General features: G+C 42.9%; 13 protein-coding genes across 13 annotated transcripts; 9 read left to right on the top strand and 4 right to left on the bottom strand.

The window, feature by feature from the left end:
- Window positions 1-756: 756 nt before the first annotated feature.
- Window positions 757-1698, top strand: LOC118081918 (olfactory receptor 4S2-like). The gene has a single exon (XM_035108548.2). The coding sequence runs from the start codon at window positions 757-759 to the stop codon at window positions 1696-1698; it is 942 nt and encodes a 313-aa protein (XP_034964439.2).
- Window positions 1699-8173: 6475 nt separating this feature from the next.
- Window positions 8174-9112, top strand: LOC118081850 (olfactory receptor 4S2-like). Its single transcript, XM_035108418.2, has one exon. The coding sequence runs from the start codon at window positions 8174-8176 to the stop codon at window positions 9110-9112; it is 939 nt and encodes a 312-aa protein (XP_034964309.2).
- Window positions 9113-13843: 4731 nt separating this feature from the next.
- On the top strand, window positions 13844-14767 carry LOC118090131 (olfactory receptor 4S2-like). Its single transcript, XM_035125496.2, has one exon. It carries the CDS (start codon window positions 13844-13846, stop codon window positions 14765-14767), a length of 924 nt encoding a protein of 307 aa, XP_034981387.2.
- A 6145-nt stretch (window positions 14768-20912) lies between these two features.
- LOC118081796 (olfactory receptor 5AR1-like) lies at window positions 20913-26019 on the bottom strand. Its single transcript, XM_060277620.1, has 2 exons — window positions 25102-26019; window positions 20913-20942 (listed from the first exon to the last, which is right to left on the bottom strand). The coding sequence occupies exons 1-2, from the start codon at window positions 26014-26016 to the stop codon at window positions 20913-20915; spliced, it is 945 nt and encodes a 314-aa protein (XP_060133603.1). The 5' UTR covers window positions 26017-26019.
- A 9046-nt stretch (window positions 26020-35065) lies between these two features.
- On the bottom strand, window positions 35066-36016 carry LOC118081729 (olfactory receptor 5I1-like). Its single transcript, XM_035108150.1, has one exon. It carries the CDS (start codon window positions 36014-36016, stop codon window positions 35066-35068), a length of 951 nt encoding a protein of 316 aa, XP_034964041.1.
- A 5585-nt stretch (window positions 36017-41601) lies between these two features.
- On the bottom strand, window positions 41602-43141 carry LOC118081588 (olfactory receptor 5AR1-like). Its single transcript, XM_060271911.1, has 2 exons — window positions 42238-43141; window positions 41602-41642 (listed from the first exon to the last, which is right to left on the bottom strand). The coding sequence occupies exons 1-2, from the start codon at window positions 43139-43141 to the stop codon at window positions 41602-41604; spliced, it is 945 nt and encodes a 314-aa protein (XP_060127894.1).
- A 7802-nt stretch (window positions 43142-50943) lies between these two features.
- Window positions 50944-51888, top strand: LOC132591749 (olfactory receptor 8U3-like). The gene has a single exon (XM_060271866.1). It carries the CDS (start codon window positions 50950-50952, stop codon window positions 51886-51888), a length of 939 nt encoding a protein of 312 aa, XP_060127849.1. The 5' UTR covers window positions 50944-50949.
- A 9546-nt stretch (window positions 51889-61434) lies between these two features.
- LOC118081490 (olfactory receptor 8U3-like) lies at window positions 61435-62379 on the bottom strand. The gene has a single exon (XM_035108013.2). The coding sequence runs from the start codon at window positions 62371-62373 to the stop codon at window positions 61435-61437; it is 939 nt and encodes a 312-aa protein (XP_034963904.1). The 5' UTR covers window positions 62374-62379.
- A 7019-nt stretch (window positions 62380-69398) lies between these two features.
- On the top strand, window positions 69399-70334 carry LOC118090933 (olfactory receptor 5V1-like). Its single transcript, XM_035127366.2, has one exon. It carries the CDS (start codon window positions 69399-69401, stop codon window positions 70332-70334), a length of 936 nt encoding a protein of 311 aa, XP_034983257.2.
- A 7388-nt stretch (window positions 70335-77722) lies between these two features.
- Window positions 77723-78649, top strand: LOC132592806 (olfactory receptor 5V1-like). Its single transcript, XM_060280266.1, has one exon. The coding sequence runs from the start codon at window positions 77723-77725 to the stop codon at window positions 78647-78649; it is 927 nt and encodes a 308-aa protein (XP_060136249.1).
- Window positions 78650-83181: 4532 nt separating this feature from the next.
- Window positions 83182-84117, top strand: LOC118090871 (olfactory receptor 5V1-like). The gene has a single exon (XM_035127230.2). It carries the CDS (start codon window positions 83182-83184, stop codon window positions 84115-84117), a length of 936 nt encoding a protein of 311 aa, XP_034983121.2.
- A 4211-nt stretch (window positions 84118-88328) lies between these two features.
- On the top strand, window positions 88329-89264 carry LOC118081391 (olfactory receptor 5V1-like). The gene has a single exon (XM_060280210.1). It carries the CDS (start codon window positions 88329-88331, stop codon window positions 89262-89264), a length of 936 nt encoding a protein of 311 aa, XP_060136193.1.
- A 5912-nt stretch (window positions 89265-95176) lies between these two features.
- Window positions 95177-96112, top strand: LOC118090820 (olfactory receptor 5V1-like). Its single transcript, XM_035127104.2, has one exon. It carries the CDS (start codon window positions 95177-95179, stop codon window positions 96110-96112), a length of 936 nt encoding a protein of 311 aa, XP_034982995.2.
- Window positions 96113-104722: the final 8610 nt, after the last annotated feature.

The following is a 104722-nucleotide window of genomic DNA, read 5'->3' as shown; positions in this document are numbered from 1 at the left end:
GGAATATGAATAAAATGACCCAAAATTGTACTTTGCCTGCATGTCTATGTTGGATTCTAGTTTTCATTCTGTTCTGTTGCTTTTCTTTGCTTATTTCTTCTTATATGTTGTTGAAGTGTATGCTCTTGTTCGAGTAAATAACTTTTTTAAAAGAGAGAACCATCATCACTGTAGGGGCTACCCTTAGTACACCACTGGCAATAGTTGCATTAAGGGAGGTCACACAGCAACAAGGAAACACTAGTGACATTCAAAAATACATGCATTACTAGATTGTTTATGGCAGTCTCAGTGGCTGATTTCAGAGTGACAGTATTCTATGCTGATGTTGACAGGGCTGCTTGGAATAAGAAAAGCAAGTGAATGAATAAAGATCAGCCCACAAGATTTCTGTACAGATGCTGAAAACAAATGTGTTTTGTGCTGACTGTAAAACTTTATTAAATCTAGAAAACTTGCATCCCAAGTTATGGACTATTTCCCCAATGAACCATTCTTCTGCTGACTTACCACACCTCCTAGATTTCCTTTCTTGAATTGCTGAGTGCCAATTACAGAGTGAAGTATCTTATTTTATATTTTTTAGAATGTGAGTCCTCAGGAAACTTAAGATGTTAACATCTAGTTTGTGGGTGTTTTTTTTTTTCCCATTGCGGTATTTGAAAATAACCCTTATTGTTGACACTGTTCCTTATTTTTGTACAATGACAGGTTGTTTTTAATTCTGCATTGTAATCGACTGTCTCCTCTGACTGCATGGCGAACAATGTGTCTGAATTCATCTTCTTGGGACTCACCGCAAATCAGGACTTGCAAAAAGCCTGTTTTGCGCTCTTTCTGGTCCTCTACGCAGCAATATTAGTGGGGAATGTACTTATTATTGCCACCGTCAAGAGCAGCTCCCGTCTGAACTCTCCCATGTATTTCTTCCTGAGTTACCTATCCTTTGTAGATATTGGCTACTCATCTGCTACTGCTCCCAAACTGATTGCAGACTTCCTTGTTGAGAAGAAAACCATCTCCTTTGCCGGCTGCATAACACAGCTCTTTGTGTTCCACTTCTTTGGTGTCACTGAAATCTTCCTCCTTACAGTGATGGCATACGACAGGTACATTGCAATTTGCAAACCCCTCCATTACACAACTATTATGAGCAAGAGCGTATGCAATTGGACGATGAGGGCATTATGGCTGGGAGCATTTGCACATTCGATGGTACAGACTCTCCTGACCTTACACCTCCCCTTCTGTGGGCCCAACGAAATTGACCATTATTTTTGCGACGTCCACCCTCTATTGAAATTGGCCTGTACCGATACTTATATTGTTGCGTACGTTGTCATTGTCAATAGTGGCATGGTTTCCCTAGTCAGTTTTCTTCTCCTGACTGTTTCATATATCGTTATCCTAGTCACTCTGAGAACTCGCTCTTCTGAAGGGCGCCTCAAAGCCCTCTCCACCTGCGCCTCTCACATCACGGTAGTGATTCTATTTTTTGTGCCCTGCATCTTCACCTACCTGAGGCCTTCCACCACATTCTCAGAGGACAAGGGCGTGGCTGTGTTCTACACCATTATCACCCCTATGCTCAATCCCTTAATTTATACACTGAGAAACGAAGAGGTGAAAAATGCCATGAGAAAATTATGGAGCAAGAAAAATGTACTTTGGGGTGATCACTTTAAAAGTGCGAAGTAAGATGATGCCTTTTACAGGGCTCAGCCATTAGATTTGAGGTTCCCTCCTGATATGGTTTCATTTTTTTTTTATATTTTAGTAAAGGAAGGACTCATACATTTGTGTTCTTGCTTAGTCTTCTTTTCTATGCAAATAAATATGATTATACTCAGTGCTGATGCCAGAGCAGGCTGTAAGATAAAGTATATTATGAACCGCTTTGAGTCTTTTAAAACAATCAATCAGTATATAAATTTTATGAAACAAAATAAACAAATAAATATTACATCCGTTAGTACCTAAAAATAGGGCTGCCATATTTCAAAAAGTAAAAACCAGGACACCCCAAAAGTTGTTTTTTTTTAAAGGTAACCACCAAAATTGTTGAGCTTTATAAAGGAAAACATGAAAGTTGTTGAACTTTTTTTTTTTTTAAAAGGAAAACACCAAGAAAACTGAAGATCCAGGACAGACCACCACCTTCTGGGAATTCCCCCCAGACATCACTTCCACCTTTGAAATCCCGGTAATGTCTGGGACATATGGCAGCCCTACCTAAATGATTTCATGGAAAGAGGTGTGGCATTCAAATGACAAGAGGCTTTATTGCCTCCAAAGCATCATCTGCAGAGGGAAAGTGACTTTTATGTTAGCAGACTACAGTCTTCTGCAGAGAGTTAATTTTTTTAAATTAACCCCCCCCAAAAAAAAACATAAAAGGAACTTTTCCTTGGAAAGGCTTGCTCAGGAGCTGCTTGGGTTGGTGGTGGGGAGGGGAAGGTGTAAAGGAGGGTAGGACTCTGCAACAAGGGCACTGTTTTGTTCTAAATTGCCCTTTTCTCCAGGAACCAGGGAAGAGTATGCAGGGTGAACTTGGGGATGTCAACTAGGAACAAAATGTAAGAAGAAGCCTGCTGAAGAGGCCCATGTAGTCCGGCATCCTGATTTCTCAGGGGCCAACCAGAGGCCCATGACCAACCAGAAGCCTGTAAGATGAACCTGAGTGCCGCAGTACTCTCTCAGAGCATAGCTGCCAAGTTTTCCCTTTTCTCGCAAGGAAGCCTATTCAGCATAATGGAATTTCCCTTAAAAAAAGGGAGAACTTGGCAGCTATGTCTCAGAGGCATTTTACCTCCAACAAACAAAGGAGCTAGAATAGGCATCCCCAAACTTCGGCCCTCCAGATGTTTTGGACTATAATTCCCATCATCCCTGACCACTGGTCCTGCTAGCTAGGGATCATGGGAGTTGTAGGCCAAAACATCTGGAGGGCCGCAGTTTGGGGATGCCTGAGCTAGAACATAACCACCATGGCTACTAGCCATCAATAGCCTTATCACCCATGAATCTGTCTTAGCCTCTTTTAATGACATCCAAGTTGGTGACCATCATTACTTCTTGTGAGAGATTTCCAGAATTTAACTATGGGCTGTATGAAGAAGTAGTTCCTTTTGTCTGTCCAGTATTATGAAAGGAGAAAAGCTTCCTTAACAACTTTCTCCACACCGTGAATATGGTTATACGCCTCTGCTATATCTCCCATTACTCACAATTCCTGTAAATTACTATAAAAAGGTGGGACCCAAGGAAGATGCCTTCTCAAAGCCTGGTAAGCCCTTGCCCGGCCTTGGGAAGGAAGTACCAGGCTCTAGGACACTGCGGGAACCTCCTAAAACTCAGCTTTACCCTGTGCCATGAGGGTGCAAATGGCTTTGCACAAGGCAGCATACCACGAAATCTGCCCTGGAGAGCAGCTGCCAGTCAGTGTAGGTGATATTTATTCGTTCTTTATTTTATGAGCTTTTTAACCTGTCCTTTAACACTTTAACATAAAGTCCCAGGGCAACTTGCAACAATAAAACATGCAATTACAAAATAAATAAAACAGCTTAGTCTTGGAAAACCTCTGTTTAGAAGCAGAGGCAGATGTATTTGGTTCTGGCAGGTAGGTTAGGTAAAGCAAAGTCAGCATTGTTCTTGGTCGTGGTTTTGCGATAAATGGTGAGAGAGGATTTAGCTTAGGTATATTTAGAAGGATCAGGGCCGCCTTTAGCATATGTGCTGCCGGGGTGCAAAGATCCGCCCAGCGCCCCCAAATTTAGTTTAGCTGCCCCCAAATTAACTTTTATTGAGCTTTTTGGGGGGAGGGGGGGAAGCCAAAGTTGTTGACCTTTTTTTTAGGGGAAATGAACTCAAAGTTGTTGAGCTTCTCTTAGGGGCGGGGGCAGGAATTGCTGCTCACCTGCATGCACCAATGATGCAGCGGAAAAAACTGCTTTTGTTTCCTGACTCATTGGGAATATTTGACGCTAACAAGAGTGATGGAGAAGGGAGCCGGGGACTTTCGCTCCATTCCTTTTCACTGCCACCGATCGGGAGGGACTGGTATACAGTAGGTATATATTTGGCGCCCCCCAGAATTTAGCGCCCCCGGGTAAAGATGGCCCTGAGAAGAATAGAATTTGTAGGGGAGTTTTTATGAACTAAAGCAACATCTAAGAAAGTATATAGCAAAAACCATATGCTTCTGTGCACTGAATTATCTCAACACCTCTTATTAGTTATACAGTGGTACCTCGGGTTACGAACAGTCCTGCTTATGAACGCTTTGGTTTACGAACTCCACAAACCTGGAAGTAGGTGTGCCGGGTTGCAAACTTTGCCCTGGGATACGAACGCAATCCACTTCTGGGGCCACGGGAGGCCTGTGTAGGGAATGCATGCCTCAGGTTAAGAACACTTCGGGTTAAGAACGGACTTCCGTAACGAATTAAGTTCGCAACCTGAGGTACCACTGTATATTATTTATTTTGTTAGATTTCTTATCTGGCATTTACCATGGTCCCAGAGCAGGTTTACAACAATAAAATATGCATTTACAAAAATGAGCAAAACATTTGCAACTATAAAACAAGAAAAGTGTAGAATAATGGGCTACATCTGGCATCCCCAAACTGTGGCTCTCCAGATGTTTTGGCCTACAACTCCCATGATCCCTAGCTAACAGGAACAGTGGTCGGGGAAGATGGGAATTGTAGTCCAAAACATCAGGAAGGCCGAAGTTTGGGGATGCCTGAGCCTACATGAACCAATAGATGAACTGGCTATAAAGCAGCTCTGCTACTGTGTTGGTCCAACTGGCTTCCCACAATGCACCTGGGATGCCTGAAGAGGAATGCTCCTTGCTGTTAATGAGCACATATACAGTACAAGTAACCTAAACTTGTATTTAGTAAAGTGATTCCAGTTTACCCCAGCAGAAGATCAGGAAGCTGAGGGAGACATTCTATAAATATACAATCCATAGTCACTCCAATCTAGCCAGGGGCCAAATGCAAAGAGAAGCAGATGCCCCCGTATGTATCCAAAGCAGAATGCATTTTTTCAGCACTCTCCCCCACCCCCCGGAAGTGCTGTGCATGCAGATGCTGGATTGGGCCAATCATATGTTTAGAAAGTCATCTCTTGGGTTAAAATATTCCCCACTCTTCTGTCCTCTTTGAACAGATGTTTGGCAGAATCATTGCTTTTTGAAGAAGGCTCTGAATAGATGCAGCCCTGGCCACTATGTGGCTACAAAATTGGAGTGGGGCCAGCCATTGTTCTTAACCTCATTTATGAATCATAGACGATCCTGGAACAATTCAGAAAAAGTTGTGGATGCATCCCTCTTGGGCACAATTAAAAGCTGCAGATAAAGTAGTAGTTAAATTGTGATATGACATCAACTTTGGCAAGAAGTCCACAAAGCTAATAGTTATGTATCCTTTGGAGGAAATAAGGTGGCCTCTCAGGACAAGACTGCTGGTGGGGCTTAATTGTTGCTGAAAGGAGTGGTTGGTCTCCAGGTGTTTGGAACCAAGTATGTATCCTTGAGATGATTGTAAGATGCAGTAATATAATTCCTTCTTACAACTTCCTGTTTGGTGCAAGAAGAAGCTGAATATCATACATGGCCAGGTGGCACAGCTTTTCTTTCTCGGGTTGAAAACACAAATGTTTAAACTCAAGAATCCTGTGGTATTGAAGTGTGGTAATGAAGCTCTAATATTGTAGATGATGTAAATGCCACAAACTTCACCATTGCTCTAGTGCAGGCTCGCAGCAATAAAACGAATTCATCTTGAAATCAACAGGGTAAGCATACTTAATTGTTTCTCACATCTGATTTCCTAGTCGTGCACTCATTACAGTTCAAATGAAACTAAAGGCTGTTTCTGCAGCCTTGACTCAAAACCGAACATATTTGTTTGCTGGTTTATCAATCTGAGAACTAATGAGTAACTGTTGTGTTGAATTTGCACATCTTTGCCTTTAAATTTTTCAGGGAGGTAACACAGAAAAAATATTGGGGAGAGTTTCTGGTTAGGAATTTCTGGGTTTGAATGCAGGAAAGTGGGGAAGTCTGTGAGGTTTCACATGTCTTAGGGTACCTCTATATGACTGGTTAAATTGGGTTGCCATGTGTCCTCTTTTTCCAGGACATGTCCTCTTTTTCAGGAGTAAAATTTCTGTCCAGGTGGATTTTTTTAAAAAAATTTTTTTGCCAAAATGTCTCTGGCTATACTTTCTGGATGAGACATAGACATAACTGGTGGCTGAAGACTTGTTTTCCTGTTCTTTTCTCCTGCCCCCTTCAGCAATATATTACAGCTTCTGTAGCCTCCATACAGTAGCGGTATTAAAAATGAGAGTCGTCGACCTCTTTTTTGCTCTTCAAAATATGGCAACCCTAAATATACTGATTTATTTGTAGGGAGCATTCATCCTGATTTGCTTTTGGAGTGTTTATATGCCTTTCCATTAAGTCATTCATTCTACTCCTTTCATGCATTTCTACATCAGCTTGCAGGAAGCATCCCACAACAAGATAGGAAATTTAGGTTTGCGCAATTAAAGTGGGTTAAACCTTCTGTTGCCCTAGTGCAATGAACCTGCTTTTAAAAAAGCAACAGGCTTTCTGTGGTATGGAAAGTGATGGGTAAACGCATTGAGAAAAGTGTGGAATGAACAAATGACGAAAGGGACGATGTGTCAAAACAAATCATGATGGATGCACAGTAAAGACCTGCCATAATCTAAGGGCTTGCCCACACTTCTGCTTGCCCCATGCCTAGAAAGCAAGGGGCTGAGTGGTTTTCTGCTTGTCCCATGCTTTCCAGTTACAGGACTGAGTGGTTTTGCCTTTGCCTTGTCACTTTCCCCTGGAAATGATCAAGTGAGTAAGCACCCCACCCAGCAAGCCGGAGTGCTTACTCAAGAGTAGGTTCCATGGTTTTCATAAAATCTCTTAAGGGTGCCTCCAGACTGTCAGTATTTTACAGGAAAGATTCAAATGCATACCCAGAAATTCAGGTTTCATAATTAAAGTGGATTAAAGTGCTCTGTCCCCATAGTGCAACAAATCCAATTTAAACATAGACCTGGATTTTTGAGCACTCATCCTGATTTGCTTGTACAAAACATCATCCACACTTCTGCTTGCTCTGCTGTTTGCCCCCAGGAAAATCTGCTGTTTACTGCTGAATCAGAGAAAACGTAAAATGAGTTTTCTCCAAATTGACATTTGCTCTGATTTAGTGCTAAAGAATGATTTTTTCCAGGAAAGGTTTCTTAGCTTACTCAAAGAAAAGCTTTGTTAGAAGACACTCCATTAAGCAGAATTGTATATAAATTTGAGAGCTTTTCAAGCATTTCCTCTATTCCAAGACAAAGAGAACCATAATTTATAGAAGGCTTTGCCATGGAATTCTACTCAATACTGATCCAGAGTAGATTCCAATGTATAGTTAGCAGAGTAACAACTTAAACACGTTGCAGGATTCCCAAAAAATAGACCAGAGGCAATTGTATTTCATCTAGCTTTACTGCTATTGAAGGCAACATAATGGTCACAAATCCAATACATTCAGGATTGGCACTGTCCATAAGAATTCCAGTTGCAGCAGACTTAACTTAAACTTACAATAACTTATAATAAATCTGAACCTTAAGACTAAGCGCATACTATGAACACCACACCAGATGGAAAAGAGATAGAAAAAGAGAGTGAAACCCAGACTCCTTCTGGCCTCTTATAGTCAGCATGACCTCCAAGAATAGGTAACAGAACCAGTTTAAGCCAGCTGTACTCAGCTTCTCTGAAGGAACGATCCAAACACCATGAATCTTCTGCTTGTTTCTTTCACACAGAGAAGCTTCCAGAACCCTCTTGAATTAATTAGAATAGGAAAGATCTCTACACAACAGATCCATACTTTCTGCACTAAGAAATGCAAACTGACAGGTTTTTCTGAATATCACCTACAGAATGCCACTGATTATCTCAGCAGAAAAAATGGGTTAGTAATAGCTGTTTTGGGTGTAAGTGGGGATACTCTCTCTCTCTCTCTCACTATAGTTGACGTCAGGCTTGCCATGCAATATATTTCTGGATTTCAACTACTCATTAACACCAGACTTTACAGAGCAATCTCATCTCTTCTCATTGCAGGTGATGCAGAACATAAACAATGTGACAGAGTTCATCTTCTTTGGCCTCACTCAAAATGAACAGCTGGAGAAAATATGTTTTGTGCTCTTTCTCTTCTTATATTTGGTCATTGTATTGGGAAATCTTCTCATCATTGTCACTATCTTCCTCAGCTCCCGCTTGAATTCTCCCATGTATTTTTTCCTCAGCTACTTATCTTTCGTAGACATATGTTACTCTTCCGTTACGGCCCCCAAAATGATTGTGGGCTTCCTTGACGAAAAGAAAACCATTTCCTTCACTGGCTGCATGACACAGCTCTTTGGGGTCCATTTCTTTGGCTGCACGGAGAGCTTCATCCTCACAGTGATGGCGTACGACCGGTACATTGCAATTTGCAAACCTCTCCACTATACCACCATTATGACCAGGCAGATTTGTGGGCAGCTGGTGGCAGCCTCGTGGGTTGGAGGACTCATGCATTCATTGCTGGAGACAATCGCCACCAACCAACTTCCATTTTGTGGACCCAATGAGATCGATCATTATTTTTGTGATGTCCACCCTTTATTAAAATTGGCTTGCACAGATACCTACATTATTGGTGTCATCGTGGTAACTAATAGCGGAGTCATTGCTCTGAGCTCCTTTATCACCTTGGTTTCATCATACATTGCCATCTTGGTCTCCTTGAGGTCTCGCTCTTCTGAAGGGCGTCTCAAGGCTCTATCTACCTGTGCTTCCCACGTCACGGTAGTCATTTTATTTTTTGGGCCTTGCACCTTTATGTACATACGCCCTTCTAGTAACTTCTCAGAGGACAAGAGTGTGGCTGTGCTTTATACTGTGGTCACACCAATGCTCAACCCATTGATCTACACACTAAGAAATGAGGAGATGAAGAAGGCCATGAAGAAATTGTGGAGCCAAAAGGGGATTTCAAGACGGAGAAGAAGAATGTGACATTTATATATATTTTTTTCATTTAAGCCATGCAAGTTGCAATGATTAAAATAAGCAGTGGATATTGTGCTTTAGGGAAGGGCCAAGTAGAAGGTAGATTGGAATCGAGTCATAGATTTGCAGTTGACCAGCAATAATTTCTGATCCCCAAATTTGTAATAATAGCAACAGCAAAAAGGCTCCCTCTTATTCCCAAATCATGATATTAAAGATGCTGATAACTCAGATGTCAATTTGTACTTAGATATGCAGATCGTCCCAATTAGCTCTGCCTGCCGAGCTACTGCTTTGAATCTAGCAGCCATTTGTGGATATTGGGCTCCATTGTAGTGCAGTGCCTAGAGTGTTGGACTAGGACCTGGGAGACAAGGGTTCAAATCCCCACTGAATCAAGGAGGTCACTGTCTGCCAGCCTATTGTGGGTGGTTGTGAGAATAGAATCAGGAGGAGGGAAGAATCACACATAGCACTTTGAGCTCTTTGGAAAGGTGGGATAGAAATGTAATCAATTTTTAAAAAGGAAAAACAAAGGAAATCTCCCCACCCTTAAGTTTGTCCACCCTGCTTTGGAGAATGACTTCTACAGGGTTGTATTGATCTGAATATGTTTTGAAAGTTAAAATCTTTTCACTACAGTTTACTGAAGTTTTGTTCCATAAAAATGGCATCAATAACAACAATAAAGGATGATGAAGCACGTTTTTGCTTATGTTGTAAATCAGCGGCAGTTTCTATGATTATCACAAGTCTTTCCAATACCTGTATATTCTAAGTCTTTTAATCAAAATTAAGAGTTTATAATTTTCATTATTCTAACAAGAGACTTCAGAGCGTTCTATGGGTGGCAGGAGTTTGGGATTTATTGGGATTATCTTTTGTCCATAGAACAAATTCCTGCCATTGACCTTAAAAGTCATCTATAGTGTTTTCTTGTCTAGTCGCTTTATGTTGTTTAGTTTAACAAATCAATATGCCGAATTGTATCTGTCTATTTCTGTACTGATCCTCACTCATCTGATTTCCAGTTAGTGTTACCACTAGCCTGGCTGCTGCCAGAATAAATGACATCGTGACTTTGTGAGGGAGATCCATGTCTTAACCATCTTTGATGGTTCCAGGGAAAGTTCTGTCTCAATATGGTGGCCTGCCATTTTGCTACATTCTAGAAAAAAATGTTTCCTAATGTTTGTGTATCGCCTCTCAACTTCACCATGTATGCAGGGAAGAGCCTATGCCTTTACATTCTTTTCAAGTAAGGGATCACAGCAGCATATATGCAGCTTATTTTGGGGTGTGTATTGTACCTCAATATAAGTCTTTAAGTAGACTTTCCCTAATTCTTGCTGAAACTGATATTATAGTTTTCTTCTTCTTCCATTTTTGTACAAAGTTTTCATACTTGGAGTATGACCTGGATTCCTCTCCCCATATTATCTTTAGTGTACAGTGGTACCTCTACTTACGAATAACTCTACTTACGAATGTTTCTATTTACGAATGGAGCTCCATCTGCCATCTTGGATGCGGTTTAGATAGGATTTTTTTCTACTTACGAATTTTTAGATAGGGTTGCTTCGACCTACGAATTTTTCCTCCCAATGCATTCCTATGGGATTCGACTTACAATTTTTTTCGACTTACAAATGTGCGTTCGGAACGCATTAAATTCGTAAGTAGAGGTACCACTGTACTGAGATTATATTGCTTTGCATTTTGCATTAACCAATGCATTTCTGATACTAAACCCTTAACTTGGTTCCTAAATTCAGGAATCATAATTTCTCCTTTTGTTAACAGTCTTATTGCCTGCGCATCCACAATAGGCATAGCACTAAAATATAATATTTGATTAATGTTGTGCCAAGAATGTTTAATTTTTAGAAGCTGTATTTTATTTGTTGTCTTGTTTTCAATCTGGTTCCTCAATATAAATATTGAATGCTGTAGAAATATTCCCCCCATTCATTAAATTAAATTTATTTATTTTTGCAATAAAAAAGTGTGTGACAGGTCTTCAAGGTTAATGGTGAAACACCTGAAGTCCACTTTTTGGCATATTTAATCCACTACACAGAAGCATTACCTGGTGCCACCCAATAGTGGGAAAATCTTTCAGGACAGTGTCTACTAGCAATTAACTTAGTTGGTCTTTAAGGTGCTACTGAAGGAATTTTTTTATTTAACTTGAATGCAGTACACCTACATCCTGCCTTGGTAAATCAAGAGGAGTGTTGATCAATGACTTCCCCCCAAAATTGCTATTCCCCCGCATTTTATTCAAAGACATTGGAAATACCGTATACAGACATTTATACTTCCAACTTTTTATTTTATTTTACAGATCTCCTTCATTTGCTCAGTATGTTCAATACTAACTGTTGACAGGTAACTTCACCCCCCTTCCTCACTCTCATCTTATGGTTCTTTATGGTTCAAAGAAGGTAAAGACCCAGTCATCCCTTGAAAGACAAGATGCCTTCAAATGGAGGGCTGTTCTCTGCAATGAAGGACACATGGCCATTGTGGCTAATAGAACTCGAAATGCCTCCTTGAAATTTGTATCCTATGGTATACAAATTGACTCCTGAGAGTCCCATGGACTGCGAGAAGATCAAACCTATCCATTCTTAAGGAAATCAGCCCTGAGTGCTCACTGGAAGGACAGATCCTGAAGCTAAGGCTCCAATACTTTGGCCACCTCATGAGAAGAGAAGACTCCCTGGAAAAGACCCTGATGTTGGGAAAGATGGAGGACACAAGGAGAAGGGGACGACAGAGGACGAGATGGTTGGACAGTGTTCTCGAAGCTATGAACATGAGTTTGACCAAACTGCGGGAGGCAGTGGAAGACAGGAGTGCCTGGCGTGCTCTGGTCCATGGGGTCACGAAGAGTCGGACACGACTAAACGACTAAACAACAACAATGGTACCCCATGCTAGTGCAGCTCAGAGTAGACCTATTGAAGTTAATGGGCCTAACTAACTTGGGGCCATTAATTTCAATGACTCTACTCTGAGTACAACTTGGTTGAATAAAAACCTATGCATTAAAAAAAGTTGAGTTGTTTCTCTAATGACTCATTTTCCACTGGAAGGCATCTCAATGCTCCTGGGGGCTTATTAAACATCTTAGTGATTTGCTAAGAGGGCTTGATCAAAGCCACACGCTTCTAGGTTCTTAGAGCACAACAGTGTGAATGTGTGCATGTGTGAGAGACAGAGAGACAAAGACAGACAGAGAACGATAGGGCCCTGTACAAACTTCAGCTGGTTTCCTGCTGCATTGCATCCAAGAAAGGCTGTCCAGGTAATGAAGGGCTGCAATAATTGATTTAAGTGTGTAGATTGCTGATTAAAGCAAAAAATAAAATAAAATGTTTTGTTCCCCCTATTATTCTAATTTTATACATAAGGGCAAGGGAGGGTGACAGCATTTCCGCATCTCATGTATTCTCACAAAATCCCTGTAAGATAAATACTGTATTCATTAACTGGTTTGAAGAAAGCAAGTTAAAAAGCAGTATATAAATTTTGGGTGGCATCCGACCCCGGCGAAATTGGTGAAAATATACAAAGGGAGTGACAATTCATGTTGGAGGTGCCATGAGGAGGTAGTATGTCCCCGAATTCCTATATACTACAAGACCCTGATACAAAGAAGAACTTTTAATTTGATCTTGTAATGCAGGTTTCATAACTTGAGAAGCGGAGTGTCATTTCTGATGGCGTAAGTTTGTCAGACACTAGTCACGAAAGATCTTTTAATTAAAGGCACAAAGCTTCTATCTATAAGAATACGATTCCAATGCCAGTTACTTCTAGGCAAAGTCCTCGGAATGTATTCAAAGAGCTGACCTGAGATAGATTGTTTGTTGCCCTGGTCACATTCTCCCCATAAATAGTCAGCCCTTCCACTGTACACTGTACAGTGCACATTGTACACTGGATATTTTAGGGACCAACTGCATGTGAGATGAAAAACACCACTCAGAAGCACATCAGACATTTAAATTTTTAAAAGCACATCAGACATTTAAATTTTCACTGGGACCACAATGCATAGGGAGCTGAAATTTAACCCTTCTCTACCCAGCTGTGATCCATCCTGGTACAGTTGTACCTCTACTTACGTATCCCTCCGGATATGTAAACTTTGGGTTGCGAACGTGGCAAACCCGGAAGTGTATACGCACTGTGCAAGTGTATGCGCAGAAGCGTTCTATCACTCCACATGTGTGTGCAGAAGCGGCACCTCCGGATACGGACTTTTCAGGTTGCAGACGGACCCCCGGAATGAATTAAGTTTGTATCCAGAGGGTCCACCGTACCAGTATTAGGAAAAAAGCTCTGATAGGCGCCAATGGGAACTTTCTCACGAAGACTAATAGCACTGCATGGAGTGGGATTTTGTGATCCCAGTGAAAACTGCCCCACCGCCCCTGCTCTTACATTTTAAAAAACCTTGGTGTCCTTCAAAGTGGTGTGTGCAGTGTCATGTACAGTGTGGCTCTTTGCAGTATGCGGCAAAGCTGCAGTCAACAATGGATTCTCAGAGTTGTTCAGAATTAATGGAAGAAGGTTCATCCCACAAGATTTCTGAACTGTCATGAAAACAACTATAGTTTCCTCAGGTTTACATAAAAATACCACTTTTAGTTAACGCTATTCTTCATTTTGTATGATGGCAGGTTATTTTAGTTCTGGATTGTAATCATCTTCTCTGCCGACTGCATGGAGAACAGAAACAATGTGTCTGAATTCATCCTCTTGGGACTGACCCCGGATCCAAACATACAGAAAGCCTGTTTTGGGCTCTTCCTGGTCTTCTACACAGCAATAGTGTTGGGGAATCTACTTATCATTGTCACCATCAAAAGCAGCTCCCGTCTGAACTCTCCTATGTATTTCTTCCTTAGCTACCTCTCCTTTGTGGACATCTCCTACTCCTCTGTTACTGCTCCCAAACTGATTGCAGATTTCCTTGTTGAGAAGAAGACAATCTCCTTTGTTGGTTGCATAATACAACTATTCTTCATTCATTTCTTTGGTGGCACTGAGATCTTCCTTCTCACATCAATGGCATATGACCGGTACATAGCCATCTGCAAACCCCTCCACTACACAACTATTATGAGCAAGAATGTATGTGGTTTAATGGTGGCAGGCTCATTCCTGGGAGGGTTTCTTCATTCAATAGTCCAGACTCTCCTTACCATACAGCTGCCCTTCTGTGGGCCCAATGAAATTGACCACTATTTCTGTGATGTTCATCCTTTACTGAAATTGGCCTGTACCAATACTTACATTGTCGGACTCATGGTCATTGCCAATAGTGGCATGATATCTCTGACCAGCTTTCTTGTCTTGGCAGTTTCATACGTCAGCATTCTAGTTATGCTGAGAAATCATTCTTCCGAAGGGCGCCTCAAAGCCCTTTCCACCTGTGCTTCCCACATCGCTGTTGTGATCTTATATTTTGGACCCTGCATCTTCATCTACCTGAGGCCTCCCACCACATTTCCGCAGGACAAGAGTGTGGCCTTATTCTACACCATTATCACCCCTATGCTCAATCCCTTAATTTATACACTGAGAAACGAAGAGGTGAAAAATGCTATGAGAAAATTATGGAGCAAAAAAGTATTTATGGAGTGAGAAATAACAAGAGATGCAAGTTTATGACTCTTACATATGAACATTGGGGGCAGGGATATTCCGCTTGCATTTACAGAAGTGGCTAATGGTTACATTGAAATCTGGACACTGCTACCACTGTGTTGGTTCTATTTTAGTAATTTTTACTTGTGCGTTTGCTCATTAAACAATCGGTACAGAGAAACCTCTCAAGGCAAAGCTGAACCACTAATTGGGCTGCAATCATATACATGCTTATATGATGGTAAGTGGAATTGAACGCAGTGGCCGTTTCATCTGAAAAGACATGCAAAGCTGGTGTCAGAATCCAATAAACCTCAACAGGGTCATCCACCAAGGATGCCCTCTGTCGCTGCTGCTCTTTGCACTGGCGATAGAGATCGTAGCTATATAATTGCGTGCAGACGCCTCTGTTGAGGGAGTGAAAATAAGGAACGCCGATCATAAAGTTAGCTTGTTTGCCGATGATATGTTGATAATGGTGCAAAACCCAATTGCTGCTCTTCAATCCCTGAAGGAACACTTGGGAACTTTTCATCAAATTGCAGGATTATGAATCAACTATGCAAAATCAAAAATACTACCAATTGGACAGTGACAGAGCAAAAACAATGGACAAGTAGCAGACTTGCCTGCTTATCGGAGCCAGGTTAATGTCTCCTATTGGAGGTAGAACAGTGGGAGATGGATTCTCCCAGCTTTCACTTGACATTCAGGGGCCTGCACATAAGGTTTGTTAACTTGAAACTTAAAGAGAGGTCCCCCCACCCCATTGCAGAATTATTATGACTTTAAGAATTTGTTGGCCAGCTGTCCCATACACTGTCTCAAGTCATTCCTGATTTGTGTGTCTGCAGTGGTTTATTCAGGTTAAGGTTGTGTTCCTCTAACTTTCTGTGGGCTGGACTCATACCCTCCAACATTTATCCAATGAAAATAGAGATATCCAGTGCTATTTTTCCTGAAAAAGAGGGTCCTGAATTCACCATGAATGTCTCCCTTCTTCTCTTATAATGGCGATGGCACCCATCTGAGCGGTGCTGGAACTGAGTTCCACTGAGTTCTGGCTGCAAAAAGAAATTCATGGGGATGTCCTATTCCATAACCTTCAACATTTCTCTGGTGAAAATGGAGATATCCTAAGGAAAAACAGGACATTCTGGGATCAAATTAGAAACTGGGATGGTTTTTGTAAATCCAGGACTGTCCCTGGAAAATAGGCACACTTGGAGCGTCTGCTGGACTCACTTAAATCTGCTTTTAATTGAGAGCACTTATTACACATAGTTCCCAATTGCAGGGAATATTCTACCTGCACTCAGGGAAGGTTGGGGGTAACATTGGGGGCAGAGTTATCATATCTGCTCCTGTGCCTCCTCTGCACTTGAATACCAGACACATCCTGTTCAGTCAGGTCCCCAGTTATCCAACTGCTGAGTTTATTATTATTATTTATTAAATTTGTATACCACCTTATACCTGTAGATCTCAGGGTGGTTCACAACATTAAATTACAATATTAGAAACACAGAATATATAATAAAAACAAAGACTATTACTCTTCAAAGAGTAGTAGTTGTGACAACCAGCTAATTGGGAGAATGCCTGGTGGGGAGAAAAAGGCTGGACTTCCCTTCCCCTTAAATGGCTGATCAATGCTATTTCTGCTTTTTTGGAAGATGGCTTTCCATGTGCAGCCATGTTCAGGTTTCTTAACTTTTTACCTGTATGAAACAAAAATATATAACCTAAGAGTGCTCAGGATGCAAACCCTTTGGGTGTAATTAAAAGCCGGTTATCATATAGAGAACAATATGATTTTGCATCATTTTCGGCTAGAGGTTCACAAAATCATCACATATCCTTTGGAGGAACTGTGGGACATTGCTTCCCTGGATGATATTGTTTCTGAATCGAGTGTTTGGTCCCCGGGGTGCTGGAACCATCTATGCATCATTCATTTTAAATATTTCTGCCACAACTTGGTGCAAGGAGACGAATGGCCACCAAAATAAGGGAACAGACAGCAGAAAGAGAAGGATGAGAGATGTAGACTTGGCAAGGAGATGAAGTTCTCACATAGGCAGTGTGGCTCGTCTTCCTTGGTTTGAAAGCATCACTGTTTAAGGCAGGCATCCCCAAACTGCGGCCCTCCAGATGTTTTGGCCTACAACCTCCATGATCCCTAGCTAACAGGACCAGTGGTTGGGGAAGATGGGAATTGTAGTCCAAAACATCTGGAGGGCTGAAGTTTGGGGATGCTTGGTTTAAGGTGTCCCACAACAACCAAGCTTCTTACAGGCATTTCGGGCAGTTTAAATAAATACCATAAGCTTCATTTTGAAGTGTGCAGGGCTGTAACAGCAAAATAATTAAGTAGATGTGAAAGCAGCAAAAGTATTTCCTGGGTAAGTGAATCTGTAATTTTCTGATGCACCCATAAACCATAGTAGCTACCGACCAAAGTGAATGGGTAGGGAAGCTCTTCTCTACCATAGCTGTAGTCTTGGCTTAAAATAATAGTGTTTGAGTCGCCATGTTTTGTTGTTTGTGCTTGAATTCTGATGTGCTGCTCTGAACTTGATCTATCCAGGTCCCATGGTGCTTGTGTATAGGCTCCCGTGCTCTATCTGAAGTCCGCATAGCAGATAGAGGGAGTCATTGAATAAATCCCTTAGTCTCTTGAATTGTTTCTCTGCTTCATCCACACTTGACTTTAATATTTATTTGAAGCTGTTTCCATTCCCATTTATGTAGTGTTGTGTGCATGTCATCCTGCTCAAAACAGTTTCTTTCCCCTTGGTATCCCCTTGTAAATTTCTCTAATCCAGAGATTGTGTTAGAGAAAAGCAAGTACATTTCCTTCTCTTGAGTTCATCTTTAGTGCATGTGTTACTTTAAACCACCAGAGGGCATGGCTTGTGCAGCAATCTAGCCAACACTTGTTTGTAGCTCTCTGTCAAAGTTAAATCCACCCCTAAAAGCTGAGCTGTTTTGTTTATTATTCTCTCTCAACTTGTTTGCTTTTTTCTCCCTCTCATTTCCACTCATCCTGTAAATAGTTCCTGCATGAATAAAGCCTTTAAATTCCAGAAAGTGTAAGTGATGATTCCAATTCAGTCCACTAAGCCGCAAGGTCTGCTAAGAGTTTGAGACAACAGGGCAGAGGACCATAGGGCAAATGCAATAATGATAATAGTACCACACCAGTTTCAAAGGGGAACTGTTTTTCACAGAAAATATTTTAAAGATCAAGAATAATTGAGAGGGAAGAAAAGCATGCAAGTGGGATTGTTTCCCATTAGATTTCTTTGCCATCTTATGCCTGAGGTCCTGGTATAGGTTATATATTCACAGCTCTTCATAGTTTCATAACTACATTGATGAACTATCATGAGCTGTGAATATATTATAACTAAGACCTGTTGTTGTTGTTTAGTCGTTTAGTCGTGTCCGACTCTTTGTGACCCCATGGACCATAGCACGCCAGGCACTCCTGTCTTCCACTGCCTCCCGCAGTTTGGTCAAACTCATGTTCGTAGCTTCGAGAACACTGTCCAACCATCTCATCCTCTGTCGTCCGCTTCTCCTAGTGCCCTCAATCTTTCCCTACATCAGGGTCTTAGGGTTAACAAAAAAGAAAAAGAAAAAGAGAAAGAAATGGAAAAGAAATAAAAAGAAAAGAAAGTGCCCAAGGAAGCTCAGTGGGATTCATCATCACTGTAAAGTATTTCAAATGGACACAATGACAAACTACATCATACAAAAGTTAGCTAGCCTCTCTCAGATATCAAATAGTGAAGAACAAGTGTGAGCTGCAACAAAGTGTTGCAGTCTGGAGTGAATAGTATGGAGTGCTCAGTATTCCAGTCAACCAGCCCGCCAGCCAGCCAACCAGTGGCGGAGCTTCATGATCCGTCACCAGGGGGCGGAGAGCAGGTGGGGGCAGGGCTGGCGCGCGTCCTGGAGGTGGTGCGCTCCCACTGCACTCCTTTTCCTCCGCCAGTGCAGCCAGCCATTCCTTTTCCCAGGATACTCCATTCCATTTCCCCCAAGATTTCATTTTCCCTGCACAACAATCAGTCAGCATTCCATGACTACTGACCATGCCCAGTCTTCATTGTGCTGTTCCCTCCTCTTTTTGGCATCTGAAAATCTTGGGTTTCCTCTAAGCCCGCTGGTACCTCCATCTTGATGGTAGGTGGTGGCTTCATAAGGACCCACACTTGAAGAATGAGTTTGCTATTGGAATATAGGATAAAGTTACACAAACCCACCATAAATACAAACTCAGTAAAGTGGCATCTTTTATTTTGTCAGTTCATTCGCATAGATTAGTTTTAGGTACACAGAAACATGGTGGTGTGAGAAAGCAAATACCGGTATGTACAGGGTTCTTCTTGCAACCCTTGGAATATAATGAGTCACATGGTCAGCCGAAGTCATTTGGCTCCTGAAGTATAAAATCCACCCCAAGTTTGAGATGGCTGATTAGGGGCACCATTAAAGAGCAAAGGAGCAGCAGTGATCTATATTTTGTAAAATGCTTTGAACTTCTATTACAATCAAATGGCATGTACGGTAAATATTGTGCAAAAAAATCAAATATACCAAACTGCAAAAGCATGTTAAAAATAATAATAGAGACTTCCGGTCTGTCGCGGCGGAGAGACGGACGCAGGGACCTTGCGCACCGATGTCCCTGGCTTCGCAGAGGGGGGGGGGGGAAGTCCGCAGAGCGAGCGGATTCCCCGTAAAAACACCGGGTAGAGAGTCCCGGTGACTCACGCGCCCAGCGGTTGCTCCGTTTTTTTTGCGGATCCCCCGCTGCCCGAGAGCTCAATAGAGCGATCGAGAGCCGGCGGGGTGGAACCGCGGGAGCCATTTTGGGCTATATCTTACCTCCGAGAAGTGAAGCTCCGAGTCCTGACCCGGCAAGCGGCAGATTGTTCCGACAAATTTAAACTTCCAAAAAGTAAGTGGAATCGTGATCACGGACTTTAAATTCGTTAATTGGAAAAATAGGAGAGGCTTCAAAGAAACGGAAGTCGGTCTCTTCCTAATGGAAAACTGGGAGGCGCTTTAAATAATCTTAAGCTGAATGACAAAAGGCATCTGGGACTGTGGACCCGAGAGAAAGAAAGACTTTTTTGAACCCTCTCAACTCCCGAGTCCGGCACCCCTTGAGGTACAGCATTATTAAGGGGGAGAGTGCTTTGACAGCTGTCAAAAGCTGTCAAGCTGTCAAAAGACCGGGTGGACTTATTGTACTGTTGCAATTAGTAAAAATTGTCTGAAAATGTGGTAGAATTATTTAAAATTGGAACTAAGAATGGAGTTGTGATTGAGTTAAAAGACAAAGGAAAAGAACTGCCAAAATGGAGTCGACCGTCTGAGGAAGGAATTTTCCAGTACCTCTTTGTTCTCCACTTCCTGCTTGTTTGCGGTCAGGAGAAGTATGAAAACAAAGTACTCTCGAGCCTTCCAGGAGGCTGTGCTAAACTACCTACAATTATGGGAGGATATCTACAAGGAACGGCAACATCCCAATTTACCAGCAGTCGAGGATGAAGTCCAAGTCCAGGATTTAGAAGAAAATTTGATTTTGGACACTGTGGAGATGGAATCTGGATGTCAGGAGAAACAACTAGTTGAAAACCCTAAAGAGGACTTGGACTATAAAAAATATGTTGGGGATGAAGCAAAGTATGGACTTCAAAAGGAAGAAAATCAAGTAGAACAAGAAAATGAGAAGCAAAGAAATTTGAGGATTAATGGACTTGAAGATCCTGGAGGGGTTGAAATGTGGGGTGATGTTAGGGAGGAATGGGAAAGACAGGGGCAGGGGGGGGGACAAGGGTCTGGAGACGGATATGGGAAAGAATGGGTGTGGGGTGCATATTTTAGTTAAAAGATTTTATTTTAGTTTCTGAAAGACGGTTTTTGAAATTTTGGCCTGTTAACGGAAATGCTGATCCAATTGGGGGAAAAAGACTTAGGGAGAGGAGATGGAGTGTAAAAAGGAATGGAAAAAGTTGTGCTTTCTGGAGGGAATTTTAAGAATGGCTTAGGAAAGAATTTAAGTTAATGTAAATTTTTGTAAGTTAAGTTAGGTCTAGGCAGAAAGCTGCCTACTCTTCTTTCCTTACTCTGAGATACTCAGTGGCAGGGAGTGCTCAGAGGGGTGAGGAGGGGACATAATGGAACCTTGGAAATGCTGTGCCCCACAGGTTCCTCTTGTGGCAGGAGGGGGCCTGTGGGAGGGCAGCATGGAAAAGGAGGAGGGTTGAGTTAATATTATAAGAAAAGGATTCTAAACTAAAATAGAAACCCGCCATAAACTTTAGATTTTGTTTAAGGAAAACCAGGAGGAAGACCACCGAGGAAGTCACAAGTATAAGGTCAAGGCAATAAGAATTGGGGACATGGGCGTAGGCAGGGGGGGCAGGAGGGGGCAATTGCCCCCCCTAGAAGCAGGGCCACTGGCCAGCCTGCCCCACTGCCCGCCCGGTGCCGTCTCCCTTCTCCCTGGCTGGCTGTGGGGCGGGCGGCGGGAAAGCACCAGAGCCGCGCGAAGCGTTTGGCTGGCTTTCCCTCCCTCCGCCCCACAGCCAGCAAGGGAGAAGGGAGACGTCCCTTCTAGCCGGCTGGCTGTGGGGCGGGCGGAGGGAAAGCCAGGCAACCGCTTTGCGCGGCTCTGGGGCTTTCCCTCCACCTGCCCCAGCGATTGCAGAGGGGGAGGAGGGGATCGGAGCAGCCCGATTTCGGGCTGATCCTGGCTCCCCCTCGTCCCTTCCGATCGTGGAGGGGGAGGAGGGAGTCGGAGCAGCCCGATTTCGGGCTGATCCTGGCTCCCCCTCGTCCCTTCCTATCGCGGAGGGGGAGGAGGGAGTCGGAGCAGCCCGATTTCGGGCTGATCCTGGCTCCCCCTCGTCCCTTCCGATCGTGGAGGGGGAGGAGGGAGTCGGAGCAGCCCGATTTCGGGCTGATCCTGGCTCCCCCTCGTCCCTTCCTATCGCGGAGGGGGAGGAGGGAGTCGGAGCAGCCCGATTTCGGGCTGATCCTGGCTCCCCCTCGTCCCTTCCTATCACGGAGGGGGAGGAGGGAGTCGGAGCAGCCCGATTTCGGGCTGATCCTGGCTCCCCCTCGTCCCTTCCGATCGTGGAGGGGGAGGAGGGAGTCGGAGCAGCCCGATTTCGGGCTGATCCTGGCTCCCCCTCGTCCCTTCCTATCGCGGAGGGGGAGGAGGGAGTCGGAGCAGCCCGATTTCGGGCTGATCCTGGCTCCCCCTCGTCCCTTCCGATCGTGGAGGGGGAGGAGGGAGTCGGAGCAGCCCGATTTCGGGCTGATCCTGGCTCCCCCTCGTCCCTTCCTATCGCGGAGGGGGAGGAGGGAGTCGGAGCAGCCCGATTTCGGGCTGCTCCGATGTGGCCCCGCCCCCGCCCCTTGGCCCCGCCCTTGGCCCCGCCCCTTGCTCCCCGCCCCTTGCCCCCCCTGATTTTCATCCTGGCTACGCCCCTGATTGGGGAGTTAAAATTCTCCCCTACTGTTGTTATGTTTGTATTTGTTTAAGTATACTTATGAATGAGTTGGGGGAAACCAATCCTCAGAGCTCCTCCATTCCTGTCCTCTCAGTGGCAGGGGGGGGAAGAGGGGGGAGGAGGGAGGGGGGAGGCCAAACCCAACTTACAATGGACCCCTTTGATTCTCAAAGCACACTGGTTTCACTGGTGGCAGAGGTGAACCAGTGGGTGGAGGGAAGACGAAGGGACAGGGTTATATTGTATGTTATATTGTATGTTTGTGTAGTTTGTTTAGTTTTGTTTGTAAAATTAATAAAAAATATTTAAAAATAATAATAATAATAATAGAGTGCAATTCAGCCAAAGTTAAGAACCTTTTAAGTCTCGGTGATTCATTTCAACAGGGCACAGTTTAGCATTTGCCTGACTATCCCATTGAAATGAAGTGATTCAAATCCACTCAACTGTAGGGACAGACAGGATCTGGGGAAATAGCTGGATTACACCATGCCACCAAGAAAGTTTGAAAAAGATAGAACCAGCACACATATTTTGCTGATGTATGAGCCATCACATATAGGCATTTTTTTTAAATAATAAAAAACCGTATGGTTTGTACAGCCAGTGGTTTTTTCTTTCTGCCTTCTGGGAGACGTCTCCACATTATCTGCCAAGGAACCACTGCTTGCTGTAGAAAATTCTGAGGAGTGTTTTAGCAAACATACCATTTACTGTGAGTGGTGGCCAAGCTTACTTGGCCTCAAAGTTGTTCTGGTTGAACTGAGTGTGCTAGGGACTTGCCCACTGCCCTCTTGCAGCCACATATAGCACAGAAAGATTGGCAGTGGTCGGCACATTCATTTCGAAAAAAACGGGCCCGCCACTGCTGTGATGAAGCATTATTCTTAAATTGAACGGAAGATTACTCATTTTTTTAAAGTAGCAGGAAACTTGTCTTTTCAGGAAGCACAGGTCCGATCTCCTCATGAGGTGAGGTGAAGCTGTTGTCTCAGGCAGCGGATCTGGGCCCGAGGAGCACACTATTTACCTCCTCCTTTGCGCCTGGGCCTCTGTGGTTGTGCCCCTGCTGCTTTACCCTCCTTGTTGTGCCCGAGGTGCACTATGGCAGTGTGCTGGCAAGGGTGCAGTGGTGGCAGCACAATATGAGGGGGCAGCGGCAGTGGCGGTGCGCAGGTTCACATATGTGGGGAGGGGCCAGTGGCATTGGGTGGCCATGCATTTTGCTTGAAATACTAAAGCAGGGGTGTCAAACTCAAATTCATTGGGGGCCGCATCAGCAGTTTGGTCACCCTCAAAGGGCCGGTTGTATCTGTAGGACTATGTGTCCACTCTTTATTATCATAAATTATTGTCACTGCATTCAATTATTACTGTTTTTTGTAATAATGTAAGTAATAACTAACATAGTCAGAATAATGGCAAGTAGATATTCAAATGTACAATTATTGTACAATTTATTGAAAAATGATTTTTGGTAACTGCACTGGGTGGTGGAGGCTTGCTAGGGTTTCATGCAGGAGCTTTGCAGAGCTACTGGTACCTGGAGATGCTGGGGTCCTTCTGCATGCAGGACAGATGTTCTGCCAGTGAGCCACCACCCTTCACCAAAGGGACTGGCTGAGGTTGACTCACTGGAGCTGTTCTCCTGGTTCCAGGGTTTAAGGGCCAGAAGTATAAAGCAGCATCCTATGTTTCTGAGGAGAGGGAGAGGGAGGGGAGGGGAGGGAGGAAGGAAGGAAGAAAAGAGGGAGTGGGAGGGAGAGAGGAAGGAAGGAAGGAAAGAGGGGAGAGAAAGAAGAGTAGGAAATAAGGAAGGGAATAAAGAAGGAAAGAAAAAGAAAGAGGGAGAGAAGACAGAGATAAAGAAGGAAGGAAGGAGAGGGAAAGAAAGAATAAGAACGAGAGAGAGGAAGAAAGAAAGGGAAGGGGTGGTCGCCACCTTGATTCAGCGCCAGAAAAGAGTGCGAAGGGACCCAGGGGCAAAAAGCATTTCCCGTGCAGCGTGAGGCAGCGGGTGCCCGTTTTAGGAGACGTGTGTAAAGCCTCAGAGTTGCACGTTCGTGAGGCTGAGCCGCTGCTGAGCTCACGTTCATGAGGCTGAGCCGCGGCAGGAGGAGGAGGAGGTGAGGCAAGAGGAGGAGAAGGCGGCGGCTTGCCAGGTCGGTGCCCGGCAGCGCCGTACGGAGAGTCCCGAGCCTCTGGGACGCAGCAGTGCTCTGTAGCACTTTGAATCCTCCTCCTCCTCCACGCGGCGCTGCTGGGTGCTTTGTCTGTGCTGCAGCAGCAGCAGCAGCAGCAGCAGCAGCCGTTTCCAGGCACCGAGCCGTGGCAGGAGGAGGAGGATTCAAAGTGCTACAGAGCACTGCTGCGTCGCAGAGGCTCGGGACTCGCCGTGCGGCGCTGCTGGGCGCTGACCTGGCAAGCTGCCTCCTCCTTCTCCTCCTGTGGCTCGGGGTGCTCCACGCAGCGCTGCTCCAGCCGCCTTTCTACCCCCCCAGGCCCCAGCTGTTTTTCGGCGCGGCGCTTCAGCAGCAAGGTCCCGCTGCTGGGTCCCGCTGGCTGGGGCGCTCGGCGGACCACATGACGAGGTCTGGCGGGCCGGATTTGGCCCCCGGGCCTTGTGTTTGACACCCGTGTACTAAAGCATCCACGGCCAGATCTGAGGAAGTATCTCTCCCAGTGCTGATATCCTCTCTGATAAAGCCCTGATAAGATACTTATCAATACTAGGGATCATCAGAACACAGCTTTGCTAGCCTTTAGACTCCCTTTCAAAAGCCTTAAGCTAGCAAGTGCCTTTGTCAGGGCATCCTTCACATCCTTGTTCCTCAGACTGTAGATCAGAGGATTGAGCATGGGGATCACTACCGTATAGAACACCGAGGCCCATTTGTCTTGGTCCAAGGAATAGCTGGAACTGGGCCGAAAATACACGAAGAGCATCGTCCCATGGAATATCCCAACGGCCGTAAGGTGGGAGGCGCAGGTAGAAAAGGCTTTGCGTCTGCCTTCAGCAGAGCGCATTCTCACGATCGTGCCCAAGATGTAGATGTAGGAAACAAGAACCATGCCAAGGCTGCTGGCTAAAATGCAGCCAAAGAAGATAAATACCATAAGCTCATTTTTGTATGTGTCAGAGCAAGAGAGCAACAGAAGAGGAGGCTCGTCACAGAAGAAGTGATTGATGATATTAGACTTGCAGAATGGTAGTTGGAATGTACAGCAAGTGTGTATCATTGCATCCACAATGCCTATGAAGTAAGCCATAGCCATCAGCCGCCCGCAGACTCTTTTGGACATAAGGACTGAGTAGTGAAGGGGGTTGCAGATGGCCATGTACCTGTCATAGGCCATCAAAGCCAGCAAAAGGCAATCAACATCTACAAAAAAGGAAAGTATATATAGCTGTATAGCACAGGCATTGAATGAAATCCTTTTGGTCTCAACTAAGAGGTCAGCCAGCATTTTGGGAGCAATGGCTGAGGAGTAGCAGAGGTCAGCAAAAGAGAGGTTGGCCAGGAAAAAGTACATGGGGTTGTGAAGCTGAGGTTCAACGCAAATTAAGACAATCATCCCCACGTTCCAGATTACAGTGATGACATAAATCAGTAGGAAGACCATAAATAGAGGGAGCTGCATTTTTGGATCACGTGTGAATCCCAGAAGGATGAATTCTGTTATGACAGAATTATTTCCTTGATCCATCGTTTTCCTCAATCAGTGCTGGGTTCAGGATGATTCTGTTTCCCCCCTGATTTTTCCTTGAGAAGGGAAGAAAGGAGATTTGTGTTTTTGACAGCTACCTCCAACTTCCTTTTTGTTTAGAAACAACAGCAGTCCTGGATTCAAGATAATGGACATCACAAGCTCAACGGCACTCATTTACCACAGCACTAGCTCTGCTCCACATCCCTGGCACATCCCTGTTTCAGCCTTCCTTTGGGAGGCTGATAATGTTTATACACACCCAAAGCCTGAGCAAAGCCTACCTTAGGTTTGCCATATTTGAAGAGGTAAAAATCCAGACACAAAAAGTTCTTGAGCTTTTTTCAGGGCAATTGCCCTAGAATCCCTCAGCCACCGCCGAGCCCAAGCTGCCCACCCCAGAGTCCCAGCCATATGACAACCCTACCTATAGCTGTAATTTACAAAGTTGTGGCCAATTTTCAATCCCAACAGTTGTCTTCTTGAGCTTGTCCCACCTACCTTTGCTATCATATTCGTCCATGGGAGTGTGGAGCGCTTCAAGTGTGTCCGCAAGAGAGTTTTTTTTCTTTTGACAAACAGTGTCAATAGAGGACAGATTCAGGTCTTTAGCCCCATGTACCAGAGGTCTGGTGATGTTATTGCAGACCCATACGCTAAATATTCCTTTCTGAATTAGTGAACTTACCTAAGGTGTGGTCTGGAAGGTTTCCCTGCTTTCAGAAACTGAGTAGGGGGAGAGACCTTAAATGCTAGCTGCTAGCACCTGGGACATCATCCCTGCTGCTGCTGAATACCCCAGGTATCCATGGTTGTTTTGATTAATTATTACATTTTAATTGGCTGCTTGCATGTAAGAGACCTCTGAGATTTCCCTTCTGATTTTTGTATAGTCAATTTCAAGTATCTAGGTCTAGTATATAACTTCTACACCCTGGTCTGGATTCTTCCTGTCATTGATAGTGAGACCTCGCCACCAATCAGTGGCAAGGCTTGTGGTTCTGCCAAAATTCTAAGGCATGCACTCTCTTTCAGTCCATGATGGTATGGTACAAATTGTACTTTGTTTGCTTCTTCCTCAAATCCCTCAAATCCAGTTCAGACTATGTAGAAGGCGGCGGCGGCGGCAGCAGCAGCAGCAAACTTGTTCCGTTTGTCCTCTTTGGCCTTCACAGCCTTCTGATGATCATTTCCTTTGCGGAGACATGACATCATGAGCCTAAGTACTGATAATTGGGCAAACACACACACACACACACACACACAAAACAACAACACAAAAACAAACAAACAAACAAACACACACTGTGGTGTTTTAAGATGGTAGCTGAGATGATGCATCTTGCATTGGCAGCAAGATTTGCATGTTATATTCATGAATATATATATATATTTATGCACACTTTATCTCAGTGTCTCTGTTTTTGGAGACGTTTTTGTCAGGAGAACCACATTGTCGGATTTGTGAATTTCAAATATCCATTGCACCAAAGGTGTTTTTTTGAAGGCCTGCAAATGCCATCTAATAGTCAGTATAACCTCAGGACTAGTTGGGAGTTGCTGCAAAGATGAGCTTACATATATTTATATATTCACTTGCTTTGATATACAGTGGTGCCTCGCTTAACGAATGCCCTGCTTAACAAAATTTCCGCTTAACGAAAGGTTTTTTCTAGTGGAGGTTTTTTTTTTAAAATATATTTTTTATTAATTTTATCAACAAACATACAAACATACAAAATACAAAATACAAAATACAAAAATACACACATCAAACAATATATAACGAAAAAATATATCATTTCTCAACCATTTTGATATTCATTGTCTTCCGGCTTCCCCAATTCCCTACTATCTGATTTTCATTTTTATAAACTTCTATAGCAGTTTCTAAATCATCTTCCTTATCCATCATGTAATCCCTTTAACACTTCAAAGTTAATTCATCTTCATATCATCTACCCTAATTTCTAGCTTTCAATCTTCTATTATCTCCCTAATGCCTTAACCTCTTTATTTTCCTGGATATTCAAACTCTAATTGTCAAATACATTCCCTATATACTTTTTAAATTTCTTCCAATCTTTTAAAACTTTGTCATTTGTCTGGTCCCGGAGTCTTCCTGTCAATTCTGCCAATTCCATATAGTCCATCATTTTCATTTGCCATTCCTGTATCGAAGGCAATTCCTCTTTTTTCCAATATTTTGCTATTAGAATCCTAGCAGCTGTGGTGGCATACATAAACAAATTAACATCATCCTTGGGAATTTCTTCCCCAATTATTCCAAGCAAAAAGGCTTCCGGTTTTTTCAAAAATGTGTTTTTAAACATCTTTTTCAATTCATTATAAATCATTTCCCAGAAGCCTTTTATCTTTGGGCATGTCCACCACATATGGTAGAATGAGCCAACATCCTGCTTACATTTCCAACATTTATTGTCACTTTTGTGGTACATTTTAGCTAACTTGACCGGCGTCAGATACCATCTATACATCATTTTCATCAAGTTTTCCTTCAACACCGTACAAGCCGTAAATTTCATACCCTTCTTCCACAATTTTTCCCACTCCGACATCATCACATTATGACCCAGATCCTTGGCCCATTCAATCATAACTGATTTTGTTTGCTCATCTTTCAAATGCCATTCTAACAACAAGTTGTACATTCTGGCCAAATTCTTGTGGTCTGTCTCTAATAATTCCGTTTCTAATTTCGATTTTTCTGGTTGAAATCCTATTTTTTTATCTAACTTGAATGCTTCATTTATCTGCACATACTGAAACCAATCGCTCAACCTATCTTTCAGTTGTTCATATGGTCTTAACTTGAAGTGGTTTCCCACCTCCATCAAAATATCTTTGTATTTCAGCCTATTCTCATCCATATTTGTCCTTTTAGGTTTCTTTGCCTCAAGTGGTGAAATCCACCTAGGAGTTTTTCTTTCCAACAAATCTTTATATCTCATCCAAACATTGAACAATGATTTCCTAATTATATGACTTTTAAAACCTTTATGCAATTTCACTTTGTCATACCATAAATATGCATGCCAACCAAATGCATTGTCATGGCCCTCTAAATCCAGCAAATCATCATTATCCAACAAGAACCATTCCTTCAACCAACAAAAAGCTGCGGCTTCAAAATAAATCTTTAAGTCTGGCAAGGAGAATCCTCCTCTTTCTTTTACATCAGTCAAAAGTTTATATTTAATTCTTGGCTTCTTCCCCTGCCAGACAAATTTAGACAATGTCTTCTGCCACTCTTGAAAGCATTTCATTTTGTCAACTATCGGTAGGGCCTGAAATAAGAACAACATTCTCGGCAATACATTCATTTTAACAGTTGCTATTCTACCCATTAAAGATAAGTTCAACCTTGTCCATACTTCCAAGTCTCTTTGGATTTCTTTCCATAATTTCTCATAATTGTCTTTATACAAATTTAAATTTTTTGACGTCATATTAACTCCCAGATATTTCACCTTTTTTGCACACTTCAGTCCTGTGCAATCCTCTATATTCTGTCTCTCTTGCAATGTCAAGTTCTTATCTAATACTTTAGTTTTCCCTTTGTTTAACTTAAAGCCTGCCACCCTGCCAAATTCTTGAATTATCTGCAGTGCTCTCACCGCACTCTGTTCAGGGTTCTGCAAAGTCAATACTAAATCGTCTGCAAAGGCTTTTAACTTATATTGTTTTGTACCCACTGTAATTCCTTTGACACCTTCATCGCTCCTTATCATATTCAGCAAAACCTCCAGAACTGAAATAAATAACAGGGGGGAGAGTGGGCACCCTTGTCTTGTTCCTTTCTCAATTCTTATCTCTTCTGAGACCACATTATTCACAATGATCTTAGCTCTTTGCTCAGAGTAAATACCATTAATCCCATTAACAAAATTTTGGCCAACCTCCATTTTTTCAAAATTTCTTTTCATAAAAGTCCAAGAAATATTATCGAAAGCTTTTTCGGCATCCACAAAAATTAACATTGCTTTGGTGTTTATTTTCACTTCCAATCTCTCCAAAATATCTATTATAATTCTTATATTGTCTTTCATATGTCTACCAGGCAGAAATCCTGCCTGATCTTTATGAATTAAGTCTTTCAACACCCTTTTCAGTCTTGACGCCAAAATACTAGCAAATATCTTATAGTCCACATTTAATAAGGAGATTGGTCTATAATTCTTAACCTGAGTATTATCCACATCCGGTTTTGGTATCAGAGAGATAAAAGCTTCTTTCCAAGTCTCTGGTGCTTTGCCCCCCCCTAAAATCTCATTTGCTACCTCCATTAATGGTTGTATCAACCAGTTTTTTAATGTTTTATAATACTTGGAGGTAAGTCCATCAGGTCCTGGGGCTTTGTCATTTTTCAGTTCTTGAATTGCCATTTCAACCTCTTGTCTTGTAATCAATCGATTCAGTAGGTTCTTTTGTTGTACTGGAATTTTCTGCAGTCCATTTTCTTTTATAAACTTCTCTATTCCATCTAAATCTTCTTTTTCCCTTTTATATAACTGTTTGTAATATTTTGTAAAACATTTCCTTATCTCTGCAGGGTTCTCAATAGATTTTCCTTCATCCATGATCTTTATAATTGTATTCTCTTTTTGTCTTTTCTTCAATTGCCAGGCCAACAATTTCCCACATTTATTAGCCGATTCGAACGATCTTTGCTTCATTCTTCTAATTTTCCATTCAATTTCTTCATTTATTATTTGGGAGTACTGCACCTGCAAAGCTTTTATCTCTTTTTGAACTTCCTGACTTTTCGGATTATCTCTCAATTTTTTTTCCTTTTCTTTCAATTTGTCCAAAATATTTTCCTTCTTTTCATTTCTCCTCTTCTTCCAAATTGTATTCTGCTGAATCAAAAATCCTCTCATTACTGCTTTGCTGGCATCCCAAACCACTGTAATTTTTCTAGTGGAGGTTGTCTCGCTAGACGAATTCGTTTTACGAAAAATTCATCTAGTGAATCGCGGTTTCCCATTGAAATTCAATTAATGCGTTCCTATGGGCAAAAAAAATTAAAAAAAAATTCAATGCATTCCTATGGGATTCGCTAGACGAATTTTTCGTTATAAGAAAAGACCTGTGGAACGAATTAAATTCGTCTAGCGAGGCACCACTGTATGTTAATTGGCTTGTTTTGATGCTATGCTATCTGTGGACCCTGGGATGCTGGTCTCTTGGATTGATGGGAGATTCTGGGCAAACTGACACATGCTGTCTTATATCTTTCTCGTATCTTTACTTCAATCCTTTGTTGGGTCTCCTCTCCTTTAACTGTCATTGGTAGCAGGCTACCTCAGCAGGAGAGATGAGAAACAGGGCTCATTCCATCAGTTCTGTTGAAAGATCAGCCCCACTAGGTGCCTCCTACTTCTACTGTTTCTATTCCAGATGATCGTTATAGGAACTACTGTCGTACCTTAAGAATTGCCACTTACTGCCTGATGCTGGGGAGAGGTAGTTGCATGTCAAGACCCCGCAACCACCCCCTCAAGGAGGAATAAAAACACTAGGACACAGGATATAAGGTTAATGTTATTGGGCAAATTGAGGCCACAACTTTATTGGTTACAGAATGTGAGTGGTATTGGCTTAGGCATTGAGTAGACCGGGCTACATCTGACTCCTGCCCGCTGTGCAGATAGTCTGGTAGGGTAAACCACCGGTAGGGGGAGCCCCATCGATGCAAACCAACTCGAGCTCACCCCTGGGTTCCCGGAAGGGTCGTGGCATGGCCCTAGCCCCGCCCCAGGCTTCAGACAAGATCCACCCCCCCGGATTCCTTTAACGGAATACACCTACGCATGGAGGGGCAGGCGATGGCCGGGCGGTGGAGTGGATTTTCCAGCCAGGTGCAATTGTGGCCCAAGCTGGGTGCCATAGTCCAGTCCTGCATAGCTGTTGGAGGACATCAGCGTCTTCTCCCATGGCTGCACAGGATTGCTTTCATTTGAATCGACCAATCACGCAGGCAAGCAGACATGGCCCCAGTGGCAGACCTGACTGAAGACTTCAAGCCCAGGTCTCACTCAGTTCTGCCTATTTTTTATTTAAACGGGCTGCATCAAAGCCAGCCAGCCAGCTCAGATGGAATAGGATCCCCCACCCTCCACCCTGTGCAATAGATGTTGGTTGTGCCCAAAAGTGAAGAAACTGAAATTGACCAATTCTATGAAGACTTACAACACCTTCTAGAAATGACACCAAAGAAGGATGTTCTTCTCATTGCAGGGGATTGGAATGCTAAAGTAGGGAAGCAAGAGATAAAAGGAACAACTGGCAAGTTTGGCCTTGGAGTTCAAAACGAAGCAGGGCAAAGGCTAATAGAGTTCTGTCAAGAGAACAAGCTGGTCATCACAAACACTCTCTTCCAACAACACAAGAGACAACTCTACACATGGACATCACCAGATGGGCAGCATAGTAATCAGATTGATTATATTCTCTGCAGCCAAATATGGAGAAACTCTATACAGTCAGCAAAAACAAGACCTGGAGCTGACTGTGACTCAGATCATCAGCTTCTTATAGCAAAATTCCAGCTTAAACTGAAGAAGTAGGAAAAACCACTGGGCCAGTAAGATACAATCTAAATCAAATCCCGTATGAATACACAGTGAAAGTGAGGAACAGGTTTAAGGATTTAGATTTGGTGGACAGAGTGCCTGAAGAACTATGGATGGAGGCTTGTAACATTATACAGGAGTCAGCAACGAAAACCATCCCAAGGAAAAGGAAAGGCAAGAAAGCAAAATGGCTGACCAACGACGCCAGGGGACAACAGAGGACGAGATGGTTGGACAGTGTTCTTGAAGCTACAAACATGAGTTTGACCAAACTGCGGGAGGCAGTGGGAGACAGGAGTGCCTGGCGTGCTATGGTCCAGGGGTCACGAAGAGTCAGACACGACTAAACGACTAAACAACAACAATGTGCCCTAAAGTAAGCAGTCAGATTATCCATGGGATCTTGCTATGGTTGTACTTGGTTGCTGTATCTGAGACCAGGGAGGAAAATTTCCATGTAGACAAATTGGGCCTATCTGGGGTTTTTGCCGTCTTCAAACCAATTGTCACAACTTGTTGGCAGATAAGGCATTGGGTTGGCTTCTTAGCCTAGGTGGCAGGATGGAGGTTTGCCCCCCCCCCAAATAGTTACCTCTCAGGAGTGAGCCAGCAGTAAATCACACAGAGTAAGTGAAGTTAACTCTTTATTAGAACAAAAACAAGATCTGCATAAGAATGCCAGGCCTACAGCAACTCTTCTTCAGTAGGTCTTGCCCCTGTGAGGCAGTTGTGGAGACTGAAACTACCTGTCTTCCCACAGCTGCCTAAGTCCCCTCCCAGGTGTCAGGGATGTGGCTGAATCGAACGCCTGGGAAGGGTCAGACTTTGGAGATGAAGGAATGCCTGTACAAAGGGAGACAGAGTCTGACTCTGGAGATGAGGAATTGCAGCCACAGCCAGAGCAGGAGTGTGCTAGTTCACCCCCCCCTTTCACCAAGGGTTCCCAGGCTCGGAAAGCTCCCAGGCAGAGGGAGGGGAGGAGATAGATGGCATTGAGGGGGTTGCTATGCATCTGGGAGGCAGGCAGCGTTTAGAGGGATCTTCATTTGATAGCGGGGAGGGGGTGACCAACACGTAGCTAATAGCAGCAGGCCCGGAGATGCTCTCTGGATGTGAATTGTAAATAAATGTACATAAAACTACCAGAGACTCATTAATTCTGACTGGAGCTTGCTTGCCTGCCTGAGATCATTACCCTAGGGTTTCCCCCAAGCAACCTGAGATGGTGCCTGCATGTCTGTCTTGCCTCTCTTGGTCCTGGGAGACAAGGGGGAGGGGAGCCTGTCACAGCAGGAGGGGGAGACACCCGTGTTTCTTCACCAGCCTGACTCATCTCTGCCTCGTGGCCTCCCTCACCCCACTCTCCTGCTTCTGCTTCCGGACTCCTCTCTGTCACAGACTCTCCCAGCTCACTAACGCCTGTTACATCTTCAGCTTCTGACACCTCCTCTTTCCAGTCTTCTTCCTCTGACCACTCATTGTTGTGCTGCCACCACCACATCCTGGGTATACCCTCCAACATTTCTCAGATGAAAATAGGGATGTCCCATTCCACAATGATCATTTTACTATTTATACCCCACACAAATTACTGGGTCGCCCCAGCCACTTTGGGCAGCTTCCAACATATATAAAAACATTAAAAAACATTAAACATTAAAAATTATACAGGATTGCTTTCAAACGGCTCGGGGGTAGGATAACTCCATACCCTCCAACATTTCTCCAATGAAAATAGGGACACCCTAAGGAAAAGTGGGACATTCTGGGATTAAATCAGAAACTGGGACGTCTTTTCTAAGTCAGGGATGTCACTGGAAAATAGAGACACTTGGAGGGTCTGAGCCTTCTTCCCTTGGGGTTCCCCAGCTGGTTCCTCCCACTATTCCTCTGCATCCAACCAGCCCCTGACAGTGCCCCACTAAAAGGATCCAGGAAGGAGTGCTTTGTCCAGGAGCCCAGATGAGGGACAATGGGCTATAGCACCCATCCAAAATGGCAGTCCTGGAGGGATTGATCTGATGTCTGCCATAGGGTGACTCTTAACCCAGAGTTAACCCAGCTGAAAATACTAAACCAGAGGGCTGGGTGGTTGATTCAGGATACATATCTGATGCCTTCTCCAAAACCTCCTTAATCAAGTTTGGATTTGCAATCAATAAAGTTGGGGCCATTTTGAACCCAATGCCAGTTGTCTCATCCCTTATTATTTCCCTCCCTTTAGGCTCCATTGGCCACATGGTCCCTGCACCTGGGCCCACAATTGGTGCCTGAATTTGTCCCTCCACCTCACTGCCCTTTTCCCTTTTTGTGTCCTGTCTTTTAGATTTTATGGACTGTATTGTTAGAACTGACTGGGAATAAGCCATTCCAAGAACAAGGAATAATTGCTCCACATAAATAAATAAATAAATAAATAAATAAATTTCTATTCTTCTTCTTTCGACAGTCTCTCAGTTATGAGACTTTCGAACAAAGACTTTAGTGACTATTGTTCTCCGGAGGGCATTCTTCACATCTTTGTTCCTCAGACTGTAGATTAAGGGGTTCAGTACAGGGATAACAATGGTGTAGAAGACAGAGATGTATTTGTCAGAGGTGGGTGAGTACCAGGAGCTGGGGCGGGAATAGATGAAGAGGAGTGTCCCTTCATAGATGATGACGGAGGTCAAGTGAGAGGCGCAGGTGGAGAACGTCTTGCTTCTTGCCGTAGCGGAGTGCATCTTCAGGACCGAGATGACAATGAGGATGTAGGAGATGATGATGATGATGGAGGACATGATTTCTACTGAGCTCCCATACGTGTAGAGCAGGAGCTCATTGAGGGAGGTGTCTGAGCACGAGAGCTTCAGAAGCAATGGGAGGTCACAGAAGAAGTGGTTGATGACATTTGGGCCACAGAAGGAGAGCCTGAAGGCAAAGCAGGTGTGGACCAGGGCACTCAATGTACCACCAAGGTAAGAGAGGGCAACCAGCAGGAAGCAGAGCCTTGGTGACATGATGATGGTATAAAGAAGTGGGTTACAGATGGCTACGTACCGATCATATGCCATAGTAGCGAGGATGAAAGACTCAGTGTCCGCAAAAGTGCAGAAGAAGTAAAACTGCAGTCCGCAGCCGGCATACGAAATACCCTTTTTTGTTACCAAGAAATTGACAAGCATCTTTGGGACGATCACAGAGCAATAGCAGAGGTCAACCAATGACAAATTGCTAAGGAAGAAGTACATAGGGGACTGGAGCTGGGGGCTGGTTCTGATCAGAACCATCAGCCCAATGTTCCCCAGCAGAACCAAGCTGTAGAGCATCAGGAATACCATGAAGAGGACGACTTGAACAGCTGGGCTGCTGGCAAAGCCCAAGAGGACAAAGTGGGTCACTGTGGTTTCATTACCATCTGACATCTCTTTGCAGTATGTTAGGTACTGGAAGGAGGCAGAAGCTGGACTGCAGAACTCAGTGTGCTTAGGGAAAGAAAGGCAACAGGCTTTTCAATAAAGCAGGCATCATAAAAGCATAGCTGCCAAGTTTTCCCTTTTCTCGTGAGGAAGCCTATTCAGCATAAGGGAAAATCCCTTTAAAAAAGGGATAACTTGGCAGCTATGCATAAAAGTAGGTCAGCAGCCATGACAATAAAGAAGGGAAGGTGTAAATTTCAAATGGGCAGCATCGTATAATTAGAAAGAAGCACTGTTAGGTGGTCATGGGAACAAATGTTCAGAGGATGAAAATCAGGCATAGTCACCGACCTGTATCAGGAAACGATATGGGCCATTGTTTCTCTCCTTTCCTTTCATCTGTTGTTGTCTTCTGCTAACTAACACACAGCTGGGGAAGGAACTCCAGGTGAAACTCGGAAAATTAGAATATTGTCGAAAAGTGCATTTATTTCAGTAATGCAACTTATTATTTTAAATTTTTCTTTTAATTTTTACAAATGCTTTCTTTTGGAAATTCCACAGTGATAAAACAAATAGTTACAATAATACAAAAATAATTAATTACATTCATTAATTACAATAATACAAAAATAATTAATTACATTAATTACATTCCATTTATAATTGGCCCGCCTAACGACAAATAATTACAGTTACAACAAATAAAGGCTTGACATATCTTGCTTTGCATGTCATGCATCCATCTCATATATTGGTTTTACCTTTTAGGTTGCATTACTGAAATAAATGCACTTTTCGACGATATTCCAAGTTTCACCTGTCCATCTCCCTCCTTATTTGATGCTGAATGTCTCGGTTTTTGTCAGGATTCTAAGCAAGCAAGCAAATTTGTATACCACCCTGTATGTGCAGGTCTCAGGGTGGTTACAACATAAAATCACAATATCAAAATACATAAGAAAAACAAAAAACAACCCAGTAATCCCTTCCTCCTGAACACATTTTAAAATGGCATTGGATGTTTATCAGCCAAAGGCCTGGTTAAAGAGTAATGTTTTTGCCTGGATGGAGCCATCCAGGATGTGGATGGATGGTTGGGAAAGGAATCTCTCCTAGCTTCAACAAAAAGAACTCACTCAGTACTTCCAAGGAATCTGCACACATCCACTCCACCTTAAGGACAGGACTTTGTGTATGCACAGAGGCTATGTTTCTTGAATCTAAAAATACACACAAATATGCTGGTCATAACAGAGAAATGGAAGCATGAGAATGATTGTGGAACATGGATATAAAATTTACAGCATGTTATGGTTTAAAGAGAAAATTATATGAAAATGCTATATAGATGGTACCTAACACCTAGTAGATGGGCAAAAATGTAATTTTACAGATTGCTTTGGGAAATTCAGTTAGCCATCAGATGGTGCATAGGTTCTGTTGCTATTGCCAAAAAGGGCCTCAAAATTAGTTAATTAATGCTGAAAAATAAAATTGTGATAGTCTTCTGAACAAAAATGCAGACCCATTCAACATACCTTTGGCTACCTTTCCTTTTCTGAATTCACAATTTGCTCCTAAGCTGGAAAAATGCTATATATGAACCTTTTTTGTGCCCTTGGGGCATAACCTCTGAAGGATATGGCACCATAAGATCTCAGGAGTATTGTCTGCAGAGCATGGCAATTAAACCCTGACAGTTTTGTGCATTTTAAAGATAATGAAGTGCTTCCTATGAATCATACTATGAAATCTGTTTTAAGCTCCAATTATTACAGTTGAGATCCCACACTTAACTGTGACAATCAATCAATAGTCTCTGGACTTGCTGATACAAAGCAAGCATTCCTTGCCACACATATGCTCAGCTGCCCCTTACAGTCATGAATAGCCATGAGGCTATTCAGAAGGTTCTGAAGGTTCTGAAGTGGGACTATTGAACAACTGTCCCCTTCTCCCATTCAGACTGCTGCTTCTTTTCCATCCAGCTACAGCAGGGGGAGAGATGGAATTGCAGAAGCTCTCTATAAGCTCAGCAGAGGGATCAGTGACTTTCAGCTTCCATCTCCCTGAGCTCATTCCCTTCCAGCAGGTTGTTCCAAGAACGCTGCAATTAAAAACTAGTGCTGAGTTTGTCTGCCTCCCCTACATTATTCTCATACCCTCTTCCTTCATGTTATCCCTTTTTAGATTGTATTATTGATATTTATGAGCTGCTATGGGAACCTTTGATTTGGGACGAAGAGTAGAGTAAATATTATCCAGTGTGGTGTAGTGGTTAAGAGTGGTAATCTGGTGAATCGGGTTCGCGTCTCCACTCCTCCACATGCAGCTGCTGGGTGACCTTGGGCTAGTCACACTTCTCTGAAGTCTCTCAGCCCCACTCACCTCACAGAGTATTTGCTGTGGGGGAGGAAGGGAAAGGAGATTGTTGGCCGCTATGAGACTCCTTCGGGTAGTGATAAAGCGGGATATCAAATCCAAACTCTTCTTCTTCATCATCCATAGGCTCTGCTTCGAGGCATTATGGACCAATGACCATGCCTGTAGCAGAGAATCTGCCTTATAGGTGTAAGCTCATCCTGTGATGTGGATTTCTGTTTGCACCGGGTTCCACATCACAGTCTATGCATGGAAATGGCGCTGCCCTCTACAGATAGTCCTCTGTAGAGGGACAAGGGATGCAGCTGAAGGGGATGCAATGGCAGAGGTGGGATCAACAGGTGGGACCCTTCTTTTCTCCACTTTGGGGATGCTAATCTAATGAGGGGAATGCTTGAGCAGGACTAGAGAAACGTGTTTCTCCCTATCACCCTCTCTTAGGTCCTGGGTGCAGGTACGAGGGGTCAACGGAATGCAACAGCCGAACTTCTAGTAGCAATTAAGAGCATCAGAAGAGTCTTGCTAGATCAGGTCAATGGTCCATCTAGCCCAGCCTCCTGTTCTTACAGTGGTCAACCAGATGCCTCTTGGGAGGCTCCCAAGCTGGACTTGAGTGCCCTAACACTCTCCCCACCTGTGTTCCCCAGCAACTGGTACTCAGGGGCACACTGCCTTTGACAGGGAAGGTTGACATCAGGGTTAGAAGGGATCTTATGAATTTGTCTAACCCTCTTTCAAAGCCATCCCAGTTTGCGTCCATCACTGCCTCTGACAGGAGTGAATTCCATAGTTTAACTATGTGCTGTTGGAAATGATTTTGTTGCTACTGAATTTTCTAGCAGGATATCTTCCTTCTAGTGTTATGAGAGAGGGAGAAAAACTTCTCTCAGTCCACTTTCTCCAAATGGTGCATACACCTATATCATGTCCCCAGTGGAGTAGTAATGGGTGGGGGGCTGGGTGGGGGGCAGCAGGCTGGACGGGGCTGACCACCTCTGATGGTCGCCGCCGCCACCGCTGCCGCATAATGTGGCCACCATTGAGGAGAAGCCCCAATGCAAGCGAGACTGCCTCACTCCATGGCCTCACTCCGATGCAAGCGAGACTGCCTCACTCCTCACTCTCACTGCTCGTGGGGTTTGCCATGGCGCCGCGTCGCATGCCTCCTGTGTGTGCATGCATCGTGTGTCATGATGCATGCGTCGTGACGCATGCGCGCAACGGACACCCCGCTCCTCGGTGGGGTGCCTTCGGGTTTGCCGCCCCGGGCAGCCAGGCGGCTAGTTATGCCGCTGCATGTCCCCTGTTCCTTATTTTTGTTCCAAACCAAAAGCATTGTAACCATTCCATGATTAATTTGGGTTGCCCCTTTTTGAAACTTCTCCAGCTCTACAATATTCTTTTTGAGGCAAGGCAACCAGAATTATACACAGTATTCCAGATGTGGTTGCATCATAGATTTATATCCTAGTGTTATAATGCTGGCAGTTTTATGTTCCTGTCTGCTTCTGCTGACTCCTTCCTTCACTGGTCTTAGGACTCCAGCATTGCTGATTGTATCTATGTAGTGAGAACGCTCCTCAGCTCTCCCTGCACTTTTTCTACCTCTCCTTTCCTTGGCCCTTTTGCCTTCCTTATCTCCTCTGTCTGAGCAGTTCAGCATCTCACTGTGACCTTATGGTAGTTCAACCAATCACCAACAGAGACTTTGCCACTACCACAAAATGCCTTACAGCTTTACCATGTAGAAAAGACATTTGTCTATTTGTGGTAGTTGTTTATTTTTCAAAGTAATTTCATATCAGGTCATGTATTCCAACGGAACAAAAAATAGTACAATAAAGCCAATTTTGACCTGAGGGCATGATTTGGATAAATGCAGTGTTCCTTTCTGCCAGTTCCAGATCAAAGGATGGCAACCAACAAAATAGTTCTGTTAGTGCAAAGACTTGCGGCTGTGCAAAGGAACTCAACTTCTCTCTCCACTTCCCATGTCCACCCCCTAACTAAGCTCTGGGGGTTCTCCAGCCCTCTGGAGCAGATTTGGGGGAAGTTTAAGGGTATGCAGGGAGAGAAGAGGGAGAAAAAGTTCTATAGTGCAAATGGAAATCCTTGAGCCAATGGAACTTCTTCACTGGACACACCCCAAGGGTGTGACGACAGTGCCTATGCAGGAGGATAGTATGTTCCACCCTTCTGCTGGGTGGGTCAGGTGAGATCTGTGCTTGTTTTTGGAGACGACTTTTATGCAGTGGAGTTCACCTCAGCCTCAGTATTCAAGTTAAATTGCTCCAGTTGAGCACCCCTCATTTTTTCTTATTGTGGTGGACTAGAGATTTGTCCCACCCTGTATACTGCAGTGTGTAGAGCAAATAGCCAAAGCCCAATGCTGTGCTCCCCAAACCCTTGCCTGTGGGACTGGCATTGCATCCAGCAGCCATTTTCTCTACTAGCATTCAAGATGGATCTCAGATGGTCCCCCACTTAAAGGGGGCCTGGTGACAGGAAGTACAGTGGACCATTCTTTGAATCCTTCAGCCAATCAGAAAGAGATCAGACAAGTCAGATTTTCTGACTAGCCAACCTCTAACCAAGTATTGCTGCTGCTATTTCTTTGTTTTATTTCTGTTTTCTTCTTTGCTTTCCCCCTAAATGTTCTTTGTGTGTATGTGTATGATTTTAAACCAATAAAGATTAATATTAAAAAAACCCAAAACACACACACCAAGTATTGCTTTAAGGATAAGGCTGACTTTCAAAGTGCAATCACCAGATGATGATGATGATGAAGAGTTTGAATTTGATATCCCACTTTATCACTACCCTAAGGAGTCTCAAAGCGGCTAACAACCCCCTTTTCCCTCCTCCCCCACAACAAACACTCTGTGAGGTGAGTGGGGCTGAGAGACTTCAGAGAAGTGTGACTAGCCCAAGGTCACCCAGCAGCTGCATGTGGAGGAGCGGAGATGCGAACCCGGTTCCCCAGACTACGAGTTTACTATTCTTAACCACTACACCACACTGGCTATGATGATGATGATGATGATGATAATAATAATAATAATAATAATAATATATTATTATTATTATTATTTATACCCCGTCCATCTGGTTGGGTTTCCCCAGCCACTCTGGGTGGCTCCCAACAGAATATTAAATACATGATAAAATTTCAAACATTAAAAACTTTAAAAACATTAAAAACACTAAATAATGACGTGTAAGATTGGGATCTTTTCTCGTTCCCCCCCCCAAATGTTCGAGTTTTGGTAACATTTTAAAATATATTTTCCTAAAAGAAATTATGAAAGGCAAACCTAGATTTAGTCATGTTATATTTCAATTGAGAAAGAACCAATTTTTTAAAAAAAAGCATTTTATTGGATTTTATAATTTTATGATACTAAAAATGAAAACCATTAAGTAAGACACAGATTTTCAGCTAGTCAAGACAGTGTTATTCATGTGTGTTAGGTCTCTGTCTGGGAATATGACTTCAACAAGCGTTCCTTCATGAATCCCAGATGCTCAAGCAATCAAGGGTGACCAGGTCTTCATGTCATGCATATCTTTACAAAAGTTGCAGAATTGTAACTTACTCTACAGTGTGCTACATAGTAATTTTTGTCTAGGTTAATTTATTCAAAGGAATGTTTTGGGTACAATCCTGCAATTAAGCCACTGCAGTTAGCACCACTTATTTCTATCCCCCCCCCAATTTCTTAAACACTTTTAACAGTGTATTAGATCACACGCTTCAATAAAACGGCCCAGTTTGTCAGAGTTTAGCATTTATAAGCTTCTCATGCTCCACCTGAAAGATAATTTCAGTGTTAGAAATCTTCTCAAGGCATTTTTCACTTCCTTATTCCTCAGGCTGTAGATCAAGGGGTTGAGCATGGGAATCACCACAGTGTAGAAGACAGAAACCCATTTGTCCTGGTCCATGGCATAGTTAGAACTTGGCCGCAGGTACATGAAGACCGTCGTTCCATAGAAGACAGTGACAGCTACCAGGTGTGAGGCACACGTCGAAAAAGCCTTTCGCTTCCCCTCTGTTGAGTGGATTCGCAAGATTGCAGATAGGATGAAGGCGTATGACACCACAATCTCCACTGAAGTGAAAATGCCCAGGACTGTGGCGAATACAAAGAGAACCATTTCATGGATGCTTGTGTCAGTGCAGGAAAGTGCCAATAGCGGGGGAACATCACAGAAGAAATGGTTGATGACAGAGCCGCAAAAAGATAGCATGAAAGTGGAAATCGTTTGGGTCATTGCATTCATGAAGCCAACCAGGTAGGATCCAGCCACCATCAGAGCACACAGATTGGGAGACATAGTAGCCATATACAGCAGAGGATTGCAGATAGCCACATACCGGTCATATGCCATTGCTGCCAGGAGGATGCACTCGGTGCTTGCGCAGAAGACAAAAAAATACATCTGCACAGCGCAGCCTTTGTAGGAAATGGTTTTCTTCCCTGCTAAAAAATTCTCTAGCATTTTAGGGGCAATGGCTGAGGAATATCCAAAATCTAGGAAGGACAAATGGCTGAGGAAGAAATACATTGGTTTCTGGAGTTGAGGGTCGATCCTGATTAGGAAGATCATCCCAACATTCCCGACCAGGGTGACTAAATACATGATTAATATCACAACAAAGCAGAGTGGTTTCAGTTCACGACTGTTCACTAATCCCAAGAGGACAAACTCATTTACCTTTGTATGGTTTTTGCTATCCATTTCTCTGCTATGGCTATCATCTGTTGATAGTATCCAGTTTGCTGATGAAATCTGATCTGCAATTCAGAAAAAGGGTAAGTTGGTAAGGAACCACGCTTGCAGCCTGGAGCTCTGAGAGCAGAATTCTTTGGCTGCTACCAGTAGTGGCAAAGAAAAGCACAATGCCAGTGCAGGCATACATGAGGTTGACTGGATGAGACAGAAGTGGATAGAATTTGCAGGCACTTTGGCCTCCCTTCATGGTGGATGAAGCCTGTCTGATTACAGGCAAATAGGTCCATGGACGGTTGTAGTGGACAACTTTAAAATTTGATGGAAGGAAAGAATGAATGAATGAAAGAAAGAAAGGAACGAATGAAGGAAAAGTCTATAACGTTTTTTTAAAAATTGGGGGCAGAACTGAATTAAGTTTGAAGGGAAGTGTTCTGCGGGCATAAATCCTGTCAAATTTCAAAAGAATAGCTACAGTGCTAGGTACCCTTAAATTTGAGTTTGGGGTGGAAAGTACTAAAAGGGGTTGATTTTTTTCCTGGTAAAATCATCCCCTCTCATTACAAGCTTGACCTGTCAGTCATAGTGGAGCTTCCTCTCTGCTCTCTTCCCACAGTGGCGTATGATCTCACTTCTTCCACAACCCCACTCTCATGTTATCACATTATGGTAACTTAATGACATCACTATTGCTTTCAGAAGACACTTGTCTGCATTTTTTAAATGCCTCAAGCACCACAGCTTGCTTCAGGGGCCTCCAATTCAGCCTATACCACCGTATACACATTCTGCTTTACACCCCTTTGCCTCAAGATTCAGGATCCACTCTTCTATTAAATGCACCCCTGATCTGATTTGGTCTAAGGCATCTATGCTCCTATGCAATTGGAAACCTGCAAGGAGAATCTATATCTCACTAAAGGGATCTTGCATTGCAGAGAGTTGGACTAGATGACCTTTGTGGTTCCCTCCAATTCTATAATTCTGTTTCTGTGACAAGCTATGTGCACTGCGGATAACTGAGGTTTGTGCCATGCTGCAAAATGTGTCTAATTTCCAGGTTTAATCAAAATTGTCTGACATAAAGAAGTCTGCTAAAATCTTCCCCTCTGCTCAATATTTTCCCCTCTGCTCAATATACTGTAGTCCAGTTTTTCATAATTTGCAAATCTGTGTTAGATGTGCTACTCTAGGGCACATTTTCTGCAATAGATTAAAGTAAGGGAGATAATTTATCACTTCCTCTCATGTGTAGTGCCCAGTTTGCATATTGCAAAAAGCATTCATTGTCTCTCGTAAGTAAATATAATATTGACTCACCTTTGTTCTGTGGCTTTCATGAATTATTTTAAACAACATGGATAATGATGGTGGTATAATCTTTTCATTTGCTAGGGATCTCTGGAAATCATTTTGTGTCGGAAGTGATCTTGAAATTTCCGATATTAAAGCAGTATTCATAGTGATAGAATGGCTCTTAGAGACCTCTCTCATGTGCAATATCCCTTGTGATCAAATCTCCTGATTCCTTCTAATGTTCACTTAACAAAGTGATAAAATTGATTCTCAAGGGCTATTGCACTGATGCTCTATGAAATCTTCATGGATTCAGAGAAATGTTGGTCACCGAATATTACCAAGATGGTAATTTTCTTTGTAAAATGTGGAATATAGAAAGCTGTCATTTGCTGAATCAGGCCATGGATTAATTTATCTCAGTACTTTTTTTCTAGAAGAAAAGGTGCTGGTAGTCACCACACAAGGGAGGGCTCATAGACCCTGCCAGAGAATGCTCTGGACAGATGATTCCTGGGCTTTGGGAAGGAGGTGTGAGGCTCTGATTTGGGAAAAAACACACAGTGCTGATAATGTGTACTGGTGTGTACCGCTAGAAAAAAGCACGAAGTATTAGATACACCAGATACAGGGAACATAACTGACATGCTGTTTTATTCTGTTTTTAATGTTCTGTTGAAAGCCTCTCAGAGTGGCTGGGGAAACCCAGCCAGATGGGTAGGGTAGAAATAAATCACCACTACCATCATCATATGTTTTTTTTAACAATATCCATTCCTTTAACCAACAAATGCAGGATGCTTCATATTATAGTTTCAAGTCTGGCAAGGCGAAGCCCTCTCTTTCTTTAATATCTGTCAATAATTTAAATTGAATTCTTGGTTTCTTCCCCTGCCAAATAATTCTTTTTTTTGCCATTCCTTAAATATCACTGCCCCTTTGATTGTTGGAATTGATTGAAATAAAAATAACATTTCTGGTAGCACATTCATTTGAATAGCTGATATCCTACCCCATAGGGATAGTTTCATCCTTCCCCATACTTCCAGATCTCTCTTTGTTCCATTCCACACCGGTGTATTAATTGTTCTGAAATAAATCTATTTTCTTTGATGTTAACCAAATTCCTAAATACTTTACTTTTTTGACTATTTCTATACCAGTCTGTTGTTGCAACCTATCCACCAAATATTGTTTCACATTTTTAGCCAGCATTTTTTTTTGTTTAATTTAAAACCTACAACTTGTCCAAATTGTTCAATTTCTTCTAATACCTCTTTACTACAGTACTGCATAATGGGTCTTCCACTGTCAATACCATGTCATCTGCAAAGGCTTTAACTTTATACTCTTTTCTGCCGACTGAAATTCCTTTTATTTTCTCATTTTCCCTTATATTCTTTAGGAAGACTTCCAGAACCGAGATGAATAATAATGGCGACAATGGTCATCCCTGTCTTGTGCCTTTTGTAATCTCAATATTTTCTGTTATTACATTATTTACTATTAATTTTGCTTTTTGATTAGAACAGGGGTTCCCAACAAAATTTTCTCGAGGACCCCTCATCGAGCCACTATTGTGACAAGGACCCCCATTAATTCCTAATCCTAAAATTAAAAAGTGAGAGCCAAATTAAGGGGAATGGAGAAGAGAGGGTACCTGCGCAGTAGCGCACAAATGAAGCCGACGCGCGCAAAGCATCTTGGGGAGGTGAGCGTTAGTAGAATGCGCGCGCTGCCTCTTTGCAAAACAGTAGTGTTTGTAAAGCGCCACCTAATGGCATACAGCAGAACTACTGCCTCTATCTAATTCTAGTTTTGTGCTAGACTCTGCTCATGCAGGAAGCGGCCAAAACAAAAAATCTGTTATCATACGAAATATATTTAATATATTTTTTATTCTAATAGCATCTTGCGGACCCCTCTGGCATAGCTCGTGGACCCCTGGGGGTCCGCGGACCACCTGTTGGGAACCACTGGATTAGAATATATCGCTTTAATTCCTCCTATAAACAATTGTCCAATATCCATTAATTCCAAATTCTTTACCATAAATTCCCAGGATATATTATCAAAGGCGGCCTCTGCATCCACAAAGAATCATGTCACTTGCTTTTCATTCCTGACCATCAAATATTCAATGATATTCACCACATTCCTTATATTATCTTTCATCTGTCGGCCAGGAAGAAAGCCTGCTTATGTGTTATTTCATTCAATACTTTTTTCCATCTATTTGCCAAAATACTTGCAAACAATTTATAATCATGATTTAATAATGAAATTGGCCTATAGTTTTTAACTTGCAATAAATCAGAGTCTGGTTTTGGTATTAATGTGATATATACTTCTTTCCATGTGTCTGGTATTTCTCCATTCTTTAATATATTATTCATAACTTCTTTTAACGGTACAAGCAGGGTATGTTTCAGTTCTTTATAATATTTTACAGTGAATCCATCCAGTCCTGGCACCTTTCCACTTTTTAATTCTTTTATTGAATTTTTAATTTCTTCAATTTCTATTAACTCATTCAGTCTGGACCCATGCTTTCTAGGGATGGGGCAAGTGGAAATGTGGACAAACCCTGAGTCTACTTTACGTAAAACTTAATTGAACACGCATACACACATTCCTCCTATTCCCCATACCTTCTGGTACCCCTCAAAATTGGCTCCAGAGAGCTGGGTAGTCTCCCAGAAGACGAAAGGGGCTGCAAAGGGGAGAACAAATTGGCAAAATTCCCTTCCCTTCCTGTTAACAGAGGTATCTTCAAAAGCAATGGTCCTTCATTGAATGCAAGAGCACCAACTGGCTCATCACGTTGTTTGTGTTCCTCCTCCACAAGATGTCTGGAGGGTGGTAACATGAGAATAGGCCTTTTCTGCAGTTGCTCCCTGTTTGTGGAATGCTCTCTCCAGGGAGACTCCCCTGGCACCTTCATTATACACCTTTAGGCACCAGGCAAAAACCTTCCTTTTCTCCAAGGACTTTACTTTGAAATTTTACACTGTGTGTCAGGGACTGGGCAGAGGAGGAATGGTGGAGACTGCCTCCCCAGCCTGACCCTTCCAGAGAAGAAGACAGTTCAGAATTACAACAGGGGTTTGAGGTTTGAGGGAGATGACAGCTCAGAGGCAGATGAGGGGAAAAGCTGGGAAATACACAAAAGGATATGGCGCCTGTTCCTTTGACATCCAACAGATGGTGCTATTTTTACACAAAATCATGTTTTTAACCTGTGACAGGTGTGACATCTATATAATCTAAGTTCATACAAACACTCCGGTATTGGAATGCAACGTTGTGTCAAAATTTCAACGCAATCGGTCAAGCAGTTTCAGAGATTACTGGTCGTACACAAACATGGACATTTTACATTTTTATTTATATAGATATAGAAATGATTTTAATTAAATTAATATTAATTAAATGTTTGGGCTATAACAAAAGAAACTCTTTCTGTATTCCCCTTTTCTTTTACGCTGGCTGCTCTTCCCCAGCTGAGTTCCCCAACTGTCCTGGATTTTTCTTGTCCAACACATGGACTGACTCTCTGATGGAATCATAGAATTGTAGAGTTGAAAGGAACCACAAGAGTCATCTAATCCACCCTGCTGCAATGCAGGAATCCTTTGTCCAACATTGGGCTCGAACCCATGACCTTGAGATTAAGAGCCTCCTGCTCTACCAACTGAGCTAGGTGCATTGCATAGGACTATGAAAAAGGCATTCATCAATTTATTATGTTTGGCACAGAAGCAGAACCAAAAGTCAAAGTGAAATATGCTGTGCTGTGCAAAGGGAAAATACTGTAATTGGACTTGTGGGAACCAATCTCAGAGGCCCTACAGATTTCATATGGGGTGAAAAACTGAGAACACTTTCTGGAAATTCTAGAGGCCAGAAAGCCAGAAGTGCAGGTATGAAGAGCTCACTCCCAGATGCTTTTTGCATCTCTGGCCAGAAACAGAGAAGCTTGCAGAATGTACATCAAAGAGTAGGCCCATTGGAATGAATGCATATGGCTAGCTTAGGGATGCGGGTGGCGCTGTCGTCTAAACCACGGAGCCTCTTGGGCTTGCTGATCGAAAGGTCGACATTTTTAATCCAAGTGACGGTGGTGAGCTCCTGTTGCTCTGTCTGTGTTTTATTATATTACAATTTTAATTCCAAAGAATGCCAATAGTTGCCTTGGGATGTTGTAGTTTTTTTCTTTTCTGAGAGGTTTTTCTTCTTTTTGAATGAATGAATGAAGACGAGGTGAGCATTTCATCAAGTCTGGCTTAAGTCCCAAGAATTCTGTTGATTTTAGAGACAATGTGATCCTTTATGATTCTGCATTACTTAAAGGGAAGAAAATTGAGAAATTGCTATTCCATAGGTATCGTATGTATATCAAATACAGGATAGCTATATCTATATAAAAATCTTATTTGGAGAAATTAATTACGGTAGGTAAAGTGTTGTTATTTCCCTCCCTACTTTTTCTCCTGCAAAGCTCTGCTTTTGTTTGCACCATGCTGAGTCCCTATTCGCAAATAATGCATGTGTCATTATGACATACTGGGCGATCATTTGTAGGGGGCAGCAATTCCTATCATGCTTTGCTTGGGAAGTTGGCCATTGCTGGTCACAGAAAGCTAGAAGAGATAGACTTCTATCCTTTTCCAGCCATGTAATGGTTATAGCAATTATTAAGAAAGGAAAACTAAATCATCGCCATCTTTTTTTGTTGTTGCTATGACATAGATGATATGTGAATCTGGATACAATATGAGAAGTGGAAATCCTGGAACGTGGATTTTGGGCTTGACTCAGAAAGTCCTCTTTGCTCTTTTTCTGGGGATGTATCTTGTGACCTTGGCAGGGAATATTCTCATCATACTGGCGATAAGAGGGGACCCACACTTGCACACACCTATGTATTATTTTCTGAGCCACCTCTACTTCCTGGACATGTGCTACACCACCACAATCATTCCTCAAATGCTGTCCAACTTCCTGGCAGAGCGCAAAGCCATCTCCTTTGTGGGCTGCATGGCACAGATGTACATCTCCCTGTCTCTGGGAGGAATCGAATTCATCCTGCTGGCTGTCATGGCATACGACCGGTACATGGCAATCTGCCATCCCTTGTATTATAATGTTCTTATGAACCAACAGCTCTGTTTGCAGATGGCAGTCGGGTGTTGGCTCTGTGGCTTTGCGAAATAATATTTCATATATTTTGAAAGGACGATGTTCAGAGGAAATATGTGAGGATCGAAGCAAATAAAAAAGTAGATCAGGGTTATGAATATCACACCTAAGAATCTAGGTGCACAAGCAGACAAGATTTACAAATAAATAATGATTAACAAAGGTGCATGTGAAAGGGGAAGTATTTTGTAAGCTGTTTTGTGGGCCAGTGTCATCTGTGGACCTAATTGCATACCTGAGCTAGACAACAAAAAGGTAATCTGCTCTAGTCAGGCTTCATTTTTCAGATGGAGCAAAGAGTCTGAACCAGTTAAGGTCTTATAAATGCTGCTATCTATCTATCTATCTATCATCTATCTATCTATCTATCTATCTATCTATCTATCTAATCATGCAATATCTTATTCCATGGACTAAATTAGCAAGCTTATAAAAAGTCACTACTTAGTCTGTCTTTTTCACTCACCAACACCCCCAAGCAATGCCAATTATATGCCTTGAACTGTAAACATTCCTTATAACTACATTAAAAGTAAAGTGTGGGTAATTAATTCAATATTTGCTTTTTAAAATTGTATTTATTGATAGCTGTCACATTCGAAGATGATAGGATTACCGGTACTTTGCTGAAGAACCTTTTGTGATGTTTGTGTCTTGTTATTGCACATGTCTTTGTGTACCACTTTGAGGGTTTTTTTTAAAATAAATAAATACTGTCTACTCAGAAGTAAGTAGGGTTTACACCCAAATCAGTATAATTCTGTGCACACTTACTTGGGAGTAAGTCCCTTTGAACTCTGAATAGACATGTTACAGTTCTAAACTGAGATAATGACTGTTATACAATAGGAATCTTTGATATACAGTACTGATTTATGTGGGTTCAATTATATTTATATATTTTCAGTGAAAGAGTCTGGAACAGTTAGTGCTAGAGAAATGGATATGTCAACTGAGATTTGAAAGAGGTCACAGCAATCAAGGACAGTTTAATTCTTAGCACTTTCTTTCTCAAAAGAATGTTGGAGGGAACACATACTGACAAAGAAAAACACATACATATTTGTTATACATTATCTTCATCCAGTTTTCAACTTGCATTTACATATTATTTATTGTTAGTTAGAATTATTAACATTGCTCAGGATTATCATTGATTAGGTTCCATGTTGTTATTTTTCTCAGATGGAGACATTGATACCATGATCCACTGATATGAAGACACGTTCCATTGCAGAAATACCAAAAGGTTCTTAGTGTGGTCCTATTTTCCCTCCACTTTTCTGAGGAATAGAGACTGCACATCATCAAATAACAAAATGGCAGGAGAAAATCATACTGTGGTGGCAGAATTTTTCCTCTCAGGCCTCACAGAAAATCGTAAGGTGGCCCTTATTTGTTTTCTCTTCTTTCTAGCAATGTACCTGGTCACTTGTGTGGGGAATCTCGGGATGATTGCCTTGATTAGAATCGATTCCCGACTCCATACCCCTATGTACTATTTCCTCAGCAACTTAGCTTTTGTGGATTTCTGCTATTCCTCAACTATAACTCCCAAGACACTGGTGAATTTCTTAGCTGTCAGGAAAGCCATTTCATTTGGTGGCTGCATTGCACAATTGTTCAGCTTTGTCCTGACCGCAAGCGTTGAGTGCCTTCTGCTGGCTGTCATGGCCTATGACCGATACGTGGCCATTTGTAACCCACTCCTCTATACAGTCATAATGACAAAGAAGGTCTGCGCTCAGCTGGTAGGCATTACCTATCTTATCGCCTTGATCCATGCTCTTGCACAAACTATCTCCACATTCAGGCTCTCCTTCTGTGCCTCCAATGTCATCAATCATTATTTCTGTGACATTCCTCCTCTCATAAAGCTCTCCTGCAGCGATACCTACAGTAATGAGATTGTGCTTTACACCTTTGGCACTTTCCATGGCATCTTCACCTCAGCAGAGATTGTTGTCTCCTATGTGTACATCATCTCCACGATCTTGCATATTCGCTCTTCAGAAGGCAGACGCAAAGCCTTCTCTACCTGTGCCTCTCACCTCACAGCTGTCTTGATATTTTATGGAACCACAGTGTTCATGTATGTCCGGCCAATTTCAAGCTACTCTCTGGGCCGAGACAAAGTGATCTCTGTGTTCTACACAGTGGTGATCCCCCTGCTGAATCCCCTGATCTACAGCCTGAGGAATAAGGAGGTGAAGGATGCGCTGATGAGATTCTCAGGAAGGCTGAAGTTTTCTCAATAAGCAAATGTAGTACATGGACAGAAACCCTGGTTAGAATAGATTGTTTCGTGCATCACTGGTACTCCTAACTGTGCAAAATTGAAATAAAACAAAAAATGTGTTTGTTTTTAATGTTGGTATACTGTCCAATAACTCTGGGTGGCAAATATTACAGTTTATAAGCCTTGAAAAAAATGTAACATGTGAATCAAGGGGGAAAAGCAACGAATCCATATTTATTTTTTAAAAATAGAAGAGATAAAATAACCAGCTGAAAACTATATAAAACAGCATTTAAAAGCACTAAAAGATTGTAAGAATTCAAAATACCTGGGAAAATAACAAGGTATCAGCTGGTGCTGAAAGAGCAGGTGAGCCTCTCTGGAGAGGGGTACATTGCCCAAAAGACCCTCTATTCAGTAACCATGTACTGCAGCTCATTTAGTGGGGACCAACCAGAAAAGGGTCTCTGAAGATGACTTTAGGTCCAGATAGGCATATATGGATGGTGGTAATAATCATGTAAGCCGGCCCCAAACCATTTAGGGCTTTAAAGGTTAAAATCAGTAGACCTATTGAAATGAATGGGCATGACTAAGTTAGGATAATTGCAGTGGGGCGGCTATGAGTAAAAAAATAGTTGAATGTCACTCATTCAGATTTTATCAAATGTTGCATTGTGTAAGAAAACACTACTAATGGTGACCCACTTCATTGTGGGCCCTTGTGCAAAATATAGTTTGGGCACCCAGTTTAGTTGGATTATACAGAGCAAAGGAAGCAGCGACCTAGGCAAATAGTTCATTTATGAAGCAGAAAACCCATTAAAAAATAAAAATAAAACTCACAAAACAGCTGTCAAGAAGACCAGGTCTCTAAAACCTAGGATTCAGCCCCTTGGCAGTTTAGCAGGTGCCAATTGGACAGAGATGAAAAAAGGCAACTCTTGCAAAGTGGTACACTTCCACCACTCCTGTAGTTCAACCAGCCTAAGCCAAGAGACCCCCAGACTTTACCAAACAACCTCAAGACTCCCAAAAAGCAAGAGCTAAGAACCATGCTCTCTGCCTTGAGGGCCTTGAGTCCACAAGGTTACCCAGTAGCAGTTTAACCAACAGGCCAATTAACTGGATCCACCACCATGGCTTTCCCCAAGAAACCACACCAAGGATTGAAGATGTAGATTTATTGTAATAATTAAAACTGACAGCAAAAAAGACAGAACCTGCGTGCCAGTGAGAAATATATTGCTTAAAAAAAAACTGTTTAGAGACAAGGTTCCCAACGTGGGGCACACACCCCACAGGGGGGCAATTTGTTTTTTAGGGTGGGGGCAATTTGGAAGCTTGTTTAGACCAAATTAATGACCTTTTAGGCTTCCTCCATGTGAATAGGAGTTCACTTTTTGAATAATAAGAATTATATGTCACGGGGGGAGGGCGGGCATCAGAATTTTACAGATGCTTAGGTGGGGCATGGCCAAAAAAGGTTGGGAACTACTGGTTTAGAGCATAAAGTACAATTGGGAATTATAATACAGTACAGAAATAAAACAATAAAGCTAACTTAATCTAGCTCTAATACAGTCATCCCCAAACTTCGGCCCTCCAGATGTTTTGGACTACAATTCCCATCTTCCCCAACCACTGGTTCTGTTAGCTAGGGATCATGGGAGTTGTAGGCCAAAACATCTGGAGGGCCGCAGTTTGGGGATGCCTGCTCTAATACATACCAACAGAGCCCTCCCTCAGGAAGAAAACACAAAGGTGTCAGTTAAGGTATGAGGCACAAGACAAAGAAATAGAGTGGTACCTTGGGTTACAAACGCTTCAGGTTACAGACTCTGCTAACGCAGAAATAGTACCCCGGGTTAAGAACTTTGCTTCAGGATGAGAACAGAAATCGTGCTCTGGCGGCGCAGCAGCAGCAGCAGCAGCAGGAGCCCCCATTAGCTAAAGTGGTGTCTCAGGTAAAGAACAGTTTCAGGTTAAGAACGGACATCCGTAACGAATTAAGTTCTTAACCAGAGGTACCACTGTATGGGTAACTTTATATTACATAGCCTAGCAATGCAAGAAGGGTTTGTCCATACTTCTGCCTGTCACATGCCTAGAAAGCATGGGACTAAGTGATTTGCTGCTAGTTCATTGGTCTAAGCAGCTTTGCTTTTGCCCCATTGCTTTCCCCTCTCTTGTGTGACGGGATTATCAATTTGAGGGGTTGTTCTTATGGAAAGATACTTAACAAAACTTCTGAAGGCAAGAGGGAAGCCTAACTCAGTGTTTCTCAACCAGTGTGCCTCCAGATGTTTTGGGACTACAACTCCCATCATTCCTGACCACTGGTCTTGCTAGCTAGGGATGATGGGAGTTGTAGTCCCAAAACATCTGGAGGCACACTGGTTGAGAAACACTGGCCTAACTCATGACTAGGGTATGGTTGAGTGGCAAGCCAGCAGCATGTCGATTGTCAGCACTCCTCAACAATAATGTGGGGTATTGCATCCTTTATTAGTAATGGACAGAGAAGCAGAATACTGCTGAGTATAACCTCCACATAGTTTCTTCACCTGGTATTTGATCCTTTAAAATCTAAACGGGCCTAGAATTGAAAAAAACTTCCCATTCCTTTGGTTTGAGAAGACTGAATGAATACATTTTTTTAAACCAGCCACTAGATGTCACCAAAGATCCATCTATAGGCCGTCCGTGCAATGTTATTCACAATATAGGAGATTCAAGCTATTGTTTCTGAACTCTAAGCTAGTGATATACAATAGTTGTTTCCTCCAAGCTTCTTTTTCAAAGCCTTTTTGTTCTGTGATGCCCTTTCGGTTTCACTCTTTACTTGAGCTAAGCCTAAATAAGTGCAGCTGCATTTACACGTATTTGTCTCCTATTTTTTTTGGCCCTCTTTCCGCCAGGCACTCCGCTCCCTTCTTACAAAATTTGGGACAGGGACATGTCTCTGTTGCTTATGTTGCAGTGTAAAGCACCCTGTATAATGATGGAGACTTGAGAAACAACATAGAGCCTTAGGAACTTGAGCCAGGCAACTCCAAAGGCGGATGATCTAAGCCAGGGGTGGGGTACTTATGGCCCACCAAATGTTACTGAGCTACAAGCTCCCACCAATCCCTGACCATTGGCCATGCTGGCTGAGGTTGGTGGGAGTTGGGAGTCCCAACAACATCAAGAAGGCCACAGTCCACTACTACCGCCAACCTTGGCTTAAAGCATGGGCCTGTAAAACATGAAGACACCTCCAATTGTGCTAAAAGGGAAATAATAATAATAATAATAATAATAATAATAATAATAATAATAATAATAATAGCCCATCTGGATGGGTTTCCCCAGCCACCCTGGGCGGCTTCCAGCAAAATATTAAAATACAATAATTCATCAAATATTAAACGCTTCCCTAAACAGGGCTGCCTTCAGTTGTCTTCTAAAAGTCAGATAGTTGTTTATTTCCTTGACATCTGAAGGGAGGGTGTTCCACAGGGCGGGAAGGCCCTCTGCCTGGTTCCCTGTAACTTCGTTTCTCGCAGTGAGGGAACCTCCAGAACAGAGGTTGGCAACCTCTGGCCCATGGGCCGGATACGGCCCATGGGCCCCGTTTATCCGGCCCTCGTGAACCGAGCTCCCTGCTAAGTGAGTCTCCCGCGCGCTGTGCTAAACTGGTGCAGCGCTGTGCTAAACTGTGCTAAACGCGCTGTGCTAAACTGGTGCAGCGCTGTGCTATAATACCATATAGGTAGCTTGCGCGAAGTCCATTGCACTGTTACTCCAGGCTAGAAATCGGATCAGTAGGAGCACTTGAGATGTGGTCTGAAGGGAAAGAGAAATAAAAAATACCAGCCGCCAGGAAAACCAGTTATGCTATGAGCAAGGGTAAGAGGGTAACTAACCCATTAACCAGAGGCCTTGGAAAAGGTGAGAAAGTGGTGATGGAGAGTAGAATGGTCCTGACCTAACAACCAGAGGCCTTGGAAAAAGTGAGAAAGTGGTGCAACCTCAAGTTATGGACGTGATACTAGGGAGAGGGGCCTTACAGACAGGGGTTGATGATTCTCACGTGAGAAGCCAGATCAATAAATAACCGGGTATAAAATACACTTCCGTGTTGAAGAGAAATATTTCAGGTAATTTCTCTTTACCTTTAAAGAGAAGTAGGGCATTCAAATCAGAAACCAGGATGGATTCTGTATATCTGGGATTGTCTCTGGAAAATAGGGACACTTGGGGGATCTGGAATCCCATGAAGCTGTGCCTCCATAGACCTACCCCTGTCACTGCTGGGGTTGTGCGGCTGTTGCGGCTGTGGTGGGTGCAGCTTCCGTCAAGATCTCATGGGCAGCACTCAGGCGCCTGGGGCGGCACACCCAGAGACACGACAAGCAGTCCATAGGGGCAGGGCAAGCCGCCCATAGGGTAAGGTTACCAGACGCCCCCGTTTCCTGGGGACAGTCCCCGGATTTACCAATCTGTCCCCATACAAAATCCATTGAAGTTGAAAAGTGTCCCGGGATTCATTGAAAAAACCCTGGTAACCTTACCATAGGGGTGGGGCGCACCGCGAGGCCTCCGTAGTCTGCCTGCCTCCTCCCACTCAGCCGCCCTACAGCTGGGGGGGGGGGAGAGGCAGTGGGTGGACTGTTTGGGCAGTGCAGAGCCTGCACCCCCCCCAGGCTGCCACATCTCTCCCAGGAGAGACGCGAGGCTCGGGCGCGCTGCAAGCCCCGCGGTGAGTGCCGCCTGGCATTTTGTCACCCCCCCCAGTGGTGACACCCAGGGCGATCTGCACCCATTGCACCCCACTTCCTCCGCCCCTGCTCGTGGGAGCTCATAGAGCTGTCATGAGATCTTTTTTCAGGCAGTGAAACTGGATGGGCCACCCTGGCAATGGGAATGCATGAATGGCTGAAGCTTCAGCTTTGAGTAGCATGAATTAATGCCCCTTTCCCATAACTTCTGCTGTGTTCTAGCAAATACACCATGCTTGGATTTTCATATAGCTGCTTTCTATAAGCAACTCTCAGGGACCCAGGTGTCTAGGGCTTGCTGATCAGAAGGTCGGCTGTTCGAATCCCTGCAATGGGGTGAGCTCCCATTGCTCGGTCCCAGCTCCTGCCTACCTAGCAGTTCGAAAGCACATCAAAGTGCAAGTAGATAAATAGGGACCGCTCCGGCGGGAAGGTAAACGGCGTTTCCGTGCGCTGCTCTGGTTTGCCAGAAGCAGCTTTGTCATGCTGGCCACATGACCCGGAAGCTGTCTGCGGACAAACACCGGCTCCCTCGGCCTATAGAGCGAGATGAGTGCCGCAACCCCAGAGTCAGACACGACTGGACCTGATGGTCAGGGGCCCCCTTATAGGCAACTCTCAGTTTAAACTCTATGTTCTGTGTTTTTCCCCTGTGGGGTCAGCAGGGGATAGGACAAATGGCAGGCCCAGACTGGGAAGATGGGGACGTGTGGCTAACAAGAATGGTACTCATACTCGGAGGTGATTCACTCTGTCATGTGTAATAGAATAGAAAATAGAAGTGCATGATTAATGTTCTGTGTAGTCTCAGAGTTGGAGATCATACAAGTAGTTTTTCTTCCCCTTACCAATCTCTCCTAGGGAATTTTCTGTAGCCAATTCTTGCTCCTTTCTTGGGAACAAAGACATGCACCATAGAGATTGTGTGCACTGCTTCAGCCTAATGGTCCCAATTCTGGCAAGAAAACAAAAATGAAGACTCCAGGGGTTTTCCCCTTTGAGCTCTTCTGCCTCTGGATTTGAGGTGATCAGTTTAAGGTAATTGACTCATATCTCCGGCAACTGTGTCAACTCCCAGCTATACTAATAAGCCCTCGCGGGCATGATTAAAAAGTTATTGCTTGCCAGCCTGCCATTATGTAACTTATGCAAGAAGTCTGAAAGTTCTGGCAAATTGGCTCCTCAGTGCCTTGTTAAAATTCAACTCCGTTTCAAAGACGTTGCTTCAAATTAGAGAAAGGCAGATGCAGGTTCTCTGGAGCGAATGCTGGTTTGGACATGACACCTTGGCATGCCTGTGCATCATGACAAAAATGACCCACGATTCCTCCTCCTTATCTTGCCCAGATCTGCCCCCCTATTTTCCCACAGCATGGTTCCGTCCCTGTAAGCTAATCATACCAGATAAAATGGGCTAGTTCATATTCTCGCCAGGATGGCTCCTCTACCGTATGCATTAAATTATTATTATTATTTAATTTTTTTTCATTTTTCACATTACACATAAAACAACACAACTCCCAACACATCAATTACTTTTCTTAAAAATATTGAACCAAATTCTTATAGTTCACTCCAATTATTTTTTCCCCACATATTGCCTGAGTTCTCTTGGAGGATGGATGGCGGCTAACAGATTGAGGTTGAATCCTGACAAGACAGAAATTCTGTTTGTGGGGGACAGGAAGCGGGCAGGTGTGGAAGACTCCCTGGTCCTGAATGGGATAACTGTGCCCCTGAAGGACCAGGTGCGCAGCCTGTGAGTCATTTTGGACTCACAGCTGTCCATGGAGGCACAGGTTAATTCTGTGTCCAGGGTGGCTGTCTACCAGCTCCATCTGGTACACAGGCCGAGACCCTACCTGCCTGCAGACTGTCTCGCCAGGGTGGTGCATGCTCTAGTTATCTCTCGCTTGGACTACTGCAATGCGCTCTACGTGGGGTTACCTTTGAAGGTGACCTGGAAACTACAACTAATCCAGAATGCGGCAGCTAGGCTGGAGACTGGGAGCGGCCGCCGAGACCACATAACACCGGTCTTGGAAGATCTACATTGGCTCCCAGTCTGTTTCCGAGCACAATTCAAAGTGTTGGTGCTGACCTTTAAAGCCCTAAATAGCCTCGGTCCAGTATACCTGAAGGAGCATCTCCACCCCCATCGTTCTGCCCGGACACTGAGGTCCAGTACCGAGGGCCTTCTGGTGGTTCCCTCATTGCGAGTAGCCAGGTTGCAGGGAACCAGGCAGAGGGCCTTCTCGGTGGTGGCGCCCGTCCTGTGGAATGCCCTCCCATCAGATGTCAAAGAGAAAAACAGCTACCAGATTTTTAGAAGACATCTGAAGGCAGCCCTGTTTAGGGAGGCTTTTAATGTTTAATCAATTATTTTATTTTTCTGTTGGAAGCCGCCCAGAGTGGCTGGGGAAACCCAGCCAGATGGGCAATGTATAAATAAATTATTATTATTGTTATTGTTATTGTTATTGTTATTATTATTAAGCACAATCTTCTTGATGCATGTCATCCAAAAATGGTTGCCACACTTAATAGAACTGATGGGAGTTAGAATTCCCTTTGGTCACATGAATGTGTTATGTCTTCTCAGCCAGGGCTATTGTCCATGCTCTGCAGTACTCTGCTTCAATGTTCAAGCCCAAGGTAGTGCGCCATCACATGGCTATTTCCATACATGCCACCACGAGGAGGAATGTTAAAAGGACTTTATGAAAAATTGGTGGAGCAGACATGTTCTTTATTGCAAGTAAAGTAAGTTGAGGGGAAGTTTGCAGGCCTGCTTTTTCTATTAAACTCAATTCTTTGAATACCAAAGCCCCAAATGGGTGAACAGATTTGCAAAACCACCATATATGTATGTAAACTTCCCTCCAACAAGCTGATGTTGCCCCCTGGTATCATGTGGGATACAGTGGTACCTCGGGTTAAGAACTTAATTCGTTCTGGAGGTCCATTCTTAACCTGAAACTGTTCTTAACCTGAGGTACCACTTTAGCTAATGGGGGCTCCTGCTGCTGCTGCTGCTGCTGCTGCTGCGCCGCCAGAGCACGATTTCTGTTCTCATCCTGAAGCAAAGTTCTTAACCCGGGGTACTATTTCTGCGTTAGCAGAGTCTGTAACCTGAAGCGTTTGTAACCCAAGGTACCACTGTATTTCTTTGTCTTGTGCCTCATACCTTAACTGACACCTTTGTGTTTTCTTCCTGAGGGAGGGCTCTGTTGGTATGTATTAGAGCTAGATTAAGTTAGCTTTATTGTTTTATTTCTGTACTGTATTATAATTCCCAATTGTACTTTATGCTCTAAACCAGTAGTTCCCAACCTTTTTTGGCCATGCCCCACCTAAGCATCTGTAAAATTCTGATGCCCGCCCTCCCCCCGTGACATATAATTCTTATTATTCAAAAAGTGAACTCCTATTCACATGGAGGAAGCCTAAAAGGTCATTAATTTGGTCTAAACAAGCTTCCAAATTGCCCCCACCCTAAAAAACAAATTGCCCCCCTGTGGGGTGTGTGCCCCACGTTGGGAACCTTGTCTCTAAACAGTTTTTTTTTAAGCAATATATTTCTCACTGGCACGCAGGTTCTGTCTTTTTTGCTGTCAGTTTTAATTATTACAATAAATCTACATCTTCAATCCTTGGTGTGGTTTCTTGGGGAAAGCCATGGTGGTGGATCCAGTTAATTGGCCTGTTGGTTAAACTGCTACTGGGTAACCTTGTGGACTCAAGGCCCTCAAGGCAGAGAGCATGGTTCTTAGCTCTTGCTTTTTGGGAGTCTTGAGGTTGTTTGGTAAAGTCTGGGGGTCTCTTGGCTTAGGCTGGTTGAACTACAGGAGTGGTGGAAGTGTACCACTTTGCAAGAGTTGCCTTTTTTCATCTCTGTCCAATTGGCACCTGCTAAACTGCCAAGGGGCTGAATCCTAGGTTTTAGAGACCTGGTCTTCTTGACAGCTGTTTTGTGAGTTTTATTTTTATTTTTTAATGGGTTTTCTGCTTCATAAATGAACTATTTGCCTAGGTCGCTGCTTCCTTTGCTCTGTATAATCCAACTAAACTGGGTGCCCAAACTATATTTTGCACAAGGGCCCACAATGAAGTGGGTCACCATTAGTAGTGTTTTCTTACACAATGCAACATTTGATAAAATCTGAATGAGTGACATTCAACTATTTTTTTACTCATAGCCGCCCCACTGCAATTATCCTAACTTAGTCATGCCCATTCATTTCAATAGGTCTACTGATTTTAACCTTTAAAGCCCTAAATGGTTTGGGGCTGGCTTACATGATTATTACCACCATCCATATATGCCTATCTGGACCTAAAGTCATCTTCAGAGACCCTTTTCTGGTTGGTCCCCACTAAATGAGCTGCAGTACATGGTTACTGAATAGAGGGTCTTTTGGGCAATGTACCCCTCTCCAGAGAGGCTCACCTGCTCTTTCAGCACCAGCTGATACCTTGTTATTTTCCCAGGTATTTTGAATTCTTACAATCTTTTAGTGCTTTTAAATGCTGTTTTATATAGTTTTCAGCTGGTTATTTTATCTCTTCTATTTTTTAAAAATAAATATGGATTCGTTGCTTTTCCCCCTTGATTCACATGTTACATTTTTTCAAGGCTTATAAACTGTAATATTTGCCACCCAGAGTTATTGGACAGTATACCAACGTTAAAAACAAGCACATTTTTTGTTTTATTTCAATTTTGCACAGTTAGGAGTACCAGTGATGCACGAAACAATCTATTCTAACCAGGGTTTCTGTCCATGTACTACATTTGCTTATTGAGAAAACTTCAGCCTTCCTGAGAATCTCATCAGCGCATCCTTCACCTCCTTATTCCTCAGGCTGTAGATCAGGGGATTCAGCATGGGGATCACCACTGTGTAGAACACAGAGATCACTTTGTCTCGGCCCAGAGAGTAGCTTGAAATTGGCCGGACATACATGAACACTGTGGTTCCATAAAATATCAAGACAGCTGTGAGGTGAGAGGCACAGGTAGAGAAGGCTTTGCGTCTGCCTTCTGAAGAGCGAATATGCAAGATCGTGGAGATGATGTACACATAGGAGACAACAATCTCTGCTGAGGTGAAGATGCCATGGAAAGTGCCAAAGGTGTAAAGCACAATCTCATTGCTGTAGGTATCGCTGCAGGAGAGCTTTATGAGAGGAGGAATGTCACAGAAATAATGATTGATGACATTGGAGGCACAGAAGGAGAGCCTGAATGTGGAGATAGTTTGGGCAAGAGCATGGATCAAGGCGATAAGATAGGTAATGCCTACCAGCTGAGCGCAGACCTTCTTTGTCATTATGACTGTATAGAGGAGTGGGTTACAAATGGCCACATATCGGTCATAGGCCATGACAGCCAGCAGAAGGCACTCAACGCTTGCAGTCAGGACAAAGCTGAACAATTGTGCAATGCAGCCACCAAATGAAATGGCTTTCCTGACAGCTAAGAAATTCACCAGTGTCTTGGGAGTTATAGTTGAGGAATAGCAGAAATCCACAAAAGCTAAGTTGCTGAGGAAATAGTACATAGGGGTATGGAGTCGGGAATCGATTCTAATCAAGGCAATCATCCCGAGATTCCCCACACAAGTGACCAGGTACATTGCTAGAAAGAAGAGAAAACAAATAAGGGCCACCTTAGGATTTTCTGTGAGGCCTGAGAGGAAAAATTCTGCCACCACAGTATGATTTTCTCCTGCCATTTTGTTATTTGATGATGTGCAGTCTCTATTCCTCAGAAAAGTGGAGGGGAAATAGGAATGACTAGGGAAAACGGCCACACTAAGAACCTTTTGGTATTTCTGCAATGGAACGTGTCTTCATATCAGTGGATCATGGTATCAATGTCTCCATCTACGAATAAAACATCTGAGAAAAATAACAACATGGAACCTAATCAATGAGGTACCACTTTAACTAATGGGGCCTCCCGCTGCCGCCGCTGCACGATTTCTGTTCTCACCCTGAAGCAAAGTTCTTAACCCGAGTTACTATTTCTGGGTTAGCGGAGTCTGTAACCTGAAGCGTCTGTAACCTGAAGCGTCTGTAACCTGAGGTACCACTGTATTTGCAAGGGGGAAAGATGCCATCTATGTAAGTTTCAAGAAGTCCGCTCCTCTTACTTGGGGGACGGCATTGCGGGAGGGCCTCTGGGCCTCCTGGTGACCCGGCTGTGGGCGGAGGGATGCCGTCTGCATCATTGGGACTCCCAGCTGTGTCACGCCCCCAGGCTGACCAATCAGGATGACCGGGGTGTGTGGCCACCTCTGTTAAATTGGGCCAAAACTGTTTTCAAAGATTCCCCACAAAAAAGCATGTTTCATTTTTCATTAGAGATTATCACATGACAATATTTTTTTAAATGCTAATTAAGATGTATCTATGCCTCTGGGCAAATTAAGATGATGAGTGGCTCAATTGCAAGGCACTTTGCAATGTGCCCAGCTGTACTGTATTATATATAATTATATAATTTTATATATATATATATATATATATATATATATATATATATATATATATAATATAATACGGTATAATAATATAATATAATATAATATAATATAATATAATATAATATAATATAATATAATATAATATAATATAATATAATATAATATAATATAATATAATATAATGGTACATCTACTTACAAATAACTCTACTTACAAATGTTTCTATAGTGGAACCTCGGTTTATGAACACCTTGGTTTATGAATTTTTGGTTTATGAACGCCGCGGACCCATCGGGAACGGATTAATTCACTTTCCATTACTTTCAATGGGAAAGTTCGCTTCAGTTTATGAACGCTTCAGTTTATGAACAGACTTCCAGAACCAATTACACCCATGCTTCGGGTTAAGTACGCTTCAGGTTGAGTACTCCATGGACCCGTCTGGAAAGGATTAATCCACTTTCCATTACTTTCAATGGGAAAGTTCGCTTCAGTTTATGAACGCTTCAGTTTATGAACAGACTTCCGGAACCAATTAGTGTTCATAAACCAAGGTACCACTGTACTTACGAATGATGCTCCGTCCACCATCTTAGATGCGGTTTAGATAGGATTTTTTCTACTTACGAATTTTTAGATAGGGTTGCTTCGACTTAACGATTTTTTTCTCCCAATGCATTCCTATGGGATTCGACTTACAATTTTTTTCTACTTACGAATGTGCGTTCGGAACACATTAAATTCGTAAGTAGAGGTACCACTGTATAGTATAATATAATATAATAAATATAATATAATATAATATAATACAGTACAATGCAATACAATGTAATAACAGGTACACAGAATGTGTACACAGGTAACGGAGTGGTTCATATAACCCTTTCCCCTTAAAAATAAAAGGGAGTGGGGCTGGGCAGGCTTAACTGAATGCATTGATTTATTATTTATTAATTAAATTTTTATACTTCCCTTCATCTGTGAATCACATGGTGGTTTACGGTAAAAAATACAAAAATACATAGCACAATAACAAACTAAACAATACCTATACCTAAATAATAGGCTTAATTGAGAGGTTTGGGAGAAGAGGAATGTTTTCACCTGGCACCTAACAATATGTAATGAAGGCTCAGGTGAGCCTCCTTGGGGAGAGTATTCCACAGAGGGGGAGCCACCACAGAAAAGGCCCATTCTCAGTTGCCAGCCTCCAGACATCTTGTGGAGGAGGCACACAAAGAAGGGCCTCAGATGATGATCTCAGGGTCTGGGTTGGTTCATATGGGGAGAGGCAGTCCTTGAGGTATTACAGTCCTGAGCCATTTAAGGCTTTATAGGTCAAAACCAGCACTTTGGTTTGAGCCCATTAGTAGCCAGTGCAATCAGGACAGGATTGGTGTTATATGCTCAAACCGTATTGTCCCGGCGAGCAACCTGGCCTCTTATTTGAGGGGGCCAAAAAGTTGAATATGGAGACCAAGTGGCTGACATATAATGATTTATTGGTGGAAGAGAAAGATCAACTTAAGTTAAGGACTTATGATCAGTTGAAGAATAATTTGAATGATTGGTTGCAGTATCATCAAATACATGAATTGTATAAACTAGATTAAATAGTAGGTTTTCAAACTGAAAAATCCAAATTGGAAACGGATTTGATAGAGTCTAAAACAAAGAACCTTTCAAAGATGTGTAATTTACTGCTGGAATGGCACACCAAAGACGAACAAACGAAATCAGTAATGATTGATTGGGCTAAAGATGTAGGGCATAATATAATGATAGAAGATTGGGAAAGGTTGTGGAAGAAGAATATGAAGTTTACCGCATGTAATATATTGAAAGAAAATCTCATGAAGATGATGTATAGGTGGTATCTTACACCGGTAAAATTAGCTAAGATTTGTCATAAACAGGATAATAAATGTTGGAAATGTAAGAATATGGAAGGAACCTTTTACCATATGTGGTGGACATGCCCCCAAGTAAAGAGCTTTGGGGACAAGATTTATAATGAACTGAAGAAAGTGTTGAAAAACACGTTTGTTAAGAAACCAGAAGCCTTTTTACTTGGGATAATTAGAGAGGAATTACCTAAGAAAGATATTATGTCTTATTTTGTAAAACCAATAAACATATATTAAAAAAATAAATATTTTTTTTTTAGGGGGCCAGACCCCCACAAAATTGATGGGCGTTCCCATTCAAATGGTGTGTGCGCACTGCGTCATTTGATCAAATATGTGGGGCGGGTCTTACCTGGGCCCCCACAATATTTAATTCAAGTTGGCACCCCTGCCAGAGCATAGTTGATTGTCAGGGACTGGCCAGATGAGGGGGAGTGGTGGAGACCACCACCCCAGGCGGCTTCTGGCTAGGAGGCAAATGAAGATAGCTGTCAGGATGCTGTCAGTGGCTCCCGGCTGGTTGCCCAGGAAAGTATAAAAACAAGGAAAAGTTTCTTACAGTCCTTTTTTTATTTCAAACTTTTCACACGGAGGCTATAGAACCCAGCCTCTTGGATAAAGGCGTTGTTCCGAGTGAATCTCCACCCCCCCCCGTTTCTCCCATTCCTTATTCATCATCATCATCACCACCTTCTCTGCGGGTGCTGCTAAGTGCCCTTTGTCTTTGAGCTCTTTGCTCCCCTACTTTTAAGGCTTCCCGGGTTCTGGAGTGTTTTTCTAATGACAGCTGCTGCTCCGGCTATCCCATTACTGTATTTCCCAACTTCCCCCCTCATCTGCCTCTGAGCTGTGACCTCCCGCAAATCCCTGTTGTAAATATATAATGTCTTCTTCTTCTTCTTCTTCTTCCTCCCTGGAAGGGTCAGGATGGGGAGGCGGTCTCCACCATTCCTCCTCCTCCTCTGCCCAGTCCCTGATAATAGCATGGAAGTTGTTGAAGGGTGATGGGGTTCATCTTTCAGGTCAGAACATGTTCTTGGAGGATCTGCAAAGAGCTCTGTTTGAGCTCTTGTGTGTTTCCCTGGAAATGAACAAGCGGGAGCTGATCACCTCCTGTGGCATTTGGTATGGGCAGGTGAGAGTGATTAAGGCATGCTTGCTTTAATATCTAAGACATTATTGGGTTGAGGGCACTCTTCAGTCATCTTTCACGGGTTGGGGTGTTCTTCGGGGTGGGGTGGGGTGGGGTCATAGTCTGAGCATCAAGATGTTTCCAGCAGGGAGGGAGGATTCTTTCCAAACAATTCTGTATGGCCGCAGCAAGTGACTCTGAATATGCCCAGGAGCCGAGAGTGATAGAATCCCCCCCCCATATATTACAATTCACCTGCCCAGCTGGGTGCATTTGATTTGCTTAAGCTGATTGAATTAGGTTGGTTTGCAGATCCTCTAATTTGCTATATTTAATCAATATAATGACGTGGGTGGCGCTGTGGGTTAAACCACAGAGCCTAGGGATTACCAGTCAGAAGGTCGGCAGATCGAATCCCCGCAACGGGGTGAGCTCCCCAACTCCTGCCAGCCTAGGAGTTCGAAAGCACGTCAAAATGCAAGTAGATAACTAGGTACCGCTCTGGCGAGAAGGTAAACGGCGTTTCCGTGCGCTGCTCTGGTCTGCCAGAAGCGGCTTAGTCATGCTGGCCACATGACCCAGAAGCTGTACACCGGCTCCCTTAGCCAGTAAAGAGAGATGAGTGCCGCAACCCCAGAGTTGTCCGCGACTGGACCTAATGGTCAGGGGTCCCTTTACCTTTACCTTTAATCAATATAATCTGTTTACCCAAAGTAATGTTTTTCTTTCCTGTGTGTTGGCAAACAGGATCTGGCCCAATGAGTTTTCGCACAACTGAGATTTCAGGTCAGCAACTGCAGGATTCCTCCGAGACCCGTGTCCCAATACAGAGTTTATGCCATCTCTCTCCCCCCCCCACCTCTGTGGCAAGGGGGGGGGAGATGTTGTCCTTCTGACTCATGACAGAGGCAGAGCTTCTTAGGTATTACTTCAGATTGCTGTGTGACAACATTTTCCTTCACTCCACATAAATCCCCCACTGTCTTGTTTGTTGCTGTGGTTCTACGGTTCACAAGGAAAGCAAGGAAGGCTAGTGGATGCAGTTTACTGGGTCTCCAATCTTAGGCAGTCAAAACACTTTAGGTCTATAGTGCTGTTTTTCAGTTATGGGCATATTATATTCATTCAGTGAACTAAATATAAGAGATCGGAAGTCATAATCTTAGTTGAGTTTCTATGTGGAAATGTATACCTTAGGTTTAGTGATTGTTTTGGGGGGAAATCATAGCCTCTTTGCAATATATTGTAATTAGGTGAGTTTAAAATCCATTTACTCTTATTAAACTGTTTTGCAGCTTTGGCAGATAAATGTCTTGCCATACAAATGCCTGTTATTAAGTGATAATATAAACTTGGAGAGTAATGTTGTTATATGGTAAGCACATTTTCTTGGTTTGATAAGTTTTTAATCTCCTTCTTTTAACATGTATCTTGCAATGAAACATGGACTAGAATTTTGATCAGTTCCTTTACATCACTTGATAATTTCTTTTGAATATCTGTGATTATGAAGCATAAAGAACTTGCACCTCATGGTTTGGAAAATTTAACATTTGCAGCAATTGATTTGAATAATAATATCTGTCAGGAAAACCCCTCATCATTGCTGATTCCATTTTACTACTATGGATAGTGGTTGAAATACAATTTAAATCCAATAATGATAATTTTTGAGGATTTTCTACTCCTCTGAGTAATATATACTAATAGCAAACTCATTCTCTGAGGTGCCTGTCTTTATGTTGTGTGTGGATATTGTACTATCCATGTGTGTAGTAGTACTTTTCACACACAACAGGGAGATACCACCAGCCACAGGAAACTCCAATGTTTGCTGAAGTGCACCATGTCTAAGAGCAGGGAAAGGGGGGGGGAGCAGTCCAATGGGAACTTAGCATGCTCAGTGACTACAGAATGCTGACTCGCTGTTGTAGGCAAGGAGAATGGAATGAAGTGGCTGAATATTCCGTGGCTGCAGCACTCCACACTGCAACATTTTGTTGAAGGTCCTACTTGGATTTTTAATAGAGATCATAAATATTGAAGTCAAGCAACTAAAAACAAAATGCTACACAATCTATAATGTTTCCTAGGCGTTACTGTTTAACTACCACCCATCATTCTGGTACCCCTTAATATTTTGAACAGGATTATTTAAGTGTGTGCATTGCAGTATATGCAGTAAAATTTTGAGGGGTAGGGCATTTTGATTATGACTGCAATCCTGTGGTCCTTGGGGTGCCTGACCCGAGGCCATCAGATTCTGCAGATCTTCCTCTCCATGGGTGGAGACGGAGGTCTGCCATAGGAGAGGGAGATCTAATGAGGGAGACCTGTTGTTGCTCCTTTTTGCCCTGCCTCCAGTGTTCCAGGGTTGTGCTGGGAATGGTAAGGGAGGTTTTGCAACCATTGCATCCAGAGCCCTCTCATTCCCTTGACAGGCCCCTAGAATGTAGCAGGGGTCGGGGAGGGTACACAGCCCTGATGTTGGCATGCATCATATGATGGGCTGATCAGAGTGCTGGGCTAGGGTCTGGGAGACCAGGATTTAATCCCCCACTCAGCCAGGAAGCTCGTTGGGTGGTGGCCAGCCACCATCTCTTAACCTAACCTACCTCACAGGATTGCGAGGAGAAGATGGGGAGAATAAAAACTGTATGTCACCTTGAGCTTCTTGGAGGAAAGGCTGGATAGAAAGCCATTCCAATCCAATCCGTCAGTCAATTAATCAAAAATTCCTTTAAAAAAAACTGTGAAAGGAGAGGGAAATTGGGAGAAAGACACTCCCCTCCACCTTGCCAGGGGAATTCCAGCAGTCCTTTGGCCACTATGCCTCCCTCCCTCTCTGAGTAGGTACAAGAAAATTACTCTTTCCGCAGTAACTTCTGACAGTAATATTGTGGTTAAGACCCGAATGGTTTTGAAAAGAGATTATAGTGCTGTCCTTCATGCTCTCCTATTTTGTGTTCAATTTTATATTTTATGAGGTTTTCTTTATTCATAATCTCAAAATGGTTTCAAAGCTTTTTCTGTTGTCCAAAGGAATCTATATTCAGGTTTTGACCACATGTGCGGGAGAGATATTCATCAGAAACAAACAGGATCAGGCCATCTATGATTAAAAGTCAGGTGCTTAAACAATTGCATATTGTCCTTCAACCAACATTCCTACTTACAAAAAAATCTGCTTTGTTTTCTTTGTATTTTAGACATTCTACCTGACCAGGAGGACAATGCAGAAAGACAACACCACAACAGCAAAAGACTTTTACTTGACTGAACTCTCTGATCTCCCAGAAGTGCGAATCACCCTCTTTGTGGTGATTCTGCTGACCTACTTGATCACTCTGGCAGGAAATGGGGCAATTCTGATTGCAATAGTAACAGATAGTCACCTCCAGACCCCCATGTACTTCTTCATCAGCAGCCTATCTTTCCTGGATGTCCTTTGCCCCACAGTTACAGTGCCCAAGATGCTCCAGATCTTTATGTCGGAGGACAAGACAATATCATTTGTTGGTTGTGTATTACAGCTCTTCTTTCTGATTGATGCTGTGGGCACCGAAATCTTCTTGCTCTCAGTGATGGCGTATGACCGCTACGTGGCAATCTGCAGTCCCTTGCACTACACAAACATCATGACGAAAAGGCGGTGTGTTCAGCTGGCTGCTGGGACCTGGCTAACCGGCTTCATCAATTCCATGATTCATACCTCAATGACCTTTACATTATCGTTCTGTGAGCCCAATAAAATTCACCAATATTACTGTGATATCCCACCACTAATGGCTGCCTCTTGCTCCTCTACTTTTCTCCCAGAACTGGTTCTCCTGCTTGTGGCTGGCATTTTAGGAGGTGGTGCTTTCCTGGTCACGCTGATCTCTTATGTGTGTATCATTTCTGCTATTCTGCGCATGCGCTCTGCTGAGGGAAGGCGCAAAGCTTTTTCTACCTGCGGTTCCCACCTGACCGTTGTTTTCCTGTTTTATGGGACCACCATTGCCACCTATGTTCGCCCCACCTCCAGCTATTCACCCAAACAGGACAGAATTGTTTCCATGTTGTATGGGATTGTTACTCCTATGCTAAACCCTATGATCTACAGTCTGAGGAATAAGGATGTTAAGAGGGCCTTGGTCAAAGCATTTGGTTTGAAAAGATTTTCATGAAGTTGCTGGTTTCATTCCTCCCTGTCCTTGAATACTGTCCTTCAAATACCTTGTACTTCTGAGCTAAAAGCATAGCTGCCAAGTACCCCGTTTTCCCCGGGAAACCCCCGTAGTTTCTTACCGTTTCCCGCAGGTGTCCCGAATGGCAAAATACCCCGTATTCCCCTGGATTATGGAGCTCCTGCCGGCGGCCATGTTCTTCTGGTGCCATGCCGGCACTGGAAGTCGCTTCTACGCACTTCCAGACATGCATGGAAGTGACTTACGATGCCGCTGTGCTCATTTGAAAAATGTCTGCAGCGCCAGAAGTCGGTTCTATGCACTTCCGGACATGCGTAGAAGTGATTTCCAATGCCGCTGTGCCCATTTCCAAAATGTCTGCAGTGCCAGAAGTCGCTTCTACGCATGTCCGGAAGTGCGTAGAAGTGACTTCTGGCGCGGCGGACATTTTGGAAATGGGCACAGCGGCATCGGAAGTCGCTTCTACGCATGTCCGGAAGTGAGTAGAAGCGACTTCCGGTGCCGCGGTGCTGCTGATCCCGGATTTTTCAATCTGGAACTTGGCACCTATGGCTAAAAGTCACTACAACCTTCCTTCCTTCCTTCCTTCCTTCCTTCCTTCCTTCCTTCCTTCCTTCCTTCCTTCCTTCCTTCCTATGAGCCTGTACTGGGAGACTATCATTTATGAAGTACCATATTTACTGAAATCTAATGCGCATTTCTTTTGGGCCAAATTATGTTTTGAAAATTAAGGTGCACATTAGATTTGATGGCGCATTAGATTCAAGTAAATCCCGTATGCAGTTTGGACACAGGTCTGCAAATCTCACATGCAATCTGGCATGCAATCTGACACTCAAATCTAGGGATCTTTTCATGTTGAGGCCTGGAAGCAGACCAGAGATTGTCAGCGGAATTAGGGGGCATTCAGGAGTAGGGTTCTGAGAAGGTTTTAAGGCAAAAATCGCAAGACTTTGGGGCAGGTGGGAGGGTATGGATAGCGAGGAAAGGGGGAATTGAGATTTTAGGGTGATACAACAGACAGGCATTGGCACGTTGAAGTTGATAATGATTTTGCTGTCTAATGCTGGTTCAGTCTGTGTGTTGATAACAGGAAGATCAATCCTGGAAAGCTATTTGATATACAATCTTCTTTCCCCCTATTTGTGACTTTCTAATAGCTGGATGTTTAACAGCGCACACCACAATTTTTAGATTCTTCTGGGTGGCCTCTCAATTGGAAGATAACAGGAATGCAAGATGCAGTTTATAAAAGAGCCTTTTAAACCTGGTTTGGTCCTGAGCAAATTTGCTGCCCTTAATCCTCATAGAAATCAATGAGATTTTATGGTAAGGTTACCAGATTTTTTTCAATGAATCCAGGGACACTTTAAACAAACAAACAAACAAACAAACAAATAATGTTCTGGATGTTGATGCTGCAGCGATGGCAGTGGCAGAGGTGCAGCCACTGCCTTGACCTCAACCGCCACATTTCCCCTTCCTCCGGGGCTTCTATCTCCTTTCTCCATGAGGCTGGGCAGCCCCTGAGTTGTTGGTTCTTTGGTGATGGTGGTGGTGGGGAGGCAGTGCGCGGTGGGTCAGGCATGGAAGGCGGGGGAGGGCTGAGAGCCGCAGCTTGGGCAGTGCAATGCCTCCCTTCCCATCGGAGCAGCCCCAATCCCATTCCTACTTGCCTGCAAGCAGGAGGGGGCAGGTATCCCTCAGTTGGGAAGGGAGGCTTCCCATTGCCTAACTGAGAGATCCCCGCCCCGCTCCTGCTTGCACGCAAGTAGGAGTTAGGACAGTGTATCTCAACCAGTGTGCCTCCAGATGTTTTGGGACTACAACTCCCATCATTCCTGACCACTGGTCTTGCTAGCTAGGGATGATGGGAGTTGTAGTCCCAAAACATCTGGAGGCACACTGGTTGAGAAACACTGAGTTAGGATCAGGGCTGCTCTGATGGGCAGCATGAAGCCTCCCTTCACAGCTTAGTTGGGGTCAGGGAAGGTGGAGGCAGCCTGGAAGCTGCATCTTAGAGCCCCTGCACCACCATCAAATGGGGACTTCCGGCGAGGCAAAATGGTGGGCGGCATGGCAGTGGGCAGCTCCTGAAGCCATCCAGAACCAACTGCAGCTACCAGGCTGGCTCCAGGCTGCTGAGGCTGCTGCTGCCGCATTTCCCGGGGATATTAGATGAAATCCGGGGATATCCTGGGGATTGAATTTGTCCGGAGACAGATTCGCAAATCCGGGGACTGTCCCCGGGAAATGGGGACATCTGGAAACCCTATTTTATGGTTATATAAAGTTTGCTTGAGTTCACCAGAACATAGGACTAACATTTTTTTCCTCTGGATCAGGAGCATGGGCAGGGAGGGTGCAGGGAGGGGCAGCTGCCCCTCATCAATAAAAACCAGTAGGAATACATAGCTCACTGAGGTTGTGCCTCCCAACAAAAGGCCTGCCCCACTCAAAACAAAAATCCTGGCTAGGCCCATGATCAAGACCATTGTATTCCTTTTGGCCAAAAGAGCTTTTGCGCAACTGAGTCAGCAACTGCAGGATTCCTTTGAGACCTTTGTCCAAATGTAGCCACTTTCTCTTGGTGCCATTTCCCCTCATGGCAGATGCAGTGTTTTTTAAACTTTACTTCAGAACACATATGCCAGCATTTCTCTTGACTCCACATTTTTTTTTCCGTCTTGATTAATAATGTGGTGCTACAGATTACTTGGAAAGCAAGAAAGGCAAGTGGCTTCAGTTTGTTGGTAGGTAGTCTAATATGATAAAACTGCAGTCCTGTTTCTTACTCATGTACTAACTCATGTACTCTTGAACTAACAATCAGAGATCAGAAGTCATGATCTCAGCTGGTGATCTTTTGCAAGCTTCCTTTGCACAATCTTAAATCCATTATCTGTAAAATGGGAACGCATATTGTAGGTTTAAGTTTTGCAGTAAAAAGAAGAAGAAGCATATTCACAATATATTGTTGCAATTATCTAATTTTTAAATCTATTAAGTTGATTTTAAACCCACTCCCTAAGTTTTAAATCCAATTGTAGGGATGTATACCATGGGTTTTGTGATTGCAGTTGAACAAACATAGTAGGTGGAATTCAGTGCAGCGCAAAGGGGCACATGAGCAGGGGAACGACGTCCACCTGCACAATAGGACCTTCCCCCCTCTCTTCTGCCATGCACTCCTCTTGCACCCTGCTCTGGGTTTTCTCCCAATCCCCTACAGCAGATTTAGGGAATACTGGGGGCACAAGGTGGAAGGAGATGTGGCCTGAGTGGACTTCATTCTATGCACACAACAACTTAGGTGAATCCCACCAATTATCTTTGCAATATGTTGTTGTCATTATGCATGTTTTAAATCTATTTAGTTTTATTAAAGTATGTCACCTTTGGCAAATAACTGTCTTACCTGAAAAATTAATAGAACCTTTTGGAGAGGAATGTTCATATATGTCACTATGCAAATTTTCTGACTTCTATTGGTTTTAGCAAGAAACAGCCACCTCCTTCTTTCAGCATGTATCTTGCAATGAATCCTGGACTACTATTCTGAACTATCTCATTATAAAACTTGCAAATGCCTGATGGAAATTTCGGATTAAAAAGCTGAAAAAAGAATTTGCATCTGAAGGTTTATAAAGGTGTATTTGCAGCAAACTGACATTGATCAGATTCACAGGGCCGGCCCTACGGCAAGGTGGCACAGGGTGCCAGGGCGCCGGGCCGCCAGACAGCCACGCTGTGAAACGGGGCGGGGGGGGGGGCGGGCGCCAGAAGGATCTTCGCACCACGCCACCAGGACGCCAGATATGCTTAAGACAGCCCTGCAGATTCATAATATATGTGTTACATCCCTCCATCATTTTTTTATTCCATTCTACTAATAATGATTCCACTGGAAACATAAATTAAATCCAATAATGATTCAAAGTACTGAGGAATTGCTCCTCCTCCTAGTAATATATCCCAATAGCAAATTCATTCTCTGAATCTTTATGTAGCCCTAATGGTACTATCCACACACAAGAGCCCATGGCGTATTTAGGCGGAAAAGCTTTAAGAAGAGAGGAAGGACACAGACTGTTAATCAGTCAAAGCTCAGGTTTTTGCTTGACGCCTAATATGGCCTAAACTTTGTATTTCAAATTTCAAAATTGATTATTGATTAGATTATTGATAAGATGGCATTTCCATTTCTCAGTGGCTCATGGTAGAGCTTTGCTGTATTAAATCTAAATTATTGCACAGTGAAAAGTACATATTACCTTGTTTCAAACAAGGGTCAGGCAATTCCTTCCCACTCAGTTCGTTGCCAGTCCCCTCTGGCCAAGCTGGTAGCCATGGGTGGATGAGGGATGTGTGGAGACACGAAAGGAGTCATGCTCTATGTAAATAAAAGTCAGATAGGTAATCAATTATATATTGTTAAGTAGTTAAATTTTAAACAAATTTACTCTGTTTTCACTGTATTTTAGATATCTCAGTTGACCTGATTGGCAGGAAGATGGAGAAAAAATATATCACAGAAACAAAAGATTTTTACCTCACTGAGCTGTCTGATCTCCCGGAAGTGAAAATCTCCCTCTTTGTGGCAATTGTGTGGCAATGTCCCTCCTTCCCCGTGAAATAAAGAAACAAGACACAAGAATTAAGTTATAATTGGGTGGTTAAGGCCACGACTTTATTGATTACGGATGTTGAGTGGTATTGGCTTAGGCGTTGGAACCTATCAGACTATATCCGACTCCAACCCGTGTGTTGGAGTCCATGAGAAGTTAACCACCAGTAAGGAGTCTAGTGATGTACATCTACCGGAACGCCCCCTGTGGCCACCGTAGGAGCGTGCCTTACGGCCCTGGCGTCTCCAGGCTCTGGACCAAGCCCCGCCCCCGGGAAAGGGAAAAAAAGACAAGGGAAAAAAGCAAGAAGAAATAAAGCAGAGAAGAAATAAAGCAGACTAGCGAAAAGCAGGAGCCACGCTCTGTGCCTCTGAATCATTCGCTCCAGCAAACAGGGAGAAAAGAGGCCGAGTTCCCGCCGGCAGGGAGCTTTAAACTGCCAAGCCCCGCCCCCGGCCGACCTTATTGGTCGGTCCAGGTGTGACGTAGGTGGGAACCTTTCATCGCGCAGGGGCTGAGCTCGCAGCCCCTACACAATGGTTCAGTCGGGAAGCCCACAACCCCACCTCCATTGCAGGCGCGGAAGTGGCTTTCTGCTGACCTACTTGATTACTCTGGTAGGGAATGCGGGAATTCTCTTGGCCATAGGGACAGATGTTCACCTCCAGACCCCCATGTACATCTTCCTCAGTAATTTAATTTTTTTAGATGTCCTTTGCCCAATTGTCACTGTGAGATGCTCCAGGTCTTATTGTCAGAGGACAAGGCAATATCATTTGTTGGTTGCATGCTACAACTCTTATTTCTGATTGATGTGGTGATGGGCACTCATATTTAATTGCTAGCAGTAGCATATGACCGCTATGTTGCTATCTGCAGTCCATCACGCTTTCATCACGCTACACAAACATCATGACAAAAGCAAATAATAATAATAATAATAATAATAATAATAATAATAATATAATATAATAGTAAATTATTATTATTATTATTATTTACCCGCCCACTCTGGGCGCCTTCCAACAAAAGATTAAAAATACATTGAAACAAATATTGCTTTGAAGAGACTTTGTCCTCCTGAGAAAAGTAGCTGTGCGAGTCCCATTGAAAGCAATGAGATTTCAAGGTCAAAGTAAGTTTCCTTGAGTTCACCAGAACTTGGGCACAACTTCTACGGATCAGGCCAGGGCCATTGCATTCAAAATACCTTTTGGCTAAATGAATTTGCACACTACTGAGACTGCAGGATTCCTCAGAGACCTTTGTCCCAATAGAGACACTTTGTCTTGATACCATTCCCCCAACCACCCGTGCCAAAGGAAAAACAATACTTTGCCCCTTTGACTCAAGTCAGAGGCAATGTTTATGGAATTTTTCTTCAAAAGAGGCATGACATCATTTTTCCTGATGAGATATAAATTCTTCACATTGCCCTCTCTTACTGTGGTGCTCAAGTTTGCAAGGAAAGCAAGGTAGGCAAGTCGATGCTTTATTGTACTGGCAGACTTAGGCAGTCAAATATATTATGTAGGCAGTGCTACTTTTTAGTGATAGGCATATTGTATTCATTCAATGAGCTGAAGATCAGAGATCAGAACTCATTATATCTGTGGGTGATGGGCAAATTTCCATGTCACAATCTTAAATCCCTTATCAGTAAAAAGGGACTTTATACTGTAGCTTTAGGTTTTGCAGTTGAAAAACAATAGCATCTTCACAATATACATTGTTGTGATGACTTAATTTTTAAATCCATTTCGTTTTAAAATCTGTATTAAAACCCATTCCATTGATTCAAAATTCATTTGTGGGAATGTATAAGGTAGGTTTAGTTACTGCTTTATAACAATTATTGTATGTCTGCATTAAACTGTTATCATTACGTAAATTTTCAAGCCATTTATTTTTATCAAACAGTGGCAGATTTGGCTGATTATTCTCTTACCCCCGTAAGAGGTCTGGTATTAAGAGAAAGTGTAATTTTGGAGGGTAATGTTGTTAGATGCCACTAAACCTGTTTTATTGATCTTAATTTTTTAAACAAAAATCTGATATCTTCTTCTATAAACAAGTATTTTAATGAAGAAATAATGAAATTTTTAAATGAAAAATAGACTAATATTTTGAGAAATCTTATTTTGTCAGTTGAAAATAGCTGATGAAAAAGCTGAAATAATATGTATCTGGTTTTATAAAGTTTAATGTTTGCAACAAATGGACATTGACTTGATTAATATATTTTAATAGCACATTCATGCTGTCTTTATGTAGTCAAGAAGGTACCAACCACACCAGGAAATGGTATCATCTGATGTAGGAAATGCTGACATTTGCAGAAGTGGACGATATCTTTAAGGGGGGGGGAGTTTAAGGTGGAGGGAAACTGTCAAACTCAGCATGCTCATTGTCCATGAAATGCTGTCTCACTGTGGAAAGGAGTGAATAAAACTCTGTGGGTGGACATTGCAACATTGTGTTGCAGGTCAAACTTGCAGTTTTAAGAAAGATAATTAAATGGCTGAACATTGAGGGAGCCTGGCACCCTAAAACTGATATCAAGGGGACTGAGGTACCTATGCTTCCCTAGAGTTGGGGCATCGGCACCCTGCGTCCCAATCAGCTCTCTTATTAATAACAGAACTACCCTTCGGTTACAAACTGAATGATCCCTACTGTTGCTCTCTTAACAAATCTGCTTTGTTTTCTCTGTAATTTAGATAGAAAATTTGAGTGGCAATGGAGAAAACCAATATCACAAAAACAAGAGATTTTTATTTCATAGAGCTGTCTGATCTCCCAGAAGTGCGAATATTCCTCTTTGTAGCAATTCTGCTGATTTACTTGATCACTCTGGTAGGGAATGGATCAATCCTCATGGCAATAGCGACAGATGTTCACCTCCAGACTCCCATGTACTTCTTCATCAGCAGCCTATCTTTCCTGGATGTCCTTTGCCCCACAGTTACAGTGCCAAAGATGCTCCAGATCTTTATGTCGGAGGACAAGACAATATCATTTGTTGGTTGTGTATTACAGCTCTTCTTTCTGATTGATGCTGTGGGCACCGAAATCTTCTTGCTCTCAGTGATGGCGTATGACCGCTACGTGGCAATCTGCAGTCCCCTGCACTACACAAACATCATGACGAAAAGGCGGTGTGCTCAGCTGGCTGCTGGGACCTGGCTAACCGGCTTCATCAATTCCATGATTCATACCTCATTGACCTTTACATTATCCTTCTGTGAGCCCTATAAAATTAACCAATATTACTGCGATATCCCACCACTAATGGCTGCCTCTTGCTCCTCTACCTACCTCCCTGAACTGGTTGCTCTCCTTGTGGCTGGCATTTTAGGAGGTGGTGCTTTCCTGGTCACTCTGATCTCTTACATCTATATCATCTCTGCTATCCTGCGCATGCGCTCTGCTGAGGGAAGGCGCAAAGCTTTTTCTACCTGTGGTTCCCACCTGACTGTAGTTTTCCTGTTTTATGGGACCACCATTGCCACCTATGTTCGCCCCACTTCCAGCTATTCGCCCAAACAGGACAGAATTGTTTCCATGCTGTATGGGATTGTTACTCCTATGCTAAACCCTATGATCTACAGCCTGAGGAATAAGGATGTTAAGAGGGCCTTGGTCAAAGCATTTGGCTTGAAATGATTTTCATGAAGTTGCTGGTTTCATTCCTCCCTGTCCTTGAATACTGTCCTTCAAATATGTTGTACTTCTGAGCTAAAAGTCACTACAATATTCCTTCCTTCCTTCCTTCCTTCCTTCCTTCCTTCCTTCCTTCCTTCCTTCCTTCCTTCCTTCCGCAGACCGGCAGAGATCCCCCGACCCTGCGTGACACCCGCGTGGAATAATGACTCAAGACAACGTGTTATGGGATTAAAATTTGGCCACAACTTTATTCAAACTTCAGGTGTAGGGAGACCTTGGCTTAGGCTGTGGGCGTTTATCCCTCCCAGTTCCCAGCCAGGGATCTGGGGAACATCAGGGTTATCCAGAATATGTGGGGATTGGGCTGGCTCTGGAGAACGTCTGTTCAAGCAGAGAGCCCGCCCCCCATTTTGCCACCGTCCCAGGGGAGAGCAATGACAAGCTAACGGCGTATGGCCAATACCTCCCCTCAAAACAACCCCTTTAGCGGGGAACCCTGGGATCGACACCGCAGGCAGGGCGTGGGTCACCGCTTCAAACCCCCCCCCCAATTTAGAGAAGATAGACTAAAGGATTCCACCTGAGGCCTGAAACTGCCAAAGTTGTGATGTTTTGCTACGGGGAAGGCAAACATAGTGGGTGGAATTCAGTGTAGTACTAAGGGGCACATGAGCAGAGGAACAAGTTCCACCTGCACAATAGGACCTTCCCCCCTGTCTTCTGCCATGCACTCCTCTTGCATCCTGCTCTGGGTTTTCTCCCAACCTCCTACAGCAGATTTATGGATTACTGGGGGCACAAGGTGGAAGGAGATGTGGCCTGAGTGGACTTCATTCTATGCACACAACAACTTAGGTGAATCCCACCAATTATCTTTGCCACCAAGGAAACAGACTGGTTTTTTTAATGTGATAATTTTTTAATTAACTTTTTACAAAACCCAAAAACATTTCATTTAAAGAAAAAGAAAATAACCCAGAAGAACAGAAGAAGAAGAAGAAGAACAAGAAGAAGAACAAGAAGAAGAAGAAGAAGACACAAACACAATTATGTTTTTTGGTTTTTTTTTAACAATTCATATTAAATCCTTAGTTTGGGATTACTTGAATCCCTCAACTTCCCTCTGTCTCCTCCCCTGGTTCCATTCTATTATTTTCATTTATGGACATCCAAAAAATCTTAACTTCTGTTTTCTTCCATTTTTAATACATTGTCTAACGTGTTACAAGTGTTTTTCGAAATCCTGCTAATGTATTTACTTATGTGCATTGCTTTTGTGTGTATACAATAAATATTCTTCTTTATATTGTTAACATCTTAATTTCTAGATTTCCCAATTATTTAAACCATTTCAGCCTATTCCATTAACTTAATTTACCAGTCTTCTTTAGCTGGGACTGTACTGAGCTAGGATTATCCAAACAGCATCCCCCCCTCTTTTTTTTACGTTTAAATGAAGCACAGGCCATGAATTTTAAGTCCTTCTCCCAGAATTTTCCCCAATCTGTCACCTGAGTATTGTATCTCACATTTTTGCCCACTTTGTCATGACATCCTTGACCTCTTCATCTTTGATTTCCCATTCCAAGCACGAATTGTACATCTTTGAAGATATTTTAGTACCACTTTCTATAATTTCTGACTGAAAATTTGAGATTTCATAAGCAAATCCTACCTTTTTCATTTTTAAATATTTCATTTACTGTACTTGGTAATGTTGCACAGAGTTAGGAAGGACACATGTCAACTACCAGACTTTTAGAAGACATCTGAAGGCAGCCCTGTTTAGGGAAGCTTTTAATGTTTAACAGATTATTGTATTTTAATATTTTGTTGGAAGCTGCACAGAGTGGCTGGGGAAACCAAGCCAGATTTTTTTTTGGGTGGGGGGGTATAAATAATAAATTTTATTATTATATACTGTTAATCAGTCAAAGTTCAGGATTTTGCTGGATGCATAATATGACCTACATTTTGTATTTCAAATTTCATAATTGATTATTGGTTAGATTGTTGATAAGATGGCATTTCCTTTTCTCAGTGGCTCATAGTGAAGCTTTAGTATATTAACTCTAGATTATTGCACACTGAGAAGTACATATGAACTCCCACTCAGTTGCCAGTCCTCTCTGGCCAAGCTGGTAGCCATAGGTGGATGAGGGATGTGTGGAGACAGAAAAGGAATCAAGCTCAATGTAAATAAAAGTCAGATAGGTAATCAATTATATATTGTTAAGTAGTTAAGCTTTAAACAAATTTACTCTGTTTCCACTGTCTTTTGGATAATCCAGTTGACCTGATTGGCAGGAAGATGGAGAAAGACCATATCACAGAAACAAAATATTTTTTACCTCACCAAGCTGTCTAATCTTCTGGAAGTGCAAATGTCCCTCTTTGTGACAATTCTCCTGACCTACTTGATTACTCTGGTAGGGAAGGGGCAATTCTCTTGGCCATAGGGACAGAAGTTCACCTCTAGACCCCCATGTATCTCTTCCCCAGTAATTCATCTTTTTTAGACGTCCTTTGCTCAACTCTCACTGTGCCAAAGAAGCTCGAGGTCTTCTTGTCAGAGGACAAGGCAATATCATTTATTGGTTGCATGCTATAGCTCTTATATCTGATTGATGTGGTGATGGGCACTCATATTTAATTGCTAGCAGTGGCATATGACCGCTCTGTTGCTATCTGCAGTCTATCACGCTACACAAACATCATGACAATGCCATATTTCTTTGAATAGACATTGTCCTCCTGAGAAAAGTAGCTGTGCAAGTCCCATTGAAAGCAATGGGATTCCAAGGTTAAAGTAAGTTTCCTTGAGTTCACCAGAACTTGGGCACAACACATCTTCTATGGATCAGGCCAGGGCCATTGCATTCAAAATACCTTTTGGCCAAATGAATTTCCACACTACTGAGACTTCAACTCAGGGACTGCAGGATTCCTCAGAGACCTTTGTCCCAATAGAGACACTGTCTCGATACCATTCCCCCAACTGCCATGCGAAAGGAAAAACAATACTTTGCCCTTTTGACTCACGTCAGAGGCATTGTTTACTGAATTTTGCTTGAGAAGAGGCACAACATCATTTTTTCTGATGAGACATAAATTCTTCACATTGCCCTCTCTTACTGTGGTGCTCAAATCTGCAAGGAAAGCAAGGAAGGCAAGTCGATGCTTTATTGTACTGGCAGGCTTAGGCAGTCAAACATTTTATGTAGGCAGTGCTATTTTTTAGTGATAGGCTTAATGTATTCATTCAATGAGCTGAAGATCAGAGATCAGAACTCATTATATCTGTGGGTGATGGGCAAATTTCCATGTCACAATCTTAAATCCCTTATCAGTAAAAAGGGACTTTATACTGTAGCTTTAGGTTTTGCAGTTGAAAAACAATAGCATCTTCACAATATACATTGTTGTGATGACTTAATTTTTAAAATCTGTATTAAAACCCATTCCATTGATTTAAAATTCAGTTGTGGGAATGTACAAGGTAGGTTTAGTTACTGCGTTATAACAATTATTGTATGTCTGCATTAAACTGTTATCATTACGTAAATTTTCAAGCCATTTATTTTTATCAAACAGTGGCAGATTTGGCTGATTAGTCTTATTAAGAGAAAGTGTAATTTTGGAGGGTAGTGTTGTTAGATGGCACTATACCTGTTTCATTGATCTTGGGATTTTTAAAAACAAGAATCTGATATTGTTTTCATCATGTATTTTAATGAAAAAATTAATGATTTTGTAAATGAAACATATTTTGAGAAATCTTATTTTGTCAGTTGAAAATAGCGGATGAAAAAGCTGGAATAATGTGTATTTGCTTTTATAAAGTTTCACAATCGTAAAAAATGGACATTGACTGGATTAATATATTTGAATAGCTATCTTGATGTAGTCAAAAAGATACTATCCACACCAGGAAATGGTATCATCTGATGTAGGGAACCCTGACATTTGCAGAAGTGGACGATATCTTTAAAGGGGGGGGGGGGGAGTTTTCGGTGGAGGGAAACTGTCAAACTCAGCATGCCCCTTGTCCATGAAATGCTGTCTCACTGTGGAAAGGAGTGAATAAAACTCTGTGGGTGGACATTGCAACATTGTGTTGAAGGTCAAACTGATACCAAGGGCAGTGCTCCCCAACCTTTTTTTCGCCGTGGACCAGTCAACGTTTGGTAATTTTACTGCGGCCCGCTGAGGGGGGGGGACGTTGATTGTTTATATTTTATTTAGATTGTTTTGATTTAATAATTTTAATTTAATTGTATTTAATGTTCCTTGGGCGGCCCGGTACCAATTGATCCACGGACCGGTACCGGTCCATGGCCCGGGGGTTGATGACCACTGCCAAGGGGACTGAGGCGCTTACAATCCCCTAGAATCGGCACCCTGCTTCTTGACTGGCTGTCTTATTAATAACAGAACTAGCCTTGGGTTACAAACAGAATGATCCCTGCTCTTGCTCTTTTAATAAATCTGCTTTGTTTTCTCCGTACTTTAGATATGCAATTTGAGTGGCAATGGAGAAAGCCAATATCACAAAAACAAGAGATTTTTACTTCACTGAGCTGTCTGATCTCCCAGAAGTGCGAATCTTCCTCTTTGTAGCAATTCTGCTGATTTACTTGATCACTCTGGCAGGGAATGGGGCAATTCTCACAGCAATAGCAACAGATGTTCACCTCCAGACCCCCATGTACTTCTTCATCAGCAACCTGTCTTTCCTGGATGTCCTTTGCCCAACTACCACTGTGCCCAAGATGCTCCAGGTCTTCTTGTCAGAGGACAAGTCAATATCCTTTGTTGGTTGTGTATTACAACTCTTCTTTCTGATTGATGCTGTGGGCACTGAAATTTTATTGCTCTCAGTGATGGCGTATGACCGCTACGTGGCTATCTGCAGTCCCTTGCACTACACAAACATCATGACGAAACGGCGGTGTGTTCAGCTGGCTGCTGGGACCTGGCTAACCGGCTTCATCAGTTCCATGATTCATACTTCATTGACCTCTTCATTATCCTTCTGTGGGCCAAATAAAATTCACCAGTATTACTGTGATCTCCCACCACTAATGGCTGCCTCTTGCTCCTCTACTTATCTCCCAGAACTGGTTCTCCTGCTTGTGGCTGGCATTTTAGGAGGTGGTGCTTTCCTGGTCACTCTGATCTCTTACGTCTATATCATCTCTGCTATCCTACGCATGCGCTCTGCTGAGGGAAGGCGGAAAGCCTTTTCTACCTGTGGTTCCCACCTGACTGTAGTTTTCTTGTTTTATGGGACCACTATTGCCACCTATGTTCGTCCCACCTCCAGCTATTCACCCAAACAGGACAGAATTGTTTCCATGTTGTATGGGATTGTTACTCCTATGCTAAACCCTATGATCTATAGTCTGAGGAATAAGGATGTTAAGAGGGCCTTGGTCAAAGCATTTTGCTTGAAAATATTTTCATGAAGTTACTGGGTTCATTCTTCCCTGTCCTTGAATACTGTCCTTCAAATATGTTGTACTTCTCAGCCAAAAGTCACTACAATATTCCTTCCTTCTTTCCTTCCTTCCTTCCTTCCTTCCTTCCTTCCTTCCTTCCTTCCTTCCTTCCTTCCTTCCTTCCTTCTGCACAGGCAGAGACCCCCCAACCCTGGGTGACATCCATGTGGAATAATGACTCAAGACAACGTGTTAAAATTGTGGGGTTGAACGTGGGATTAAAATTTGGCCACAACTTTATTAAAACGTCAGATGTAGGGAGCATCGCTGTCAACTTTCGGATTTGAAAATAAGGGATCAGCAGCCTCACTTGTCCTGGGGACAGTCTACGGTACATCTAACAATCTAACAATCCAGGATAGCAGCGGGAAACGGCACTGGAATTAGGGAAATTCCAGCAAAAAAAGGGATGGCTGACACCTGTGGCTTGGAGTAACAAGGGAGGGTTGACAGCTATGGTAGGGAGACCTTGGCTTAGGCATTGGGCATTTATCCCTCCCAGTCCCCGGCCGGGGCTCTAGCAAACATCAGGGTTATCCAGAATATGTGGGGATTGGGCTGGCTCTGGAGAAAGTCTGTTCAAGCAGAGAGCCCGCCCCCCCATTTTGCCACCGTTCCAGGGGAGAGCAATGACAACATAACGGCGTATGGCCAATCCAGAAGAACAGAAGAAGAAGAAGAAGAAGAAGAAGAAGAAGAAGAAGAAGAAGAAGAAGACACACACAGAATTATGTTTTTGGTTTTTTTTAAACAATTCATATTAAATCCTTAGTTTGGGATTACTTGAATCCCTCAACTTCCCTCCTTCCCCTCCCCTGGTTCCATTTTATTATTTTCATTTATGGACATCCAAAAAATCTTAACTTCTATTTTCTTCCATTTTTAATACATTGTCTAACGTGTTACAAGTGTTTTTGAAATCCTGCTAATGTATTTTCTTATGTGCATTGCTTTTGTGTGTATACAATAAACATTTCCCATTCTTCTTTATATTGTTATCATCTTAATTTCTAGATTTCCCAATTATTTAAACCATTTCAGCCTATTCCATTAATTTACCAGTCTTCTTTAGCTGGGACGGTACTGAGCTAAGATTATCCAAACGGCATTTTCCTTTAAAAAACAAACAAAACATTTGCAACACTTAAATGAAGTACAGGCCATGAATTTCAAGTCCTTCCAGAATTTTTAGCAATCTGTCACGTGAGCATTGTATCCCACATCTTTTGCCCACTTTGTCATGACAACCTTGACCTCTTCATCTTTAATTTCACATTCCAAGCATGAATTGTAGATCTTTGAAGATATTTTAGTACCAATTTCTATTATTTTTCACTGAAAATTTGAGATTTCATAAGCAAATCCTTCCTTTTTTCATTTTTAAATATTTCATTTAGTTGGTAATTTTGCACAGAGAGTTAGGAAGGAATAAAACTGTTAATCAGTCAAAGGTCAGGTTTTTGCTTGATGCCTAATATGACCTAAATTTTGTATTTCGAATTTCAAAATTGATTATTGATTAGATTGTTGATAAGATGGCATTTCCTTTTCCCAGTGGCTCACGGCGGAGCTTTGGTATATTAATTCTAGATTACTGCACACTGAGAAGTTCATATGAACTCCCACTCAGTTGCCAGTCCCCGCTGGCCAAGCTGGTAGCCATGGGTGGATGAGGGATGTGTGGAGACGAAAATGAATCAAGCTCAATGTTAATAAAAGTCAGATAGGTAATCAATTATATATTGTTAAGTAGTTAAGTAGTTAAGCGGGATGTGGGTGGCGCTTTGGGTTAAACCACAGAGCCTAGGGCTTGCCAATCAGCAGTTCGAATCCCTATGACGGGGTGAGCTCCTGTTGCTTGGTCCCTGCTCCTGCCAACCTAGCAGTTCGAAAGCACCTCAAAGTGCAAGTAGATAAATAGGTACCGCTCCAAGCGGGAAGGTAAACGGCGTTTCTGTGAGCTGCTCTGGTTCGCCAGACGCGGCTTAGTCATGCTGGCCACATGACCTGGAAGCTGTATGCCGGCTCCCTTGGCGAATAATGCGAGATGAGCGCCGCAACCCCAGAGTCGGTCATGACTGGACCTAATGGTCAGGGGTCCCTTTACCTTTAGTTAAGCTGTAAACAAATTTTATCTGTTTCCACTCTATTTTGGATAATCCAGTTGACCTGATTGCCAGGAAGATGGAGAAAGACGATACATAAAAACAAAAATTTTTTACTTCACCAAGCTGTCTAATCTTCTGGAAGTGCAAATCTCCCTCTTGGCAATTCTGCTGACCTACTTGATTACTCTGGTAGGGAACGGGGCAATTCTCTTTGCCATAGGGACAGATGTTCACCTCCAGACCGCCATGTATCTCTTCCTCAGTGATTTATCTTTTTTAGATGTCCTTTGCTCAACTGTCACTGTACCAAAGATGCTCCAGGTCTTCTGGTCAGAGGACAAGGCAATGTCATTTCTTGGTTGCATGCTACAACTCTTATTTCTGACTGATGTTGTGGGCACTCATATTTAATTGCTAGCAGTGGCATATGACCGCTCTGTTGCTATCTGCAGTCCATCACGCTACACAAACATCATGACAAAAGCATATTGCTTTGAAGAGACTTTGTCCTCCTGAGAAAAGTAGCAGTACGAGTCTCATTGAAAGCAATGAGATTTCAAGGTCAATGTAAGTTCCCTTGAGTTCAGCAGAACTTGGGCACAATACGTCTTCTATGGATCAGGGCAATTGCATTCAAAATACCTTTTGGCCAAATGAACTTGTACACAACTGAGACTTCAACTGAGGGACTGCAGGATTCCTCAGAGACCTTTGTCCCAATACAGACACCATTCCCCCAACCACCATGCCAAAGGAAAAACAATACTTTGCCCTTTTGACTCACGTCAGAGGCATTGTTTACTGAATTTTGCTTGAGAAGAGGCACAACATCATTTTTCCTGATGAGACATAAATTCTTCACATTGCCCTCTCTTACTGTGGTGCTCAAGTCTGCAAGGAAAGCAAGGAAGGCAAGTCGATGCTTTATTGTACTGGCAGGCTTAGGCAGTCAAACATTTTATGTAGGCAGTGCTATTTTTTAGTGATAGGCATACTGTATTCATTCAATGAGCTGAAGATCAGAAATCAGAACTCATGGTATCAGAGGGTGAGGGGTAAATTTTCATGTCACAATCTTAAATCCCTTATCAGTAAAAAGGGACTTTATACTGTAGCTTTCGGTTTTGTTGTGATGACTTAATTTTTAAATCCATTTAATTTTTAAATCTGTATTAAGATTTTAATTCCATTCCATTGATTTAAAATTCAATTGTGTAAATGTATAAGGTAGGTTTAGTTACTGCTTTATAACAATTATTGTATGTCTGCAATACACTGTTATCATTATGTAAATTTCCAACTCATTTATTTTTATCAAACAGTGGCAGATTTCGCAGATAATTCATTTACCCGCCCCCCAAAAGGTCTGGTATTAAGAGAAAGTGTAATTTTGGAGGGTAGTGTTGTTAGATGACACTATTCCTGTTTCATTTATCTTGGGATTTTTAAAAACAAGAATCCGATATTTTCTTCTTTCATCATGTATTTTAATGAAAAAATTAATGATTTTGTAAATGAAACATATTTTGAGAAATTTTATTTTATCAGTTGAAAATAGCTGATGAAAAAGCTGGAATAATTTGTATCTGCTTTGATAAAGTTTCACAATCGAAAAAAATGGACATTGACTGGATTAATATATTTGAATAGCAAATTCATGCTGTCTTTATGTAATCAAGAAGGTACCATCAACACCAGGAAATGGTATCATCTGATGTAGAAAACTCTGACATTTGCAGAAGTGGACGATATCTTTAAGGGGGGGGGAGTTTTCGGTGGAGGGAAACTGTCAAACTCAGCATGCTCATTGTCCATGAAATGCTGTCTCACTGTGGAAAGGAGTGAATAAAACCCTGTGGGTGGACATTGCAACATTGTGTTGCAGGTCAAACTGATACCAAGGGGACTGAGGCGCTTACAATCCCCTAGAGTCGGCACCCTGCTTCTTGACTGGCTGTCTTATTAATAACAGAACTAGCCTTGGGTTACAAACAGAATGATCCCTGCTCTTGCTCTTTTGAAAAATCTGCTTTGTTTTCTCCGTACTCTAGATATGCAATTTGAGTGGCAATGGAGAAAGCCAATATCACAAAAACAAGAGATTTTTACTTCACTGAGCTGTCTGATCTCCCAGAAGTGCGAATCTTCCTCTTTGTAGCAATTCTGCTGATTTACTTGATCACTCTGGCAGGGAATGGGGCAATTCTCACAGCAATAGCAACAGATGTTCACCTCCAGACTCCCATGTACTTCTTCATCAGCAACCTGTCTTTCCTGGATGTCCTTTGCCCAACTATCACTGTGCCCAAGATGCTCCAGGTCTTCTTGTCAGAGGACAAGTCAATATCATTTGTTGGTTGTGTATTACAGCTCTTCTTTCTGATTGATGCTGTGGGCACTGAAATTTTATTGCTCTCAGTGATGGCGTATGACCGCTACGTGGCTATCTGCAGTCCCTTGCACTACACAAACATCATGACGAAACGGCGGTGTGTTCAGCTGGCTGCTGGGACCTGGCTAACCGGCTTCATCAGTTCCATGATTCATACTTCATTGACCTCTTCATTATCCTTCTGTGAGCCCTATAAAATTAACCAATATTACTGTGATATCCCACCACTAATGGCTGCCTCTTGCTCCTCTACCTACCTCCCGGAACTGGCTGCTCTCCTTGTGGGTGGCATTTTAGGAGGTGGTGCTTTCCTGGTCACTCTGATCTCATACGTCTATATAATCTCTACTGTCCTGCGCATGCAGTCTGCTGAGGGAAGACACAAAGCCTTTTCCACCTGTGGTTCCCACCTGACTGTTGTTTTCCTGTTTTATGGGACCACCATTGCCACCTATGTTCGCCCCACCTCCAGCTATTCACCCAAATGGGACAGAATTGTTTCCATGTTGTATGGGATTTTTACTCCTATGCTAAACCCTATGATCTACAGCCTGAGGAACAAAGATGTTAAGAGGGCCTTGGTCAAAGCCCTCAGCCTTAAAATATTTTCATGAAATGGTTAAGTTCTGTGTTTCTTGTCCTTCAATACTCTCAGAATATGTTGGACTTCTGAGCACATTCTTGACTAATACTTGATTGATCCTTTGAGAGTGAAAGCAAATTAAGTCTTGATATCAGGCCTGGTCCAGATTTTCCTTAGTTTCCACAGCACATGTTTTAAGGGAGAAGATGCCACAGCCTTTAAAAGGGTGCGAATTGAAACTGTTGGGCATCGAAACTGTTGTTTTCATAAAGAATATAAGTCTAAAGCCATGACTGTTTTTGGTGTTCAAATTAGTTTTCATTGAAGATTCCATGGGGTTAGTTGTACATTTGTGGGTTCACACTAGTTCACAGTCTTACACCTGGAGTAACAACAGCAGCAACAACAGGCCTCACTATTTGTGAGTACCAATGGTTCGAACTCCTTGCATCAAGGAATTCTGGAATCAGGAGCTTCAACTTGTCTTCACGTGGTACCTGAGAGTAAGTCCACCTGAATGCAGTGTAAACATTTTATAAAAGACATTTGCTCCAATTCTTCCTTTGTTTATCTTTTACTCTCACTGTATGTAATCCCCCCTGCTACTGTAGTCCCTATGCTGTAACCCTTCTGCATCTAGATTGTATGCTCCTTGACTCAGCAACTCTCTTGCTCATGTTTCTCCTGAAAGTGTCGTGTATCCTATACTTTTATAAGTATACCTAAACAACTCAATCTTCTTAATGCAAATTGATGATGTTTGCAGATGACATTATTCTGTTCGTAATGAAACCTCACAGTTCTGTTCTAATATTACTGCAAACCTTGGATGTTTTGGGCAATATCTCTGGATATACTGTTCTATAATCTGGTCCAAATTGGAGTTGATGTTAATAGGAAATAACCTTTTTGGTTCAACCGTTTAAACAATACTAATTTCATATGGTTCCCACCTGACTGTTGTTTTCCTGTTTTATGGGACCACCATTGCCACCTATGTTCGCCCCACCTCCAGCTATTCACCCAAACAGGACAGAATTGTTTCCATGTTGTATGGGATAGTTACTCCTATGCTAAACCCTATGATCTACAGTCTGAGGAATAAGGATGTTAAGAGGGCCTTGGTCAAAGCATTTGGTTTGAAAAGATTTTCATGAAGTTACTGGGTTCATTCCTCCCTGTCCTTGAATACTGTCCTTCAAATATGTTGTACTTCTGAGCTAAAAGTCACTACAATGTTCCTTCCTTCCTTCCTTGCACACAGGCGGAGATCCCCCGACTCTGGGTGACACCCATGTGGAATAATGACTCAATACAACGTGTTAAAATTGTGGGGTTGAACGGGGGATTAAAATTTGGCCCCAACTTTATTAAAACATCAGATGTAGGGAGCATAGCTGTCAACTTTCGGATTTGAAAATAAGGGATCAGCAGCCTCACTTGTCCTGGGGACAGTCTACGGTATATCTAACAATCTAACAATCCAGGATAGCAGCGGGAAACGGCACTGGAATTAGGGAAATTCCAGCAAAAAAAGGGATGGCTGACACCTGTGGCTTGGAGTAACAAGGGAGGGTTGACAGCTATGGTAGGGAGACCTTGGCTTAGGCATTGGGCATTTATCCCTCCCAGTCCCCGGCCGGGGCTCTAGCGAACATCAGGGTTATCCAGAATATGTGGGGATTGGGCTGGATCTGGAGAACGTCTGTTCAAGCAGAGAGCCTGCCCCCCATTTTGCCACCGTCCCAGGGGAGAGCAATGACAACCTAACGGCGTATAGCCAATGCCTCCCCTCAAAACAACCCCTTTAATGGGGAACCCTGGGATCGCCACCGCAGGCAGGGCGTGGGTCAACGCTTCAAACCCCCCCCAATTTTGTAAGATAGACTAAAGGATTCCACCTGAGGCCTGAAACCCCCAAAGTTGTGATGTTTTGCTACGGGGAAGGCTAACATAGTGGGTGGAATTCAGTGTAGTGCTAAGGGGCACATGAGCAGGGGAACAAGTTCCACCTGCACAATAGGACCTTCCCCCCCTGTCTTCTGCCATGCACTCCTCTTGCATCCTGCTCTGGGTTTTCTCCCAACCTCCTACAGCAGATTTATGGATTACTGGGGGCACAAGGTGGAAGGAGATGTGGCCTGAGTGGACTTCATTCTATGCACACAACAACTTAGGTGAATCCCACTAATTATCTTTGCCACCAAGGACACAGACTGGTTTTTAAAAAATGTAATAATATTTTTATTAACTTTTTACCAAAAACAAAAACATTTCATTGAAAGAAAAAGAAAATAACCCAGAAGAACAGAAGAAGAAGAAGAAGAAGAAGAAGAAGAAGAAGAAGAGGAGGAGGAGGAGGAAGAAGAAGACACAAACACAATAATGTTTTTTGGTGTTTTTTTTAACAATTCATATTAAATCCTTAGTTTGGGATTACTTGAATCCCTCAACTTCCCTCCGTCCCCTCCCCTGGTTCCATTCTATTATTTTCATTTATGGACATCCAAAAAATCTTAACTTCTGTTTTCTTCCATTTTTAATACATTGTCTAACGTGTTACAAGTGTTTTTCGAAATCCTGCTAATGTATTTACTTATGTGCATTGCTTTTGTGTGTATACAATAAATATTTCCCATTCTTCTTTATATTGTTAACATCTTAATTTCTAGATTTCCCAATTATTTAAATCATTTCAGCCTATTCCATTAACTTAATTTACCAGTCTTCTTTAGCTGGGACTGTACTGAGCTAGGATTATCCAAACAGCATCCCCCCCTCTTTTTTTTAACCTTTAAATGAAGCACAGGCCATGAATTTTAAGTCCTTCTCCCAGAATTTTTCCCAATCTGTCACCTGAGTATTGTATCCCACATTTTTGCCCACTTTGTCATGACATCCTTGACCTCTTCATCTTTGATTTCCCATTCCAAACACGAATTGTACATCTTTGAAGATATTTTAGTACCACTTTCTATAATTTCTGACTGAAAATTTGAGATTTCATAAGCAAATCCTACCTTTTTCATTTTTAAATATTTCATTTACTGTAGTTGGTAATGTTGCACAGAGTTAGGAAGGACACATGTCAACTACCAGACTTTTAGAAGACATCTGAAGGCAGCCCTGTTTAGGGAAGCTTTTAATGTTTAACAGATTATTGTATTTTAACATTTTGTTGGAAGCTCCACAGAGTGGCTGGGGAATCCAAGCCAGATTTTTTTTTTGGGGGGGGGTATAAATAATAAATTTTATTATTATATACTGTTAATCAGTCAAAGGTCAGGATTTTGCTTGATGCATAATACGACCTACATTTTGTATTTCAAATTTCATAATTGATTATTGGTTAGATTGTTGATAAGATGGCATTTCCTTTTCTCAGTGGCTCATAGTGAAGCTTTGGTATATTAAGTCTAGATTATTGCACACTGAGAAGTACATATGAACTCCCACTCAGTTGGCAGTCCCCTCTGGCCAAGCTGGTAGCCATAGGTGGATGAGGGATGTGTGGAGACACAAAAGGAATCAAGTTCAATGTAAATAAAAGTCAGATAGGTAATCAATTATATATTGTTAAGTAGTTAAGCTTTAAACAAATTTACTCTGTTTCCACTGTCTTTTGGATTATCCAGTTAACCTGATTGGCGGGAAGATGGAGAAAGACCATATCACAGAAACAAAAGATTTTTACCTCACCAAGCTGTCTAATCTTCTGGAAGTGCAAATGTCCCTCTTTGTGGCAATTCTCCTGACCTACTTGATTACTCTGGTAGGGAACGGGCCAATTCTCTTGGCCATAGGGACAGAAGTTCATCTCCAGACCCCCATGTATCTCTTCCCCAGTACTTTATCTTTTTTAGATGTCCTTTGCTCAATTGTCACTGTGCCAAAGATGCTCCAGGTCTTCTTGTCAGAGGACAAGGCAATATCATTTGTTGGTTGCATGCTACAACTCTTATTTCTGATTGATGTGGTGATGGGCACTCATATTTAATTGCTAGCAGTGGCATATGACCGCTCTGTTGCTATCTGCAGTCTATCATGCTACACAAACATCATGACAAAAGCATATTGCTTTGAATAGACATTTTCCTCCTGAGAATAGTAGCTGTGCAAGTCCCATTGAAAGCAATGGGATTTCAAGGTTAATGGAAGTTCCCTTGAGTTCAGCAGAACTTGGGCACAATACGTCTTCTATGGATCAGGGCAATTGCATTCAAAATACCTTTTGGCCAAATGAACTTGTACACAACTGAGACTTCAACTGAGGGACTGCAGGATTCCTCAGAGACCTTTGTCCCAATACAGACACCATTCCCCCAACCACCATGCCAAAGGAAAAACAATACTTTGCCCTTTTGACTCACGTCAGAGGCATTGTTTACTGAATTTTGCTTGAGAAGAGGCACAACATCATTTTTCCTGATGAGACATAAATTCTTCACATTGCCCTCTCTTACTGTGGTGCTCAAGTCTGCAAGGAAAGCAAGGAAGGCAAGTCGATGCTTTATTGTACTGGCAGGCTTAGGCAGTCAAACATTTTATGTAGGCAGTGCTAGTTTTTAGTGATAGGCATAATGTATTCATTCAATGAGCTGAAGATCAGAGATCAGAACTCATGATATCAGTGTGTCATAGCCAAATTTTCATGTCACAATCTTAAATCCCTTATCAGTAAAAAGGGACTTTATACTGTAGCATTAGGTTTTGCAGTAGAAAAACCATAGCATCTTCACAACACTGTATACATTGTTGTAATGACTTCGTTTTTAAATCCATTTAGTTTTAAAATCTGCATTAAGACCCATTCCATTGATTTAAAATTCAGTTGTGGAAATGTACAAGGTAGGTTTAGTTCCTGCTTTATAACAATTATTGTATGTCTGGTATTGAGAGAAAGTGTAATTTTGGAGGGTAGTGTGGTTAGATGGCACTATACCTGTTTCATTGATCTTGGGATTTTTAAAAACAAGAATCTGATATTTCTTTCATCATGTATTTTAATGAAAAAATTAATGATTTTGTAAATGAAACATATTTTGAGAAATCTTATTTTGTCAGTTGAAAATAGCTGATGAAAAAGCTGGAATAATTTGTACCTGCTTTGATAAAGTTTCACAATCGTAAAAAATGGACATTGACTGGATTAATATATTTTAATAGCACATTCATGCTGTCTTTATGTAGTCAAGAAGGTACCATCCACACCAGGAAATGGTATCATCTGATGTAGGAAACTCTGACATTTGCAGAAGTGGACGATATCTTTAAGGGGGCGGGGGAGTTTTAGGTGGAGGGAAACTGTCAAACCCAGCATGCCCATTGTCTATGAAATGCTGTCTCACTGTGGAAAGGAGTGAATAAAACCCAGTGGGTGGACATTGCAACATTGTGTTGCAGGTCAAACTTATACCAAGGGGACTGAGGTGCTTACAATCCCCTAGAGCAGTGTTTCTCAACCTTTTTTGGGCCACGGCACACTTGTTCCGTGAAAAAAATCACGAGGCACACCACCATTAAAAAAGTTAAAAAATTTAACTCTGTGCCGCCCTATATTATAATTATAACTGTAAGAAACACTTGCCAAATATTGCTTTCCGGCGGGTCAGTGTAGAGAATTGGCGGCCGCCAGGCTCGTTTGCACTGAGCTTTGGGAAAGAGGAGGAGAAATATTGCTTTCCGGCGGGTTAGTGTACAATGCAAATCGCCCTTCTCGTCGCCGCACGTCGCGGCACACCAGCCAGCGTCTCGCGGCACACTAGTGTGCCGCGGAACAGCAGTTCAGAAACGCTGCCCTAGAGTTGGCACCCTGCTTCTTGACTGGCTGTCTTATTAAGAACAGAACTAGCCTTGGGTTACAAACGGAATGATCCCTGCTCTTGCTCTTTTAAAAAATCTGCTTTGTTTTCTCCGTACTTTAGATATGCAATTGGAGTGGCAATGGAGAAAGCGAATATCACAAAAACAAGAGATTTTTACTTCACTGAGCTGTCTGATCTCCCAGAAGTGCGAATCTTCCTCTTTGTAGCAATTCTGCTGATTTACTTGATCACTCTGGCAGGGAATGGGGCAATTCTCACAGCAATAGCAACAGATGTTCACCTCCAGACTCCCATGTACTTCTTCATCAGCAACCTGTCTTTCCTGGATGTCCTTTGCCCAACTATCACTGTGCCCAAGATGCTCCAGGTCTTCTTGTCAGAGGACAAGTCAATATCCTTTGTTGGTTGTGTATTACAACTCTTCTTTCTGATTGATGCTGTGGGCACTGAAGTTTTATTGCTCTCAGTGATGGCGTATGACCGCTACGTGGCTATCTGCAGTCCCTTGCACTACACAAACATCATGACGAAACGACGGTGTGTTCAGCTGGCTGCTGGGACCTGGCTAACCGGCTTCATCAGTTCCATGATTCATACTTCATTGACCTCTTCATTATCCTTCTGTGGGCCCAATAAAATTAACCAATATTACTGTGATATCCCACCATTAGTGGCTGCCTCTTGCTCCTCTACCTACCTCCCAGAACAGGCTGCTCTCCTTGTGGGTGGTACTTTAGGAGGTGGTGCTTTCCTGGTCACTCTGATCTCATACGTCTATATCATCTCTACTATCCTGCGCATGCAGTCTGCTGAGGGAAGACATAAAGCCTTTTCCACCTGTGGTTCCCACTTGACTGTTGTTTTCCTGTTTTATGGGACCACCATTGCCACCTATATTCGCCCCACCTCCAGCTATTCGCCCAAACGGGACAGAATTGTTTCCATGTTGTATGGGATTGTTACTCCTATGCTAAACCCTATGATCTACAGCCTGAGGAATAAGGATGTTATGAGGGCCTTGGTCAAAGCCCCCAACCTTAAAATATTTTCATGAAATGGTTAGGTTCTGTCTTTCCTGTCCTTTAGTACTCTCAGAATATGTTGGACTTCTGAGCACATTGTTGACAAATACGTGATTGATCCTTTGAGAGGGAAAGCAAATGAGGTCTTGATATTTTCCTTAGTTTCTACAGTACATATTTTAAGAGAGAAGATCCTGGGCATTGAAACTGTTGTTTTAATCCTATATAATAATATGCAAGTGTCTCTGCGTCCACTCCCTGTGTCCCTGTGTCTGCGCTACTACGCATGTGCCCCACGGACACAGGGATTGGACGCAGAGACACTTGCTCGCACGCCCAGGACACTCTCATGGTAACTGGCTCTCGCCGAGGCACCCCGGCCGGGTCCCACCGTGTTGAGCCTCACATGCCTGCCGCCGCCGCCCTCCTTCCCCACCCACCTGCGTTAGCAGCCGCTGCGGCGGGAAGAGTTTGCAGCTCTTTCCCCCACACCTCCGCCTCTCTTTTCTCGGCCGGCTCCCTCAAGCGCTGGCGCTGCCATTGCGGCCGCAGGGAGCTCCGGCACTGCCAGGCAGGGCCCCCGCCTCACGTGAGGGGAGCCTTTGCCTCAGAGGGGAAAGGCGGGAAGAAAAAACGCAAACAAGGAAAGAGGGCTCCGCACGGTGGAGGAGGAGGAGGAGAGGGTAAGGAAGTTGCGGGTTTATCTTCCTTCCTTCCTTCCTTCCTTCCTTCCTTCCTTCCTTCCCTCCTTCCTTCTCTCTCTCTCTCTCTCTCTCTCTCTCTCTCTCTCTCTCTCTCTCTCTCTCTCTCTCTCTGGGTCTCTCTGCGTTTCCCCTCACCTGCACCTCAGTCCCAGAGGTTGGGTGCCGGAGTCGTTCCCCTCGCTCAGTCGTGGCTGGTAGCCTGCCCTGCTCCTCGCTGCACCCCGACGGGCAGGTCTACTTGGGAGGAAGCGGGCTTCAGAAGGCTACCTCCCCTTCTCCTCCCAGGCACAGCATCCGAGCACAGAGAGGGAGGGAAGGCCGCGGCCCCGCCACTCCTCACATGTTCTAGCGGCCGTTTACTGAACGGGCTGAATGACACTAGTAAAGAATATAAGTCTAAAGCCATGGCTGTTTTGGGTGTTCAAATTAGTTTTCATTGAAGATTCCATGGGGTTAGTTGTACATTTGTGGGTTCACACTAGTTCATAGTCTTACACCTGGCAACAGCAGCAACAACAGGCCTCACTATTTGTGAGTACCAATGGTTCAAACTCCTTGCATCAAGGAATTCTGGAATCAGGAACTTCAACTTGTCTTCACGTGGTACCTGAGAGTAAGTCCACCTGAATGCAGTGGGAATTACTTCTGAGTGTAAAAATTTTAAAAAAGATATTTGCTCCAATTCTTCCTTTGTTTATCTTTTACTCTCACTGTATGTAATCCCCCCTGCTACTGTAGCCCCTATGCTGTAACCCATCTGTATCTAGATTGTATGCTCCTTGACTCAGCAACTCTCTTGCTCATGTTTCTCTGAAAAGTGTCGTGTATCCTATACTTTTATAAGTACTGTATACCTAAACAACTCAATCTTCTTAATACAAATTGATAATGTTTGCAGATGACATTATTCTGTTCGTAATGAAACCTCACAGTTCTGTTCTAATATTACTGCGAACCATGGATGTTTTGGGCAATATCTCTGGTTATACTATACTATAAACTGCTCCATATCGGAGTTGATGTTAATAGGAAATAACCTTTTTGGTTCAACCGTTTAAACAATATTAATTTCATATTTGAGTAGGCAACATTAAATATCTTGGCATATTAATACCACAAGACTTATCTACATTAGTGTCATTAAACACCAACAAAATATATCATGAGGTATCAATGGATATTGACAAATGAGAGTCATTGAACCTGACCCTATGGGGAAAAGTCAATGCTCTTAAACTAGTTTATATATTAAGAGGAATTCCAATTGACATACTGAGCAAATACTTTCACAAAATTAAATCTTTGTTTTGAAAATGCCTTTGGGGCTCTTCAATTCCAAGAATATCTATGCCAAAAATGAAAATACCAATGAAGAAAGGAGGATTTGCGATCCCAGATGTATAATTTTATCACAAAGCATATTTACTGTCAGGTACACAATTCTGGAGACCCACAACAGCGGTCTAAGTTGGGCTGCTTTGGAATATTCCTATGTAGCACTGTTCCAATGATGGGTGGCACTTGGGTCTAAATAAATTAATACTCAAGATGCTATTGAAACAATAACATCAGTTTGAATGATATGGCACCACATATCCAAAAAATATAATTTTTACCTTTTTCTCCCATGAGAAAATGACTTTGTGGGGAAACCTGTCTTTAAAAATCGGTAAAGAAATGGTCGTTTGTAAGAGGTACCGTAGGTGAATTTGGGTATATTAACGTTAGACCAGCTGATAAATGAAGAGGATGAATTTTATACATATTCCATCTTAAGAGACAAACACAGATTACCTACAAATGATCAATGACAAAATCTCCTGTGCATGCAGTCTGCTGAGGGAAGGTGCAAAGCCTTTTCCACCTGTGGTTCCCACCTGACTGTAGTGTTCATTTTCTTTGGGATCACCATTGCCATCTATGTTCATCCCACTTCCAGCTATTCACCCAAATGGGACAGAATTGTTTCTCTGTTGTATGGGGTTGTTACTCCCATGTTAAACCCTATGATCTACAGTCTGAGGAATAAGGATGTTCGCCTCCAAACATTTTCATGAAGGGGCTAAATTCTCTTTTTTCTGTCCTTCAATACTCTCATAATATGTTTGGCTTCTAATCACATTCTTGACTAATATTCGACTGATTGATTGAAAGGAAATAAAATCTGGTTGATATCTTCCTCAGTTTCCACAGGACATCTTTTAAAGAGAAGAATACATGGCTTTTTGTTTTGATATACCGTAGGACACCATGATTGTTTTTGCTGCTCCAATTTGTTTGCATTGAAGCTTGAGTGGGTTAATTGTGCATTTGTGGGTTCACAGTCACAACTTTACATCTGGAGTAACAACAGCAACAACAACAACAACAGGCCCCACTATTTGTGAGTAGTGTTGGTTCAAGCTCCTTGCAACAAGGAATTTTGGATTCAGGAGCTTCAACCTGCCCACACTAACTGTAGCAGCCTTGCCTGAGAGTAATTACACCTGAATACAGTGGGAGTTACTTCTGAGGGTTGCAGTGTAAACATGCATAAAAAGCATTTGCTCCATTTTTTCGTTTGTTTCTCTTTTACTCTCACTTTATCTAATCCCTTCTGCTATTGTAGCCCCTGCCCCACAACCCACCTGCCTCTAGATTGTACGTTCCTTGTGGCGGTATCTCTCTTGCTTATGTTTCTCTGTAAAATGTGTATCTTTACAGAGTTATAAAAGTATATTTAAACAGCTCCATCTTCTTCTCCCACACAAAAAGAATGGGAAGACTTTGCTCCTAGAAAAACTATGTATATTTTAAAAGTGAAGTTATTATTATTTTATTTATAAAAATTTGTTAGCAACTTGCAACCAAACAAACAGATAGGAACCCTCTCACATAGATTCATTAAAACCAAGAGGAAAAAGAAATACAGTACATTGAAAACATACCACCCACTTCTAAATGGCCACCAATAGTTAAAGACCAAAGGCCAGGTTATAGAGGAAAATTTTGCCTGGTAGCTCATGCTTTGCTTGCACATGATCCCAGGCAGCTGCTGGTAGTCAGTGTACCTACTGTTGAACAATATGAGTCAGTGGCATAGCTCCAGGGGCGCCGCAACAGGGTGGCGGGCCGTCCTGAGCTCCACTCTGTGTGGGGCAGCGGGGGCAGCGCCCCTTGGCCCCTCTGCACCTCCACCTACGACGGCCACCATGGCTGCCGCCATGGAGAGACCGCCCCGATGCTGCCACGTGCGGAGGCAGAGCTCGCTGGGATGGGGAGGTGACGGGCCGCTGCCTCACTCTCCCCAGCCTAGCAAGCTCCGCATGCAGATGAAGCTCACTGGGATAGGGAGGTGGCAGGCCGCTGTCTCGCTCTCCCCTCCCTCCCTGAGTTGGGTAGAGCTGTGCATGTGCCCTGCCCAGTGCGGAGTGTGCACTTGCAGGATGCTGGGGTAGGAACGCCACTGCCCGCCCCCTGGCGGGGTGCCTTCTGGTTTGCCACCCCGGGCAGCCAGAAGGCTAGCGACGCCCCTGCATAGCTCAGTGGAAGGTTGTTTTCCATGTACCTATCCTTTTAATTCTTTTTAACGATGATAACCAATACCTCTCTTTATATTTATGTTGAGATGTGAAGCAAGTAACTTGTGTTGGCACCATGTTTATCCCCCCCCCATGGTGGCACCATGTTTATATCTGGTGACATCGGTGTCTACTTTTCAGCACCACTTTGTCAGATTTCTGTAGGGGCTTGACTTGATGTGACTAGCTGTAAATTGCTGGTATTCCATCTGATGTACCAAATAGTTTGCAATTTTATATGTGAATGTATTGCTTTTGTTTTAATGGAATTCATGTTTTATGTTGTAAGCTGTCCTGGTATCATTAATAGAATGAAATAATAGGCTAGAAATTGAAATAATAATATTAAAAACCCTAAATGCTCTCAATGTTACTCAGTAAACTATTCCGTCCTTCCTTCCTTCCTTGAATCATGGAAATCACTAAATTAAGTCTTCTTGAATTTGCCAGAACTTTGGGAGAACTCAGCTACCCTGAATCAGGCTCATAGGATTCAAAACATATTTGGGCCAAATAGGTTTTCTCACTTGCAACTTCAGGTCAGGAACAGCAAGATGCCCCAGAGACACTTGTCTTAATGCCAGCTCTTCCCATGGCAAAAGCAGGGGTGGAGGGAGGAGAAGATTTTCCTCTTTTGCCAAATGGCAATGGCAATATTTCTTATACTGCATTATACTTCAGAAGATGTACATTTCTCTTGACTCCACATAAGTTCTTCACATTGCCCTCTCCTACTGTGGTGCTACAGATTACAAGGAAAGCAAGAAAGGCAAGTGGGCGGATTTCATTATACTGGCAATCTTAGGCAGTCAAACATTTTAGGTCTGTAGTGCTGTGTTTGTTTTTTTTAAAAAAATGGATTCATATTGTATTCATTCAGTGTGCTAAAGATCAAAGATCAGAACATCACCGTGACATCAGTTGATAATGTTGGGCAAGTTTCCATTTCACAATTAAAAATCTGTATAATGGAAATGTGGGTGGGAATGTATAGATATATGGTAGGTTTGGTAATGTTAGTAGCTTTGAATATATTGTCATTACCCAAGATTTAGATCTGTTTGTGAGAATGTATACTGTAGGTTTAGTGACTGCAGTCCAAAAATGATAGTATCTTTGGCATATTCAGTGGAACTTCGATTTTTGAGTGCTTGGAAGCCGAAGGTTTTGGAACCCAAACGCCGAAAACCCGGAAGTAAATGCTTCCATTTTCAAACGCGCCTCGGTAGTTGAACGGCTTCCACTGCATGTTTTTCAATTTTCTCAATGGAAATTGCTGACAGCCCATTGCGCCTCGGTTGCCGAACGTTTCAGAAATTGAACAGTCTTCCAGAATGGATTATGTTCAACAACGAGGTTCCACTGACTCCTTGAATTTTGCAGAACTGGGCAACATCTTCAGGGCAAAAAGCTTTAGGAGGAGGGTAACCATCAAACAGCCTCCTCAGTGAGCATGAAATGCTAAATTGCTGTTTGGGGGTAAGGTGGAGATAGAAAGGAGTGAATAGAACGCTATGGCTGGACATTGCAACATTGTGTTCCAGGTTGAACTAGTATATTTGATAAAATTAATAAATATAGGTGTTAAATGCTAAAAGCAAGATGTTGTGCGAAATATATATATAACATAGAATCATACAATTGTAGAGTTGAAAAGGACCCCAATATCTTGTCCAACCCCCTGCAATTCAGGAATATCTTTCAGGCTTTGGTACTAATGTATTACCCATCATTCCAGTGGTCTCTAAAATTTTGAACAGAATAATTTACATTACATAGTATATGATACAGTTTACATTATGAAACTATTATTTTCATCAAGTCTGCATTCCTATGCCATAGGATTGTGCAGATCTTCCTCTGCATGATCAGAGAAAGAGAGATATTTCAGTGGAGAGGGAGGTGAGATCAGGGAGGGCTCCCTTCAGAAGCATACTCTCCAACATTTCTCCAATGAAAACAGGGGCACCCTAAATAATGATGCTGCTGCTGCTGCTGCTGATGATGATAATGGCCTGCCCATCTGACTGAACAGCTTCCAACATATATAAAAACATAATAAAACATTAAACATTAAGAAACTTCCCTATACAGGACTGTTTTCCAATGTATTTTAAAGGTTGTATAGCTATTTATCTCCTTGGCTTGGGGGTTGCATAGCTCCATACCCTCCAACATTTCTCCGATGAAGACAGGGACATCCTAAGGAAAAGCAGGACCTTCTGGGATCCAATCAGAAACTGGGACAGCTTCTGTAAATCCGGGAATGTCTCTGGAAAATTGGGACACTTGGAGGGTCTGCAGAAGCAGTGGCAAGATCTCTTGCTATTGCTTCTGTGTCTGCTGTCGGTGCTCTGAAATGGTGAGGAAACAAATGGGGCTTTCTGGGGTTTTACTGGGGCTGGGTAAGGGGTGGTTTCAGATCCTCTCTATCCAATCCTCTGCAACCAACACCTCCCTTGAAGTTAGGGAAATTTCTTTTTTTAAAATATCCCTCTGAAAGGAGAGTAAAAAGGAATATCAACACTGCCAGTGGTGGTTCATGGTGGGTGGTGGCTGTGGAAGCTCAGGGATGATGAACTGGGTCTGCACTAAGAGACAGCCAAGATGGTAAATTATTTCACAGTGAAAAGTAAACATGACCTTGTTTCAAATAATGTTCAATGGAATCTGTATTGATATTTTGGCAGCTCTCTTATACTCAGCTGCCAGTTCCTCTTGGTCTGCTTGGTAGCCGTGTTTGTGGCAGGGATACAGGTATGGTACCAGTTCTATGTGATTAAAAGTCAAATGGTCTATCAGTTAAACACTCCTGCTCGCCAACCCCATTTACTTGCTAACCTCTTTGCAAATTCCTGCCTCCACACCTGGCCTAACTCCTTTTTAAGGAGGGCTGGTTGGAGGTGCTTTAGAATCATAGAATCATAGAGTTGGAAGAGACCACAAGGGCCATCCAGTCCAACCCCCTGCCGAGCAGGAAACACCATCAAAGCATTCTTGACAGGTTTCCCACCTTTAAAGCATTAAGGTTTAACAGAGGAGGTAGCTGCTTCAGAGCTATTTGCCAAATTGTTGAAGCCTCCCCTCTCCATTGACCCAGGTGGCGCTGTGGTTAAACCACTGAGCCTAGGGCTTGCTGATCAGAAGGTCGGCAGTTCGAATCCCTGTGACGGGGTGAGCTCCCATTGCTTGGTCCCAGCTCCTGCCAACCTAGCAGTTCGAAAGCACGTCAAAATGCAAGTAGATAAATAGGAACAGCTACAGCGGGAAGGTAAACAGCGTTTCCATGTGCTGCTCTGGTTTGCCAGAAGCGGCTTTGTCATGCTGGCCACATGACCTGGAAGCTATACGCCGGCTCCCTCGGCCAATAATGCGGGATGAGCGCGCAACCCCAGAGTCGGTCACGACTGGACCTAATGGTCAGGGGTCCCTTTACCTTTACCTTTTACCCCTCTCCATTAAACATTGCCACAGTCACATTTTACAGACATCTCATCCTCATTTAAGAAGCTCACTTGGACCACCTCCCATTCATGCTGCTTGCACACTCACTCTCACACACCTGCCTGTCATTGTGTCATCATGCAGGAGTTGGTGTGGCAACCATGTGAACCACAGCATGACGACAGTGTTACCTTTTTGTATATAGGAAGATATAGACCTACTTATTGTTAGCAGCGCCACTTGAGTAACAGAAGTAGTATCTGGAAAGAAGAGAAACTGATAATACTTTACTTAGTAACCTGAACAAGAGCAGTATGAGGAGAAATAAGCAAAGGTTTCTTCATTCAGGCCAAGTACATGCCAGGCAGACATACAACTACACAGGGGGAAAACTCATTCAGAAGAGCACAGCAAATCAGAACTCAGCAACGATCACAGCATTCTGATTCATTGCCAGAAAACACCTACACCTCTCCTCTTGGTTGGCTGTCTTACTAATGATAGAATTAACCCTTGGGTTACAAACTGAATGATCCCTGCTCTTTTTCTTCCAACACCTTTAACAAATCTACTTTCTCTCTCTGTGAATTTTAGATATTCCAATTGATTAATTCGCTTGGCAGGAAGATGGAGAAAGACAACATCACAGAAACAAAAGAATTTTACCTGATTGAGCTTTCTGATGTTCCAGAAGTGCGGATTTCCCTCTTTCTGGTGTTTCTTCTGATCTACTTGATCACTCTGGCAGGGAATGGGGCAATTATCCTGGCAATAGCAACGGAAGTTCAGCTCCAGACCCCTATGTACTTCTTCCTCAGCAATTTATCTTTCCTGGATATTCTTTCCCCAACCGTCACTGTGCCAAAGATGCTCCAGGTCTTCATGTCAGAGGACAAGACAATATCATTTTCTGGCTGTGTATTACAACTCTTCC

Source organism: Zootoca vivipara, chromosome 1 (genome assembly GCF_963506605.1).
Source record: "Zootoca vivipara chromosome 1, rZooViv1.1, whole genome shotgun sequence".
NCBI lineage: Eukaryota > Metazoa > Chordata > Lepidosauria > Squamata > Lacertidae > Zootoca > Zootoca vivipara.
Note: the sequence above shows the minus strand (reverse complement) of the source record. Positions and strands in the feature narration are given on the sequence as shown.

Bases quoted from the DNA above. Each gene is read 5' to 3' on its own strand.
- LOC118081918 (XM_035108548.2), top strand. From the start codon at position 757: ATGGCGAACAATGTGTCTGAATTCATCTTCTTGGGACTCACCGCAAAT.
- LOC118081850 (XM_035108418.2), top strand. From the start codon at position 8,174: ATGCAGAACATAAACAATGTGACAGAGTTCATCTTCTTTGGCCTCACT.
- LOC118090131 (XM_035125496.2), top strand. From the start codon at position 13,844: ATGGAGAACAGAAACAATGTGTCTGAATTCATCCTCTTGGGACTGACC.
- LOC118081796 (XM_060277620.1), bottom strand. From the start codon at position 26,016: ATGGATCAAGGAAATAATTCTGTCATAACAGAATTCATCCTTCTGGGA. The intron at 20,943-25,101 runs GCTAGCTTAAGG...CACCCCTCTGAG, and splicing joins ATGCCCTGACAAAGGCACTT to CACTCCCTGCCACTGAGTAT.
- LOC118081729 (XM_035108150.1), bottom strand. From the start codon at position 36,016: ATGTCAGATGGTAATGAAACCACAGTGACCCACTTTGTCCTCTTGGGC.
- LOC118081588 (XM_060271911.1), bottom strand. From the start codon at position 43,141: ATGGATAGCAAAAACCATACAAAGGTAAATGAGTTTGTCCTCTTGGGA. The intron at 41,643-42,237 runs GATTTCTAACAC...ACATTTGGGGGG, and splicing joins AGTGAAAAATGCCTTGAGAA to GGGAACGAGAAAAGATCCCA.
- LOC132591749 (XM_060271866.1), top strand. From the start codon at position 50,950: ATGGCAGGAGAAAATCATACTGTGGTGGCAGAATTTTTCCTCTCAGGC.
- LOC118081490 (XM_035108013.2), bottom strand. From the start codon at position 62,373: ATGGCAGGAGAAAATCATACTGTGGTGGCAGAATTTTTCCTCTCAGGC.
- LOC118090933 (XM_035127366.2), top strand. From the start codon at position 69,399: ATGCAGAAAGACAACACCACAACAGCAAAAGACTTTTACTTGACTGAA.
- LOC132592806 (XM_060280266.1), top strand. From the start codon at position 77,723: ATGGAGAAAACCAATATCACAAAAACAAGAGATTTTTATTTCATAGAG.
- LOC118090871 (XM_035127230.2), top strand. From the start codon at position 83,182: ATGGAGAAAGCCAATATCACAAAAACAAGAGATTTTTACTTCACTGAG.
- LOC118081391 (XM_060280210.1), top strand. From the start codon at position 88,329: ATGGAGAAAGCCAATATCACAAAAACAAGAGATTTTTACTTCACTGAG.
- LOC118090820 (XM_035127104.2), top strand. From the start codon at position 95,177: ATGGAGAAAGCGAATATCACAAAAACAAGAGATTTTTACTTCACTGAG.